This window comes from Hemitrygon akajei, chromosome 24 (genome assembly GCF_048418815.1).
Source record: "Hemitrygon akajei chromosome 24, sHemAka1.3, whole genome shotgun sequence".
Taxonomy (NCBI): domain Eukaryota; kingdom Metazoa; phylum Chordata; class Chondrichthyes; order Myliobatiformes; family Dasyatidae; genus Hemitrygon; species Hemitrygon akajei.
The window spans coordinates 35,910,072-36,031,967 of NC_133147.1; the positions used below are offsets into that span (position 1 = coordinate 35,910,072).

At 50.9% G+C, this 121,896-nt stretch overlaps 1 protein-coding gene across 1 annotated transcript; it reads left to right on the forward strand.

Moving 5' to 3' along the window:
• Nucleotides 1–77,444: 77,444 nt before the first annotated feature.
• LOC140715605 (voltage-dependent calcium channel gamma-6 subunit-like) lies at nt 77,445–108,397 on the forward strand. Its single transcript, XM_073027975.1, has 4 exons — nt 77,445–78,382; nt 104,199–104,273; nt 105,436–105,573; nt 106,269–108,397. The coding sequence occupies exons 1-4, from the start codon at nt 78,061–78,063 to the stop codon at nt 106,481–106,483; spliced, it is 750 nt and encodes a 249-aa protein (XP_072884076.1). The 5' UTR covers nt 77,445–78,060; the 3' UTR covers nt 106,484–108,397.
• The last annotated feature ends 13,499 nt before the right edge of the window (nt 108,398–121,896 follow it).

Sequence of the window (121,896 nt, forward strand, 5' to 3'; positions counted from 1 at the left end):
TCTGAAACACACATACGATGAATGACGGACTGGCTCAGCCACGACTATAACATCTGAACCCCATTGACGGTGAATGTCCGGCTGGCTCAGCAACGACTATAACATCTGAAACACACAGATGGTGAATGTCCGGCTGGCTCAGCAACGACTATAACATCTGAAAGAAACAGACGGTGAATGTCCGGCTGGCTCTGCCACGATTATAATATCTGAAACCCACAGACGGTGAATGTCCCGCTGGCTCAGCCACGACTATAACATCTGCAACCCACATACGGTGAATGTCCGGCTGGCTCTGCCACGATTATAATATCTGAAACCCACAGACGGTGAATGTCCGGCTGGCTCAGCAACGACTATAACATCTGAAACCCACAGACGGTGAATGTCCGGCTGGCTCAGCAACAACTATAACATCTGAAACCCACAGACGGTGAATGTCCGGCTGGCTCAGCCACGAGTATAACATCTGAAACCCACAGACGGTGAATGTCCGGCTGGTTCAGCAACGAATATTACATCTGAAACCCACAGACAGTGAATGTCCGGCTCGCTCAGCCACGACTATAACATCTGAAACCCACAGACGGTGAATGTCCGGCTGGCTCAGCTACGACTATAACATCTGAAACACACATACGATGAATGACGGACTGGCTCAGCCACGACTATAACATCTGAACCCCATTGACGGTGAATGTCCGGCTGGCTCAGCAACGACTATAACATCTGAAACACACATACGATGAATGACGGACTGGCTCAGCCACGACTATAACATCTGAAACCCACAGACGGTGAATGTCCCGCTGGCTCAGCAACGACTATAACATCTGAAACCCACAGATGGTGAATGTCCGGCTGGCTCAGCAACGACTATAACATCTGAAACCCACAGTCGGTGAATTACCGACTGGCTCCGCAACGACTATAACATCTGAAACCCACAGACGGTGAATGTCCCGCTGGCTCAGCCATGACTATAACATCTGAAACCCACAGACGGTGAATTTCCCGCTGGCTCAGTAGAGACCATAACATCTGAAGAAGTAGGGACTGCTGGAGCTTTTGGAAAGCATCAAGTTGGATATGTATCTGGGACCAGACGAGATGTACCCCTGGCTACTGTGCGAGGCAAGTGTGGAGATTGCTGAGCCTCTGGCATTGATCTTTGCATCATCATTGGGGATGCGGGAGGTTCCGGTTGATTGGAGGGTTGCGGATGTTGTTCCATTATCCAAAAAAAGTAGAGATAGTCCAGAAATTATAGAGCAGTGAGTCTTACTTCAGTGGTTGGTAAGTTGATGGGAAAGATCCTGAGGGGCAGGATTTATGAACATTTGGAGAGGCATAATATGATTGGGAGTAGTCAGCATGACTTTGTCAAAGGCAGGTCATGCCTTTGGAGCCTGACTGAATTTGATAAGGTACCCCATGCAAGGCTTATTGAGAAAGTAAGGAGGCATGGGATCCAAGGGGACATTGCTGCATGTATCCAGAATTGGTTTGCACACAGAAGGCAAAGAGTGCTGGTAAACGGGTCATCTGCATGGAGGTTGGTGACCAGTGGTGTGTCTTAAGGGTCTGTTCTGGGAGCCCTGCTCTTCGTGATTTTTATAAATGACCTGGATGAGGAAGTGGAGGGATGGGTTAGTACATTTGCTGATGACACAAAGTTTGGAGGTGTTGTGGATAGTGTGGAGGGCTGTCAGATGTTACAACGGGACATTGATAGGATGCAAAACTAGGCTTAGAAGTGGCAGATGGAGTTCAAACCAGATAAATGTGAGGTGGTTCATTTTTGTAGGTCAAATATGATGTTAGAATATAGTATTAACAGTAAGACACTTGGTAGTGTGGAGGATCAGAGGGATCTTGGGGTCCGAGTCCGTAGGACACTTAAATCTGCTGCACACATTGACTCTGTGGTTAAGAAGGTATACAGTGCATTGGCCTTCATCAATTGTGGAATTGAATTTAGGAGCCAAGAGGTAATGTTGCAGCTATATAGGACCATGGTCAGACCCCACTTGGAGTTCTGTGCTCAGTTCTGGTCGCCTCACTACAGGAAGGATGTGGAAACCATAGAAGGGGTGCAGAGGAGATTTACAAGGATGTTGCCTGGATTGGGAACATACCTTATGAGAATAAGTTGAGTGAACTCAGCCTTTTCTCCTTGGAGCGATGGAGGATGAGAGGCATTGATTGTGTGGATGTGTTTGGAAGTAGATACAGAGGAGATGTCAGGGGTAAGGTTTTTTTACACAGAAAGTGGTGAGTGCGTGGAATCGGCTGCTGGCAACGGTGGTGGAGGTGGATACGATAGGGTCTTTTAAGAGACTCCTGGATAGGTACATGGAGCTTAGAAAAATAGAGGGCTATGGGTAACCCCAGGTAATTTCTAAAGTAAGTACATGTTTGGCACAGCATTGTGGGCCGAAGTATTGTGCACAGTTTTGGTCACCTGCCTACAAGAATGATGTAAATAAGGTTGACAAGGTACAGACAAAATTTGCAAGGAAGTCAGCGGGTCTGGTGGACCTGAGTTATAAGGAAAGATTGAATAGGTTCGGACTGTAGAAGACTGAGAGGGGATTTGACGGAGCTATTCACTACACCCCCAATCTTCGTGTCATCCGCAAAATTGCTGATCCAATGAACCACATTATCATCCAGATGACAAACAACAAAGTGCTCAGCACTGATGCCTCTGCAGCACTCCACCAGTCACAGGGCTCCAGTCAGAGAGGTAACCATCTGTGAGCCTAATCCAATTGACAACTCATCTTGAATACCAAGTGACTGAACCGTCTTGACCAGGTCGATGGGAGCAAGCAGTTTAATTGGCTCAGCACAAACGAGGTGGCTGAAGGACCTGTTTCTATGGTGAACTTTTCTATGACTATTAGATTGGAGAGGTCAAATTATGAACACGTTAGGCAGGAAATGAGCAGAATAAATGCAAACAGGTGATTTTGGTCATCCACATCCAACAATCGAGGGTGTTTATGGACCAATTGCACAGAGCATAGGACACGTAAGAAGCAACAACAAGGATGGGAAGGTGAGAGAACAGTAAGGGATGGGAAGGCAGGATCTGTGGTAAAGGATGGAAAGGGGAGACAACTCTATAAGGCACTTGTGAGACCACACTTGGAGTATTGTGTGCAGTTTTGGGCTCCTTATTTTTGAAAGGATACATTGACATTGGAGAGGGTTCAGAGAAGGCTCACGAGAATGATTCCAGGAATGAAAGGGTTACCACATGAGGAACATCTGGCAGCTCTTGGACTGTATTCCCTGGAGCTCAGGAGAATGAGGAGGATCTCATAGAAACATTCCGAATGTTAAAAGGCCTTAACAGATTAGATATGGCAAAGTTATTTTCCTTGGTAGGGGATTCTAGGGCAAGAGGGCACGACTTCAGGTTTGAAGGATGACCTTTTAGAACTGGGATGCGGAGAAATTACTTTGGTCAGAGGGTGGTAAATCTGTGGCATTTGTTGCCACGGGTGGCTGTGGAGGCCAAGTCATTGGGTGTCTTTTGAGGAAAAGATAGATAAGTTCTTGATTAGCCAGGGCATCAAAAGGTATGGGGTGAAGGCAGGGGAGTGGGAATGAATAGAAGAATTGTATCAGCCCATGACTGAATGGTGGAGCAAACTTGACGGGCCGAACCGCCCAATTCTACTCCTATATCTTATGGTCTCATGATTTAAAACAATGGGAAAGGATGGGAAGGTGAGAGAACCGTGGTAAGGGATGGGAAGGTGAGAGAAACGTGGGAAGGGATGAGAAGGTGAGAGAAATCTGGGAAGGGATGGGAAGGTGTGAGAAACGAGGGAAGGGATGACAAGGTGAGAGAAACGTGGGAAGGGATGGGAAGGTGAGAGAAATGTGGGAAGGGATGGGAAGGTGAGAGAAACGTGGGAAGGGATGAGAAGGTGAGAGAATTCTGGAAAGGTGAGAGAAGCGTGGGAAGGTGAGACAAACGTGGGAAGGGATGGGAAGGTGAGAGAAGCGTGGGAAGGTGAGAGAAACGTGGGAAGGGATGGGAAGGTGAGAGAAACGTGGGAAGGCGAGAGAAACGTGTGAAGGGATGGGAAGGTGAGAGAAACGTGGGAAGGGATGGGAAGGTGAGAGAAACGTGGGAAGGGATGGGAAGGTGAGAGAAACGTGGGAAGGTATGGGAAGGTGAGAGAAACGTGGGAAGGGATGAGAAGGTGTGAGAAACGTGGGAAGGGATGAGAAGGAGAGAGAAACGTGGGAAGGGATGAGAAGGAGAGAGAAACGTCGGAAGGTATGGGAAGGTGAGAGAAACGTGGGAAGGGATGAGAAGGTGTGAGAAACGTGGGAAGGTATGGGAAGGTGAGAGAAACGTGGGAAGGGATGAGAAGGTGAGAGAAACGTGGGAAGGGATGGGAAGGTGAGAGAAACGTGGGAAGGGATGGGAAGGTGAGAGAAACGTGGGAAGGGATGGGAAGGTGAGAGAAATGTGGGAAGGTGAGAGAAACGTGGGAAGGGATGCGAAGGTGAGAGAAACGTGGGAAGGAATGGGAAGGTGAGAGAACCGTGGGAAGGGATGGGAAAGTGAGAGAAACGTGGGAAGGGATGGGAAGGTGAGAGAAACGTGGGAAGGGATGAGAAGGTGAGAGAAACGTGGGAAGGGATGGGAAGGTGAGAGAAACGTGGGAGGGGAGGGGAAGGTGAGAGAAACGTGGGAAGGTGAGAGAAACGTGGGAAGGGATGAGAAGGTGAGAGAATTCTGGAAAGGGATGGGAAGGTGAGAGAAGCGTGGGAAGGTGAGACAAACGTGGGAAGGGATGGGAAGGTGAGAGAAGCGTGGGAAGGTGAGAGAAACGTGGGAAGGGATGGGAAGGTGAGAGAAACGTGGGAAGGTGAGAGAAACGTGTGAAGGGATGGGAAGATGAGAGAAACGTGGGAAGGGATGGGAAGGTGAGAGAAACGTGGGAAGGGATGGGAAGGTGAGAGAAACGTGGGAAGGTATGGGAAGGTGAGAGAAACGTGGGAAGGGATGGGAAGGTGAGAGAAACGTGGGAAGGGATGAGAAGGTGGGAGAAACGTGGGAAGGGATGAGAAGGAGAGAGAAACGTGGGAAGGGATGAGAAGGAGAGAGAAACGTGGGAAGGTATGGGAAGGTGAGAGAAACGTGGGAAGGGATGAGAAGGTGTGAGAAACGTGGGAAGGTATGGGAAGGTGAGAGAAACGTGGGAAGGGATGAGAAGGTGAGAGAAACGTGGGAAGGGATGGGAAGGTGAGAGAAACGTGGGAAGGGATGGGAAGGTGCGAGAAACGTGGGAAGGGATGGGAAGGTGAGAGAAACGTGGGAAGGTGAGAGAAACGTGGGAAGGGATGCGAAGGTGAGAGAAACGTGGGAAGCGATGAGAAGATGAGAGAAACGTGGGAAGGAATGGCAAGCTGAGAGAAACGTGGGAAGGGATGGAAAGGTGAGAGAAACGTGGGAAGGGATGAGAAGGTGAGAGAAACGTGGGAAGGGATGGGAAGGTGAGAGAACCGTGGGAAGGGATGGGAAAGTGAGAGAAACGTGGGAAGGGATGGGAAGGTGAGAGAAACGTGGGAAGGGATGGGAAGATGAGAGAAACGTGGGAAGGGATGAGAAGGTGAGAGAAACGTGGGAAGGGATGGGAAGGTGAGAGAAACGTGGGAGGGGATGGGAAGGTGAGAGAAATGTGGGAAGGTGAGAGAAACGTGGGAAGGGATGGGAAGGTGAGAGAAACGTGGGAAGGGATGGGAAGGTGAGAGAAATGTGGGAAGGGATGAGAAGGTGAGAGAAACGTGGGAAGGGATGGGAAGGTGAGAGAAACGTGGGAAGGGATGGGAAGGAGAGAGAAACGTGGGAAGGGATGGGAAGGTGAGAGAAACGTGGGAAGGGATGAGAAGGTGAGAGAAACGTGGGAAGGGATGGGAAGGTGAGAGAACCGTGGGAAGGGATGGGAAGGTGAGAGAAACGTGGGAAGGGATGGGAAGGTGAGAGAAATGTGGGAAGGGATGAGAAGGTTAGAGAAACGTGGGAAGGGATGGGAAGGTGAGAGAAACGTGGGAAGGGAAGGGAAGGTGAGAGAAATGTGGGAAGGTGAGAGAAACGTGGGAAGGGATGGGAAGGTGAGAGAAACGTGGGAAGGGATGGGAAGGTGAGAGAAACGTGGGAAGGGATGGGAAGGTGAGAGAAACGTGGTGAGGGATGAGAAGGTGAGAGAAACGTGGTGAGGGATGAGAAGGTGAGAGAAATGTGGGAAGGGATGGGAAGGTGAGAGAAACGTGGGAAGGGATGGGAAGGTGAGAGAAACGAGGGAAGGGATGAGAAGGTGAGAGAAACGTGGGAAGGGATGGGAAGGTGAGAGAAACGTGGGAAGGGATGAGAAGGTGAGAGAAACGTGGGAAGGGATGGGAAGGTGAGAGAAACGTGGTGAGGGATGAGAAGGTGAGAGAAACGTGGGAAGGGATGGGAAGGTGAGAGAAACGTGGGAAGGGATGGGAAGGTGAGAGAAAGGAGGGAAGGGATGAGAAGGTAAGAGAAACGTGGGAAGGTATGGGAAGGTGAGAGAAACGTGGTGAGAGATGAGAAGGTGAGAGAAACGTGGGAAGGGATGGGAAGGTGAGAGAAACGTGGGAAGGGATGAGAAGGTGAGAGAAACGTGGGAAGGGATGAGAAGGTGAGAGAAACGTGGTGAGGGATGAGAAGGTGAGAGGAACGTGGGAAGGGATGAGAAGGTGAGAGAAACGTGGGAAGGGATGAGAAGGTGAGAGAAACGTGGTGAGGGATGAGAAGGTGAGAGAAACGGGAAGGGATGAGAAGGTGAGAGAAACGTGGTGAGGGATGAGAAGGTGAGAGAAACGTGGGAAGGGATGGGAAGGTGAGAGAAATGTGGGAAGGTGAGAGAAACGTGGGAAGGGATGAGAAGGTGAGAGAAACGTGGGAAGGGATGGGAAGGTGAGAGAAACGTGGGAAGGGATGGGAAGGTGAGAGAAATGTGGGAAGGTGAGAGAAACGTGGGAAGGGATGGGAAGGTGAGAGAAACGTGGGAAGGGATGGGAAGGTGAGAGAAACGTGGGATGGGATGGGAAGGTGAGAGAAATGTGGGAAGGTGAGAGAAACGTGGGAAGGGATGGGAAGGTGAGAGAAACGTGGGAAGTTGAGAGAAACGTGGGAAGGGATGGGAAGGTGAGAGAAACGTGGGAAGGGATGGGAAGATGAGAGAAACGTGGGAAGGGATTGGAAGGTGAGAGAAAAGTGGGAAGGGATGGGAAGGTGAGAGAAACGTGGGAAGGGATGGGAAGGTGAGAGAAACGTGGGAAGGGATGGGAAGGTGAGAGAAACGTGGGAAGGGATGAGAAGGTGTGAGAAACGTGGGAAGGGATGGGAATGTGAGAGAAACGTGGGAAGGGATGGGAAGGTGAGAGAAACGTGGGAAGGGATGGGAATGTGAGAGAAACGTGGGAAGGGATGGGAAGCTGAGAGAAACGTGGGAAGGTGAGAGAAACGTGGGAAGGGATGAGAAGGTGAGAGAAACGTGGGAAGGGTAGGGAAGGTGAGAGAAACGTGGGAAGGGATGGGAAGGTGAGAGAAATGTGGGAAGGGATGGGAAGGTGAGAGAAACGTGGGAAGGGATGGGAAGGTGAGAGATATGTGGGAAGGGATGAGAAGGTGAGAGAAACGTGGGAAGGGATGGGAAGGTGAGAGAAACGTGGGAAGGGATTTGAAGGTGAGAGAAACGTGGGAAGGGATGGGAAGGAGAGAGAAACGTGGGAAGGGATGGGGAGGTGAGAGAAACGTGGGAAGGGATGAGAAGGTGAGAGAAACGTGGGAAGGGATGGGAAGGTGAGAGAAACGTGGGAAGGGATGAGAAGGTGAGAGAAACGTGGGAAGGGATGGGAAGGTGAGAGAAACGTGGGAGGGGATGGGAAGGTGAGAGAAACGTGGGAAGGTGAGAGAAACGTGGGAAGGGATGGGAAGGTGAGAGAAACGTGGGAAGGGATGGGAAGGTGAGAGAAATGTGGGAAGGGATGAGAAGGTGAGAGAAACGTGGGAAGGGATGGGAAGGTGAGAGAAACGTGGGAAGGGATGGGAAGGAGAGAGAAACGTGGGAAGGGATGGGGAGGTGAGAGAAACGTGGGAAGGGATGAGAAGGTGAGAGAAACGTGGGAAGGGATGGGAAGGTGAGAGAAATGTGGGAAGGGATGAGAAGGTGAGAGAAACGTGGGAAGGGATGGGAAGGTGAGAGAAACGTGGGAAGGGATGGGAAGGTGAGAGAAACGTGGGAAGGGAAGGGAAGGTGAGAGAAATGTGGGAAGGTGAGAGAAACGTGGGAAGGGATGGGAAGGTGAGAGAAACGTAGGAAGGGATGGGAAAGTGAGAGAAACGTGGGAAGGGATGAGAAGGTGAGAGAAACGTGGGAAGGGATGGGAAGGTGAGAGAAACGTGGGAAGGGATGGGAAGGTGAGAGAAACGTGGTGAGGGATGAGAAGGTGAGAGAAACGTGGTGAGGGATGAGAAGGTGAGAGAAATGTGGGAAGGGATGGGAAGGTGAGAGAAACGTGGGAAGGGATGGGAAGGTGAGAGAAACGTGGGAAGGGATGAGATGGTGAGAGAAACGTGGGAAGGGATGGGAAGGTGAGAGAAACGTGGGAAGGGATGAGAAGGTGAGAGAAACGTGGGCAGGGATGGGAAGGTGAGAGAAACGTGGTGAGGGATGAGAAGGTGAGAGAAACGTGGGAAGGGATGGGAAGGTGAGAGAAATGTGGGAAGGGATGGGAAGGTGAGAGAAACGTGGGAAGGGATGGGAAGGTGAGAGAACCGTGGGAAGGGATGAGATGGTGAGAGAAACGTGGGAAGGGATGGGAAGGTGAGAGAAACGTGGGAAGGGATGAGAAGGTGAGAGAAACGTGGGCAGGGATGGGAAGGTGAGAGAAACGTGGTGAGGGATGAGAAGGTGAGAGAAACGTGGGAAGGGATGGGAAGGTGAGAGAAATGTGGGAAGGGATGGGAAGGTGAGAGAAATGTGGGAAGGGATGGGAAGGTGAGAGAAACGTGGGAAGGGATGGGAAGGTGAGAGAAACGTGGTGAGGGATGAGAAGGTGAGAGAAACGTGGTGAGGGATGAGAAGGTGAGAGAAATGTGGGAAGGGATGGGAAGGTGAGAGAAACGTGGGAAGGGATGGGAAGGTGAGAGAAACGTGGGAAGGGATGAGATGGTGAGAGAAACGTGGGAAGGGATGGGAAGGTGAGAGAAACGTGGGAAGGGATGAGAAGGTGAGAGAAACGTGGGCAGGGATGGGAAGGTGAGAGAAACGTGGTGAGGGATGAGAAGGTGAGAGAAACGTGGGAAGGGATGGGAAGGTGAGAGAAATGTGGGAAGGGATGGGAAGGTGAGAGAAACGTGGGAAGGGATGGGAAGGTGAGAGAAACGTGGGAAGGGATGAGATGGTGAGAGAAACGTGGGAAGGGATGGGAAGGTGAGAGAAACGTGGGAAGGGATGAGATGGTGAGAGAAACGTGGGAAGGGATGGGAAGGTGAGAGAAACGTGGGAAGGGATGAGAAGGTGAGAGAAACGTGGGCAGGGATGGGAAGGTGAGAGAAACGTGGTGAGGGATGAGAAGGTGAGAGAAACGTGGGAAGGGATGGGAAGGTGAGAGAAATGTGGGAAGGGATGGGAAGGTGAGAGAAACGTGGGAAGGGATGGGAAGGTGAGAGAACCGTGGTAAGGGATGGGAAGGTGTGAGAAACGAGGGAAGGGATGAGAAGGTGAGAGAAACGTGGGAAGGGATGGGAAGGTGAGAGAAATGTGGGAAGGGATGGGAAGGTGAGAGAAACGTGGGAAGGGATGAGAAGGTGAGAGAATTCTGGAAAGGGATGGGAAGGAGAGAGAAGCGTGGGAAGGTGAGACAAACGTGGGAAGGGATGGGAAGGTGAGAGAAGCGTGGGATGGTGAGAGAAACGTGGGAAGGGATGGGAAGGTGAGAGAAACGTGGGAAGGTGAGAGAAACGTGTGAAGGGATGGGAAGGTGAGAGAAACGTGGGAAGGGATGGGAAGGTGACAGAAACGTGGGAAGGTATGGGAAGGTGAGAGAAACGTGGGAAGGGATGGGAAGATGAGAGAAACGTGGGAAGCGATGGGAAGGTGAGAGAAACGTGGGAAGGGATGAGAAGGTGTGAGAAACGTGGGAAGGGATGAGAAGGAGAGAGAAACGTGGGAAGGGATGAGAAGGAGAGAGAAACGTGGGAAGGTATGGGAAGGTGAGAGAAACGTGGGAACGGATGAGAAGGTCTGAGAAACGTGGGAAGGTATGGGAAGGTGAGAGAAACGTGGGAAGGGATGAGAAGGTGAGAGAAACGTGGGAAGGGATGGGAAGGTGAGAGAAACGTGGGAAGGGATGGGAAGGTGACAGAAACGTGGGAAGGGATGGGAAGGTGACAGAAACGTGGGAAGGTGAGAGAAACGTGGGAAGCGATGAGAAGGTGAGAGAAACGTGGGAAGGGATGGGAAGCTGAGAGAAACGTGGGAAGGGATGCAAAGGTGAGAGAAACGTGGGAAGGGATGAGAAGGTGAGAGAAACGTGGGAAGGGATGGGAAGGTGAGAGAACCGTGGGAAGGGATGGGAAAGTGAGAGAAACGTGGGAAGAGATGGGAATGTGAGAGAAACGTGGGAAGGGATGAGAAGGTGAGAGAAACGTGGGAAGGGATGGGAAGGTGAGAGAAACGTGGGAGGGGATGGGAAGGTGAGAGAAACGTGGGAAGGGATGGGAAGGTGAGAGAAACGTGGGAAGGGATGGGAAGGTGAGAGAAACGTGGGAAGGGATGGGAATGTGAGAGAAACGTGGGAAGGGATGAGAAGGTGAGAGAAACGTGGGAAGGGATAGGAAGGTGAGAGAAACGTGGGAGGGGATGGGAAGGTGAGAGAAACGTGGGAAGGTGAGAGAAACGTGGGAAGGGATGGGAAGGTGAGAGAAACGTGGGAAGGGATGGGAAGGTGACAGAAACGTGGGAAGGGATGGGAAGGTGACAGAAACGTGGGAAGGTGAGAGAAACGTGGGAAGGGATGCGAAGGTGAGAGAAACGTGGGAAGCGATGAGAAGGTGAGAGAAACTTGGGAAGGGATGGGAAGCTGAGAGAAACGTGGGAAGGGATGCAAAGGTGAGAGAAACGTGGGAAGGGATGAGAAGGTGAGAGAAACGTGGGAAGGGATGGGAAGGTGAGAGAACCGTGGGAAGGGATGGGAAAGTGAGAGAAACGTGGGAAGAGATGGGAATGTGAGAGAAACGTGGGAAGGGATGAGAAGGTGAGAGAAACGTGGGAAGGGATGGGAAGGTGAGAGAAACGTGGGAGGGAATGGGAAGGTGAGAGAAACGTGGGAAGGTGAGAGAAACGTGGGAAGGGATGGGAAGGTGAGAGAAACGTGGGAAGGGATGGGAAGGTGAGAGAAATGTGGGAAGGGATGATAAGGTGAGAGAAACGTGGGAAGGGATGGGAAGGTGAGAGAAACGTGGGAAGGGATGGGAAGGAGAGAGAAACGTGGGAAGGGATGGGGAGGTGAGAGAAACGTGGGAAGGGATGAGAAGGTGAGAGAAACGTGGGAAGGGATGGGAAGGTGAGAGAACCGTGGGAAGGGATGGGAAGGTGAGAGAAATGTGGGAAGGGATGAGAAGGTGAGAGAAACGTGGGAAGGGATGGGAATGTGAGAGAAACGTGGGAAGGGATGAGAAGGTGAGAGAAACGTGGGAAGGGATGGGAAGGTGAGAGAAACGTGGGAGGGGATGGGAAGGTGAGAGAAACGTGGGAAGGGATGGGAAGGTGAGAGAAACGTGGGAAGGGATGGGAAGGTGAGAGAAATGTGGGAGGGGTTGGAAAGGAGAGAGAAACGTGGGAAGGGATGGGGAGGTGAGAGAAACGTGGGAAGGGATGAGAAGGTGAGAGAAACGTGGGAAGGGATGGGAAGGTGAGAGAACCGTGGGAAGGGATGGGAAGGTGAGAGAAATGTGGGAAGGGATGAGAAGGTGAGAGAAACGTGGGAAGGGATGGGAAGGTGCGAGAAACGTGGGAAGGGATGGGAAGGTGAGAGAAACGTGGGAAGGGAAGGGAAGGTGAGAGAAATGTGGGAAGGTGAGAGAAACGTGGGAAGGGATGGGAAGGTGAGAGAAACGTGGGAAGCGATGGGAAAGTGAGAGAAACGTGGGAAGGGATGAGAAGGTGAGAGAAACGTGGGAAGGGATGGGAAGGTGAGAGAAACGTGGGAAGGGATGGGAAGGTGAGAGAAACGTGGTGAGGGATGAGAAGGTGAGAGCAACGTGGTGAGGGATGAGAAGGTGAGAGAAATGTGGGAAGGGATGGGAAGGTGAGAGAAACGTGGGAAGGGATGGAAAGGTGAGAGAAACGTGGGAAGGGATGAGATGGTGAGAGAAACGTGGGAAGGGATGGGAAGGTGAGAGAAACGTGGGAAGGGATGAGAAGGTGAGAGAAACGTGGGCAGGGATGGGAAGGTGAGAGAAACGTGGTGAGGGATGAGAAGGTGAGAGAAACGTGGGAAGGGATGGGAAGGTGAGAGAAATGTGGGAAGGGATGGGAAGGTGAGAGAAACGTGCGAAGGGATGAGAAGGTGAGAGAATTCTGGAAAGGGATGGGAAGGTGAGAGAAGCGTGGGGAGGTGAGACAAACGTGGGAAGGGATGGGAAGGTGAGAGAAGCGTGGGAAGGTGAGAGAAACGTGGGAAGGGATGGGAAGGTGAGAGAAACGTGGGAAGGGATGAGAAGGTGTGAGAAACGTGGAAAGGGATGAGAAGGAGAGAGAAACGTGGGAAGGGATGAGAAGGAGAGAGAAACGTGGGAAGGTATGGGAAGGTGAGAGAAACGTGGGAACGGATGAGAAGGTGTGAGAAACGTGGGAAGGTATGGGAAGGTGAGAGAAACGTGGGAAGGGATGAGAAGGTGAGAGAAACGTGGGAAGGGATGGGAAGGTGAGAGAAACGTGGGAAGGGATGGGAAGGTGACAGAAACGTGGGAAGGGATGGGAAGGTGACAGAAACGTGGGAAGGTGAGAGAAACGTGGGAAGGGATGCGAAGGTGAGAGAAACGTGGGAAGCGATGAGAAGGTGAGAGAAACGTGGGAAGGGATGGGAAGCTGAGAGAAACGTGGGAACGGATGCAAATGTGAGAGAAACGTGGGAAGGGATGAGAAGGTGAGAGAAACGTGGGAAGGGATGGGAAGGTGAGAGAACCGTAGGAAGGGATGGGAAAGTGAGAGAAACGTGGGAAGGGATGGGAAGGTGAGAGAAACGTGGGAAGGGATGAGAAGGTGAGAGAAACGTGGGAAGAGATGGGAAGGTGAGAGAAACGTGGGAGGGGATGGGAAGGTGAGAGAAACGTGGGAAGGTGAGAGAAACGTGGGAAGGGATGGGAAGGTGAGAGAAACGTGGGAAGGGATGGGAAGGTGAGAGAAATGTGGGAAGGGATGAGAAGGTGAGAGAAACGTGGGAAGGGATGGGAAGGAGAGAGAAACGTGGGAAGGGATGGGAAGGTGAGAGAAACGTGGGAAGGGATGAGAAGGTGAGAGAAACGTGGGAAGGGATGGGAAGGTGAGAGAACGGTGGGAAGGGATGGGAAGGTGAGAGAAACGTGGGAAGGGATGGGAAGGTGAGAGAAATGTGGGAAGGGATGAGAAGGTGAGAGAAACGTGGGAAGGGATGGGAAGGTGAGAGAAACGTGGGAAGGGATGGGAAGGTGAGAGAAATGTGGGAAGGTGAGAGAAACGTGGGAAGGGATGGGAAGGTGAGAGAAACGTGGGAAGGGATGGGAAGGTGAGAGAAACATGGGAAGGGATGAGAAGGTGAGAGAAACGTGGTGAGGGATGAGAAGGTGAGAGAAATGTGGGAAGGGATGGGAAGGTGAGAGAAATGTGGGAAGGTGAGAGAAACGTGGGAAGGGATGGGAAGGTGAGAGAAACGTGGGAAGGGATGGGAAGGTGAGAGAAACGTGGTGAGGGATGAGAAGGTGAGAGAAACGTGGGAAGGGATGGGAAGGTGAGAGAAACGTGGGAAGGGATGGGAAGGAGAGAGAAACGTGGGAAGGGATGGGGAGGTGAGAGAAACGTGGGAAGGGATGAGAAGGTGAGAGAAACGTGGGAAGGGATGGGAAGGTGAGAGAACCGTGGGAAGGGATGGGAAGGTGAGAGAAATGTGGGAAGGGATGAGAAGGTGAGAGAAACGTGGGAAGGGATGGGAATGTGAGAGAAACGTGGGAAGGGATGAGAAGGTGAGAGAAACGTGGGAAGGGATGGGAAGGTGAGAGAAACGTGGGAGGGGATGGGAAGGTGAGAGAAACGTGGGAAGGGATGGGAAGGTGAGAGAAACGTGGGAAGGGATGGGAAGGTGAGAGAAATGTGGGAAGGGATGAGAAGGTGAGAGAAACGTGGGAAGGGATGGGAAGGTGAGAGAAACGTGGGAGGGGTTGGAAAGGAGAGAGAAACGTGGGAAGGGATGGGGAGGTGAGAGAAACGTGGGAAGGGATGAGAAGGTGAGAGAAACGTGGGAAGGGATGGGAAGGTGAGAGAACCGTGGGAAGGGATGGGAAGGTGAGAGAAATGTGGGAAGGGATGAGAAGGTGAGAGAAACGTGGGAAGGGATGGGAAGGTGAGAGAAACGTGGGAAGGGATGGGAAGGTGAGAGAAACGTGGGAAGGGAAGGGAAGGTGAGAGAAATGTGGGAAGGTGAGAGAAACGTGGGAAGGGATGGGAAGGTGAGAGAAACGTGGGAAGCGATGGGAAAGTGAGAGAAACGTGGGAAGGGATGAGAAGGTGAGAGAAACGTGGGAAGGGATGGGAAGGTGAGAGAAACGTGGGAAGGGATGGGAAGGTGAGAGAAACGTGGTGAGGGATGAGAAGGTGAGAGCAACGTGGTGAGGGATGAGAAGGTGAGAGAAATGTGGGAAGGGATGGGAAGGTGAGAGAAACGTGGGAAGGGATGGAAAGGTGAGAGAAACGTGGGAAGGGATGAGATGGTGAGAGAAACGTGGGAAGGGATGAGATGGTGAGAGAAACGTGGGAAGGGATGGGAAGGTGAGAGAAACGTGGGAAGGGATGAGAAGGTGAGAGAAACGTGGGCAGGGATGGGAAGGAGAGAGAAACGTGGTGAGGGATGAGAAGGTGAGAGAAACGTGGGAAGGGATGGGAAGGTGAGAGAAATGTGGGAAGGGATGGGAAGGTGAGAGAAACGTGCGAAGGGATGAGAAGGTGAGAGAATTCTGGAAAGGGATGGGAAGGTGAGAGAAGCGTGGGAAGGTGAGACAAACGTGGGAAGGGATGGGAAGGTGAGAGAAGCGTGGGAAGGTGAGAGAAACGTGGGAAGGGATGGGAAGGTGAGAGAAACGTGGGAAGGTGAGAGAAACGTGTGAAGGGATGGGAAGGTGAGAGAAACGTGGGAAGGGATGGGAAGGTGAGAGAAACGTGGGAAGGTATGGGAAGGGTAGAGGAACGTGGGAAGGGAAGGGAAGATGAGAGAAACGTGGGAAGGGATGGGAAGGTGAGAGAAACGTGGGAAGGGATGAGAAGGTGTGAGAAACGTGGGAAGGGATGGGAAGGTGAGAGAAACGTGGGAAGGGATGAGAAGGTGTGAGAAACGTGGAAAGGGATGAGAAGGAGAGAGAAACGTGGGAAGGGATGAGAAGGAGAGAGAAACGTGGGAAGGTATGGGAAGGTGAGAGAAACGTGGGAACGGATGAGAAGGTGTGAGAAACGTGGGAAGGTATGGGAAGGTGAGAGAAACGTGGGAAGGGATGAGAAGGTGAGAGAAACGTGGGAAGGGATGGGAAGGTGAGAGAAACGTGGGAAGGGATGGGAAGGTGACAGAAACGTGCGAAGGGATGGGAAGGTGACAGAAACGTGGGAAGGTGAGAGAAACGTGGGAAGGGATGCGAAGGTGAGAGAAACGTGGGAAGCGATGAGAAGGTGAGAGAAACGTGGGAAGGGATGGGAAGCTGAGAGAAACGTGGGAACGGATGCAAATGTGAGAGAAACGTGGGAAGGGATGAGAAGGTGAGAGAAACGTGGGAAGGGATGGGAAGGTGAGAGAACCGTGGGAAGGGATGGGAAAGTGAGAGAAACGTGGGAAGGGATGGGAAGGTGAGAGAAACGTGGGAAGGGATGAGAAGGTGAGAGAAACGTGGGAAGAGATGGGAAGGTGAGAGAAACGTGGGAGGGGATGGGAAGGTGAGAGAAACGTGGGAAGGTGAGAGAAACGTGGGAAGGGATGGGAAGGTGAGAGAAACGTGGGAAGGGATGGGAAGGTGAGAGAAATGTGGGAAGGGATGAGAAGGTGAGAGAAACGTGGGAAGGGATGGGAAGGAGAGAGAAACGTGGGAAGGGATGGGAAGGTGAGAGAAACGTGGGAAGGGATGAGAAGGTGAGAGAAACGTGGGAAGGTATGGGAAGGTGAGAGAAACGTGGGAAGGGATGAGAAGGTGAGAGAAACTTGGGAAGGGATGGGAAGCTGAGAGAAACGTGGGAAGGGATGCAAAGGTGAGAGAAACGTGGGAAGGGATGAGAAGGTGAGAGAAACGTGGGAAGGGATGGGAAGGTGAGAGAACCGTGGGAAGGGATGGGAAAGTGAGAGAAACGTGGGAAGAGATGGGAATGTGAGAGAAACGTGGGAAGGGATGAGAAGGTGAGAGAAACGTGGGAAGGGATGGGAAGGTGAGAGAAACGTGGGAGGGAATGGGAAGGTGAGAGAAACGTGGGAAGGTGAGAGAAACGTGGGAAGGGATGGGAAGGTGAGAGAAACGTGGGAAGGGATGGGAAGGTGAGAGAAATGTGGGAAGGGATGATAAGGTGAGAGAAACGTGGGAAGGGATGGGAAGGTGAGAGAAACGTGGGAAGGGATGGGAAGGAGAGAGAAACGTGGGAAGGGATGGGGAGGTGAGAGAAACGTGGGAAGGGATGAGAAGGTGAGAGAAACGTGGGAAGGGATGGGAAGGTGAGAGAACCGTGGGAAGGGATGGGAAGGTGAGAGAAATGTGGGAAGGGATGAGAAGGTGAGAGAAACGTGGGAAGGGATGGGAATGTGAGAGAAACGTGGGAAGGGATGAGAAGGTGAGAGAAACGTGGGAAGGGATGGGAAGGTGAGAGAAACGTGGGAGGGGATGGGAAGGTGAGAGAAACGTGGGAAGGGATGGGAAGGTGAGAGAAACGTGGGAAGGGATGGGAAGGTGAGAGAAATGTGGGAGGGGTTGGAAAGGAGAGAGAAACGTGGGAAGGGATGGGGAGGTGAGAGAAACGTGGGAAGGGATGAGAAGGTGAGAGAAACGTGGGAAGGGATGGGAAGGTGAGAGAACCGTGGGAAGGGATGGGAAGGTGAGAGAAATGTGGGAAGGGATGAGAAGGTGAGAGAAACGTGGGAAGGGATGGGAAGGTGCGAGAAACGTGGGAAGGGATGGGAAGGTGAGAGAAACGTGGGAAGGGAAGGGAAGGTGAGAGAAATGTGGGAAGGTGAGAGAAACGTGGGAAGGGATGGGAAGGTGAGAGAAACGTGGGAAGCGATGGGAAAGTGAGAGAAACGTGGGAAGGGATGAGAAGGTGAGAGAAACGTGGGAAGGGATGGGAAGGTGAGAGAAACGTGGGAAGGGATGGGAAGGTGAGAGAAACGTGGTGAGGGATGAGAAGGTGAGAGCAACGTGGTGAGGGATGAGAAGGTGAGAGAAATGTGGGAAGGGATGGGAAGGTGAGAGAAACGTGGGAAGGGATGGAAAGGTGAGAGAAACGTGGGAAGGGATGAGATGGTGAGAGAAACGTGGGAAGGGATGGGAAGGTGAGAGAAACGTGGGAAGGGATGAGAAGGTGAGAGAAACGTGGGCAGGGATGGGAAGGTGAGAGAAACGTGGTGAGGGATGAGAAGGTGAGAGAAACGTGGGAAGGGATGGGAAGGTGAGAGAAATGTGGGAAGGGATGGGAAGGTGAGAGAAACGTGCGAAGGGATGAGAAGGTGAGAGAATTCTGGAAAGGGATGGGAAGGTGAGAGAAGCGTGGGAAGGTGAGACAAACGTGGGAAGGGATGGGAAGGTGAGAGAAGCGTGGGAAGGTGAGAGAAACGTGGGAAGGGATGGGAAGGTGAGAGAAACGTGGGAAGGTGAGAGAAACGTGTGAAGGGATGGGAAGGTGAGAGAAACGTGGGAAGGGATGGGAAGGTGAGAGAAACGTGGGAAGGTATGGGAAGGGTAGAGGAACGTGGGAAGGGATGGGAAGATGAGAGAAACGTGGGAAGGGATGGGAAGGTGAGAGAAACGTGGGAAGGGATGAGAAGGTGTGAGAAACGTGGAAAGGGATGAGAAGGAGAGAGAAACGTGGGAAGGGATGAGAAGGAGAGAGAAACGTGGGAAGGTATGGGAAGGTGAGAGAAACGTGGGAACGGATGAGAAGGTGTGAGAAACGTGGGAAGGTATGGGAAGGTGAGAGAAACGTGGGAAGGGATGAGAAGGTGAGAGAAACGTGGGAAGGGATGGGAAGGTGAGAGAAACGTGGGAAGGGATGGGAAGGTGACAGAAACGTGGGAAGGGATGGGAAGGTGACAGAAACGTGGGAAGGTGAGAGAAACGTGGGAAGGGATGCGAAGGTGAGAGAAACGTGGGAAGCGATGAGAAGGTGAGAGAAACGTGGGAAGGGATGGGAAGCTGAGAGAAACGTGGGAACGGATGCAAATGTGAGAGAAACGTGGGAAGGGATGAGAAGGTGAGAGAAACGTGGGAAGGGATGGGAAGGTGAGAGAACCGTAGGAAGGGATGGGAAAGTGAGAGAAACGTGGGAAGGGATGGGAAGGTGAGAGAAACGTGGGAAGGGATGAGAAGGTGAGAGAAACGTGGGAAGAGATGGGAAGGTGAGAGAAACGTGGGAGGGGATGGGAAGGTGAGAGAAACGTGGGAAGGTGAGAGAAACGTGGGAAGGGATGGGAAGGTGAGAGAAACGTGGGAAGGGATGGGAAGGTGAGAGAAATGTGGGAAGGGATGAGAAGGTGAGAGAAACGTGGGAAGGGATGGGAAGGAGAGAGAAACGTGGGAAGGGATGGGAAGGTGAGAGAAACGTGGGAAGGGATGAGAAGGTGAGAGAAACGTGGGAAGGGATGGGATGGTGAGAGAACGGTGGGAAGGGATGGGAAGGTGAGAGAAACGTGGGAAGGGATGGGAAGGTGAGAGAAATGTGGGAAGGGATGAGAAGGTGAGAGAAACGTGGGAAGGGATGGGAAGGTGAGAGAAACGTGGGAAGGGATGGGAAGGTGAGAGAAATGTGGGAAGGTGAGAGAAACGTGGGAAGGGATGGGAAGGTGAGAGAAACGTGGGAAGGGATGGGAAGGTGAGAGAAACATGGGAAGGGATGAGAAGGTGAGAGAAACGTGGTGAGGGATGAGAAGGTGAGAGAAATGTGGGAAGGGATGGGAAGGTGAGAGAAATGTGGGAAGGTGAGAGAAACGTGGGAAGGGATGGGAAGGTGAGAGAAACGTGGGAAGGGATGGGAAGGTGAGAGAAACGTGGTGAGGGATGAGAAGGTGAGAGAAACGTGGGAAGGGATGGGAAGGTGAGAGAAACGTGGGAAGGGATGGGAAGGAGAGAGAAACGTGGGAAGGGATGGGGAGGTGAGAGAAACGTGGGAAGGGATGAGAAGGTGAGAGAAACGTGGGAAGGGATGGGAAGGTGAGAGAACCGTGGGAAGGGATGGGAAGGTGAGAGAAATGTGGGAAGGGATGAGAAGGTGAGAGAAACGTGGGAAGGGATGGGAATGTGAGAGAAACGTGGGAAGGGATGAGAAGGTGAGAGAAACGTGGGAAGGGATGGGAAGGTGAGAGAAACGTGGGAGGGGATGGGAAGGTGAGAGAAACGTGGGAAGGGATGGGAAGGTGAGAGAAACGTGGGAAGGGATGGGAAGGTGAGAGAAATGTGGGAAGGGATGAGAAGGTGAGAGAAACGTGGGAAGGGATGGGAAGGTGAGAGAAACGTGGGAGGGGTTGGAAAGGAGAGAGAAACGTGGGAAGGGATGGGGAGGTGAGAGAAACGTGGGAAGGGATGAGAAGGTGAGAGAAACGTGGGAAGGGATGGGAAGGTGAGAGAACCGTGGGAAGGGATGGGAAGGTGAGAGAAATGTGGGAAGGGATGAGAAGGTGAGAGAAACGTGGGAAGGGATGGGAAGGTGAGAGAAACGTGGGAAGGGATGGGAAGGTGAGAGAAACGTGGGAAGGGAAGGGAAGGTGAGAGAAATGTGGGAAGGTGAGAGAAACGTGGGAAGGGATGGGAAGGTGAGAGAAACGTGGGAAGCGATGGGAAAGTGAGAGAAACGTGGGAAGGGATGAGAAGGTGAGAGAAACGTGGGAAGGGATGGGAAGGTGAGAGAAACGTGGGAAGGGATGGGAAGGTGAGAGAAACGTGGTGAGGGATGAGAAGGTGAGAGCAACGTGGTGAGGGATGAGAAGGTGAGAGAAATGTGGGAAGGGATGGGAAGGTGAGAGAAACGTGGGAAGGGATGGAAAGGTGAGAGAAACGTGGGAAGGGATGAGATGGTGAGAGAAACGTGGGAAGGGATGAGATGGTGAGAGAAACGTGGGAAGGGATGGGAAGGTGAGAGAAACGTGGGAAGGGATGAGAAGGTGAGAGAAACGTGGGCAGGGATGGGAAGGAGAGAGAAACGTGGTGAGGGATGAGAAGGTGAGAGAAACGTGGGAAGGGATGGGAAGGTGAGAGAAATGTGGGAAGGGATGGGAAGGTGAGAGAAACGTGCGAAGGGATGAGAAGGTGAGAGAATTCTGGAAAGGGATGGGAAGGTGAGAGAAGCGTGGGAAGGTGAGACAAACGTGGGAAGGGATGGGAAGGTGAGAGAAGCGTGGGAAGGTGAGAGAAACGTGGGAAGGGATGGGAAGGTGAGAGAAACGTGGGAAGGTGAGAGAAACGTGTGAAGGGATGGGAAGGTGAGAGAAACGTGGGAAGGGATGGGAAGGTGAGAGAAACGTGGGAAGGTATGGGAAGGGTAGAGGAACGTGGGAAGGGAAGGGAAGATGAGAGAAACGTGGGAAGGGATGGGAAGGTGAGAGAAACGTGGGAAGGGATGAGAAGGTGTGAGAAACGTGGGAAGGGATGGGAAGGTGAGAGAAACGTGGGAAGGGATGAGAAGGTGTGAGAAACGTGGAAAGGGATGAGAAGGAGAGAGAAACGTGGGAAGGGATGAGAAGGAGAGAGAAACGTGGGAAGGTATGGGAAGGTGAGAGAAACGTGGGAACGGATGAGAAGGTGTGAGAAACGTGGGAAGGTATGGGAAGGTGAGAGAAACGTGGGAAGGGATGAGAAGGTGAGAGAAACGTGGGAAGGGATGGGAAGGTGAGAGAAACGTGGGAAGGGATGGGAAGGTGACAGAAACGTGCGAAGGGATGGGAAGGTGACAGAAACGTGGGAAGGTGAGAGAAACGTGGGAAGGGATGCGAAGGTGAGAGAAACGTGGGAAGCGATGAGAAGGTGAGAGAAACGTGGGAAGGGATGGGAAGCTGAGAGAAACGTGGGAACGGATGCAAATGTGAGAGAAACGTGGGAAGGGATGAGAAGGTGAGAGAAACGTGGGAAGGGATGGGAAGGTGAGAGAACCGTGGGAAGGGATGGGAAAGTGAGAGAAACGTGGGAAGGGATGGGAAGGTGAGAGAAACGTGGGAAGGGATGAGAAGGTGAGAGAAACGTGGGAAGAGATGGGAAGGTGAGAGAAACGTGGGAGGGGATGGGAAGGTGAGAGAAACGTGGGAAGGTGAGAGAAACGTGGGAAGGGATGGGAAGGTGAGAGAAACGTGGGAAGGGATGGGAAGGTGAGAGAAATGTGGGAAGGGATGAGAAGGTGAGAGAAACGTGGGAAGGGATGGGAAGGAGAGAGAAACGTGGGAAGGGATGGGAAGGTGAGAGAAACGTGGGAAGGGATGAGAAGGTGAGAGAAACGTGGGAAGGGATGGGAAGGTGAGAGAACGGTGGGAAGGGATGGGAAGGTGAGAGAAACGTGGGAAGGGATGGGAAGGTGAGAGAAATGTGGGAAGGGATGAGAAGGTGAGAGAAACGTGGGAAGGGATGGGAAGGTGAGAGAAACGTGGGAAGGGATGGGAAGGTGAGAGAAATGTGGGAAGGTGAGAGAAACGTGGGAAGGGATGGGAAGGTGAGAGAAACGTGGGAAGGGATGGGAAGGTGAGAGAAACATGGGAAGGGATGAGAAGGTGAGAGAAACGTGGTGAGGGATGAGAAGGTGAGAGAAATGTGGGAAGGGATGGGAAGGTGAGAGAAATGTGGGAAGGTGAGAGAAACGTGGGAAGGGATGGGAAGGTGAGAGAAACGTGGGAAGGGATGGGAAGGTGAGAGAAACGTGGTGAGGGATGAGAAGGTGAGAGAAACGTGGTGAGGGATGAGAAGGTGAGAGAAATGTGGGAAGGGATGGGAAGGTGAGAGAAAAGTGGGAAGGGATGGGAAGGTGAGAGAATCGTGGGAAGGGATGAGAAGGTGAGAGAAACGTGGGAAGGGATGGGAAGGTGAGTGAAACGTGGGAAGGGATGAGAAGGTGAGAGAAACGTGGGAAGGGATGGGAAGGTGAGAGAAACGTGGTGAGGGATGAGAAGGTGAGAGAAACGTGGGAAGGGATGGGAAGGTGAGAGAAACGTGGGAAGGGATGGGAAGGTGAGAGAAACGAGGGAAGGGATGAGAAGGTAAGAGAAACGTGGGAAGGTATGGGAAGGTGAGAGAAACGTGGTGAGAGATGAGAAGGTGAGAGCAACGTGGGAAGGGATGGGAAGGTGAGAGAAACGTGGGAAGGGATGGGAAGGTGAGAGAAACGTGGGAAGGGATGAGAAGGTGAGAGAAACGTGGGAAGGGATGGGAAGGTGAGAGAAACGTGGGAGGGGATGGGAAGGTGAGAGAAACGTGGGAAGGTGAGAGAAACGTGGGAAGGGATGGGAAGGTGAGAGAAACGTGGGAAGGGATGGGAAGGTGAGAGAAATGTGGGAAGGGATGAGAAGGTGAGAGAAACGTGGGAAGGGATGGGAAGGTGAGAGAAACGTGGGAAGGGATGGGAAGGAGAGAGAAACGTGGGAAGGGATGGGGAGGTGAGAGAAACGTGGGAAGGGATGAGAAGGTGAGAGAAACGTGGGAAGGGATGGGAAGGTGAGAGAACCGTGGGAAGGGATGGGAAGGTGAGAGAAATGTGGGAAGGGATGAGAAGGTGAGAGAAACGTGGGAAGGGATGGGAAGGTGAGAGAAACGTGGGAAGGGATGGGAAGGTGAGAGAAACGTGGGAACGGACGGGAAGGTGAGAGAAATGTGGGAAGGTGAGAGAAACGTGGGAAGGGATGGGAAGGTGAGAGAAACGTGGGAAGGGATGGGAAAGTGAGAGAAACGTGGGAAGGGATGAGAAGGTGAGAGAAACGTGGGAAGGGATGGGAAGGTGAGAGAAACGTGGGAAGGGATGGGAAGGTGAGAGAAACGTGGTGAGGGATGAGAAGGTGAGAGAAACGTGGTGAGGGATGAGAAGGTGAGAGAAATGTGGGAAGGGATGGGAAGGTGAGAGAAACGTGGGAAGGGATGGGAAGGTGAGAGAAACGTGGGAAGGGATGAGATGGTGAGAGAAACGTGGGAAGGGATGGGAAGGTGAGAGAAACGTGGGAAGGGATGAGAAGGTGAGAGAAACGTGGGCAGGGATGGGAAGGTGAGAGAAACGTGGTGAGGGATGAGAAGGTGAGAGAAACGTGGGAAGGGATGGGAAGGTGAGAGAAATGTGGGAAGGGATGGGAAGGTGAGAGAAACGTGGGAAGGGATGGGAAGATGAGAGAACCGTGGTAAGGGATGGGAAGGTGTGAGAAACGAGGGAAGGGATGAGAAGGTGAGAGAAACGTGGGAAGGGATGGGAAGGTGAGAGAAATGTGGGAAGGGATGGGAAGGTGAGAGAAACGTGGGAAGGGATGAGAAGGTGAGAGAATTCTGGAAAGGGATGGGAAGGTGAGAGAAGCGTGGGAAGGTGAGACAAACGTGGGAAGGGATGGGAAGGTGAGAGAAGCGTGGGATGGTGAGAGAAACGTGGGAAGGGATGGGAAGGTGAGAGAAACGTGGGAAGGTGAGAGAAACGTGTGAAGGGATGGGAAGGTGAGAGAAACGTGGGAAGGGATGGGAAGGTGAGAGAAACGTGGGAAGGTATGGGAAGGTGAGAGAAACGTGGGAAGGGATGGGAAGATGAGAGCAACGTGGGAAGGGATGGGAAGGTGAGAGAAACGTGGGAAGGGATGAGAAGGTGTGAGAAACGTGGGAAGGGATGAGAAGGAGAGAGAAACGTGGGAAGGGATGAGAAGGAGAGAGAAACGTGGGAAGGTATGGGAAGGTGAGAGAAACGTGGGAACGGATGAGAAGGTGTGAGAAACGTGGGAAGGTATGGGAAGGTGAGAGAAACGTGGGAAGGGATGAGAAGGTGAGAGAAACGTGGGAAGGGATGGGAAGCAGAGAGAAACGTGGGAAGGGATGGGAAGGTGACAGAAACGTGGGAAGGGATGGGAAGGTGACAGAAACGTGGGAAGGTGAGAGAAACGTGGGAAGGGATGCGAAGGTGAGAGAAACGTGGGAAGCGATGAGAAGGTGAGAGAAACGTGGGAAGGGATGGGAAGCTGAGAGAAACGTGGGAAGGGATGGGAAAGTGAGAGAAACGTGGGAAGAGATGGGAATGTGAGAGAAACGTGGGAAGGGATGAGAAGGTGAGAGAAACGTGGGAAGGGATGGGAAAGTGAGAGAAACGTGGGAGGGGATGGGAAGGTGAGAGAAACGTGGGAAGGTGAGAGAAACGTGGGAAGGGATGGGAAGGTGAGAGAAACGTGGGAAGGGATGGGAAGGTCAGAGAAACGTGGGAAGGGATGGGAATGTGAGAGAAACGTGGGAAGGGATGAGAAGGTGAGAGAAACGTGGGAAGGGATGGGAAGGTGAGAGAAACGTGGGAGGGGATGGGAAGGTGAGAGAAACGTGGGAAGGTGAGAGAAACGTGGGAAGGGATGGGAAGGTGAGAGAAACGTGGGAAGGGATGGGAAGGTGACAGAAACGTGGGAAGGTGAGAGAAACGTGGGAAGGGATGCGAAGGTGAGAGAAACGTGGGAAGCGATGAGAAGGTGAGAGAAACGTGGGAAGGGATGGGAAGCTGAGAGAAACGTGGGAAGTGATGCAAAGGTGAGAGAAACGTGGGAAGGGATGAGAAGGTGAGAGAAACGTGGGAAGGGATGGGAAGGTGAGAGAACCGTGGGAAGGGATGGGAAAGTGAGAGAAACGTGGGAAGAGATGGGAATGTGAGAGAAACGTGGGAAGGGATGAGAAGGTGAGAGAAACGTGGGAAGGGATGGGAAGGTGAGAGAAACGTGGGAGGGGATGGGAAGGTGAGAGAAACGTGGGAAGGTGAGAGAAACGTGGGAAGGGATGGGAAGGTGAGAGAAACGTGGGAAGGGATGGGAAGGTGAGAGAAATGTGGGAAGGGATGAGAAGGTGAGAGAAACGTGGGAAGGGATGGGAAGTTGAGAGAAACGTGGGAAGGGATGGGAAGGAGAGAGAAACGTGGGAAGGGATGGGGAGGTGAGAGAAACGTGGGAAGGGATGAGAAGGTGAGAGAAACGTGGGAAGGGATGGGAAGGTGAGAGAACCGTGGGAAGGGATGGGAAGGTGAGAGAAATGTGGGAAGGGATGAGAAGGTGAGAGAAACGTGGGAAGGGATGGGAATGTGAGAGAAACGTGGGAAGGGATGAGAAGGTGAGAGAAACGTGGGAAGGGATGGGAAGGTGAGAGAAACGTGGGAGGGGATGGGAAGGTGAGAGAAACGTGGGAAGGGATGGGAAGGTGAGAGAAACGTGGGAAGGGATGGGAAGGTGAGAGAAATGTGGGAAGGGATGAGAAGGTGAGAGAAACGTGGGAAGGGATGGGAAGGTGAGAGAAACGTGGGAACGGATGGGAAGGAGAGAGAAACGTGGGAAGGGATGGGGAGGTGAGAGAAACGTGGGAAGGGATGAGAAGGTGAGAGAAACGTGGGAAGGGATGGGAAGGTGAGAGAACCGTGGGAAGGGATGGGAAGGTGAGAGAAATGTGGGAAGGGATGAGAAGGTGAGAGAAACGTGGGAAGGGATGGGAAGGTGAGAGAAACGTGGGAAGGGATGGGAAGGTGAGAGAAACGTGGGAGGGGATGGGAAGGTGAGAGAAACGTGGGAAGGTGAGAGAAACGTGGGAAGGGATGGGAAGGTGAGTGAAACGTGGGAAGGGATGGGAAGGTGAGAGAAATGTGGGAAGGGATGAGAAGGTGAGAGAAACGTGGGAAGGGATGGGAAGGAGAGAGAAACGTGGGAAGGGATGGGAAGGTGAGAGAAACGTGGGAAGGGATGAGAAGGTGTGAGAAACGTGGGAAGGGATGGGAAGGTGAGAGAACGGTGGGAAGGGATGGGAAGGTGAGAGAAACGTGGGAAGGGATGGGAAGGTGAGAGAAATGTGGGAAGGGATGAGAAGGTGAGAGAAACGTGGGAAGGGATGGGAAGGTGAGAGAAACGTGGGAAGTGATGGGAAGGTGAGAGAAATGTGGGAAGGTGAGAGAAACGTGGGAAGGGATGGGAAGGTGAGAGAAACGTGGGAAGGGATGGGAATGTGAGAGAAACATGGGAAGGGATGAGAAGGTGAGAGAAACGTGGGAAGGGATGGGAAGGTGAGAGAAACGTGGGAAGGGATGGGAAGGTGAGAGAAACGTGGTGAGGGATGAGAAGGTGAGAGAAACGTGGTGAGGGATGAGAAGGTGAGAGAAATGTGGGAAGGGATGGGAAGGTGAGAGAAACGTGGGAAGGGATGGGAAGGTGAGAGAAACGTGGGAAGGGATGAGAAGGTGAGAGAAACGTGGGAAGGGATGGGAAGGTGAGTGAAACGTGGGAAGGGATGAGAAGGTGAGAGAAACGTGGGAAGGGATGGGAAGGTGAGAGAAACGTGGTGAGGGATGAGAAGGTGAGAGAAACGTGGGAAGGGATGGGAAGGTGAGAGAAACGTGGGAAGGGATGGGAAGTTGAGAGAAACGAGGGAAGGGATGAGAAGGTAAGAGAAACGTGGGAAGGTATGGGAAGGTGAGAGAAACGTGGTGAGAGATGAGAAGGTGAGAGCAACGTGGGAAGGGATTGGAAGGTGAGAGAAACGTGGGAAGGGATGAGAAGGTGAGAGAAACGTGGGAAGGGATGAGAATGTGAGAGAAACGTGGGAAGGGATGAGAAGGTGAGAGAAACGTGGTGAGGGATGAGAAGGTGAGAGAAACGGGAAGGGATGAGAAGGTGAGAGAAACGTGGTGAGGGATGAGAAGGTGAGAGAAACGTGGGAAGGGATGGGAAGGTGAGAGAAATGTGGGAAGGTGAGAGAAACGTGGGAAGGGATGAGAATGTGAGAGAAAGGTGGGAAGGGATGGGAAGGTGAGAGAAACGTGGGAAGGGATGGGAAGGTGAGAGAAATGTGGGAAGGTGAGAGAAACGTGGGAAGGGATGGGAAGGAGAGAGAAACGTGGGAAGGGATGGGAAGGTGAGAGAAACGTGGGAAGGGATGGGAAGGTGAGAGAAACGTGGGAAGGTATGGGAAAATGAGAGAAACGTGGGAAGGGATGGGAAGGTGAGAGAAACGTGGGAGGGATGAGAAGGTGTGAGAAACGTGGGAAGGGATGAGAAGGAGAGAGAAACGTGGGAAGGGATGAGAAGGAGAGAGAAACGTGGGAAGGTATGGGAAGGTGAGAGAAACGTGGGAAGGGATGAGAAGGTGTGAGAAACGTGGGAAGGTATGGGAAGGTGAGAGAAACGTGGGAAGGGATGAGAAGGTGAGAGAAACGTGGGAAGGGATGGGAAGGTGAGAGAAACGTGGGAAGGGATGGGAAGGTGCGAGAAACGTGGGAAGGGATGGGAAGGTGAGAGAAACGTGGGAAGGTGAGAGAAACGTGGGAAGGGATGCGAAGGTGAGAGAAACGTGGGAAGCGATGAGAAGATGAGAGAAACGTGGGAAGGAATGGCAAGCTGAGAGAAACGTGGGAAGGGATGGAAAGGTGAGAGAAACGTGGGAAGGGATGAGAAGGTGAGAGAAACGTGGGAAGGGATGGGAAGGTGAGAGAACCGTGGGAAGGGATGGGAAAGTGAGAGAAACGTGGGAAGGGATGGGAAGGTGAGAGAAACGTGGGAAGGGATGGGAAGGTGAGAGAAACGTGGGAAGGGATGAGAAGGTGAGAGAAACGTGGGAAGGGATGGGAAGGTGAGAGAAACGTGGGAGGGGATGGGAAGGTGAGAGAAATGTGGGAAGGTGAGAGAAACGTGGGAAGGGATGGGAACGTGAGAGAAACGTGGGAAGGGATGGGAAGGTGAGAGAAATGTGGGAAGGGATGAGAAGGTGAGAGAAACGTGGGAAGGGATGGTAAGGTGAGAGAAACGTGGGAAGGGATGGGAAGGAGAGAGAAACGTGGGAAGGGATGGGAAGGTGAGAGAAACGTGGGAAGGGATGAGAAGGTGAGAGAAACGTGGGAAGGGATGGGAAGGTGAGAGAACCGTGGGAAGGGATGGGAAGGTGAGAGAAACGTGGGAAGGGATGGGAAGGTGAGAGAAATGTGGGAAGGGATGAGAAGGTTAGAGAAACGTGGGAAGGGATGGGAAGGTGAGAGAAACGTGGGAAGGGAAGGGAAGGTGAGAGAAATGTGGGAAGGTGAGAGAAACGTGGGAAGGGATGGGAAGGTGAGAGAAACGTGGGAAGGGATGGGAAGGTGAGAGAAACGTGGGAAGGGATGGGAAGGTGAGAGAAACGTGTTGAGGGATGAGAAGGTGAGAGAAACGTGGTGAGGGATGAGAAGGTGAGAGAAATGTGGGAAGGGATGGGAAGGTGAGAGAAACGTGGGAAGGGATGGGAAGGTGAGAGAAACGTGGGAAGGGATGAGAAGGTGAGAGAAACGTGGGAAGGGATGGGAAGGTGAGAGAAACGTGGGAAGGGATGAGAAGGTGAGAGAAACGTGGGAAGGGATGGGAAGGTGAGAGAAACGTGGTGAGGGATGAGAAGGTGAGAGAAACGTGGGAAGGGATGGGAAGGTGAGAGAAACGTGGGAAGGGATGGGAAGGTGAGAGAAAGGAGGGAAGGGATGAGAAGGTAAGAGAAACGTGGGAAGGTATGGGAAGGTGAGAGAAACGTGGTGAGAGATGAGAAGGTGAGAGAAACGTGGGAAGGGATGGGAAGGTGAGAGAAACGTGGGAAGGGATGAGAAGGTGAGAGAAACGTGGGAAGGGATGAGAAGGTGAGAGAAACGTGGTGAGGGATGAGAAGGTGAGAGGAACGTGGGAAGGGATGAGAAGGTGAGAGAAACGTGGGAAGGGATGAGAAGGTGAGAGAAACGTGGTGAGGGATGAGAAGGTGAGAGAAACGGGAAGGGATGAGAAGGTGAGAGAAACGTGGTGAGGGATGAGAAGGTGAGAGAAACGTGGGAAGGGATGGGAAGGTGAGAGAAATGTGGGAAGGTGAGAGAAACGTGGGAAGGGATGAGAAGGTGAGAGAAACGTGGGAAGGGATGGGAAGGTGAGAGAAACGTGGGAAGGGATGGGAAGGTGAGAGAAATGTGGGAAGGTGAGAGAAACGTGGGAAGGGATGGGAAGGTGAGAGAAACGTGGGAAGGGATGGGAAGGTGAGAGAAACGTGGGAAGGGATGGGAAGGTGAGAGAAATGTGGGAAGGTGAGAGAAACGTGGGAAGGGATGGGAAGGTGAGAGAAACGTGGGAAGTTGAGAGAAACGTGGGAAGGGATGGGAAGGTGAGAGAAACGTGGGAAGGGATGGGAAGATGAGAGAAACGTGGGAAGGGATTGGAAGGTGAGAGAAAAGTGGGAAGGGATGGGAAGGTGAGAGAAACGTGGGAAGGGATGGGAAGGTGAGAGAAACGTGGGAAGGGATGGGAAGGTGAGAGAAACGTGGGAAGGGATGAGAAGGTGTGAGAAACGTGGGAAGGGATGGGAATGTGAGAGAAACGTGGGAAGGGATGGGAAGGTGAGAGAAACGTGGGAAGGGATGGGAATGTGAGAGAAACGTGGGAAGGGATGGGAAGCTGAGAGAAACGTGGGAAGGTGAGAGAAACGTGGGAAGGGATGAGAAGGTGAGAGAAACGTGGGAAGGGTAGTGAAGGTGAGAGAAACGTGGGAAGGGATGGGAAGGTGAGAGAAATGTGGGAAGGGATGGGAAGGTGAGAGAAACGTGGGAAGGGATGGGAAGGTGAGAGATATGTGGGAAGGGATGAGAAGGTGAGAGAAACGTGGGAAGGGATGGGAAGGTGAGAGAAACGTGGGAAGGGATTTGAAGGTGAGAGAAACGTGGGAAGGGATGGGAAGGAGAGAGAAACGTGGGAAGGGATGGGGAGGTGAGAGAAACGTGGGAACGGATGAGAAGGTGAGAGAAACGTGGGAAGGGATGGGAAGGGGAGAGAAACGTGGGAAGGGATGAGAAGGTGAGAGAAACGTGGGAAGGGATGGGAAGGTGAGAGAAACGTGGGAGGGGATGGGAAGGTGAGAGAAACGTGGGAAGGTGAGAGAAACGTGGGAAGGGATGGGAAGGTGAGAGAAACGTGGGAAGGGATGGGAAGGTGAGAGAAATGTGGGAAGGGATGAGAAGGTGAGAGAAACGTGGGAAGGGATGGGAAGGTGAGAGAAACGTGGGAAGGGATGGGAAGGAGAGAGAAACGTGGGAAGGGATGGGGAGGTGAGAGAAACGTGGGAAGGGATGAGAAGGTGAGAGAAACGTGGGAAGGGATGGGAAGGTGAGAGAAATGTGGGAAGGGATGAGAAGGTGAGAGAAACGTGGGAAGGGATGGGAAGGTGAGAGAAACGTGGGAAGGGATGGGAAGGTGAGAGAAACGTGGGAAGGGAAGGGAAGGTGAGAGAAATGTGGGAAGGTGAGAGAAACGTGGGAAGGGATGGGAAGATGAGAGAAACGTAGGAAGGGATGGGAAAGTGAGAGAAACGTGGGAAGGGATGAGAAGGTGAGAGAAACGTGGGAAGGGATGGGAAGGTGAGAGAAACGTGGGAAGGGATGGGAAGGTGAGAGAACCGTGGTGAGGGATGAGAAGGTGAGAGAAACGTGGTGAGGGATCAGAAGGTGAGAGAAATGTGGGAAGGGATGGGAAGGTGAGAGAAACGTGGGAAGGGATGGGAAGGTGAGTGAAACGTGGGAAGGGATGAGATGGTGAGAGAAACGTGGGAAGGGATGGGAAGGTGAGAGAAACGTGGGAAGGGATGAGAAGGTGAGAGAAACGTGGGCAGGGATGGGAAGGTGAGAGAAACGTGGTGAGGGATGAGAAGGTGAGAGAAACGTGGGAAGGGATGGGAAGGTGAGAGAAATGTGGGAAGGGATGGGAAGGTGAGAGAAACGTGGGAAGGGATGGGAAGGTGAGAGAACCGTGGTAAGGGATGGGAAGGTGTGAGAAACGAGGGAAGGGATGAGAAGGTGAGAGAAACGTGGGAAGGTGAGAGAAACGTGTGAAGGGATGGGAAGGTGAGAGAAACGTGGGAAGGGATGGGAAGGTGAGAGAAACGTGGGAAGGTATGGGAAGGTGAGAGAAACGTGGGAAGGGATGGGAAGATGAGAGAAACGTGGGAAGGGATGGGAAGGTGAGAGAAACGTGGGAAGGGATGAGAAGGTGTGAGAAACGTGGGAAGGGATGAGAAGGAGAGAGAAACGTGGGAAGGGATGAGAAGGAGAGAGAAACGTGGGAAGGTATGGGAAGGTGAGAGAAACGTGGGAACGGATGAGAAGGTGTGAGAAACGTGGGAAGGTATGGGTAGGTGAGAGAAACGTGGGAAGGGATGAGAAGGTGAGAGAAACGTGGGAAGGGATGGGAAGGTGAGAGAAACGTGGGAAGGGATGGGAAGGTGACAGAAACGTGGGAAGGGATGGGAAGGTGACAGAAACGTGGGAAGGTGAGAGAAACGTGGGAAGGGATGCGAAGGTGAGAGAAACGTGGAAAGCGATGAGAAGGTGAGAGAAACGTGGGAAGGGATGGGAAGCTGAGAGAAACGTGGGAAGGGATGCAAAGGTGAGAGAAACGTGGGAAGGGATGAGAAGGTGAGAGAAACGTGGGAAGGGATGGGAAGGTGAGAGAACCGTGGGAAGGGATGGGAAAGTGAGAGAAACGTGGGAAGAGATGGGAATGTGAGAGAAACGTGGGAAGGGATGAGAAGGTGAGAGAAACGTGGGAAGGGATGGGAAGGTGAGAGAAACGTGGGAGGGGATGGGAAGGTGAGAGAAACGTGGGAAGGTGAGAGAAACGTGGGAAGGGATGGGAAGGTGAGAGAAACGTGGGAAGGGATGGGAAGGTGAGAGAAACGTGGGAAGGGATGGGAATGTGAGAGAAACGTGGGAAGGGATGAGAAGCTGAGAGAAACGTGGGAAGGGATAGGAAGGTGAGAGAAACGTGGGAGGGGATGGGAAGGTGAGAGAAACGTGGGAAGGTGAGAGAAACGTGGGAAGGGATGGGAAGGTGAGAGAAACGTGGGAAGGGATGGGAAGGTGACAGAAACGTGGGAAGGGATGGGAAGGTGACAGAAACGTGGGAAGGTGAGAGAAACGTGGGAAGGGATGCGAAGGTGAGAGAAACGTGGGAAGCGATGAGAAGGTGAGAGAAACTTGGGAAGGGATGGGAAGCTGAGAGAAACGTGGGAAGGGATGCAAAGGTGAGAGAAACGTGGGAAGGGATGAGAAGGTGAGAGAAACGTGGGAAGGGATGGGAAGGTGAGAGAACCGTGGGAAGGGATGGGAAAGTGAGAGAAACGTGGGAAGAGATGGGAATGTGAGAGAAACGTGGGAAGGGATGAGAAGGTGAGAGAAACGTGGGAAGGGATGGGAAGGTGAGAGAAACGTGGGAGGGGATGGGAAGGTGAGAGAAACGTGGGAAGGTGAGAGAAACGTGGGAAGGGATGGGAAGGTGAGAGAAACGTGGGAAGGGATGGGAAGGTGAGAGAAATGTGGGAAGGGATGATAAGGTGAGAGAAACGTGGGAAGGGATGGGAAGGTGAGAGAAACGTGGGAAGGGATGGGAAGGAGAGAGAAACGTGGGAAGGGATGGGGAGGTGAGAGAAACGTGGGAAGGGATGAGAAGGAGAGAGAAACGTGGGAAGGGATGGGAAGGTGAGAGAACCGTGGGAAGGGATGGGAAGGTGAGAGAAACGTGGGAAGGGATGGGAATGTGAGAGAAACGTGGGAAGGGATGAGAAGGTGAGAGAAACGTGGGAAGGGATGGGAAGGTGAGAGAAACGTGGGAGGGGATGGGAAGGTGAGAGAAACGTGGGAAGGGATGGGAAGGTGAGAGAAACGTGGGAAGGGATGGGAAGGTGAGAGAAATGTGGGAAGGGATGAGAAGGTGAGAGAAACGTGGGAAGGGACGGGAAGGTGAGAGAAACGTGGGAGGGGTTGGAAAGGAGAGAGAAACGTGGGAAGGGATGGGGAGGTGAGAGAAACGTGGGAAGGGATGAGAAGGTGAGAGAAACGTGGGAAGGGATGGGAAGGTGAGAGAACCGTGGGAAGGGATGGGAAGGTGAGAGAAATGTGGGAAGGGATGAGAAGGTGAGAGAAACGTGGGAAGGGATGGGAAGGTGAGAGAAACGTGGGAAGGGATGGGAAGGTGAGAGAAACGTGGGAAGGGAAGGGAAGGTGAGAGAAATGTGGGAAGGTGAGAGAAACGTGGGAAGGGATGGGAAGGTGAGAGAAACGTGGGAAGCGATGGGAAAGTGAGAGAAACGTGGGAAGGGATGAGAAGGTGAGAGAAACGTGGGAAGGGATGGGAAGGTGAGAGAAACGTGGGAAGGGATGGGAATGTGAGAGAAACGTGGTGAGGGATGAGAAGGTGAGAGCAACGTGGTGAGGGATGAGAAGGTGAGAGAAATGTGGGAAGGGATGGGAAGGTGAGAGAAACGTGGGAAGGGATGGAAAGGTGAGTGAAACGTGGGAAGGGATGAGATGGTGAGAGAAACGTGGGAAGGGATGGGAAGGTGAGAGAAACGTGGGAAGGGATGAGAAGGTGAGAGAAACGTGGGCAGGGATGGGAAGGTGAGAGAAACGTGGTGAGGGATGAGAAGGTGAGAGAAACGTGGGAAGGGATGGGAAGGTGAGAGAAATGTGGGAAGGGATGGGAAGGTGAGAGAAACGTGGGAAGGGATGGGAAGGTGAGAGAACCGTGGTAAGGGATGGGAAGGTGTGAGAAACGAGGGAAGGGATGAGAAGGTGAGAGAAACGTGGGAAGGTGAGAGAAACGTGTGAAGGGATGGGAAGGTGAGAGAATCGTGGGAAGGGATGGGAAGGTGAGAGAAACGTGGGAAGGTATGGGAAGGTGAGAGAAACGTGGGAAGGGATGGGAAGATGAGAGAAACGTGGGAAGGGATGGGAAGGTGAGAGAAACGTGGGAAGGGATGAGAAGGTGTGAGAAACGTGGGAAGGGATGAGAAGGAGAGAGAAACGTGGGAAGGGATGAGAAGGAGAGAGAAACGTGGGAAGGTATGGGAAGGTGAGAGAAACGTGGGAACGGATGAGAAGGTGTGAGAAACGTGGGAAGGTATGGGTAGGTGAGAGAAACGTGGGAAGGGATGAGAAGGTGAGAGAAACGTGGGAAGGGATGGGAAGGTGAGAGAAACGTGGGAAGGGATGGGAAGGTGACAGAAACGTGGGAAGGGATGGGAAGGTGACAGAAACGTGGGAAGGTGAGAGAAACGTGGGAAGGGATGCGAAGGTGAGAGAAACGTGGAAAGCGATGACAAGGTGAGAGAAACGTGGGAAGGGATGGGAAGCTGAGAGAAACGTGGGAAGGGATGCAAAGGTGAGAGAAACGTGGGAAGGGATGAGAAGGTGAGAGAAACGTGGGAAGGGATGGGAAGGTGAGAGAACCGTGGGAAGGGATGGGAAAGTGAGAGAAACGTGGGAAGAGATGGGAATGTGAGAGAAACGTGGGAAGGGATGAGAAGGTGAGAGAAACGTGGGAAGGGATGGGAAGGTGAGAGAAACGTGGGAGGGGATGGGAAGGTGAGAGAAACGTGGGAAGGGATGGGAAGGTGAGAGAAACGTGGGAAGGGATGGGAAGGTGAGAGAAACGTGGGAAGGGATGGGAATGTGAGAGAAACGTGGGAAGGGATGAGAAGGTGAGAGAAACGTGGGAAGGGATAGGAAGGTGAGAGAAACGTGGGAGGGGATGGGAAGGTGAGAGAAACGTGGGAAGGTGAGAGAAACGTGGGAAGGGATGGGAAGGTGAGAGAAACGTGGGAAGGGATGGGAAGGTGACAGAAACGTGGGAAGGGATGGGAAGGTGACAGAAACGTGGGAAGGTGAGAGAAACGTGGGAAGGGATGCGAAGGTGAGAGAAACGTGGGAAGCGATGAGAAGGTGAGAGAAACTTGGGAAGGGATGGGAAGCTGAGAGAAACGTGGGAAGGGATGCAAAGGTGAGAGAAACGTGGGAAGGGATGAGAAGGTGAGAGAAACGTGGGAAGGGATGGGAAGGTGAGAGAACCGTGGGAAGGGATGGGAAAGTGAGAGAAACGTGGGAAGAGATGGGAATGTGAGAGAAACGTGGGAAGGGATGAGAAGGTGAGAGAAACGTGGGAAGGGATGGGAAGGTGAGAGAAACGTGGGAGGGGATGGGAAGGTGAGAGAAACGTGGGAAGGTGAGAGAAACGTGGGAAGGGATGGGAAGGTGAGAGAAACGTGGGAAGGGATGGGAAGGTGAGAGAAATGTGGGAAGGGATGATAAGGTGAGAGAAACGTGGGAAGGGATGGGAAGGTGAGAGAAACGTGGGAAGGGATGGGAAGGAGAGAGAAACGTGGGAAGGGATGGGGAGGTGAGAGAAACGTGGGAAGGGATGAGAAGGAGAGAGAAACGTGGGAAGGGATGGGAAGGTGAGAGAACCGTGGGAAGGGATGGGAAGGTGAGAGAAACGTGGGAAGGGATGGGAATGTGAGAGAAACGTGGGAAGGGATGAGAAGGTGAGAGAAACGTGGGAAGGGATGGGAAGGTGAGAGAAACGTGGGAGGGGATGGGAAGGTGAGAGAAACGTGGGAAGGGATGGGAAGGTGAGAGAAACGTGGGAAGGGATGGGAAGGTGAGAGAAATGTGGGAAGGGATGAGAAGGTGAGAGAAACGTGGGAAGGGATGGGAAGGTGAGAGAAACGTGGGAGGGGTTGGAAAGGAGAGAGAAACGTGGGAAGGGATGGGGAGGTGAGAGAAACGTGGGAAGGGATGAGAAGGTGAGAGAAACGTGGGAAGGGATGGGAAGGTGAGAGAACCGTGGGAAGGGATGGGAAGGTGAGAGAAATGTGGGAAGGGATGAGAAGGTGAGAGAAACGTGGGAAGGGATGGGAAGGTGAGAGAAACGTGGGAAGGGATGGGAAGGTGAGAGAAACGTGGGAAGGGAAGGGAAGGTGAGAGAAATGTGGGAAGGTGAGAGAAACGTGGGAAGGGATGGGAAGGTGAGAGAAACGTGGGAAGCGATGGGAAAGTGAGAGAAACGTGGGAAGGGATGAGAAGGTGAGAGAAACGTGGGAAGGGATGGGAAGGTGAGAGAAACGTGGGAAGGGATGGGAAGGTGAGAGAAACGTGGTGAGGGATGAGAAGGTGAGAGCAACGTGGTGAGGGTTGAGAAGGTGAGAGAAATGTGGGAAGGGATGGGAAGGTGAGAGAAACGTGGGAAGGGATGGAAAGGTGAGAGAAACGTGGGAAGGGATGAGATGGTGAGAGAAACGTGGGAAGGGATGGGAAGGTGAGAGAAACGTGGGAAGGGATGAGAAGGTGAGAGAAACGTGGGCAGGGATGGGAAGGTGAGAGAAACGTGGTGAGGGATGAGAAGGTGAGAGAAACGTGGGAAGGGATGGGAAGGTGAGAGAAATGTGGGAAGGGATGGGAAGGTGAGAGAAACGTGCGAAGGGATGAGAAGGTGAGAGAATTCTGGAAAGGGATGGGAAGGTGAGAGAAGCGTGGGAAGGTGAGACAAACGTGGGAAGGGATGGGAAGGTGAGAGAAGCGTGGGAAGGTGAGAGAAACGTGGGAAGGGATGGGAAGGTGAGAGAAACGTGGGAAGGTGAGAGAAACGTGTGAAGGGATGGGAAGGTGAGAGAAACGTGGGAAGGGATGGGAAGGTGAGAGAAACGTGGGAAGGTATGGGAAGGGTAGAGAAACGTGGGAAGGGATGGGAAGATGAGAGAAACGTGGGAAGGGATGGGAAGGTGAGAGAAACGTGGGAAGGGATGAGAAGGTGTGAGAAACGTGGAAAGGGATGAGAAGGAGAGAGAAACGTGGGAAGGGATGAGAAGGAGAGAGAAACGTGGGAAGGTATGGGAAGGTGAGAGAAACGTGGGAACGGATGAGAAGGTGTGAGAAACGTGGGAAGGTATGGGAAGGTGAGAGAAACGTGGGAAGGGATGAGAAGGTGAGAGAAACGTGGGAAGGGATGGGAAGGTGAGAGAAACGTGGGAAGGGATGGGAAGGTGACAGAAACGTGGGAAGGGATGGGAAGGTGACAGAAACGTGGGAAGGTGAGAGAAACGTGGGAAGGGATGCGAAGGTGAGAGAAACGTGGGAAGCGATGAGAAGGTGAGAGAAACGTGGGAAGGGATGGGAAGCTGAGAGAAACGTGGGAACGGATGCAAAGGTGAGAGAAACGTGGGAAGGGATGAGAAGGTGAGAGAAACGTGGGAAGGGATGGGAAGGTGAGAGAACCGTGGGAAGGGATGGGAAAGTGAGAGAAACGTGGGAAGGGATGGGAAGGTGAGAGAAACGTGGGAAGGGATGAGAAGGTGAGAGAAACGTGGGAAGAGATGGGAAGGTGAGAGAAACGTGGGAGGGGATGGGAAGGTGAGAGAAACGTGGGAAGGTGAGAGAAACGTGGGAAGGGATGGGAAGGTGAGAGAAACGTGGGAAGGGATGGGAAGGTGAGAGAAATGTGGGAAGGGATGAGAAGGTGAGAGAAACGTGGGAAGGGATGGGAAGGAGAGAGAAACGTGGGAAGGGATGGGAAGGTGAGAGAAACGTGGGAAGGGATGAGAAGGTGAGAGAAACGTGGGAAGGGATGGGAAGGTGAGAGAACGGTGGGAAGGGATGGGAAGGTGAGAGAAACGTGGGAAGGGATGGGAAGGTGAGAGAAATGTGGGAAGGGATGAGAAGGTGAGAGAAACGTGGGAAGGGATGGGAAGGTGAGAGAAACGTGGGAAGGGATGGGAAGGTGAGAGAAATGTGGGAAGGTGAGAGAAACGTGGGAAGGGATGGGAAGGTGAGAGAAACGTGGGAAGGGATGGGAAGGCGAGAGAAACATGGGAAGGGATGAGAAGGTGAGAGAAACGTGGTGAGGGATGAGAAGGTGAGAGAAATGTGGGAAGGGATGGGAAGGTGAGAGAAATGTGGGAAGGTGAGAGAAACGTGGGAAGGGATGGGAAGGTGAGAGAAACGTGGGAAGGGATGGGAAGGTGAGAGAAACGTGGTGAGGGATGAGAAGGTGAGAGAAACGTGGTGAGGGATGAGAAGGTGAGAGAAATGTGGGAAGGGATGGGAAGGTGAGAGAAACGTGGGAAGGGATGGGAAGGTGAGAGAAACGTGGGAAGGGATGAGAAGGTGAGAGAAACGAGGGAAGGGATGAGAAGGTAAGAGAAACGTGGGAAGGTATGGGAAGGTGAGAGAAACGTGGTGAGAGATGAGAAGGTGAGAGCAACGTGGGAAGGGATGGGAAGGTGAGAGAAACGTGGGAAGGGATGGGAAGGTGAGAGAAACGTGGGAAGGGATGAGAAGGTGAGAGAAACGTGGGAAGGGATGGGAAGGTGAGAGAAACGTGGGAAGGGATGAGATGGTGAGAGAAACGTGGTGAGGGATGAGAAGGTGAGAGAAACGTGGGAAGGGATGGGAAGGTGAGAGAAATGTGGGAAGGGATGGGAAGGTGAGAGAAACGTGGGAAGGGATGGGAAGGTGAGAGAACCGTGGTGAGAGATGAGAAGGTGAGAGCAACGTGGGAAGGGATGGGAAGGTGAGAGAAACGTGGGAAGGGATGGGAAGGTGAGAGAAACGTGGGAAGGGATGAGAAGGTGAGAGAAACGTGGGAAGGAATGGGAAGGTGAGAGAAACGTGGGAGGGGATGGGAAGGTGAGAGAAACGTGGGAAGGTGAGAGAAACGTGGGAAGGGATGGGAAGGTGAGAGAAACGTGGGAAGGGATGGGAAGGTGAGAGAAATGTGGGAAGGGATGAGAAGGTGAGAGAATCGTGGGAAGGGATGAGAAGGTGAGAGAATACTGGAAAGGGATGGGAAGGTGAGAGAAGCGTGGGAAGGTGAGACAAACGTGGGAAGGGATGGGAAGGTGAGAGAAGCGTGGGATGGTGAGAGAAACGTGGGAAGGGATGGGAAGGTGAGAGAAACGTGGGAAGGTGAGAGAAACGTGTGAAGGGATGGGAAGGTGAGAGAAACGTGGGAAGGGATGGGAAGGTGAGAGAAACGTGGGAAGGTATGGGAAGGTGAGAGAAACGTGGGAAGGGATGGGAAGATGAGAGAAACGTGGGAAGGGATGGGAAGGTGAGAGAAACGTGGGAAGGGATGAGAAGGTGTGAGAAACGTGGGAAGGGATGAGAAGGAGAGAGAAACGTGGGAAGGGATGAGAAGGAGAGAGAAACGTGGGAAGGTATGGGAAGGTGAGAGAAACGTGGGAACGGATGAGAAGGTGTGAGAAACGTGGGAAGGTATGGGAAGGGTAGAGAAACGTGGGAAGGGATGGGAAGATGAGAGAAACGTGGGAAGGGATGGGAAGGTGAGAGAAACGTGGGAAGGGATGAGAAGGTGTGAGAAACGTGGAAAGGGATGAGAAGGAGAGAGAAACGTGGGAAGGGATGAGAAGGAGAGAGAAACGTGGGAAGGTATGGGAAGGTGAGAGAAACGTGGGAACGGATGAGAAGGTGTGAGAAACGTGGGAAGGTATGGGAAGGTGAGAGAAACGTGGGAAGGGATGAGAAGGTGAGAGAAACGTGGGAAGGGATGGGAAGGTGAGAGAAACGTGGGAAGGGATGGGAAGGTGACAGAAACGTGGGAAGGGATGGGAAGGTGACAGAAACGTGGGAAGGTGAGAGAAACGTGGGAAGGGATGCGAAGGTGAGAGAAACGTGGGAAGCGATGAGAAGGTGAGAGAAACGTGGGAAGGGATGGGAAGCTGAGAGAAACGTGGGAACGGATGCAAAGGTGAGAGAAACGTGGGAAGGGATGAGAAGGTGAGAGAAACGTGGGAAGGGATGGGAAGGTGAGAGAACCGTGGGAAGGGATGGGAAAGTGAGAGAAACGTGGGAAGGGATGGGAAGGTGAGAGAAACGTGGGAAGGGATGAGAAGGTGAGAGAAACGTGGGAAGAGATGGGAAGGTGAGAGAAACGTGGGAGGGGATGGGAAGGTGAGAGAAACGTGGGAAGGTGAGAGAAACGTGGGAAGGGATGGGAAGGTGAGAGAAACGTGGGAAGGGATGGGAAGGTGAGAGAAACGTGGGAAGGGATGAGAAGGTGAGAGAAACGTGGGAAGGGATGGGAAGGTGAGAGAACGGTGGGAAGGGATGGGAAGGTGAGAGAAACGTGGGAAGGGATGGGAAGGTGAGTGAAATGTGGGAAGGGATGAGAAGGTGAGAGAAACGTGGGAAGGGATGGGAAGGTGAGAGAAACGTGGGAAGGGATGGGAAGGTGAGAGAAATGTGGGAAGGTGAGAGAAACGTGGGAAGGGATGGGAAGGTGAGAGAAATGTGGGAAGGGATGAGAAGGTGAGAGAAACGTGGGAAGGGATGGGAAGGAGAGAGAAACGTGGGAAGGGATGGGAAGGTGAGAGAAACGTGGGAAGGGATGAGAAGGTGAGAGAAACGTGGGAAGGGATGGGAAGGTGAGAGAACGGTGGGAAGGGATGGGAAGGTGAGAGAAACGTGGGAAGGGATGGGAAGGTGAGTGAAATGTGGGAAGGGATGAGAAGGTGAGAGAAACGTGGGAAGGGATGGGAAGGTGAGAGAAACGTGGGAAGGGATGGGAAGGTGAGAGAAATGTGGGAAGGTGAGAGAAACGTGGGAAGGGATGGGAAGGTGAGAGAAACGTGGGAAGGGATGGGAAGGTGAGAGAAACATGGGAAGGGATGAGAAGGTGAGAGAAACGTGGTGAGGGATGAGAAGGTGAGAGAAATGTGGGAAGGGATGGGAAGGTGAGAGAAATGTGGGAAGGTGAGAGAAACGTGGGAAGGGATGGGAAGGTGAGAGAAACGTGGGAAGGGATGGGAAGGTGAGAGAAACGTGGTGAGGGATGAGAAGGTGAGAGAAACGTGGTGAGGGATGAGAAGGTGAGAGAAATGTGGGAAGGGATGGGAAGGTGAGAGAAACGTGGGAAGGGATGGGAAGGTGAGAGAAACGTGGGAAGGGATGCGAAGGTGAGAGAAACGTGGGAAGGGATGGGAAGCTGAGTGAAACGTTGGAAGGGATGAGAAGGTGAGAGAAACGTGGGAAGGGATGGGAAGGTGAGAGAAACGTGGTGAGGGATGAGAAGGTGAGAGAAACATGGGAAGGGATGGGAAGGTGAGAGAAACGTGGGAAGGGATGGGAAGGTGAGAGAAACGAGGGAAGGGATGAGAAGGTAAGAGAAACGTGGGAAGGTATGGGAAGGTGAGAGAAACGTGGTGAGAGATGAGAAGGTGAGAGCAACGTGGGAAGGGATGGGAAGGTGAGAGAAACGTGGGAAGGGATGGGAAGGTGAGAGAAACGTGGGAAGGGATGAGAAGGTGAGAGAAACGTGGGAAGGGATGGGAAGGTGAGAGAAACGTGGGAGGGGATGGGAAGGTGAGAGAAACGTGGGAAGGTGAGAGAAACGTGGGAAGGGATGGGAAGGTGAGAGAAACGTGGGAAGGGATGGGAAGGTGAGAGAAATGTGGGAAGGGATGAGAAGGTGAGAGAAACGTGGGAAGGGATGGGAAGGTGAGAGAAACGTGGGAAGGGATGGGAAGGAGAGAGAAACGTGGGAAGGGATGGGGAGGTGAGAGAAACGTGGGAAGGGATGAGAAGGTGAGAGAAACGTGGGAAGGGATGGGAAGGTGAGAGAACCGTGGGAAGGGATGGGAAGGTGAGAGAAATGTGGGAAGGGATGAGAAGGTGAGAGAAACGTGGGAAGGGATGGGAAGGTGAGAGAAACGTGGGAAGGGATGGGAAGGTGAGAGAAACGTGGGAAGGGAAGGGAAGGTGAGAGAAATGTGGGAAGGTGAGAGAAACGTGGGAAGGGATGGGAAGGTGAGAGAAACGTGGGAAGGGATGGGAAAGTGAGAGAAACGTGGGAAGGGATGAGAAGGTGAGAGAAACGTGGGAAGGGATGGGAAGGTGAGAGAAACGTGGGAAGGGATGGGAAGGTGAGAGAAACGTGGTGAGGGATGAGAAGGTGAGAGAAACGTGGTGAGGGATGAGAAGGTGAGAGAAATGTGGGAAGGGATGGGAAGGTGAGAGAAACGTGGGAAGGGATGGGAAGGTGAGAGAAACGTGGGAAGGGATGAGATGGTGAGAGAAACGTGGGAAGGGATGGGAAGGTGAGAGAAACGTGGGAAGGGATGAGAAGGTGAGAGAAACGTGGGCAGGGATGGGAAGGTGAGAGAAACGTGGTGAGGGATGAGAAGGTGAGAGAAACGTGGGAAGGGATGGGAAGGTGAGAGAAATGTGGGAAGGGATGGGAAGGTGAGAGAAACGTGGGAAGGGATGGGAAGGTGAGAGAACCGTGGTAAGGGATGGGAAGGTGTGAGAAACGAGGGAAGGGATGAGAAGGTGAGAGAAACGTGGGAAGGGATGGGAAGGTGAGAGAAATGTGGGAAGGGATGGGAAGGTGAGAGAAACGTGGGAAGGGATGAGAAGGTGAGAGAATTCTGGAAAGGGATGGGAAGGTGAGAGAAGCGTGGGAAGGTGAGACAAACGTGGGAAGGGATGGGAAGGTGAGAGAAGCGTGGGATGGTGAGAGAAACGTGGGAAGGGATGGGAAGGTGAGAGAAACGTGGGAAGGTGAGAGAAACGTGTGAAGGGATGGGAAGGTGAGAGAAACGTGGGAAGGGATGGGAAGGTGAGAGAAACGTGGGAAGGTATGGGAAGGTGAGAGAAACGTGGGAAGGGATGGGAAGATGAGAGAAACGTGGGAAGGGATGGGAAGGTGAGAGAAACGTGGGAAGGGATGAGAAGGTGTGAGAAACGTGGGAAGGGATGAGAAGGAGAGAGAAACGTGGGAAGGGATGAGAAGGAGAGAGAAACGTGGGAAGGTATGGGAAGGTGAGAGAAACGTGGGAACGGATGAGAAGGTGTGAGAAACGTGGGAAGGTATGGGAAGGTGAGAGAAACGTGGGAAGGGATGAGAAGGTGAGAGAAACGTGGGAAGGGATGGGAAGCAGAGAGAAACGTGGGAAGGGATGGGAAGGTGACAGAAACGTGGGAAGGGATGGGAAGGTGACAGAAACGTGGGAAGGTGAGAGAAACGTGGGAAGGGATGCGAAGGTGAGAGAAACGTGGGAAGCGATGAGAAGGTGAGAGAAACGTGGGAAGGGATGGGAAGCTGAGAGAAACGTGGGAAGGGATGCAAAGGTGAGAGAAACGTGGGAAGGGATGGGAAGGTGAGAGAAACGTGGGAGGGGATGGGAAGGTGAGAGAAACGTGGGAAGGTGAGAGAAACGTGGGAAGGGATGGGAAGGTGAGAGAAACGTGGGAAGGGATGGGAAGGTGAGAGAAATGTGGGAAGGGATGAGAAGGTGAGAGAAACGTGGGAAGGGATGGGAAGGTGAGAGAAACGTGGGAAGGGATGGGAAGGAGAGAGAAACGTGGGAAGGGATGGGGAGGTGAGAGAAACGTGGGAAGGGATGAGAAGGTGAGAGAAACGTGGGAAGGGATGGGAAGGTGAGAGAACCGTGGGAAGGGATGGGAAGGTGAGAGAAATGTGGGAAGGGATGAGAAGGTGAGAGAAACGTGGGAAGGGATGGGAAGGTGAGAGAAACGTGGGAAGGGATGGGAAGGTGAGAGAAACGTGGGAAGGGAAGGGAAGGTGAGAGAAATGTGGGAAGGTGAGAGAAACGTGGGAAGGGATGGGAAGGTGAGAGAAACGTGGGAAGGGATGGGAAAGTGAGAGAAACGTGGGAAGGGATGAGAAGGTGAGAGAAACGTGGGAAGGGATGGGAAGGTGAGAGAAACGTGGGAAGGGATGGGAAGGTGAGAGAAACGTGGTGAGGGATGAGAAGGTGAGAGAAACGTGGTGAGGGATGAGAAGGTGAGAGAAATGTGGGAAGGGATGGGAAGGTGAGAGAAACGTGGGAAGGGATGGGAAGGTGAGAGAAACGTGGGAAGGGATGAGATGGTGAGAGAAACGTGGGAAGGGATGGGAAGGTGAGAGAAACGTGGGAAGGGATGAGAAGGTGAGAGAAACGTGGGCAGGGATGGGAAGGTGAGAGAAACGTGGTGAGGGATGAGAAGGTGAGAGAAACGTGGGAAGGGATGGGAAGGTGAGAGAAATGTGGGAAGGGATGGGAAGGTGAGAGAAACGTGGGAAGGGATGGGAAGGTGAGAGAACCGTGGTAAGGGATGGGAAGGTGTGAGAAACGAGGGAAGGGATGAGAAGGTGAGAGAAACGTGGGAAGGGATGGGAAGGTGAGAGAAATGTGGGAAGGGATGGGAAGGTGAGAGAAACGTGGGAAGGGATGAGAAGGTGAGAGAATTCTGGAAAGGGATGGGAAGGTGAGAGAAGCGTGGGAAAGTGAGACAAACGTGGGAAGGGATGGGAAGGTGAGAGAAGCGTGGGATGGTGAGAGAAACGTGGGAAGGGATGGGAAGGTGAGAGAAACGTGGGAAGGTGAGAGAAACGTGTGAAGGGATGGGAAGGTGAGAGAAACGTGGGAAGGGATGGGAAGGTGAGAGAAACGTGGGAAGGTATGGGAAGGTGAGAGAAACGTGGGAAGGGATGGGAAGATGAGAGAAACGTGGGAAGGGATGGGAAGGTGAGAGAAACGTGGGAAGGGATGAGAAGGTGTGAGAAACGTGGGAAGGGATGAGAAGGAGAGAGAAACGTGGGAAGGGATGAGAAGGAGAGAGAAACGTGGGAAGGTATGGGAAGGTGAGAGAAACGTGGGAACGGATGAGAAGGTGTGAGAAACGTGGGAAGGTATGGGAAGGTGAGAGAAACGTGGGAAGGGATGAGAAGGTGAGAGAAACGTGGGAAGGGATGGGAAGCAGAGAGAAACGTGGGAAGGGATGGGAAGGTGACAGAAACGTGGGAAGGGATGGGAAGGTGACAGAAACGTGGGAAGGTGAGAGAAACGTGGGAAGGGATGCGAAGGTGAGAGAAACGTGGGAAGCGATGAGAAGGTGAGAGAAACGTGGGATGGGATGGGAAGCTGAGAGAAACGTGGGAAGGGATGCAAAGGTGAGAGAAACGTGGGAAGGGATGAGAAGGTGAGAGAAACGTGGGAAGGGATGGGAAGGTGAGAGAACCGTGGGAAGGGATGGGAAAGTGAGAGAAACGTGGGAAGAGATGGGAATGTGAGAGAAACGTGGGAAGGGATGAGAAGGTGAGAGAAACGTGGGAAGGGATGGGAAAGTGAGAGAAACGTGGGAGGGGATGGGAAGGTGAGAGAAACGTGGGAAGGTGAGAGAAACGTGGGAAGGGATGGGAAGGTGAGAGAAACCTGGGAAGGGATGGGAATGTGAGAGAAACGTGGGAAGGGATGAGAAGGTGAGAGAAACGTGGGAAGGGATGGGAAGGTGAGAGAAACGTGGGAGGGGATGGGAAGGTGAGAGAAACGTGGGAAGGTGAGAGAAACGTGGGAAGGGATGGGAAGGTGAGAGAAACGTGGGAAGGGATGGGAAGGTGACAGAAACGTGGGAAGGGATGGGAAGGTGACAGAAACGTGGGAAGGTGAGAGAAACGTGGGAAGGGATGCGAAGGTGAGAGAAACGTGGGAAGCGATGAGAAGGTGAGAGAAACGTGGGAAGGGATGGGAAGCTGAGAGAAACGTGGGAAGGGATGCAAAGGTGAGAGAAACGTGGGAAGGGATGAGAAGGTGAGAGAAACGTGGGAAGGGATGGGAAGGTGAGAGAACCGTGGGAAGGGATGGGAAAGTGAGAGAAACGTGGGAAGAGATGGGAATGTGAGAGAAACGTGGGAAGGGATGAGAAGGTGAGAGAAACGTGGGAAGGGATGGGAAGGTGAGAGAAACGTGGGAGGGGATGGGAAGGTGAGAGAAACGTGGGAAGGTGAGAGAAACGTGGGAAGGGATGGGAAGGTGAGAGAAACGTGGGAAGGGATGGGAAGGTGAGAGAAATGTGGGAACGGATGAGAAGGTGAGAGAAACGTGGGAAGGGATGGGAAGGTGAGAGAAACGTGGGAAGGGATGGGAAGGAGAGAGAAACGTGGGAAGGGATGGGGAGGTGAGAGAAACGTGGGAAGGGATGAGAAGGTGAGAGAAACGTGGGAAGGGATGGGAAGGTGAGAGAAACGTGGGAAGGGATGGGAAGGTGAGAGAAATGTGGGAAGGGATGAGAAGGTGAGAGAAACGTGGGAAGGGATGGGAATGTGAGAGAAACGTGGGAAGGGATGAGAAGGTGAGAGAAACGTGGGAAGGGATGGGAAGGTGAGAGAAACGTGGGAGGGGATGGGAAGGTGAGAGAAACGTGGGAAGGGATGGGAAGGTGAGAGAAACGTGGGAAGGGATGGGAAGGTGAGAGAAATGTGGGAAGGGATGAGAAGGTGAGAGAAACGTGGGAAGGGATGGGAAGGTGAGAGAAACGTGGGAAGGGATGGGAAGGAGAGAGAAACGTGGGAAGGGATGGGGAGGTGAGAGAAACGTGGGAAGGGATGAGAAGGTGAGAGAAACGTGGGAAGGGATGGGAAGGTGAGAGAACCGTGGGAAGGGATGGGAAGGTGAGAGAAATGTGGGAAGGGATGAGAAGGTGAGAGAAACGTGGGAAAGGATGGGAAGGTGAGAGAAACGTGGGAAGGGATGGGAAGGTGAGAGAAACGTGGGAGGGGATGGGAAGGTGAGAGAAACGTGGGAAGGTGAGAGAAACGTGGGAAGGGATGGGAAGGTGAGTGAAACGTGGGAAGGGATGGGAAGGTGAGAGAAATGTGGGAAGGGATGAGAAGGTGAGAGAAACGTGGGAAGGGATGGGAAGGAGAGAGAAACGTGGGAAGGGATGGGAAGGTGAGCGAAACGTGGGAAGGGATGAGAAGGTGAGAGAAACGTGGGAAGGGATGGGAAGGTGAGAGAACGGTGGGAAGGGATGGGAAGGTGAGAGAAACGTGGGAAGGGATGGGAAGGTGAGAGAAATGTGGGAAGGGATGAGAAGGTGAGAGAAACGTGGGAAGGGATGGGAAGGTGAGAGAAACGTGGGAAGGGATGGGAAGGTGAGAGAAATGTGGGAAGGTGAGAGAAACGTGGGAAGGGATGGGAAGGTGAGAGAAACGTGGGAAGGGATGGGAAGGTGAGAGAAACATGGGAAGGGATGAGAAGGTGAGAGAAACGTGGGAAGGGATGGGAAGGTGAGAGAAACGTGGGAAGGGATGGGAAGGTGAGAGAAACGTGGTGAGGGATGAGAAGGTGAGAGAAACGTGGTGAGGGATGAGAAGGTGAGAAAAATGTGGGAAGGGATGGGAAGGTGAGAGAAACGTGGGAAGGGATGGGAAGGTGAGAGAAACGTGGGAAGGGATGAGAAGGTGAGAGAAACGTGGGAAGGGATGGGAAGGTGAGTGAAACGTGGGAAGGGATGAGAAGGTGAGAGAAACGTGGGAAGGGATGGGAAGGTGAGAGAAACGTGGTGAGGGATGAGAAGGTGAGAGAAACGTGGGAAGGGATGGGTAGGTGAGAGAAACGAGGGAAGGGATGAGAAGGTAAGAGAAACGTGGGAAGGTATGGGAAGGTGAGAGAAACGTGGGAGGGGATGGGAAGGTGAGAGAAACGTGGGAAGGTGAGAGAAACGTGGGAAGGGATGGGAAGGTGAGAGAAACGTGGGAAGGGATGGGAAGGTGAGAGAAATGTGGGAACGGATGAGAAGGTGAGAGAAACGTGGGAAGGGATGGGAAGGTGAGAGAAACGTGGGAAGGGATGGGAAGGAGAGAGAAACGTGGGAAGGGATGGGGAGGTGAGAGAAACGTGGGAAGGGATGAGAAGGTGAGAGAAACGTGGGAAGGGATGGGAAGGTGAGAGAAACGTGGGAAGGGATGGGAATGTGAGAGAAACGTGGGAAGGGATGAGAAGGTGAGAGAAACGTGGGAAGGGATGGGAAGGTGAGAGAAACGTGGGAGGGGATGGGAAGGTGAGAGAAACGTGGGAAGGGATGGGAAGGTGAGAGAAACGTGGGAAGGGATGGGAAGGTGAGAGAAATGTGGGAAGGGATGAGAAGGTGAGAGAAACGTGGGAAGGGATGGGAAGGTGAGAGAAACGTGGGAAGGGATGGGAAGGAGAGAGAAACGTGGGAAGGGATGGGGAGGTGAGAGAAACGTGGGAAGGGATGAGAAGGTGAGAGAAACGTGGGAAGGGATGGGAAGGTGAGAGAACCGTGGGAAGGGATGGGAAGGTGAGAGAAATGTGGGAAGGGATGAGAAGGTGAGAGAAACGTGGGAAAGGATGGGAAGGTGAGAGAAACGTGGGAAGGGATGGGAAGGTGAGAGAAACGTGGGAGGGGATGGGAAGGTGAGAGAAACGTGGGAAGGTGAGAGAAACGTGGGAAGGGATGGGAAGGTGAGTGAAACGTGGGAAGGGATGGGAAGGTGAGAGAAATGTGGGAAGGGATGAGAAGGTGAGAGAAACGTGGGAAGGGATGGGAAGGAGAGAGAAACGTGGGAAGGGATGGGAAGGTGAGCGAAACGTGGGAAGGGATGAGAAGGTGAGAGAAACGTGGGAAGGGATGGGAAGGTGAGAGAACGGTGGGAAGGGATGGGAAGGTGAGAGAAACGTGGGAAGGGATGGGAAGGTGAGAGAAATGTGGGAAGGGATGAGAAGGTGAGAGAAACGTGGGAAGGGATGGGAAGGTGAGAGAAACGTGGGAAGGGATGGGAAGGTGAGAGAAATGTGGGAAGGTGAGAGAAACGTGGGAAGGGATGGGAAGGTGAGAGAAACGTGGGAAGGGATGGGAAGGTGAGAGAAACATGGGAAGGGATGAGAAGGTGAGAGAAACGTGGGAAGGGATGGGAAGGTGAGAGAAACGTGGGAAGGGATGGGAAGGTGAGAGAAACGTGGTGAGGGATGAGAAGGTGAGAGAAACGTGGTGAGGGATGAGAAGGTGAGAAAAATGTGGGAAGGGATGGGAAGGTGAGAGAAACGTGGGAAGGGATGGGAAGGTGAGAGAAACGTGGGAAGGGATGAGAAGGTGAGAGAAACGTGGGAAGGGATTGGAAGGTGAGTGAAACGTGGGAAGGGATGAGAAGGTGAGAGAAACGTGGGAAGGGATGGGAAGGTGAGAGAAACGTGGTGAGGGATGAGAAGGTGAGAGAAACGTGGGAAGGGATGGGTAGGTGAGAGAAACGAGGGAAGGGATGAGAAGGTAAGAGAAACGTGGGAAGGTATGGGAAGGTGAGAGAAACGTGGTGAGAGATGAGAAGGTGAGAGCAACGTGGGAAGGGATGGGAAGGTGAGAGAAACGTGGGAAGGGATGGGAAGGTGAGAGAAACGTGGTGAGGGATGAGAAGGTGAGAGAAACGTGGGAAGGGATGGGTAGGTGAGAGAAACGAGGGAAGGGATGAGAAGGTAAGAGAAACGTGGGAAGGTATGGGAAGGTGAGAGAAACGTGGTGAGAGATGAGAAGGTGAGAGCAACGTGGGAAGGGATGGGAAGGTGAGAGAAACGTGGGAAGGGATGAGAAGGTGAGAGAAACGTGGGAAGGGATGAGAAGGTGAGAGAAACGTGGTGAGGGATGAGAAGGTGAGAGAAACGGGAAGGGATGAGAAGGTGAGAGAAACGTGGTGAGGGATGAGAAGGTGAGAGAAACGTGGGAAGGGATGGGAAGGTGAGAGAAATGTGGGAAGGTGAGAGAAACGTGGGAAGGGATGAGAAGCTGAGAGAAAGGTGGGAAGGGATGGGAAGGTGAGAGAAACGTGGGAAGGGATGGGAAGGTGAGAGAAATGTGGGAAGGTGAGAGAAACGTGGGAAGGGATGGGAAGGTGTGAGAAACGTGGGAAGGGATGGGAAGGTGAGAGAAATGTGGGAAGGTGAGAGAAACGTGGGAAGGGATGGGAAGGTGAGAGAAACGTGGGAAGTTGAGAGAAACGTGGGAAGGGATGGGAAGGTGAGAGAAACGTGGGAAGGGATGGGAAGATGAGAGAAACGTGGGAAGGGATTGGAAGGTGAGAGAAAAGTGGGAAGGGATGGGAAGGTGAGAGAAACGTGGGAAGGGATGGGAAGGTGAGAGAAACGTGGGAAGGGATGGGAAGGTGAGAGAAACGTGGGAAGGGATGAGAAGGTGTGAGAAACGTGGGAAGGGATGGGAATGTGAGAGAAACGTGGGAAGGGATGGGAAGGTGAGAGAAACGTGGGAAGGGATGGGAAAGTGAGAGAAACGTGGGAAGGGATGGGAAGCTGAGAGAAACGTGGGAAGATGAGAGAAACGTGGGAAGGGATGAGAAGGTGAGAGAAAAGTGGGAAGGGTAGGGAAGGTGAGAGAAACGTGGGAAGGGATGGGAAGGTGAGAGAAATGTGGGAAGGGATGGGAAGGTGAGAGAAACGTGGGAAGGGATGGGAAGGAGAGAGAAACGTGGGAAGGGATGGGAAGGTGAGAGAAACGTGGGAAGGGATGAGAAGGTGAGAGAAACGTGGGAAGGGATGGGAAGGTGAGAGAACGGTGGGAAGGGATGGGAAGGTGAGAGAAACGTGGGAAGGGATGGGAAGGTGATAGAAATGTGGGAAGGGATGAGAAGGTGAGAGAAACGTGGGAAGGGATGGGAAGGTGAGAGAAACGTGGGAAGGGATGGGAAGGTGAGAGAAATGTGGGAAGGTGAGAGAAACGTGGGAAGGGATGGGAAGGTGAGAGAAACGTGGGAATGGATGGGAAGGTGAGAGAAACATGGGAAGGGATGATAAGGTGAGAGAAACGTGGGAAGGGATGGGAAGGTGAGAGAACGGTGGGAAGGGATGGGAAGGTGAGAGAAACGTGGGAAGGGATGGGAAGGTGATAGAAATGTGGGAAGGGATGAGAAGGTGAGAGAAACGTGGGAAGGGATGGGAAGGTGAGAGAAACGTGGGAAGGGATGGGAAGGTGAGAGAAATGTGGGAAGGTGAGAGAAACGTGGGAAGGGATGGGAAGGTGAGAGAAACGTGGGAATGGATGGGAAGGTGAGTGAAACGTGGGAAGGGATGAGAAGGTGAGAGAAACGTGGGAAGGGATGGGAAGGTGAGAGAAACGTGGTGAGGGATGAGAATGTGAGAGAAACGTGGGAAGGGATGGGAAGGTGAGAGAAACGTGGGAAGGGATGGGAAGGTGAGAGAAACGAGGGAAGGGATGAGAAGGTAAGAGAAACGTGGGAAGGTATGGGAAGGTGAGAGAAACGTGGTGAGAGATGAGAAGGTGAGAGCAACGTGGGAAGGGATGGGAAGGTGAGAGAAACGTGGGAAAGGATGGGAAGGTGAGAGAAACGTGGGAAGGGATGAGAAGGTGAGAGAAACGTGGGAAGGGTTGGGAAGGTGAGAGAAACGTGGGAGGGGATGGGAAGGTGAGAGAAACGTGGGAAGGTGAGAGAAACGTGGGAAGGGATGGGAAGTTGAGAGAAACGTGGGAAGGGATGGGAAGGTGAGAGAAATGTGGGAAGGGATGAGAAGGTGAGAGAAACGTGGGAAGGGATGGGAAGGTGAGAGAAACGTGGGAAGGGATGGGAAGGAGAGAGAAACGTGGGAAGGGATGGGGAGGTGAGAGAAACGTGGGAAGGGATGAGAAGGTGAGAGAAACGTGGGAAGGGATGGGAAGGTGAGAGAACCGTGGGAAGGGATGGGAAGGTGAGAGAAATGTGGGAAGGGATGAGCAGGTGAGAGAAACGTGGGAAGGGATGGGAAGGTGAGAGAAACGTGGGAAGGGATGGGAAGGTGAGAGAAACGTGGGAAGGGAAGGGAAGGTGAGAGAAATGTGGGAAGGTGAGAGAAACGTGGGAAGGGATGGGAAGGTGAGAGAAACGTGGGAAGGGATGGGAAAGTGAGAGAAACGTGGGAAGGGATGAGAAGGTGAGAGAAACGTGGGAAGGGATGGGAAGGTGAGAGAAACGTGGGAAGGGATGGGAAGGTGAGAGAAACGTGGTGAGGGATGAGAAGGTGAGAGAAACGTGGTGAGGGATGAGAAGGTGAGAGAAATGTGGGAAGGGATGGGAAGGTGAGAGAAACGTGGGAAGGGATGGGAAGGTGAGAGAAACGTGGGAAGGGATGAGATGGTGAGAGAAACGTGGGAAGGGATGGGAAGGTGAGAGAAACGTGGGAAGGGATGAGAAGGTGAGAGAAACGTGGGCAGGGATGGGAAGGTGAGAGAAACGTGGTGAGGGATGAGAAGGTGAGAGAAACGTGGGAAGGGATGGGAAGGTGAGAGAAATGTGGGAAGGGATGGGAAGGTGAGAGAAACGTGGGAAGGGATGGGAAGGTGAGAGAACCGTGGTAAGGGATGGGAAGGTGTGAGAAACGAGGGAAGGGATGAGAAGGTGAGAGAAACGTGGGAAGGGATGGGAAGGTGAGAGAAATGTGGGAAGGGATGGGAAGGTGAGAGAAACGTGGGAAGGGATGAGAAGGTGAGAGAATTCTGGAAAGGGATGGGAATGTGAGAGAAGCGTGGGAAGGTGAGACAAACGTGGGAAGGGATGGGAAGGTGAGAGAAGCGTGGGATGGTGAGAGAAACGTGGGAAGGGATGGGAAGGTGAGAGAAACGTGGGAAGGTGAGAGAAACGTGTGAAGGGATGGGAAGGTGAGAGAAACGTGGGAAGGGATGGGAAGGTGAGAGAAACGTGGGAAGGTATGGGAAGGTGAGAGAAACGTGGGAAGGGATGGGAAGATGAGAGAAACGTGGGAAGGGATGGGAAGGTGAGAGAAACGTGGGAAGGGATGAGAAGGTGTAAGAAACGTGGGAAGGGATGAGAAGGAGAGAGAAACGTGGGAAGGGATGAGAAGGAGAGAGAAACGTGGGAAGGTATGGGAAGGTGAGAGAAACGTGGGAACGGATGAGAAGGTGTGAGAAACGTGGGAAGGTATGGGAAGGTGAGAGAAACGTGGGAATGGATGAGAAGGTGAGAGAAACGTGGGAAGGGATGGGAAGGTGAGAGAAACGTGGGAAGGGATGGGAAGGTGACAGAAACGTGGGAAGGGATGGGAAGGTGACAGAAACGTGGGAAGGTGAGAGAAACGTGGGAAGGGATGCGAAGGTGAGAGAAACGTGGGAAGCGATGAGAAGGTGAGAGAAACGTGGGAAGGGATGAGAAGGTGAGAGAAACGTGGGAAGGGATGGGAAGGTGAGAGAACCGTGGGAAGGGATGGGAAAGTGAGAGAAACGTGGGAAGAGATGGGAATGTGAGAGAAACGTGGGAAGGGATGAGAAGGTGAGAGAAACGTGGGAAGGGATGGGAAGGTGAGAGAAACGTGGGAGGGGATGGGAAGGTGAGAGAAACGTGGGAAGGTGAGAGAAACGTGGGAAGGGATGGGAAGGTGAGAGAAACGTGGGAAGGGATGGGAAGGTGAGAGAAACGTGGGAAGGGATGGGAATGTGAGAGAAACGTGGGAAGGGATGAGAAGGTGAGAGAAACGTGGGAAGGGATGGGAAGGTGAGAGAAACGTGGGAGGGGATGGGAAGGTGAGAGAAACGTGGGAAGGTGAGAGAAACGTGGGAAGGGATGGGAAGGTGAGAGAAACGTGGGAAGGGATGGGAAGTTGACAGAAACGTGGGAAGGGATGGGAAGGTGACAGAAACGTGGGAAGGTGAGAGAAACGTGGGAAGGGATGCGAAGGTGAGAGAAACGTGGGAAGCGATGAGAAGGTGAGAGAAACGTGGGAAGGGATGGGAAGCTGAGAGAAACGTGGGAAGGGATGCAAAGGTGAGAGAAACGTGGGAAGGGATGAGAAGGTGAGAGAAACGTGGGAAGGGATGGGAAGGTGAGAGAAACGTGGGAAGGGATGGGAAGGTGAGAGAAACGTGGGAAGGTGAGAGAAACGTGGGAAGGGATGGGAAGGTGAGTGAAACGTGGGAAGGGATGGGAAGGTGAGAGAAATGTGGGAAGGGATGAGAAGGTGAGAGAAACGTGGGAAGGGATGGGAAGGAGAGAGAAACGTGGGAAGGGATGGGAAGGTGAGCGAAACGTGGGAAGGGATGAGAAGGTGAGAGAAACGTGGGAAGGGATGGGAAGGTGAGAGAACGGTGGGAAGGGATGGGAAGGTGAGAGAAACGTGGGAAGGGATGGGAAGGTGAGAGAAATGTGGGAAGGGATGAGAAGGTGAGAGAAACGTGGGAAGGGATGGGAAGGTGAGAGAAACGTGGGAAGGGATGGGAAGGTGAGAGAAATGTGGGAAGGTGAGAGAAACGTGGGAAGGGATGGGAAGGTGAGAGAAACGTGGGAAGGGATGGGAAGGTGAGAGAAACATGGGAAGGGATGAGAAGGTGAGAGAAACGTGGGAAGGGATGGGAAGGTGAGAGAAACGTGGGAAGGGATGGGAAGGTGAGAGAAACGTGGTGAGGGATGAGAAGGTGAGAGAAACGTGGTGAGGGATGAGAAGGTGAGAGAAATGTGGGAAGGGATGGGAAGGTGAGAGAAACGTGGGAAGGGATGGGAAGGTGAGAGAAACGTGGGAAGGGATGAGAAGGTGAGAGAAACGTGGGAAGGGATGGGAAGGTGAGTGAAACGTGGGAAGGGATGAGAAGGTGAGAGAAACGTGGGAAGGGATGGGAAGGTGAGAGAAACGTGGTGAGGGATGAGAAGGTGAGAGAAACGTGGGAAGGGATGGGAAGGTGAGAGAAACGTGGGAAGGGATGGGTAGGTGAGAGAAACGAGGGAAGGGATGAGAAGGTAAGAGAAACGTGGGAAGGTATGGGAAGGTGAGAGAAACGTGGTGAGAGATGAGAAGGTGAGAGCAACGTGGGAAGGGATGGGAAGGTGAGAGAAACGTGGGAAGGGATGAGAAGGTGAGAGAAACGTGGGAAGGGATGAGAAGGTGAGAGAAACGTGGTGAGGGATGAGAAGGTGAGAGAAACGGGAAGGGATGAGAAGGTGAGAGAAACGTGGTGAGGGATGAGAAGGTGAGAGAAACGTGGGAAGGGATGGGAAGGTGAGAGAAATGTGGGAAGGTGAGAGAAACGTGGGAAGGGATGAGAAGCTGAGAGAAAGGTGGGAAGGGATGGGAAGGTGAGAGAAACGTGGGAAGGGATGGGAAGGTGAGAGAAATGTGGGAAGGTGAGAGAAACGTGGGAAGGGATGGGAAGGTGTGAGAAACGTGGGAAGGGATGGGAAGGTGAGAGAAATGTGGGAAGGTGAGAGAAACGTGGGAAGGGATGGGAAGGTGAGAGAAACGTGGGAAGTTGAGAGAAACGTGGGAAGGGATGGGAAGGTGAGAGAAACGTGGGAAGGGATGGGAAGATGAGAGAAACGTGGGAAGGGATTGGAAGGTGAGAGAAAAGTGGGAAGGGATGGGAAGGTGAGAGAAACGTGGGAAGGGATGGGAAGGTGAGAGAAACGTGGGAAGGGATGGGAAGGTGAGAGAAACGTGGGAAGGGATGAGAAGGTGTGAGAAACGTGGGAAGGGATGGGAATGTGAGAGAAACGTGGGAAGGGATGGGAAGGTGAGAGAAACGTGGGAAGGGATGGGAAAGTGAGAGAAACGTGGGAAGGGATGGGAAGCTGAGAGAAACGTGGGAAGGTGAGAGAAACGTGGGAAGGGATGAGAAGGTGAGAGAAAAGTGGGAAGGGTAGGGAAGGTGAGAGAAACGTGGGAAGGGATGGGAAGGTGAGAGAAATGTGGGAAGGGATGGGAAGGTGAGAGAAACGTGGGAAGGGATGGGAAGGAGAGAGAAACGTGGGAAGGGATGGGAAGGTGAGAGAAACGTGGGAAGGGATGAGAAGGTGAGAGAAACGTGGGAAGGGATGGGAAGGTGAGAGAACGGTGGGAAGGGATGGGAAGGTGAGAGAAACGTGGGAAGGGATGGGAAGGTGATAGAAATGTGGGAAGGGATGAGAAGGTGAGAGAAACGTGGGAAGGGATGGGAAGGTGAGAGAAACGTGGGAAGGGATGGGAAGGTGAGAGAAATGTGGGAAGGTGAGAGAAACGTGGGAAGGGATGGGAAGGTGAGAGAAACGTGGGAATGGATGGGAAGGTGAGAGAAACATGGGAAGGGATGAGAAGGTGAGAGAAACGTGGGAAGGGATGGGAAGGTGAGAGAACGGTGGGAAGGGATGGGAAGGTGAGAGAAACGTGGGAAGGGATGGGAAGGTGATAGAAATGTGGGAAGGGATGAGAAGGTGAGAGAAACGTGGGAAGGGATGGGAAGGTGAGAGAAACGTGGGAAGGGATGGGAAGGTGAGAGAAATGTGGGAAGGTGAGAGAAACGTGGGAAGGGATGGGAAGGTGAGAGAAACGTGGGAATGGATGGGAAGGTGAGTGAAACGTGGGAAGGGATGAGAAGGTGAGAGAAACGTGGGAAGGGATGGGAAGGTGAGAGAAACGTGGTGAGGGATGAGAATGTGAGAGAAACGTGGGAAGGGATGGGAAGGTGAGAGAAACGTGGGAAGGGATGGGAAGGTGAGAGAAACGAGGGAAGGGATGAGAAGGTAAGAGAAACGTGGGAAGGTATGGGAAGGTGAGAGAAACGTGGTGAGAGATGAGAAGGTGAGAGCAACGTGGGAAGGGATGGGAAGGTGAGAGAAACGTGGGAAAGGATGGGAAGGTGAGAGAAACGTGGGAAGGGATGAGAAGGTGAGAGAAACGTGGGAAGGGATGGGAAGGTGAGAGAAACGTGGGAGGGGATGGGAAGGTGAGAGAAACGTGGGAAGGTGAGAGAAACGTGGGAAGGGATGGGAAGTTGAGAGAAACGTGGGAAGGGATGGGAAGGTGAGAGAAATGTGGGAAGGGATGAGAAGGTGAGAGAAACGTGGGAAGGGATGGGAAGGTGAGAGAAACGTGGGAAGGGATGGGAAGGAGAGAGAAACGTGGGAAGGGATGGGGAGGTGAGAGAAACGTGGGAAGGGATGAGAAGGTGAGAGAAACGTGGGAAGGGATGGGAAGGTGAGAGAACCGTGGGAAGGGATGGGAAGGTGAGAGAAATGTGGGAAGGGATGAGTAGGTGAGAGAAACGTGGGAAGGGATGGGAAGGTGAGAGAAACGTGGGAAGGGATGGGAAGGTGAGAGAAACGTGGGAAGGGAAGGGAAGGTGAGAGAAATGTGGGAAGGTGAGAGAAACGTGGGAAGGGATGGGAAGGTGAGAGAAACGTGGGAAGGGATGGGAAAGTGAGAGAAACGTGGGAAGGGATGAGAAGGTGAGAGAAACGTGGGAAGGGATGGGAAGGTGAGAGAAACGTGGGAAGGGATGGGAAGGTGAGAGAAACGTGGTGAGGGATGAGAAGGTGAGAGAAACGTGGTGAGGGATGAGAAGGTGAGAGAAATGTGGGAAGGGATGGGAAGGTGAGAGAAACGTGGGAAGGGATGGGAAGGTGAGAGAAACGTGGGAAGGGATGAGATGGTGAGAGAAACGTGGGAAGGGATGGGAAGGTGAGAGAAACGTGGGAAGGGATGAGAAGGTGAGAGAAACGTGGGCAGGGATGGGAAGGTGAGAGAAACGTGGTGAGGGATGAGAAGGTGAGAGAAACGTGGGAAGGGATGGGAAGGTGAGAGAAATGTGGGAAGGGATGGGAAGGTGAGAGAAACGTGGGAAGGGATGGGAAGGTGAGAGAACCGTGGTAAGGGATGGGAAGGTGTGAGAAACGAGGGAAGGGATGAGAAGGTGAGAGAAACGTGGGAAGGGATGGGAAGGTGAGAGAAATGTGGGAAGGGATGGGAAGGTGAGAGAAACGTGGGAAGGGATGAGAAGGTGAGAGAATTCTGGAAAGGGATGGGAAGGTGAGAGAAGCGTGGGAAGGTGAGACAAACGTGGGAAGGGATGGGAAGGTGAGAGAAGCGTGGGATGGTGAGAGAAACGTGGGAAGGGATGGGAAGGTGAGAGAAACGTGGGAAGGTGAGAGAAACGTGTGAAGGGATGGGAAGGTGAGAGAAACGTGGGAAGGGATGGGAAGGTGAGAGAAACGTGGGAAGGTATGGGAAGGTGAGAGAAACGTGGGAAGGGATGGGAAGATGAGAGAAACGTGGGAAGGGATGGGAAGGTGAGAGAAACGTGGGAAGGGATGAGAAGGTGTGAGAAACGTGGGAAGGGATGAGAAGGAGAGAGAAACGTGGGAAGGGATGAGAAGGAGAGAGAAACGTGGGAAGGTATGGGAAGGTGAGAGAAACGTGGGAACGGATGAGAAGGTGTGAGAAACGTGGGAAGGTATGGGAAGGTGAGAGAAACGTGGGAATGGATGAGAAGGTGAGAGAAACGTGGGAAGGGATGGGAAGGTGAGAGAAACGTGGGAAGGGATGGGAAGGTGACAGAAACGTGGGAAGGGATGGGAAGGTGACAGAAACGTGGGAAGGTGAGAGAAACGTGGGAAGGGATGCGAAGGTGAGAGAAACGTGGGAAGCGATGAGAAGGTGAGAGAAACGTGGGAAGGGATGAGAAGGTGAGAGAAACGTGGGAAGGGATGGGAAGGTGAGAGAACCGTGGGAAGGGATGGGAAAGTGAGAGAAACGTGGGAAGAGATGGGAATGTGAGAGAAACGTGGGAAGGGATGAGAAGGTGAGAGAAACGTGGGAAGGGATGGGAAGGTGAGAGAAACGTGGGAGGGGATGGGAAGGTGAGAGAAACGTGGGAAGGTGAGAGAAACGTGGGAAGGGATGGGAAGGTGAGAGAAACGTGGGAGGGATGGGAAGGTGAGAGAAACGTGGGAAGGGATGGGAATGTGAGAGAAACGTGGGAAGGGATGAGAAGGTGAGAGAAACGTGGGAAGGGATGGGAAGGTGAGAGAAACGTGGGAGGGGATGGGAAGGTGAGAGAAACGTGGGAAGGTGAGAGAAACGTGGGAAGGGATGGGAAGGTGAGAGAAACGTGGGAAGGGATGGGAAGTTGACAGAAACGTGGGAAGGGATGGGAAGGTGACAGAAACGTGGGAAGGTGAGAGAAACGTGGGAAGGGATGCGAAGGTGAGAGAAACGTGGGAAGCGATGAGAAGGTGAGAGAAACGTGGGAAGGGATGGGAAGCTGAGAGAAACGTGGGAAGGGATGCAAAGGTGAGAGAAACGTGGGAAGGGATGAGAAGGTGAGAGAAACGTGGGAAGGGATGGGAAGGTGAGAGAAACGTGGGAAGGGATGGGAAGGTGAGAGAAACGTGGGAAGGTATGAGAAGGTGAGAGAAACGTGGGAAGGGATGGGAAGGTGAGAGAAACGTGGTGAGGGATGAGAATGTGAGAGAAACGTGGGAAGGGATGGGAAGGTGAGAGAAACGTGGGAAGGGATGGGAAGGTGAGAGAAACGAGGGAAGGGATGAGAAGGTAAGAGAAACGTGGGAAGGTATGGGAAGGTGAGAGAAACGTGGTGAGAGATGAGAAGGTGAGAGCAACGTGGGAAGGGATGGGAAGGTGAGAGAAACGTGGGAAAGGATGGGAAGGTGAGAGAAACGTGGGAAGGGATGAGAAGGTGAGAGAAACGTGGGAAGGGATGGGAAGGTGAGAGAAACGTGGGAGGGGATGGGAAGGTGAGAGAAACGTGGGAAGGTGAGAGAAACGTGGGAAGGGATGGGAAGTTGAGAGAAACGTGGGAAGGGATGGGAAGGTGAGAGAAATGTGGGAAGGGATGAGAAGGTGAGAGAAACGTGGGAAGGGATGGGAAGGTGAGAGAAACGTGGGAAGGGATGGGAAGGAGAGAGAAACGTGGGAAGGGATGGGGAGGTGAGAGAAACGTGGGAAGGGATGAGAAGGTGAGAGAAACGTGGGAAGGGATGGGAAGGTGAGAGAACCGTGGGAAGGGATGGGAAGGTGAGAGAAATGTGGGAAGGGATGAGAAGGTGAGAGAAACGTGGGAAGGGATGGGAAGGTGAGAGAAACGTGGGAAGGGATGGGAAGGTGAGAGAAACGTGGGAAGGGAAGGGAAGGTGAGAGAAATGTGGGAAGGTGAGAGAAACGTGGGAAGGGATGGGAAGGTGAGAGAAACGTGGGAAGGGATGGGAAAGTGAGAGAAACGTGGGAAGGGATGAGAAGGTGAGAGAAACGTGGGAAGGGATGGGAAGGTGAGAGAAACGTGGGAAGGGATGGGAAGGTGAGAGAAAGGTGGTGAGGGATGAGAAGGTGAGAGAAACGTGGTGAGGGATGAGAAGGTGAGAGAAATGTGGGAAGGGATGGGAAGGTGAGAGAAACGTGGGAAGGGATGGGAAGGTGAGAGAAACGTGGGAAGGGATGAGATGGTGAGAGAAACGTGGGAAGGGATGGGAAGGTGAGAGAAACGTGGGAAGGGATGAGAAGGTGAGAGAAACGTGGGCAGGGATGGGAAGGTGAGAGAAACGTGGTGAGGGATGAGAAGGTGAGAGAAACGTGGGAAGGGATGGGAAGGTGAGAGAAATGTGGGAAGGGATGGGAAGGTGAGAGAAACGTGGGAAGGGATGGGAAGGTGAGAGAACCGTGGTAAGGGATGGGAAGGTGTGAGAAACGAGGGAAGGGATGAGAAGGTGAGAGAAACGTGGGAAGGGATGGGAAGGTGAGAGAAATGTGGGAAGGGATGGGAAGGTGAGAGAAACGTGGGAAGGGATGAGAAGGTGAGAGAATTCTGGAAAGGGATGGGAAGGTGAGAGAAGCGTGGGAAGGTGAGACAAACGTGGGAAGGGATGGGAAGGTGAGAGAAGCGTGGGATGGTGAGAGAAACGTGGGAAGGGATGGGAAGGTGAGAGAAACGTGGGAAGGTGAGAGAAACGTGTGAAGGGATGGGAAGGTGAGAGAAACGTGGGAAGGGATGGGAAGGTGAGAGAAACGTGGGAAGGTATGGGAAGGTGAGAGAAACGTGGGAAGGGATGGGAAGATGAGAGAAACGTGGGAAGGGATGGGAAGGTGAGAGAAACGTGGGAAGGGATGAGAAGGTGTGAGAAACGTGGGAAGGGATGAGAAGGAGAGAGAAACGTGGGAAGGGATGAGAAGGAGAGAGAAACGTGGGAAGGTATGGGAAGGTGAGAGAAACGTGGGAACGGATGAGAAGGTGTGAGAAACGTGGGAAGGTATGGGAAGGTGAGAGAAACGTGGGAATGGATGAGAAGGTGAGAGAAACGTGGGAAGGGATGGGAAGGTGAGAGAAACGTGGGAAGGGATGGGAAGGTGACAGAAACGTGGGAAGGGATGGGAAGGTGACAGAAACGTGGGAAGGTGAGAGAAACGTGGGAAGGGATGCGAAGGTGAGAGAAACGTGGGAAGCGATGAGAAGGTGAGAGAAACGTGGGAAGGGATGAGAAGGTGAGAGAAACGTGGGAAGGGATGAGAAGGTGAGAGAACCGTGGGAAGGGATGGGAAAGTGAGAGAAACGTGGGAAGAGATGGGAATGTGAGAGAAACGTGGGAAGGGATGAGAAGGTGAGAGAAACGTGGGAAGGGATGGGAAGGTGAGAGAAACGTGGGAGGGGATGGGAAGGTGAGAGAAACGTGGGAAGGTGAGAGAAACGTGGGAAGGGATGGGAAGGTGAGAGAAACGTGGGAAGGGATGGGAAGGTGAGAGAAACGTGGGAAGGGATGGGAATGTGAGAGAAACGTGGGAAGGGATGAGAAGGTGAGAGAAACGTGGGAAGGGATGGGAAGGTGAGAGAAACGTGGGAGGGGATGGGAAGGTGAGAGAAACGTGGGAAGGTGAGAGAAACGTGGGAAGGGATGGGAAGGTGAGAGAAACGTGGGAAGGGATGGGAAGGTGACAGAAACGTGGGAAGGGATGGGAAGGTGACAGAAACGTGGGAAGGTGAGAGAAACGTGGGAAGGGATGCGAAGGTGAGAGAAACGTGGGAAGCGATGAGAAGGTGAGAGAAACGTGGGAAGGGATGGGAAGCTGAGAGAAACGTGGGAAGGGATGCAAATGTGAGAGAAACGTGGGAAGGGATGAGAAGGTGAGAGAAACGTGGGAAGGGATGGGAAGGTGAGAGAACCGTGGGAAGGGATGGGAAAGTGAGAGAAACGTGGGAAGAGATGGGAATGTGAGAGAAACGTGGGAAGGGATGAGAAGGTGAGAGAAACGTGGGAAGGGATGGGAAGGTGAGAGAAACGTGGGAGGGGATGGGAATGTGAGAGAAACGTGGGAAGGTGAGAGAAACGTGGGAAGGGATGGGAAGGTGAGAGAAACGTGGGAAGGGATGGGAAGGTGAGAGAAATGTGGGAAGGGATGAGAAGGTGAGAGAAACGTGGGAAGGGATGGGAAGGTGAGAGAAACGTGGGAAGGGATGGGAAGGAGAGAGAAACGTGGGAAGGGATGGGAAGGTGAGAGAACCGTGGGAAGGGATGGGAAGGTGAGAGAAATGTGGGAAGGGATGAGAAGGTGAGAGAAACGTGGGAAGGGATGGGAATGTGAGAGAAACGTGGGAAGGGATGAGAAGGTGAGAGAAACGTGGGAAGGGATGGGAAGGTGAGAGAAACGTGGGAGGGGATGGGAAGGTGAGAGAACCGTGGGAAGGGATGGGAAGGTGAGAGAAACGTGGGAAGGGATGGGAAGGTGAGAGAAATGTGGGAAGGTATGAGAAGGTGAGAGAAACGTGGGAAGGGATGGGAAGGTGAGAGAAACGTGGGAAGGGATGGGAAGGAGAGAGAAACGTGGGAAGGGATGGGGAGGTGAGAGAAACGTGGGAAGGGATGAGAAGGTGAGAGAAACGTGGGAAGGGATGGGAAGGTGAGAGAACCGTGGGAAGGGATGGGAAGGTGAGAGAAATGTGGGAAGGGATGAGAAGGTGAGAGAAACGTGGGAAGGGATGGGAAGGTGAGAGAAACGTGGGAAGGGATGGGAAGGTGAGAGAAACGTGGGAAGGGAAGGGAAGGTGAGAGAAATGTGGGAAGGTGAGAGAAACGTGGGAAGGGATGGGAAGGTGAGAGAAACGTGGGAAGGGATGGGAAAGTGAGAGAAACGTGGGAAGGGATGAGAAGGTGAGAGAAACGTGGGAAGGGATGGGAAGGTGAGAGAAACGTGGGAAGGGATGGGAAGGTCAGAGAAACGTGGTGAGGGATGAGAAGGTGAGAGAAACGTGGTGAGGGATGAGAAGGTGAGAGAAATGTGGGAAGGGATGGGAAGGTGAGAGAAACGTGGGAAGGGATGGGAAGGTGAGAGAAACGTGGGAAGGGATGAGATGGTGAGAGAAACGTGGGAAGGGATGGGAAGGTGAGAGAAACGTGGGAAGGGATGAGAAGGTGAGAGAAACGTGGGCAGGGATGGGAAGGTGAGAGAAACGTGGTGAGGGATGAGAAGGTGAGAGAAACGTGGGAAGGGATGGGAAGGTGAGAGAAATGTGGGAAGGGATGGGAAGGTGAGAGAAACGTGGGAAGGGATGAGAAGGTGAGAGAATTCTGGAAAGGGATGGGAAGGTGAGAGAAGCGTGGGAAGGTGAGACAAACGTGGGAAGGGATGGGAAGGTGAGAGAAGCGTGGGAAGGTGAGAGAAACGTGGGAAGGGATGGGAAGGTGAGAGAAACGTGGGAAGGTGAGAGAAACGTGTGAAGGGATGGGAAGGTGAGAGAAACGTGGGAAGGGATGGGAAGGTGAGAGAAACGTGGGAAGGTATGGGAAGGGTAGAGAAACGTGGGAAGGGATGGGAAGATGAGAGAAACGTGGGAAGGGATGGGAAGGTGAGAGAAACGTGGGAAGGGATGAGAAGGTGTGAGAAACGTGGGAAGGGATGAGAAGGAGAGAGAAACGTGGGAAGGGATGAGAAGGAGAGAGAAACGTGGGAAGGGATGGGAAGGTGAGAGAAACGTGGGAACGGATGAGAAGGTGTGAGAAACGTGGGAAGGTATGGGAAGGTGAGAGAAACGTGGGAAGGGATGAGAAGGTGAGAGAAACGTGGGAAGGGATGGGAAGGTGAGAGAAACGTGGGAAGGGATGGGAAGGTGACAGAAACGTGGGAAGGGATGGGAAGGTGACAGAAACGTGGGAAGGTGAGAGAAACGTGGGAAGGGATGCGAAGGTGAGAGAAACGTGGGAAGCGATGAGAAGGTGAGAGAAACGTGGGAAGGGATGGGAAGCTGAGAGAAACGTGGGAATGGATGCAAAGGTGAGAGAAACGTGGGAAGGGATGAGAAGGTGAGAGAAACGTGGGAAGGGATGGGAAGGTGAGAGAACCGTGGGAAGGGATGGGAAAGTGAGAGAAACGTGGGAAGGGATGGGAAGGTGAGAGAAACGTGGGAAGGGATGAGAAGGTGAGAGAAACGTGGGAAGAGATGGGAAGTTGAGAGAAACGTGGGAGGGGATGGGAAGGTGAGAGAAACGTGGGAAGGTGAGAGAAACGTGGGAGGGGATGGGAAGATGAGAGAAACGTGGGAAGGTGAGAGAAACGTGGGAAGGGATGGGAAGGTGAGGGAAACGTGGGAAGGGATGGGAAGGTGAGAGAAATGTGGGAAGGGATGAGAAGGTGAGAGAAACGTGGGAAGGGATGGGAAGGAGAGAGAAACGTGGGAAGGGATGGGAAGGTGAGAGAAACGTGGGAAGGGATGAGAAGGTGAGAGTAACGTGGGAAGGGATGGGAAGGTGAGAGAACGGTGGGAAGGGATGGGAAGGTGAGAGAAACGTGGGAAGGGATGGGAAGGTGAGAGAAATGTGGGAAGGGATGAGAAGGTGAGAGAAACGTGGGAAGGGATGGGAAGGTGAGAGAAACGTGGGAAGGGATGGGAAGGTGAGAGAAACGTGGGAAGGGATGGGAAGGTGAGAGAAATGTGGGAAGGTGAGAGAAACGTGGGAAGGGATGGGAAGGTGAGAGAAACGTGGGAAGGGATGGGAAGGTGAGAGAAACATGGGAAGGGATGAGAAGGTGAGAGAAACGTGGGAAGGGATGGGAAGGTGAGAGAAACGTGGGAAGGGATGGGAAGGTGAGAGAAACGTGGTGAGGGATGAGAAGGTGAGAGAAACGTGGTGAGGGATGAGAAGGTGAGAGAAATGTGGGAAGGGATGGGAAGGTGAGAGAAACGTGGGAAGGGATGGGAAGGTGAGAGAAACGTGGGAAGGGATGAGAAGGTGAGAGAAACGTGGGCAGGGATGGGAAGGTGAGAGAAACGTGGGAAGGGATGGGAAGGTGAGAGAAACGTGGGAAGGGATGAGAAGGTGAGAGAAACGTGGGCAGGGATGGGAAGGTGAGAGAAACGTGGTGAGGGATGAGAAGGTGAGAGAAACGTGGGAAGGGATGCGAAGGTGAGAGAAACGTGGGAAGGGATGGGAAGGTGAGAGAAACGTGGGAAGGGATGAGAAGGTGAGAGAAACGTGGGCAGGGATGGGAAGGTGAGAGAAACGTGGTGAGGGATGAGAAGGTGAGAGAAACGTGGGAAGGGATGGGAAGGTGAGAGAAATGTGGGAAGGGATGGGAAGGTGAGAGAAACGTGGGAAGGGATGAGAAGGTGAGAGAATTCTGGAAAGGGATGGGAAGGTGAGAGAAGCGTGGGAAGGTGAGACAAACGTGGGAAGGGATGGGAAGGTGAGAGAAGCGTGGGAAGGTGAGAGAAACGTGGGAAGGGATGGGAAGGTGAGAGAAACGTGGGAAGGTGAGAGAAACGTGTGAAGGGATGGGAAGGTGAGAGAAACGTGGGAAGGGATGGGAAGGTGAGAGAAACGTGGGAAGGTATGGGAAGGGTAGAGAAACGTGGGAAGGGATGGGAAGATGAGAGAAACGTGGGAAGGGATGGGAAGGTGAGAGAAACGTGGGAAGGGATGAGAAGGTGTGAGAAACGTGGGAAGGGATGAGAAGGAGAGAGAAACGTGGGAAGGGATGAGAAGGAGAGAGAAACGTGGGAAGGTATGGGAAGGTGAGAGAAACGTGGGAACGGATGAGAAGGTGTGAGAAACGTGGGAAGGTATGGGAAGGTGAGAGAAACGTGGGAAGGGATGAGAAGGTGAGAGAAACGTGGGAAGGGATGGGAAGGTGAGAGAAACGTGGGAAGGGATGGGAAGGTGACAGAAACGTGGGAAGGGATGGGAAGGTGACAGAAACGTGGGAAGGTGAGAGAAACGTGGGAAGGGATGCGAAGGTGAGAGAAACGTGGGAAGCGATGAGAAGGTGAGAGAAACGTGGGAAGGGATGGGAAGCTGAGAGAAACGTGGGAATGGATGCAAAGGTGAGAGAAACGTGGGAAGGGATGAGAAGGTGAGAGAAACGTGGGAAGGGATGGGAAGGTGAGAGAACCGTGGGAAGGGATGGGAAAGTGAGAGAAACGTGGGAAGGGATGGGAAGGTGAGAGAAACGTGGGAAGGGATGAGAAGGTGAGAGAAACGTGGGAAGAGATGGGAAGTTGAGAGAAACGTGGGAGGGGATGGGAAGGTGAGAGAAACGTGGGAAGGTGAGAGAAACGTGGGAGGGGATGGGAAGATGAGAGAAACGTGGGAAGGTGAGAGAAACGTGGGAAGGGATGGGAAGGTGAGGGAAACGTGGGAAGGGATGGGAAGGTGAGAGAAATGTGGGAAGGGATGAGAAGGTGAGAGAAACGTGGGAAGGGATGGGAAGGAGAGAGAAACGTGGGAAGGGATGGGAAGGTGAGAGAAACGTGGGAAGGGATGAGAAGGTGAGAGTAACGTGGGAAGGGATGGGAAGGTGAGAGAACGGTGGGAAGGGATGGGAAGGTGAGAGAAACGTGGGAAGGGATGGGAAGGTGAGAGAAATGTGGGAAGGGATGAGAAGGTGAGAGAAACGTGGGAAGGGATGGGAAGGTGAGAGAAACGTGGGAAGGGATGGGAAGGTGAGAGAAACGTGGGAAGGGATGGGAAGGTGAGAGAAATGTGGGAAGGTGAGAGAAACGTGGGAAGGGATGGGAAGGTGAGAGAAACGTGGGAAGGGATGGGAAGGTGAGAGAAACATGGGAAGGGATGAGAAGGTGAGAGAAACGTGGGAAGGGATGGGAAGGTGAGAGAAACGTGGGAAGGGATGGGAAGGTGAGAGAAACGTGGTGAGGGATGAGAAGGTGAGAGAAACGTGGTGAGGGATGAGAAGGTGAGAGAAATGTGGGAAGGGATGGGAAGGTGAGAGAAACTTGGGAAGGGATGGGAAGGTGAGAGAAACGTGGGAAGGGATGAGAAGGTGAGAGAAACGTGGGAAGGGATGGGAAGGTGAGAGAAACGTGGTGAGGGATGAGAAGGTGAGAGAAACGTGGGAAGGGATGGGAAGGTGAGAGAAACGTGGGAAGGGATGGGAAGGTGAGAGAAACGAGGGAAGGGATGAGAAGGTAAGAGAAACGTGGGAAGGTATGGGAAGGTGAGAGAAACGTGGTGAGAGATGAGAAGGTGAGAGCAACGTGGGAAGGGATGGGAAGGTGAGAGAAACGTGGGAAGGGATGAGAAGGTGAGAGAAACGTGGGAAGGGATGAGAATGTGAGAGAAACGTGGGAAGGGATGAGAAGGTGAGAGAAACGTGGTGAGGGATGAGAAGGTGAAAGAAACGGGAAGGGATGAGAAGGTGAGAGAAACGTGGTGATGGATGAGAAGGTGAGAGAAACGTGGGAAGGGATGGGAAGGTGAGAGAAATGTGGGAAGGTGAGAGAAACGTGGGAAGGGATGAGAAGGTGAGAGAAAGGTGGGAAGGGATGGGAAGGTGAGAGAAACGTGGGAAGGGATGGGAAGGTGAGAGGATTGTGGGAAGGTGAGAGAAACGTGGGAAGGGATGGGAAGGTGAGAGTAACGTGGGAAGGGATGGGAAGGTGAGAGAAATGTGGGAAGGTGAGAGAAACGTGGGAAGGGATGGGAAGGTGAGAGAAACGTGGGAAGTTGAGAGAAACGTGTGAAGGGATGGGAAGGTGAGAGAAACGTGGGAAGGGATGGGAAGATGAGAGAAACGTGGGAAGGGATGAGAAGGTGAGAGAAACGTGGGAAGGGATGGGAAGGTGAGAGAAACGTGGTGAGGGATGAGAAGGTGAGAGAAACGTGGGAAGGGATGAGAAGGTGAGAGAAACGTGGGAAGGGATGAGAAGGTGATAGAAACGTGGTGAGGTATGAGAAGGTGAGAGAAACGTGGGAAGGGATGAGAAGGTGAGAGAAACGTGGTGAGGGATGAGAAGGTGAGAGAAACGTGGGAAGTGATGAGAAGGTGAGAGAAACATGGTGAGGGATGAGAAGGTGAGAGAAACGTGGGAAGGGATGAGAAGCTGAGGGAAACGTGGGAAGGTGAGAGAAACGTGGGAAGGGATGGGAAGGTGAGAGAAACGTGGGAATGGATGGGAAGGTGAGAGAAACGTGGATAGTGATGGGAAGGTGAGAGAAACGTGGGAAGGGATGGGAAGGTGAGAGAAACGTCGGAAGGGATGAGAAGGTGTGAGAAACGTGGGAAGGGATGTGAAGGTGAGAGAAACGTGGTGAGGGATGGGAAGGTGAGAGAAACGTGGAAAGGGATGGGAAGGTGAGAGAAACGTGGGAAGGGATGGGAAGTTGAAAAAAACGTGGGAAGGTGAGAGAAACGTGGGAAGGGATGTGAAGGTGAGAGAAACGTGGGAAGGGATGGGAAGGTGAGAGAAACGTGGGAAGGGATGGGAAGGTGAGAGAAATGTGGGAAGGTGAGAGAAACGTGGGAAGGGATGGGAAGGTGAGAGAAACGTGGGAAGGGATGGGAAGGTGAGAGAAACGTGGGAAGGGATGGGAAGGTGAGAGAAATGTGGGAAGGTGAGAGAAACGTGGGAAGGGATGAGAAGGTGAGAGAAACGTGGGAAGGGATGGGAAGGTGAGAGAAACGTGGGAAGGGATGGGAAGGTGAGAGAAACGTGGGAAGGGATGGGAAGGTGAGAGAAACGTGGGAAGGGATGGGAAGGTGAGAGAAACGTGGGAAGGGATGGGAAGGTGAGAGAAACGTGGGAAGCGATGGGAAGGTGAGAGAAACGTGGGAAGGGATGAGAAGGTGAGAGAAACGTGGGAAGGGATGGGAAGGTGAGAGAAACGTGGGAAGGGATGGGAAGGTGAGAGAAACGTGGGAAGGCATGGGAAGGTGAGAGAAATGTGGGAAGGTGAGAGAAACGTGGGAAGGGATGAGATGGTGAGAGAAACGTGGGACGGGATGGGAAGGTGAGAGAAATGTGGGAAGGGATGGGAAGGTGAGAGAAATGTGGGAAGGTGAGAGAAACGTGGGAAGGGATGGGAAGGTGAGAGAAACGTGGGAAGGTGAGAGAAACGTGGGAAGGGATGGGAAGTTGAGAGAAACGGGGGAAGGGATGGGAAGATGAGAGAAACGTGGGAAGGGATGGGAAGGTGAGAGAAACGTGGGAAGGGATGGGAAGGTGAGAGAAACATGGGAAGGTATGGGAAGGTGAGAGAAACGTGGGAAGGGATGGGAAGGTGAGAGAAACGTGGTAAGGGATGAGAAGGTGTGAGAAACGTGGGAAGGGATGAGAATGAGAGAGAAACGTGGGAAGGTATGGGAAGGTGAGAGAAACGTGGGAAGGGATGAGAAGGTGTGAGAAACGTGGGAAGGTATGGGAAGGTGAGAGAAACGTGGGAAGGGATGAAAAGGTGAGAGAAACGTGGGAAGGGATGGGAAGGTGAGAGAAACGTGGGAAGGGATGGGAAGGTGAGAGAAACGTGGGAAGGGATGAGAAGGTGAGAGAAACGTGGGAAGGGATGAGAATGTGAGAGAAACGTGGGAAGGGATGAGAAGGTGAGAGAAACGTGGGAAGGGATGGGAAGGTGAGAGAAATGTGGGATGGGATGGGAAGGTGAGAGAATCGTGGGAAGGGATAAGAAGGTGAGAGAAACGTGGGAAGGAATGGGAAGGTGAGAGAAACGTGGGAAGGGATGGGAAGGTGAGAGAAACGTGCGAAGTGATGAGAAAGTGAGAGTAACGTGGGAATGGATGGGAAGGTGAGAGAAATGTGGGAAGGGATGAGAAGGTGAGAGAAATGTGGGAAGGGATGGGAAGGTGAGAGAAACGTGGGAAGGGATGAGAAGGAGAGAGTAACGTGGGAAGGGATGAGAAGGAGAGAGAAACGTGGTGAGGGATGGGAAGGTGAGAGAAACGTGGGAAGGGATGGGAAGTTGAGAGAAACGTGGGAAGGGATGAGAAGGAGAGAGAAACGTGGGAAGGGATGGGAAGGTGAGAGAAACGTGGTGAGGGATGAGAAGGTGAGAGAAACGTGGGAAGGGATGGGAAGGTGAGAGAAACGTGGGAAGGGATGGGAAGGTGAGAGAAACGTGGTGAGGGATGAGAAGGTGAGAGAAACGTGGTGAGGGATGAGAAGGTGAGAGAAACGTGGTGAGGGATGAGAAGGTGAGAGAAACGTGGGAAGGGATGGGAAGGTGAGAGAAACGTGGTTAGGGATGGGAAGGTGAGAGAAACGAGGGAAGGGATGAGAAGGTGAGAGAAACGTGGGAAGGTATGGGAAGGTGAGAGAAACGTGGTGAGAGATGAGAAGGTGAGAGAAACGTGGGAAGGGATGAGAAGGTGAGAGAAACTTGCGAAGGGATGAGAAGGTGAGAGAAACGTGGTGAGGGATGAGAAGGTGAGAGAAACGTGGTGAGGGATGAGAAGGTGAGAGAAACGTGGGAAGGGATGAGAAGGTGAGAGAAACGTGGGAAGGGATGAGAAGGTGAGAGAAACGTGGGAAGGGATGAGAAGGTGATAGAAACGTGGTGAGGGATGAGAAGGTGAGAGAAACGTGGGAAGGGATGAGAAGGTGAGAGAAACGTGGTGAGGGATGAGAAGGTGAGAGAAACGTGGGAAGTGATGAGAAGGTGAGAGAAACGTGGTGAGGGATGAGAAGGTGAGAGAAACGTGGGAAGGGATGAGAAGTTGAGAGAAACGTGGTGAGGGATGAGAAGGTGAGAGAAACGTGGGAAGGGATGAGAAGGTGAGAGAAACGTGGGAAGGGATGACAAGGTGAGAGAAACGTGGTGAGGGATGAGAAGGTGAGAGAAACGTGGGAATGTGAGAAAAACGTGGTGGGATGTGAAGGTGAGAGAAACGTGGGAAGGGATGAGAAGGTGAGAGAAACGTGGTGAGGGATGAGAAGGTGAGAGAAACGTGGGAAGGGATGAGAAGTTGAGAGAAACGTGGTGAGGGATGAGAAGGTGAGAGAAACGTGGGAAGGGATGAGAAGGTGAGAGAAACGTGGGAAGGTTTGAGAAGGTGAGAGAAACGTGGTGAGGGATGAGAAGGTGAGAGAAACGTGGGAATGTGAGAGAAACGTGGTGGGATGAGAAGGTGAGAGAAACGTGGGAAGGGATGAGAAGGTGAGAGAAACGTGGTGAGGGATGAGATGGTGAGAGAAACGTGGGAAGGGATGAGAAGGTGAGAGATACGTTGGAAGGGATGAGAAGGTGAGAGAAACGTGGTGAGGGATGAGAAGGTGAGAGAAATGTGGGAATGTGAGAGAAACGTGGTGGGATGAGAAGGTGAGAGAAACGTGGGAAAGGATGAGAAGGTGAGAGAAACGTGGTGAGGGATGAGAAGGTGAGAGAAACGTGGGAAGGGATGAGAAGGTGAGAGAAACGTGGTGAGGGATGAGAAGGTGAGAGAAACGTGGGAAGGGATGAGAAGGTGAGAGAATCGTGGGAAGGGATGAGAAGGTGAGAGAAACGTGGTGAGGGATGAGAAGGTGAGAGAAACGTGGGAAGGGATGAGAAGGTGAGAGAAACGTGGGAAGGGATGAGAAGGTGAGAGAAACGTGGTGAGGGATGAGAAGGTGAGAGAAACGTGGGAAGGGATGGGAAGGTGAGAGAAATGTGGGAAGTGATCGGAAGGTGAGCGAAATGTGGGAAGGGATGAGAAGGTGAGAGAAACGTGGGAAGGGATGGGAAGGTGAGAGAAACGTGGGAAGGGATGAGAAGGAGAGAGAAACGTGGGAATGGATGAGAAGGAGAGAGAAACATGGTGAGGGATGGGAAGGTGAGAGAAACGTGGGAAGGGATGAGACGGAGAGAGAAACGTGGTGAGGGATGGGAAGGTGAGAGAAACGTGGGAAGGGATGGGAAGGTGAGAGAAACGTGGGTAGGGATGAGAAGGAGAGAGAAACGTGGGAAGCTATGGGAAAGTGAGAGAAACGTGGGAAGGGATGGGAAGGTGAGAGAAACGTGGGAAGGGATGGGAAGGTGAGAGAAACGTGGGAAGGGATGGGAAGGTGAGAGAAACGTGGGAAGGGATGGGAAGGTGAGAGAAACATGGGAAGTGATGGAAGGAGAGAGAAACGTGGTGAGGGATGGGAACATAAGAGAACTGTAAGAAAGTAAGAGAAGGTGATGAAGTTAGCCAAGAAATAAGGGAAGAGTGCATAAAGCTTGGGAGAACATAATGCAGCCAGGAAATAACTCAGGAAAGCCAGGAGGAATATGAAATGTCATTCATAAGTTGGATCAAAGGCTCGACCTAAGAGATTCTGTTCCTATCATCATGAGGATAACTAGAGAGAGGGTCCAAAATTCAGGAAGGTATAGTACTATGCACAGTCTCCATAAAATGTACTCCCCCACCCACCAGATATTTTCATATTTTATTGTTTGACAACATTGAATCAGTGGATTTAATTTGACTTTTTTGACTCTGATCAGCAGAAACAGGTTCATGTCACAATAAAAACAAATCTCTACAAAGTGTTCTAAATTAATTACAAATATAAAATACAAAATAAGTGATCGCATATGTATATACATATTCACCCACCCTTTAATCATCACTGGTGCAGACAATTGGTTTTAGCAGTCACATAATTAGTTAAATGGAGATCTATTTTTGGAAACCTGTGTGCAGTCAAGGTGTTTCAATTGAATGTAGTCATACACATCTATCTGGAAGGTCCAACTGCTGGTGAGCCAGTGAGGAAAATGGAAGGATATGGACATTGCGTAGGCAGAAGGATTAGTTTGGTTGGCCACTTGGTTACTAATTTAATTGGTCCAACACAATGTTGTGGGCTGAAGGGATTGTTCCTATACTCTACTAGTCTATGACCTATGAAAGCAAGGATGTAATGCTATGGCTTTAGAAGGCATTGGTCCGCCTGTAGTTGGAGAATTGTGAGCACCTTATATCAGGAAGGATGTACTGGCACTGAAGAGGAGGTCCACGAGAATGATCCCAGGAATGAAAAGGTTAGCCATAAGCCAAGAAAATATAGGAGCCGAATTAGGCTATTTCACCCATCGAGTCTGCTCTGTCAGTTCATCATGGCTGATTCAATTTTCCTCGCAGCCCCTTCTCCCCATATCCCTTCATGCCCCGACCAGTCAAGGGGCCTTTGATAGCTCTGGGCCTTTACTCGCTGGAGTTTAGAAAAAAAGAGGTGGGATGTTATCGAAATCTGTCAAATTGAAAGGCCTAGATAGGGTGGGCATGGAGAGTCTGTTTCCTATAATGGGGAAGTCTCGAACCAGAGGGCACAGCCTCAGAATAGAGAGGCGTACATTTAGAATGGAGATGAGGAGGGATTTATTAAGCCAGAGGGCGGTGAATCTGTGGAATTCATTGCCACAGGTGGCTGTGAAGACCAAGTTATTGAGTATATTTAAAGCAGAGTTTGATGGGACCTTAATTAGTCAGGGTGTCAATGGTTAGAGGGAGAAGGTAGGAGGGATAATAAATGGGATAGCAGAGCAAACTGCATGGGTCAAATGGCTTAATTCTGCTCCATGTTCTATGGTTCCAATGTTACCAACTATTCACGGTGTGCATCCCGAAGGGGTCCCAGTGTCTGACCCACTGCAGTTTGGACAGAAGTAGGTGGTCTTTCTGATTAGTCTCCGAGTCCCTACTTTCACAGCTGCTGCTTGGTCCCTGCAGCTCAGTGGGAGTCATTCTCACGTCAGCAGATTTCCTCCAGTGTAATCCCTTCCCACTTTTTAGATGTAGTGCTTGATTTCTTCAGGCTGAACTTCATGTTCAAGCCAATTCCTGGCCCACCAGGAGTTGCTGATATTCCTTCAACAGGGAAAAACGTGTTTGGAGAATCGTGAGAGGCATTCTGGAGTCCTACCCTCATACACCAAGGTCTCTCGGTCCCTCAACACTCCCCACCATTCACAGTGTGTCTCCAGCCCTCGTATGCCAAGGTCCCTCAATCCCTCAACACTCTAAATCATTCACAGTGTGTGTCCTACCCTTGTACACCAATGTCCCTCGGTCCCTCAATACACCCCACCATTCACAGTGTGTCTCCAGCCCTCGTATGCCAAGGTCCCTCAATCCCTCAACACTCTAAATCATTCACAGTGTGTGTCCTACCCTTGTACACCAATGTCCCTCGATACACCCCACCATTCACAGTGCGTGTCCTACCCTTATACACTGATGTCCCTCGGTCCCTCAACACTCACCATCATGGGTGTATCATATCCTCTTGCACCGAGGTCCCTCGATCCTTCAACACTACACATCATTCACAGTGTGTCCTACCTTTATACACCGAGATCCATCAGTTCCTCGACACTCCCCACCATTCGCAGTGTGTGTTCTACCCTCATACACCGAGGTCCCTCGACACTCCCCATCGTGGGTGTATCATACCCTCGTACACCGAGTGCTCTCTGTCCCTCGACACTCACCATCATTCAAGGTGTATTATACCCTTGTTAACCGTTGTCCCTCGATCCCTCAGCACTTCACAGCATTCATAGTGTGTGTCCCACCCTTATACACCAAGGTCCCTCAGGCCCTCGACAATCCCCATCATACACATTGTGTGTCCTACCCTCGTACATCAAGGCCTCTCAGTCCATAGACACACACCATCATTCATAGTGTAATCTACCTTCGTACACCAAGGTCTCTCAGTCCCTCGACACTCCCTACCATTCACGGTGTGTGTCCTCCCCTCATACATCACAGTCCTTCAGCCCTCGGCATTCCCCATCACCTACCTTTGTACACTGAGGTCTCTCAGTCCCTCGACACTCCCTACCATTCACGGTGTGTCTCCGACCCTTGTACACCAAGGTCCTTCAATCCCTCAACACTCCCTATCATTCACAGTGTGTGTCCTACCCTTGTACACCGTTTTCCCTCAGTCCCTCAACACTCCCTATCATTCACAGTATGTGTTCTACCCTTGTACACCGTTTTCCCTCAGTCCCTCAACACTCCCTATCATTCACAGTATGTGTCCTACCCTTGTACACCATTTTCCCTCAGTCCCTCAACACTCCCTATCATTCACAGTATGTGTTCTACCCTTGAACACCGAGGTCCCTCAGCCTCTCAACACTCCCCACCGTTCACAGAGTGTTCTACTGAGGTCCCTCTGTCTCTCACCACTCCTCACCATTTAGTCTGTATCCTACGCTTGTACACCTCGGTCCCTCTGACCCTCGACACTCCCCACGTTCATGACGTTTGTCCTACGCTTGTACACCTCGGTCCCTCTGTCCCTCGACACTCCCCACGTTCATGACGTTTGTCCTACGCTTGTACACCTCGGTCCCTCTGTCCCTCGACACTCCCCACGTTCATGACGTTTGTCCTACGCTTGTACACCTCGGTCCCTCTGTCCCTCGACACACCCCACGTTCATGACGTTTGTCCTACGCTTGTACACCTCGGTCCCTCTGTCCCTCGACACTCCCCACGTTCATGACGTTTGTCCTACGCTTGTACACCTCGGTCCCTCTGTCCCTCGACACTCCCCACGTTCATGACGTTTGTCCTACGCTTGTACACCTCGGTCCCTCTGTCCCTCGACACACCCCACGTTCATGACGTTTGTCCTACGCTTGTACACCTCGGTCCCTCTGTCCCTCGACACTCCCCACGTTCATGACGTTTGTCCTACGCTTGTACACCTCGGTCCCTCTGTCCCTCGACACACCCCACGTTCATGACGTTTGTCCTACGCTTGTACACCTCGGTCCCTCTGTCCCTCGACACTCCCCACGTTCATGACGTTTGTCCTACGCTTGTACACCTCGGTCCCTCTGTCCCTCGACACTCCCCACGTTCATGACGTTTGTCCTACGCTTGTACACCTCGGTCCCTCTGTCCCTCGACACTCCCCACGTTCATGACGTTTGTCCTACGCTTGTACACCTCGGTCCCTCTGTCCCTCGACACTCCCCACGTTCATGACGTTTGTCCTACGCTTGTACACCTCGGTCCCTCTGTCCCTCGACACTCCCCACGTTCATGACGTTTGTCCTACGCTTGTACACCTCGGTCCCTCTGTCCCTCGACACTCCCCACGTTCATGACGTTTGTCCTACGCTTGTACACCTCGGTCCCTCTGTCCCTCGACACTCCCCACGTTCATGACGTTTGTCCTACGCTTGTACACCTCGGTCCCTCTGTCCCTCGACACTCCCCACGTTCATGACGTTTGTCCTACGCTTGTACACCTCGGTCCCTCTGTCCCTCGACACTCCCCACGTTCATGACGTTTGTCCTACGCTTGTACACCTCGGTCCCTCTGTCCCTCGACACTCCCCACGTTCATGACGTTTGTCCTACGCTTGTACACCTCGGTCCCTCTGTCCCTCGACACTCCCCACGTTCATGACGTTTGTCCTACGCTTGTACACCTCGGTCCCTCTGTCCCTCGACACTCCCCACGTTCATGACGTTTGTCCTACGCTTGTACACCTCGGTCCCTCTGTCCCTCGACACTCCCCACGTTCATGACGTTTGTCCTACGCTTGTACACCTCGGTCCCTCTGTCCCTCGACACTCCCCACGTTCATGACGTTTGTCCTACGCTTGTACACCTCGGTCCCTCTGTCCCTCGACACTCCCCACGTTCATGACGTTTGTCCTACGCTTGTACACCTCGGTCCCTCTGTCCCTCGACACTCCCCACGTTCATGACGTTTGTCCTACGCTTGTACACCTCGGTCCCTCTGTCCCTCGACACTCCCCACGTTCATGACGTTTGTCCTACGCTTGTACACCTCGGTCCCTCTGTCCCTCGACACTCCCCACGTTCATGACGTTTGTCCTACGCTTGTACACCTCGGTCCCTCTGTCCCTCGACACTCCCCACGTTCATGACGTTTGTCCTACGCTTGTACACCTCGGTCCCTCTGTCCCTCGACACTCCCCACGTTCATGACGTTTGTCCTACGCTTGTACATCACGGTCTCTCTGTTCTGCACTGCTGTTCTCCTCCTAGGGTCCTTGTTTCCCTGACACCCCTCCGCTCACTGGAGGTTGCCGAAGGGACGGACGACAGGCTGTGTGGTGGCCTGTTCCTTTAAGGAGACCTTTAAATAGGACCAGGCCGACTCTGTGTGGGAGCAACAGGTGCGGGAGATCCAGTCTTGGAATCGCATGTCCCGGGAGGGTCTCAAGCTGCCAAAAACAGAGCGAGGAGCCTTCAAACAGCCGTGCAGACAGACCAGTGGGCCGAAGAGCAAGAGAGACAGAGAGTGCTATAGGAGGGTTCAGTGTCTTTGGAACGAGGGGTTGAGTGTGGGGGAGAGAGAGAGAAAGAGTGAGTGTGGGAGAAAGTAGGGGCAGAGGGAGAGAGGGGAGAGAGAGAGGGGGGGAGAGAGAGAGGGGGGAGAGAGAGAGAGAGAAAGGGGCCTGACAAAATTTCAGTGATCAGAGAAAGAAGCAGGGGATTTAGTTGCCAGAGAAAGCAGAGAAAGGTTTTTGTCAGAACAGAAATAAATATAGAGAGATATACATACATAGAGTGAGAGAGGGAGAGGTGACGACAGGGAGGGAGAGTGAGAGAGGCCTAGGTAGGCTTCAGAGAGAGAGAGAGAGAGAGAGAGAGAGAGAGAGAGAGAGAGAGAGAGAGAGAGTGTGAGGCAGAGAGGGTAACAGTGAGACCAAACGAGAGACAGATAGCAAAGGAGTGAGAAGGAAATTCTTGGTGCTCTGTGCTCAGACTCTCTGAGATATCCGCAGATACCTCCAGGGCCATGTGGTCGAACTTCCTGGCGGGAACGGAGGATGCAGAGAGCCGAGGCTTGCCTCGGCGGAGGAGGGGTGGGAAGTCTTTGGGGAACCGTGGGCGGGAGAGCGCCCTGCGTCTGAGTCTGGCGATGGGTCTGGTGGCCTTGCTGCTGATGGCCACGGCTGCAGGGACAGATCACTGGGCTGAACTGAGGTACTCTGCCCCAGACAGCAACCAGACCTGCAGTACTGTCCGGCTGGGGCTATGGAGGCAGTGTCAGACAGAAACCAGCATCTCGCAGGCTGCAACGGCAGACAGACAGTGCCCGGAGACGGAGACACCGGCGGGTGAGTCTCATCACTGGGCACATCTTCACCATGTCCGTTGAGTGAATTTGTACTTCTCTGAAACGGGGTAATGGGCGAGAGAGTCCATCTGAAACGGGGTAATGGGTGTGAGAGTCCATCCGTAATGGGGTAATGGGTGAGAGAATCCCTCTGTAATGGGGTAATGGGCGAGAGTCCCTCTGTAATGGGGTAATGGGTGTGAGAGTCCATCCGTAATGGGGTAATGTGCGAGAGAGTCCCTCTGTAATGGGGTAATGGGTGAGAGAGCCCCTCGGTAATGGGGTAATGGGTGAGAGAATCCCTCTGTAATGGGGTAATGGGCGAGAGAGTCCCTCTGTAATGGGGTAATGGGTGTGAGAGTCCATCCGTAATGGGGTAATGGGTGAGAGAGTCCCTCTGTAATGGGGTAATGGGCGAGAGAGTCCCTCTGTAATGGGGTAATGGGTGTGAGAGTCCATCCGTAATGGGGTAATGGGTGAGAGAGTCCCTCTGTAACGGGGGTAATGGGCGAGAGAGTCCCTCTGTAATGGGGTAATGGGTGAGAGAGTCCCTCTGTAATGGGGTAATGGCTGAGAGAGTCCCTCTGTAATGGGGTAATGGGCGAGAGAGTCCCTCTGTAATGGGGTAACGGCCGAGAGAGTCCCTCTGTAACAGGGTAATGGCTAAGAGAGTCCCTCTGTAATGCGGTAATGGGCGAGAGAGTCCCTCTGTAATGGGGTAATGTGTGAGAGAGTCTCTCTGTAATGGGGTAATGGGCGAGAGAGTCCCTCTGTAATGGGGTAATGTGTGAGAGAGTCTCTCTGTAATGGGGTAATGTGTGAGAGAGTCCCTCTGTAATGGGGTAATGGGTGAGAGAGTCCCTCTGTAATGGGGTAATATGTGAGAGAGTCCCTCTGTAATGGGGTAATGGGTGAGAGAGTCCCTCTGTAATGGGGTAATGGGCGAGAGAGTCCCTCTGTAATGGGGTAATGGCTGAGAGAGTCCCTCTGTAATGGGGTAATGGGTGAGAGAGTCTCTCTGTAATGGGGTAATGTGTGAGAGAGTCTCTGTAATGGGGTAATGTGTGAGAGAGTCCCTCTGTAATGGGGTAATGGGTGAGAGTCCCTCTGTAATGGGGTAATATGTGAGAGAGTCCCTCTGTAATGGGGTAATGGGTGAGAGAGTCCCTCTGTAATGGGGTAATGGGCGAGAGAGTCCCTCTGTAATGGGGTAATGGGCGAGAGAGTCCCGCTGTAATGGGGTAATGGGTGAGAGAGTCCCTCTGTAATGGGGTAATGGCTGAGAGAGTCCCTCTGTAATGGGGTAATGGGTGAGAGAGTCCCTCTGTAATGGGGTAACGGCCGAGAGAGTCCCTCTGTAACAGGGTAATGGCTGAGAGAGTCCCTCTGTAATGCGGTAATGGGCGAGAGAGTCCCTCTGTAACGGGGTAATGGGTGAGAGAGTCCATCTGTAATGGAGTAATGGGTGAGAGAATTCCTCTGTAACGGGTAATGGGCGAGAGAATCCCTCTGTAATGGGGTAATGGGTAGAGACCTCTCTCTGTAACAGGGGTAATGTGGGAGTCTCTATCAGCAATGGTGTAATAGGGTAGAAATCCCTCCATAACAAGTGTAATGGGGTAGAGACACCCACAAAAACAGGGGTGAAGCAGAAGAGACCCCTCTGTAAAGGGGGAGAGACTCACTGCCACAGGGGTAATGGGGGAGAGAGTCCCTTAGTAAGGAGGTAAATGGGTAGAGTCAACTCTGTAACTAGATAACAATAATAATAATAATAATTATTATTATTATTATTATTATTATTATTATTATCTAATAATTATGGAGAAGGATAGGACTGGACCAAGGGTTGAGATTTTTGATTGGAGAAAGGCTAACTTTGAGGAGATGCGAAGGGACTTAGAAGGAGTGGATTGGGACAATTTGTTTTATGGGAAAGATGTAATAGAGAAATGGAGGTCATTTGAAGGTGAAATTTTGAGGGTACAGAATCTTTCTGTTCCTATTAGGTTGAAAGGAAAGGTTAAAAGTTTGAGAGAGCCGTGGTTTTCAAGGGATATTGGAAAGTTGGTTAGTAAAAAGAGAGATATCTACAATAAATATAGGCAGCATGGAGTAAATGAGGTGCTCGAGGAATGTAAAGAATGTAAGAAGAATCTGAAGAAAGAAATTAGAAAAGCTAAAAGAAGATACGAGGTTGCTTTGGCAAGTAAGGTGAAAATAAATAATTCCTGCAGTTATATTAATAGCAAAAGGATAGTGAGGGATAAAATTGGTCCCTTAGAGAATCAGAGTGGACAGCTATATGTGGAGCCCAAAGAGATGGGGGAGATTTTGAACAATTTATTTTCTTCGGTATTCACTAAGGAGAAGGATATTGAATTGTGTAAGGTAAGGGAAACAAGTAGGGAAGTTATGGAAACTATGAAGATCAAAGAGGAAGAAGTACTGGCACTTTTAAGGAATATATAAGTGGATAAATCTCCAGATCCTGACAGGATATTCCCTAGGACCTTGAGGGAAGTTAGTGTAGAAATAGCAGGGGCTCTGACAGAAATATTTCAAATGTCATTAGAAACGGGGATGGTGCCAGAGGATTGGCATATTGTTCATGTTATTCCATTGTTTAAAAAGGGTTCTAAGAGTAAACCTAGCAATTATAGCCTGTAAGTTTGATGACAGTGCTGGGTAAGTTAATGGAAAGTATTCTTAGAGATGGTATATATAATTATCTGGATAGGCGGGGTCTGATTAGGAACAGTCAAACTGGATTTGTGTGTGGAAGGTCATGTTTGACAAATCTTATTGAATTTTTTGAAGAGGTTACGAGGAAAGTTGATGAGGGTAAAGCAGTGGATGTTGTCTATATGGACTTCAGTAAGGCCTTTGACAAGGTTCCACACGGAAGGTTAGTTAGGAAGGTTCAATCGTTAGGTATTAATATTGAAGCAGTAAAATGGATTCAACAGTGGCTGGATGGGAGATGCCAGAGAATAGTGGTGGATAACTGTTTGTCAGGTTGGAGGCCGATGACTAGTGGTGTGCCTCAGGGATCTGTACTGGGTCCAATGTTGTTTGTCATATACATTAATGATCTGGATGATGGGGTGGTAAATTGGATTAGTAAGTATGCAGATGATACTAAGATAGGTGGCGTTGTGGATAATGAAGTAGGTTTTCAAAGTTTGCAGAGAGATTTAGGCCAGTTAGAAGAGTGGGCTGTACGATGGCAGATGGAGTTTAATGCTGATAAGTGTGAGGTGCTGCATTTTGGTAGGAATAATCCAAATAGGACATACATGGTAAATGGTAGGGCATTGAATAATGCAGTGGAACAGAGTGATTTAGGAATAATGGTGCATAGTTCCCTGAAGGTGGAATCTCATGTGGATAGGGTGGTGAAGAAAGCTTTTGGTATGTTGGCCTTTATAAATCAGAGCATTGAGTATAGGAGTTGGGATGTAATGTTAAAATTGTACAAGGCATTGGTAAGGCCGAATTTGGAGTATTATGTACAGTTCTGGTCACCGAATTATAGGAAAGATATCAACAAAATAGAGAGAGTACAGAGAAGATTTACTAGAATGTTACCTGGGTTTCAGCACCTAAGTTACAGGGAAAGATTGAGCAAGTTAGGTCTTTATTCTTTGGAGAGTAGAGGGTTGAGGGGGGACTTGATAGAGGTTTTTAAAATTATGATGGGGATAGATGGAGTTGACGTGGGTAGGCTTTTTTCATTGAGAGTAGGGGAGATTCAAACAAGAGGACATGAGTTGATACTTAGGGGGCAAAAGTTTAAGGGTAATACGAAGGGGAATTTCTTTACTCAGAGAGTGGTAGCTGTGTGGAACGAGCTTCCTGTAGAAGTGGTAGAGGCAGGTTCGGTATTGTCATTTAAAATAAAATTGGATAGGTATATGGACAGGAAAGGAATGGAGGGTTATGGGCTGAGTGCGGGTCGGTGGGATTAGGTGAGAGTAAGCGTTTGGCATGGACTAGAAGGGCCGAGATGGCCTGTTTCCATGCTGTAATTGTTATATAGTAACAGGGTTAATGCAGAGATAAGCTCTCTGTAACAGAAATAATGGGGGAGAGACTCTCTATAACAGGGGTAATAGGGAGATAATCCCTCTGTAACAGGGGTAATGGGGCTAGCCTCCCTTTGTAACAGGGGTAATGGGGGTAGCCTCCCTTTGTAACAGAGGTAATAGGGAGATAATCCCTCTGTAACAGGGGTAATGGGGCTAGCCTCCCTTTGTAACAGGGGTAATGGGGGTAGCCTCCCTCTGTAACAGGGCTACATGGGTAGGGACCATGCGGTAACAGGAGAAATGAGAGAGAGACTACGTCTGTAATGCGGTAATGGGGTAGAGACTATCTATGACAGGGATAATGGGGGAGAGACTTCCTCTGTAACAGGTTAATGGAGGAGAGAGCTTCTGTAACCAAGGGAATGGGAGGGAGACCCTCTGTATCAGGGTTAACGGGTTAGAGACACTCTGTAATGGCGTAGAGAATCCCTCTATAACAGGGATATTGGGGAAGAGGCTCCCTCTTTAACGGGGATACTAGGGGAGAGATTTCTCTGTAACAGGGATAATGGGGAAGAGACTCCCTCAATAATAGGATATGGATTAGGCCCCTCTGTAATAAGAGCAATGGAAGAAGAGCCCTTCTGTAACAGGGGAAATGGGGGAGAGTGTAATGGGGTAATGGGGTAGAGATCCCTCTAGCAAGTGTAATGGGGTAGAGATTCCCTCTGTAACAGGTGTAATGGGGAGAGTCCCGATGTAACAGGGGCATTGGGGGAGAGTGCCCCTCTGTAACAGGGATACTGGGGGGAGAGACCTTCTGTAACAGGGGAAATTGGAGAGGGACTACATCTGTAATGGTGTAAACACGAGGAAATCTGCAGATGCTGGAAATTCAAACACACACAAAATGCTGGTGGAACACAGCAGGCCAGGCAGCATCTATAAGGAGAAGCACTGTCGATGTTTCGGGCCAAGACCCTTCGTCAGGACTAACTGAAAGGAAAGATAGTAAGAGATTTGAAAGTAGTGGGGGTCACCCTGTCTCTTGCAAAAATACTATCCCCTTCTCACAATTCCTCAGTCTCCACCGCATCTGCTCTCAGGATGAGGCTTTTCATTCCCGGACGAAGGAGATATCTTCTTTTTTTAAACAAAGGGGCTTCCCTTCTTCCACCATCAATTCTGTTCTCAAACGCATCTCTCCCATTTCCCACACATCTGCCCTCACTCCATCCGTCCGCCACCCCACTCGGGATAGGGATCCCCTTGTCCTTACCTACCACCCCACCAGCCTCTGGGTCCAACATATAATTCTCTGTAACTTCCGCCACCTCCAACGGGATCCCACTACCAAGCACATCTTTCCCTCCCCCCCTCTTTCTGCTTTCCGCAGGGATCGCTCCCTACACGACTCCCTTGTCTGCTCATTCCCCCCCCCCCCATCCCTTCCCACCGATCTCCCTCCTGGCATTTATCCTCGTAAGCAGTACAAGTGCTACACCTGCCCTTACACTTCCTCCCTCACCACCATTCAGGGCCCCAGACAGTCCTTCCAGGTGAGGCAACACTTCACCTGTGAGTCGGCTGGTGTGATATACTGCGTCCGGTGCTCCCGGTGTGGCCTTTTATATATTGGTGAGACCCGACGCAGACTGGGAGACCGTTTCGCTGAACACCTACGCTCGGTCTGCCAGAGAAAGCAGGATCTCCCAGTGGCCACACATTTTAATTCCACATCCCATTCCCATTCTGATATGTCTATCCATGGCCTCCTCTACTGTCAAAATGAATCCAAACTCAGGTTGGAGGAACAACACCTTATATACCGGCTGGGTAGCCTCCAACCTGATGGCATGAACATTGACTTCTCTAACTTCCGTTAATGCCTCTCCTCCCCTTCTTACCCCATCCCTGACATATTTAGTTGTTTGCCTGTTCTCCATCTCCCTCTGATGCTTCCCCCCCTCCCCCTTTCTTTCTCCCTAGGCCTCCCGTCCCATGATCCTTTCCCTTCTCCAGCTCTGTATCACTTTCGCCAATCACCTTTCCAGCTCTTAGCTTCATCCCACCCCCTCCGGTCTTCTCCTCTCGTTTCGCATTTCCCCCTCCCCCCACTACTTTCAAATCTCTTACTATCTTTCCTTTCAGTTAGTCCTGACGAAGGGTCTCAGCCCGAAACATTGACTGTGCTTCTTCCTATAGATGCTGCCTGGCCTGCTGTGTTCCACCAGCATTTTGTGTGTGTTATCTGTAATGGTGTAATGGGGTAGAAATTGCTCCATCACAAGTGTAATGTAGTAGAGACACCCACTGTAACAGGGGTATCTCTGTAAAGGGATAATGGGGAATTTGTAACAGGGGAATAACAACATAGAAAACCTACAGCACAATACAGGCCCTTCGGCCTACAAAGCTGTGCCGAACATGTCCTTACCTTAGAACTATCTAGGCTTACCCATAGCCCTCTATTTTTCTAAGCTACATGTACCTGCCCAGGACTCTCTTAAAAGACCATATTGTTTCCACCTCCACCACTGCCGCTGGCAGCCCATTCCACACACTCACCACTCTCTGCGTAAAAAACTTACCCCTGACATCTCCTCTGTACCTTCTTCCAAGCACCTTAAACCTGTGCCCTCTAGCGCTAGTTATTTCAGCCCTAGGAAAAAGCCTCTGGCTATCCACACGATCAGTGTCTCTCATCATCTTGTACACCTCCATCAGGTCACCACTCATCCTCCATCACTCCAAGTTCACTTAACCTATTCTCATAAGGCATGCTCCCCAATCCAGGCAACATCCTTGTAAATCTCCTCTGCACTCTTTCTATGGTTTCCACGTCCTTCCAGTAGTGAGGCAACCAGAATTGAGCACAGTATTCCAAGTCTGACCAGGATCCTATATAGCTGCAACATTACCTCTCGGCTCTTAAACTCAGTCCCATGGTTGATGAAGGCCAATGCACCATTTGCATTCTTAACCACAGAGTCAACCTGCATAGCCGCTTTGAGTGTCCTATAGACTCGGACCCCAAGATCCCTCTGATTCTCTACACTGCCAAGAGTCTTACCATTAATACTATATTCTGCCATCATATTTGACCTACCAAAATGAACCACCTCACACTTAACTGGGTTGAACTCCATCCGCCACTTCTCAGCCCAGTTTTCCATCCTATCAATGTCCCGCTGTAACCTCTGACAGCCGTCCACACTATCCACAACACCTCCAACCTTTGTGTCAGCAGCAAATTTACTAACCCAACACTCTACTTCCTCATCCAGGTCATTTATAAAAATCATGAGAGTAGGGGTCCCAGAACAGATCCCTGAGCCACTCCACTGGTCACTGACCTCCATGCAGAATATGACCCATCTTCAACCACTCATTGCCTTCTGTGGGCAAGCCAATTCTGGATCCACAAAGCAATGTCCCCTTGGATCCCATGCCTCCTTACTTTCTCAATAAGCCTTGCATGGGGTACCTTATCAAATGCCTTGCTGAAATCCATATATACTACATCTACTGCTCTACCTTCATCAACGTGTTTAGTCACATCCTCAAAAAATTCAGTCAGGCTTGTAAGGCACAACCTGCCTTTGACAAAGCCCTGCTGACTATTCCTAATCATATTATGCCTCTCCAAATGTTCATACCTTCTCCATCAACTTACCAACCATTGAAGTAAGACTCATTGGTCTATAATTTCCTGGGCTATCTCAAATTCCTTTCTTGAATAAGGGAACAACATCCGCAACCCTCCAATGCACCGGAACCTCTCCCATCCTCATTGATGATGCAAAGATCATCGCCAGAGGCTCAGCAATCTCCTCCCTCGCTTCCCCCAGAAGCCTGGGGTACACCCAGTCCAGACCTGGTGACTTATCCAACATGATGCTTTTGAAAAGCATCTTCTTCCTGTCAGTATCTCCAGTTGAACTTTTTGTGTGTTTCTCCCTGGCTGTCAGTCTGTGTTTGTATTGCCATGTGCTCCTGCTCTGCTCCGGCCCCTGTATCACCGAGTACTCCGTCTCTCACCTGTTTCTCATTATTACCTGTATTGCTGCCACTTGTGACTCATTGTGCTCCACCTATCATCTGCCTCTCTGTTTACTGCTCGGTGTTTTCACCTGTTTGTTGCCAGATTGTGCCGGTGAGTCTTTTCAGCATTTGTATCTGTACTTTGTCCGTCTGAATATCGACTCTGCCTATTTTCCGATTCTGGTTTTTGGATTTCTCTGCCTGAACTTTGATGCTGACTTTGTTTGCACCTGGGGATTTGTTACTCAATTAATACCACTGTGTGCACAGTACTGGGTCTGTGATTGGATCCCTGCTCCAGTGACCTGACACTTCCTTAATATCTACATGCTCAAGCTTTTCAGTCTGCCGCAAGTCATCCCTACAATTGCCAAGATTCTTTTCCATAGTGAATACTGAAGCAAAGTATTCATTAAGTACCTCTGCTATCTCCTTTGTTGTATACACACTTTTCCACTGTCACACTTGAGTGGTCCTATTCTCTTACATCTTATCCTCTTTCTCTTCACATACTTGTAGAATGCCTTGGGGTTTTCCATAATCTTGCTCACCAAGGCCTTCTCATGGCCCCTTCTGGCTCTCTTAATTTCATTCTTAAGCTCCTTCCTGCTAGCCTTATAATTTTCTAGATCTTTATCATTGCCTAGTTTTTTGAACCTTTTGTAAGCTCTTCTAATGAAAGGGGGGGAGACACCTTATGTAACAGGTAATGGATTAGAGACCCCTTTGTCATAGGGGTAATGTGGGAGAGACCCATCTGTAATGGGGTAATGGATTAGAGACCCCTCTGTGATAGGGGTAATGTAGGAGAGACCCATCTGTAACAGGGGTAATGGGAGAGAGACTCCCCCTGTAACAGGGAAAATGGGGGGGAGACTCCCCCTGTAACAGGGAAAATGGGGGAGAGACTCCCCCTGTAACAGGGATAATGGGAGAGAGACTCCCTCTGTAACAGGGATAATGGGGGAGAGACCTCCTGCAACAGGGGGAATGGGAGAGAGGCTTCCTCTGAAACACGCATAATGGGTTAGAGACTCCCCTGTAATGGGGTATTGGGTTAGAGACCCCTCTGAAACAAGTGTAATAGTAATGGTGGAGAGACTTCGTATGTAATAGGGGTAATGTGAAGATACTCCTTTGTAACAAGGGGAATGGGGTAGACTCCATCTGTAATGGGATAATGGAGTAGAGACCCCTTTGTAACAGAGTTAATAGAGGAGAGACTGCAACAGGGGTAATGGAGAAAGAGAGACTCTGTAACAGGGCTTAAGGGGGAGACTCCCTCTGTAACAGGGGTAGTGGGGGAGAGACTCTGTAACAGGGATAGTGGGGGAGAGACTCCCTCTGTAACAGGGATAGTGGGGGAGAGACTCCCAATGTAACGGGGGAATTGAACCGAGTTGAATTGACTTTGTGTCTTACATCCTTTACATACATGAGGAGTAAAAATCTTTACATTATGTCTCCATCTGAATGTGCAATCATAGTCATTTATAATAATTTATAATAAATAGTACAGTCAATGTAATATAGAGTCCACTCAAGTCAGTGTCAGTTCATCAGTCCGACGGCCTGGTGGAAGAAGCTGTCCCAGAGCCTGTTGGTCCTGGCTTTTATGCTGCAGTACCAGTTCCCGGATGGTAACAGCTAGAATAGTTTGAGGTTGGGATGGCTCGGGTCCACAATGATCCCACTGGCCCTTTTTGCACACTTGTCCTTGTAAATGTCCTGAATTGTGGGAAGTTCACAACTACAAATGCGCTGGGCTGTCCGCACCACTCTCTGCAGAGTATTGCGATTAAGGGAGGTACAGTTCCCATACCAGGCAGGAATCAGGTTTATTATCACCAGCATGTGATGTGAAATTTGTTAACTTAGCAGCAGCAGTTCAATGCAATACATAATGTGCAAAAACAGAAATATTGTACATTTTAAAAAAGGAATCAGATGGCAGCAAGGAAGAAGCTGTTCCTGAATCGCTGAGTGTGTGCCTTCAGGCTTCTGTATCTCCTACCTGATGGTAACAGTGATGAAAGGGCCTGCCCTGGGTGCTGGAGGTCCTTAATAATGGACGCTGTCTTTCTGAGACACCGCTCCTTGAAGATGTCCTGGGCACTTTGTAGGCTAGTACCCAAGATGCAGCTGACTAAATTTACAACCCTCTGCAGTTTCTTTCGGTCCTGTGCAGTAGCCCCTCCATACCAGACAGTGATGCAGTCTGTCAGAATGCTCTCCACGGTACAAATATAGATGTTTTTGAGTGTAATTGCTGACATGCCAAATCTCTTCAAACTCCTAATAAAGTATAGCTGCTGTCTTGCCTTCTTTATAATTACATCAATATGTTGGGACCAGGTTAGATCCTCAGAGATCTTGACACCCAGGAACTTGAAGCTGCTCACTCTCTCCACTTCTGATCCGTCTATGAGGATTGGTATGTGTTCCTTCGTCTTACCCTTCCTGAAGTCCACAATCAGCTCTTTTGTCTTACTGACGTTGAGTGCCAGGTTGTTGCTGCAGCACCATTCTACTAGTTGGCATATCTCACTCCTGTACACCCCCTCATCACCACCTCAGATTCTACCAACAGTGGTTGTATTGTCAGAAAATTTATATATGGTGTTTGAGCTATGCCTAGCCACACAGTCATGTGAATATATATAGAGTAGAGTGGTGGGCTAAGCACACACCTCTGAGGTGCGCCAGTGTTGATCGTCAGCAAGGAGGATATGGTATCACCAATCCGCACAGACTGTGGTCTTCCGGTTAGGAAGTCGAGGATCCAATTGCAGAAGGAGGTACAGAGGCCCAGGTTCTGCAACTTCCCAATTCGGATTGTGGGAATGATGGTATTAAATGCTGAGCTATAGTCGATGAACAGCATCAGGCTTACATAGGTGCTTCTGTTGCCTAGGTGATCTAAAGCCGTGTGGAGAGCCACTGAGATTGCGTCTGCCGTTGACCTATTGTGGCGACAGGCAAATTGCAGTGGGTCCAGGTCCTTGCTGAGGCAGGAGTTCAGTCTAGTTATGACCAACCTCTCAAAGCATTTCATCACTGTAGACGTGAGTGCTACCGGGCGATAGTCATTAAGGCAGATCACATTATTCTTCTTAGGCACTGGTATAATTGTTGCCTTTTTGAAGCAAGTGGGAACCTGCCTCAGTGAGAAGTTGAAAATGTCCTTGAATACTCCCGCTAGTTGGTTGGCACAGGTTTTCAGAGCCTTACCAGGTACTTTATCGGGATCTTCTGCCTTGTGAGGGTTCACTCTCTTTAAAGACAGCCTAACATCAGCTTCTGAGACAGAGATCACAGAGTCACCAGGTGCAGCAGGGATCTTCACAGCTGTAGATGTATTCTCCCTTTCAAAGCGTGCATGGAAGGTGTTGAGTTCATCTGGTAGTGAAGCATCACTGCCATTCATGCTATTGGGTTTCGCTTTGTAGGAAGTAATGTATTGCAGACCCTGCCAGAGTTGTCGTGCATCTGATGTCGCCCCCAACCTCATTCAACATTGTCTCTTTCCCCTTGAAATAGCCCTCTGCAAATCATACCTGGTTTTCTGGTACAGACCTGGGTTGCCGGACTTAAATGCCACAGATCTAGCCTTCAGCAGACAACGTACCTCCTGGTTCATCCACGGCTTTTGGTTTGTGAATGTACAGTAAGTCTTTGTAGGCACACACTCATCCACACGGGTTTTAATGAAGTCGGTAACAACTGCAGCATACTCATCCAGGTTCGAAGATGAATCCCTGAATACAGTCCAGTCCACCGATTCAAAGCAGTCCTGTAGGTGTTCCTGTGCTTCCCTTGTCCAAACCTTCTTGGTCCTCACTGCTGGTGCTGCAGTCTTCAGTCTCTGCCTGTACTCCGGGAGTAGAAGTACAGCCAGGTGATCAGACTTCCTGAAGTGAGGGTGAGGAATAGCACGGTAGGCACTTTTAATGGTGGTGTAGCAATGGTCCAGTGTGTTGTTTCCTCTGGTGATCTGTGGCAAGTGATCTGTTGATGGTAATTAGTGATATTTTCAGACTGGCCTGGTTAAAATCTCCCAAAACGATGGTGAAGGCTTCAGGGTGCACTGTTTCGTGCATGTTTGTCTCATTGCTCAGATCATCTAAAGCCTGATTGAGGTGGAATGTAAACTGCTATCAGAATGATCCCAGAGAACTCCCATAGTAGGTAAAAAGGTCGGCACTTTACTGCTACATATTCCAGGTCTGGTAAGCAGAATTGGGACAGGACTGATATATTTGTGCACCAAGAAGAGTTGATCATCAGGCATACTCTGCTTTTGAGAGAGACTATGGATCAATCCTGACGGTGTATAGTAAAATCGTCACGCTGCATCCGATACGGAAGGGGTTAACCAGGATTCGGTGAAATAAAGGACACACGCGGTCCTAATATCCCTCTGATTTCAGCATCCTAGCTCTGAGATCAGCGATTTTATTCACCAGCAAAATAGTCGGTATAGGGAGTTTAAAATCCCATTTCCTTAAACGCACTTGTAACACAAATCTACACCCGCGCTTCCCTGGAGGTGTCCTCCGTGAGCACTTCCGACCACAATCGGTGTCGTTTCTATCGGTTTTAAGCATTCGTTTAAACGCATTGAGACCTCTTTATTGATGCTGCCAGTCAGGATGCTCTCAATTGTGCCCCTGCAGAAGGTTCTTAGGATTTGGGGGGCCATACCAAACTTCCTCAACCGTCTGAGGTGAAAGAGGCGCTGTTGTGCCTTTTTCGTCACACAGCTGGTGTGTACGGACCACATGAGGCCCTCGGTGATGTTTATGCTGAGGAATTTAAAGCTGTTTACCCTCTCAACCCCAGTTCCATTGATGTCAATAGGGGTTAGCCCGTCTCCATTAATGTAATCCACAACCAGCCACTTTGTTTTTGCGACATTGAGGGAGAGGTTGTTTGCTTGACACCACTGTGTCAGAGAGATGACGTCTTCCCTGTGGGTCACCTCGTTATTGTTTGAGATAAGGCCAATCAATGTAGTGTCGTCGGCAAATTTAATTAGTAGATTGGAGCTGCGGGTGGTGATACAGTAATGGGTATACAGGGAGTAAAGGAGGGGACTCAGTACACAGCCCTGAGGGGCTCCTGTATTGAGAGTCAGAGGGTTTAAGGTCAGTGAGCCCACTTTTGCAACCTGCTGGTGATCTGACAAGTAATGGGGTAGAGACCACATGGTAACAGGAGAAAGGGGAGAGAGACTATCTTTGTAATGGGGTAATGGGGGAGAGACTCCCTCTGTAACAGGGGTAATGGGGAGAGAGACTCCCTCTGTAACAGGGATAATGGGTGAGAGGGTCCCTCTGTAACAGGGGTAATGGGGGAGAGACTCCCTCTGTAACAGGGGTAATGGGGAGAGAGACTCCCTCTGTAACAGCTGTAATGGTGGAGAGAATCACTGTAACAGTTGTAATGGTGGAGAGAATCACTCTGTAACAGGGATAATGGGGGAGAGACTCCCTCTGTAACAGCTGTAATGATGGAGAGACTCCCTCTGTAACAGCTGTAATGGTGGAGAGAATCACTCTGTAACAGCTGTAATGGTGGAGAGACTCCTCTGTAAAAGGGGTAATGGGGAGAGAGACTCCCTCTGTAACAGCTGTAATGGTGGAGAGACTCACTCTGTAACAGCTGTAATGGTGGAGAGACTCCCTCTGTAAAAGGGGTAATGGGGAGAGAGACTCCCTCTGTAACAGCTGTAATGGTGGAGAGAATCACTCTGTAAAAGGGGTAATGGGGAGAGAGACTCCCTCTGTAACAGCTGTAATGGTGGAGAGAGACTCCCTCTGTAACAGCTGTAATGGTGGAGAGAGACTCCCTCTGTAACAGCTGTAATGGTGGAGAGAATCACTCTGTAACAGGGATACCGGGGAGAGAGACTCCCTCTGTAACAGGGGTAATGGGGAAAGAGACTCCCTCTGTAACAGCTGTAATGGTGGAGAGAATCACTCTGTAACAGGGGTAATGGGGAGAGGGACTCCCTCTGTAACAGCTGTAATGGTGGAGAGAATCACTCTGTAACAGGGGTAATGGGGAGAGGAACTCCCTCTGTAACAGCTGTAATGGGGAGAGAATCACTCTGTAACAGGGGTAATGGGGAGAGAGACTCCCTCTGTAACAGCTGTAATGGTGGAGAGAATCACTCTGTAACAGCTGTAATGGTGGAGAGAATCACTGTAACAGGGGTAATGGGGAGAGAGACCCTCTGTAACAGCTGTAATGGTGGAGAGAATCACTCTGTAACAGGGGTAATGGGGAGAGAGACTCCCTCTGTAACAGCTGTAATGGGGAGAGAATCACTCTGTAACAGGGATACTGGGGTAGACACCACGTGGTAACAGGAGAAATGAGAGAGACTATCTAACAGGTGTAATGGGTTAGAGACTCTCTCTGTAATAGGGTAGAGAATCACTCTGTAACAGGGGTAATAGGGGTAGACTCCTCCTGTAACTCGGATCAAGTTCTCAGTATTCTGAAGAGGGAGGGTGAGCAGCCGGATGTCGTGGACCATTGACGTGGGTAGGAAGAGTGAGGAGGTTCTGAAAGGTGAGTTTAAGGAGTTAGGCACCAAGTTAAAGGACAGGTCCTCCAGGGTAGCAATCTCAGGATTGCTACCAGTGCCACATGCAGGTGGGTTTAGAAACAGTAAGATAGTGCAGATCAATACGTGGCTGAAGACATGGTGCAGGAGGGAGGGCTTCAGATTTATAGATCATGGGGCAGTTTTCCAGGGAAGGCGGGATGGTTTACATCTAAACTGGAGGCAGACAAATATTCTTGCAGGTAGGTTTGCTAGAGAGACTCCAGTGGATTTAAACTAGATACAAGGGGGGAGGGGAACCAGAGTGTAGGAACAGATGTATGGGAGAAGGAAAAAAAAGAAGATAGTAAAGTTGTTAGTGATAAACAGAGAGTAAGAAGTGGACAATTTCTTAAATGCATTTATTTTAATGCTAGAAGCATTGTAAGAAAGGTGGATGAGCTAAGAGCATGGATTGATACCTGGAAATATGATGTTGGAACTATTACTGAAACATGGTTGCAGGAAGGGTGTGATTGGCAACTAAATATTCTCGGATTTCGTTGCTTCAGGTGTGATAGAATCGGAGGGACAAGAGGGGAAGGTGTTGCGTTGCTTGTCAGAGAAAATGTTACAGCGGTGCTCTGGCAGGATAGATTAGAGAGCTCGTCTAGGGAGACTATTTGGGTGGAATTGAGGAATGGGAAAGGTGTAGTAACAGTTATAGGGGCATATTATAGACCACCTAATGGGGAGTGAGAATTGGAGGAGCAAACTTGTAAGGAGATAGCAGATATTTGTAGTAAGCACAGGGTTGTGATTGTGGGAGATTTCAATTTTCCACACAAAGACTGGGAAGCCCATTCTGTAAAAGGGCTGGATGGTTTGGAGTTTGTAAAATGTGTGCAAGATAGTTTTTGCAGCAATACATAGAGGTACCAACTCGAGAAGGGGCAGTATTGGATCTCCAGTTAGGGAATGAGATAGGTCAGGTGACGGAGGTATGTGTTGGGGAGCACTTCGGGTCCAGTGATCACAATACCATTAGTTTCAATATAATTATGGAGAAGGATAGGACTGGACCCAGGATTGAGATTTTTGATTGGAGAAAGGCTAACTTTGAGGAGATGCGAAAGGATTTAGAAGGAGTGGATTGGGACAATTTGTTTTCTGGGAAGGATGCAATAGAGAAATGGAGGTCATTTAAAGGTGAAATTTTGAGGGTACAGAATCTTTATGTTCCTGTTAGGTTGAAAGGAAAGGTTAAAAGTTTGAGAGAGCCGTGGTTTTCAAGGGATATTGGAAAGTTGGTTAGGCAAAAGAGAGATATCTACAATAAATATAGGCAGCATGGAGTAAATGAGGTGCTCGAGGAATATAAAGAATGTAACAAGAATCTTAAGAAAGAAATTAGAAAAGCTAAAAGAAGATACGAGGTTGCTTTGGCAAGTAAAGTGAAAATAAATCCAAAGGGTTTCTACAGTTATATTAATAGCAAAAGGATAGTGAGGGATAAAATTGGTCCCTTAGAGAATCAGAGTGGATAGCTATGTGTGGGGCCAAAAGAGATGGGGGAGATTTTGAACAATTTCTTTTCTTTGGTATTCACTAAGGTGAAGGATATTGAATTGTGTAAGGTAAGGGAAACAAGTAGGGAAGTTATGGAAACTATGATTAAAAAGGAAGAAGTACTGGCGCTTTTAAGGAATATATAAGTAGATAAATCTCTGGATCCTGACAGGATATTCCCTAGGACCTTGAGGGAAGTTAGTGTAGAAATAGCAGGGGCTCTGACAGAAATATTTCAAATGTCATTAGAAACGGGGATGGTGCCAGAGGATTGGCATATTGTTCATGTTATTCCATTGTTTAAAAAGGGTTCTAAGAGTAAACCTAGCAATTATAGCCTGTAAGTTTGATGACAGTGCTGGGTAAGTTAATGGAAAGTATTCTTAGAGATGGTATATATAATTATCTGGATAGACGGGGTCTGATTAGGAACAGTCAACATGGATTTGTGCGTGCAAGGTCATGTTTGGCAAATCTTATTGAATTTTTTGAAGAGGTTACTAGGAAAGTTGACAAGGGTAAAGCAGTGGATGTTGTCTATATGGACTTCAGTAAGGCCTTTGACAAAGTTCCACACAGAAGGCTAGTTAGGAAGGTTCAATCATTAGGTTAATATTGAAGTAGTAAAATGGATTCAACAGTGGCTGGATGGGAGATGCCAGAGAGTAGTGGTGGATAACTGTTTGTCAGGTTGGAGGCCGGTGACTAGTGGTGTGCCTCAGGGATCTGTACTGGGTCCAATGTTGTTTGTCATCTGCATTAATGATCTGGATGATGGGGTGGTAAATTGGATTAGTAAGTATGCAGATGATACTAAGATAGGTGGCATTGTGGATAATGAAGTAGGTTTTCAAAGCTTGCAGAGAGATTTAGGCCAGTTAGAAGAGTGGGCTGTACGATGGCAGATGGAGTTTAATGCTGATAAGTGTGAGGTGCTACATTTTGGTAGAAATAATCCAAATAGGACATACATGGTAAATGGTAGGGCATTGAAGAATGCAGTAGAACAGAGTGATCTAGGAATAATGGTGCATAGTTCCCTGAAGGTGGAATCTCATGTGGATAGGGTGGTGAAGAAAGCTTTTGGTATGTTGGCCTTTATAAATCAGAGCATTGAGTATAGGAGTTGGGATGTAATGTTAAAATTGTACAAGGCATTGGTAAGGCCGAATTTGGAGTATTATGTACAGTTCTGGTCACCGAATTATAGGAAAGATATCAACAAAATAGAGAGAGTACAGAAAAGATTTATTAGAATGTTACCTGGGTTTCAGCACCTAAGTTACAGAGAAAGGTTGAACAATAAACATAAAGTACACTGCAGATGCTGTGGTCAAATCAACACATTACAAACAAGCTGGATGAACTCAGCAGGTCGGGCAGCATCCGTTGAAAAGAGCAGTCAAAGTTTCGGGCCTGTTCCCCCTCCCCCCACCTTCCTTATAGGGCCCCTGCCCCCTCCAGACCTGACGAAGGGTCTCGGCCCGAGACGTTTCAACAGATGCTGCCCGACCTGCTGAGTTCATCCAGCTTGTTTGTAAGGTTGAACAAGTTAGGTCTTTATTCTTTGGAGCATAGAAGGTTGAGGGGGGACTTGATAGAGGTATTTAAAATTATGAGGGGGATAGATAGAGTTGACTTTGATAGGCTTTTTCCATTGAGAGTAGGGGAGATTCAAACAAGAGGACATGAGTTGATACTTAGGGGGCAAAAGTTTAAGGGTAACACAAAGGGGAACTTCTTTACTCAGAGAGTGGTAGCTGTGTGGAATGAGCTTCCAGTAGAAGTGGGGGAGGCAGATTCAGTATTGTCATTTAAAGTAAAATTAGATAGGTATATGGACAGGAAAGCAATGGAGAGTTATGGACTGAGTGCAGGTCGGTGAGAGTAAGCGTTCGACACGGACTAGAAGGGTCGAGATGGCCTGTTTCCGTGCTGTAATTGTTATATGGTTATATGTAACAGAGGTAATGGGGTAGACACCACGTGGTAACAGGAGAAATGAGAGAGAGACTACCTCTGTAATGGGATAATGGGGTAGAGACTCCCTGTATAACAGGGATAATGGGGTAGGTACACCCTCTGTAACAGAGATCCTGGGGGAGAGATCATCTGTAACAAGGAGAATGGGAGAGAGGCTCCTTCTGTAATAGGTGTGATGGGTTGGAGACTCTCTAATGGAGTAATGGGGTAGAGAATCCCCTATAACAGGGGTAATGGTGGAGAGAATCACTCTGTAACAGGGGTAATGGTGGAGAGAATCACTCTCTAACGGGGTAATGGTGGAGAGAATTACTCTGTAACAGGGATACTGGGGTAGACACCACGTGGTAACAGGAGAAATGAGAGAGAGACTAACTCTGTAATAGGTGTAATGGGTTAGAGACTCTCTGTGTAATGGGGTAGAGAATCGAGGGTACTAGGGAAGAGAATCACTCTGTAACAGGGATAGTGGGTGATATCCCCTCAGTAATGGGAGGCAATAGAGGCTCCCTCTAACAGGAGTGAAGGGGAGAGACCCCCTCTGTAACAGGGGTAATGGGGAGAGAGACCCCCTCTGTAACAGGGATAATGGGAGAGAGACTCCCTCTGTAACAGAGATAATGGGGGAGAGAGACTCCCTCTGTAACAGGGATAATGGGAGAGAGACTCCCTCTGTAACAAAGATAATGGGGGAGAGAGACTCCCTCTGTAACAGGGATAATGGGGAGAGAGACCCTCTGTAGCAGGGATAATGGGGGAGAGAGACTCCCTCTGTAACAGAGATAATGGGGGAGAGAGACTCCCTCTGTAACAGGGATAATGGGAGAGAGACTCCCTCTGTAACAGGATTAATGGGGAGAGAGACTCCCTCTGTAACAGGGATAATGGGGGGGGGGGAGAGACTCTCTGTAACAGGAGAAATGGGGGACACCCACTGTAACATGGGTAATGGGGAGAGACCCCTCCATAACAGGGGTAGATGGAAATATAAACTCAGTAACAGGGATAATGGGAGTGAGATTCCCTCTGTAACAGAGGTAAAGGAGTAGAGATCCCCCTCTGTAATAGTGAAATAGGGTAGAGACTCCACTGAAACAAGGGTAATGGGGTTAGACTCCCTCTGTAACAGGGGTAATGGGGGAGACGCTCCCTCAGTAACAGCAGTAATGGGGAGAGAGTCCCACTGTAACAAGGTAAAGGGTCGGGACCTCCTCTGTAACAGGGGTAATGGGGGAGACGCTCCCTCAGTAACAGCAGTAATGGGGAGAGAGTCCCACTGTAACAAGGTAAAGGGTCAGGACCTCCTCTGTAACAGGGGTGAAGGGAAAGACTCACTCTCTAACATGGGTACTGGGGAGAGACCCTTTGTAACCGAAAGAAGGCGAGAGACTCCCACTGACAGAAGTGAGAGGGAGAGAACCCCTCTGTAACACGGGTAAAGGGAAAGACAAACTCAGTAACAGGGGTAATAGGGTTGATAGAGAGACTCCCTCTGTGATAGGGGTGATGGGGAGAGAAACCCTCTATAACAGATGTAATAGTGTAGAGACACCCTGTGTAACATGGATAATGGAGAAGAAAGATTCCCCTTGTAACAGGAGTAATGGGGGAGAGACTCCCTCTATAACGGGAGTAATGGGAAATATAAACTCAGTAACAGGAAGAATGGGGGTGAGATTCTCTCTGTAACAGGGGTAATGGGAGAGACTGTGATAGGGGTGATGGGGAAAGACTTTCTGAATCAGGGGCAATGGGGTGAGAGACTCCCTCTGTAACAGGGGTAATGGGGGAGAGACTTTCTGTAACATGAGTAATGGGGTAGAGATCCCCACTGTAACGGGGTAATAGGGAGAGAATAAATCTCTATATATCCATGTACACTCTATTTGAGTCTCTCTCTGTCCTGGGATGTCTGATTACAGTCTGTATGCGTCCATGTGCTCTCCATTCGTGTCTCTCTGTAGCCAGGGGAGTCTGATTACAGTCTGTATATTGTTTTGTGCACTCCATTTGTGTCTGTCTGTGCCTAGCTGTGTCTATTACAGTCTGTAAATGTCCACAGGTATGCCATTCGTGTCTGTCTGTGTCCAGGGGTGTCTCATTACAGTTGGATATGACCACGTCCACGCCATTCGTGTCTGCCCGTGCCCAGCGGTGTCTATTACAATCTGTAAATGACCACGGGTATGCCATTCGTGTCTCTCTGTGTCCAGAGTTGACTGATTACAGTCTGTATCTGTCCACGTGCACTCCATTCGTGTGTGTCTATGTCCAGGGTGTCTGATCACCGTCTATATGTCACGTGCTTTCCATTCCTCTCTGTCTGTCTCCAGGGGTGTCTGATTACTGTCCATATGTGTCCACATGCACTCCATTCCTGTCTCTCTGTGTCCTGGGGTGTCTGATTACTGTCCATATGTGACCACATGCACTCCATTCCTGTCTGGCTGTGTCCTGGGGTGTCTGATTACTGTCCATATGTGTACACATGCACTCCATTCCTGTCTCACTGTGTCCTGGGGTGTCTGATTACTGTCCATATGTGTACACCTGCACTCCATTCCTGTCTCACTGTGTCCTGGGGTGTCTGATTACTGTCCATATGTGTCCACGTGCACTCCATTCCTGTCTCACTGTGTCCTGGGGTGTCTGATTACTGTCCATATGTGTCCACATGCACTCCATTCCTGTCTGGCTGTGTCCTGGGGTGTCTGATTACTGTCCATATGTGTACACCTGCACTCCATTCCTGTCTGGCTGTGTCCTGGGGTGTCTGATTACTGTCCATATGTGTCCACATGCACTCCATTCCTGTCTGGCTGTGTCCTGGGGTGTCTGATTACTGTCCATATGTGTCCACATGCACACCATTCCTGTCTCACTGTGTCCTGGGGTGTCTGATTACTGTCCATATGTGTCCACATGCACTCCATTCCTGTCTCACTGTGTCCTGGGGTGTCTGATTACTGTCCATATGTGTACACATGCACTCCATTCCTGTCTCACTGTGTCCTGGGGTGTCTGATTACTGTCCATATGTGTCCACATGCACTCCATTCCTGTCTCACTGTGTCCTGGGGTGTCTGATTACTGTCCATATGTGTACACATGCACTCCATTCCTGTCTCACTGTGTCCTGGGGTGTCTGATTACTGTCCATATGTGTCCACATGCACTCCATTCCTGTCTCTCTGTGTCCTGGGGTGTCTGATTACTGTCCATATGTGACCACATGCACTCCATTCCTGTCTGGCTGTGTCCTGGGGTGTCTGAATACTGTCCATATGTGTCCACATGCACTCCATTCCTGTCTCACTGTGTCCTGGGGTGTCTGAATACTGTCCATATGTGTCCACATGCACTCCATTCCTGTCTGGCTGTGTCCTGGGGAGCCTGATTACTGTCCATATGTGTCCACATGCACTCCATTCCTGTCTCACTGTGTCCTGGGGTGTCTGATTACTGTCCATATGTGTCCACATGCACTCCATTCCTGTCTGGCTGTGTCCTGGGGTGTCTGATTACTGTCCATATGTGTCCACGTGCACTCCATTCCTGTCTCACTGTGTCCTGGGGTGTCTGATTACTGTCCATATGTGTCCACATGCACTCCATTCCTGTCTCACTGTGTCCTGGGGTGTCTGATTACTGTCCATATGTGTCCACATGCACTCCATTCCTGTCTGGCTGTGTCCTGGCGTGTCTGATTACTGTCCATATGTGTCCACGTGCACTCCATTCCTGTCTCACTGTGTCCTGGGGTGTCTGATTACTGTCCATATGTGTCCACATGCACTCCATTCCTGTCTCACTGTGTCCTGGGGTGTCTGATTACTGTCCATATGTGTCCACATGCACTCCATTCCTGTCTCACTGTGTCCTGGCGTGTCTGATTACTGTCCATATGTGTCCACGTGCACTCCATTCCTGTCTCACTGTGTCCTGGGGTGTCTGATTACTGTCCATATGTGTCCACATGCACTCCATTCCTGTCTCACTGTGTCCTGGCGTGTCTGATTACTGTCCATATGTGTCCACGTGCACTCCATTCCTGTCTCACTGTGTCCTGGGGTGTCTGATTACTGTCCATATGTGTCCACATGCACTCCATTCCTGTCTCACTGTGTCCTGGGGTGTCTGATTACTGTCCATATGTGTCCACATGCACTCCATTCCTGTCTCACTGTGTCCTGGCGTGTCTGATTACTGTCCATATGTGTCCACATGCACTCCATTCCTGTCTCACTGTGTCCTGGGGTGTCTGATTACTGTCCATATGTGTCCACATGCACTCCATTCCTGTCTCACTGTGTCCTGGGGTGTCTGATTACTGTCCATATGTGTCCACATGCACTCCATTCCTGTCTGGCTGTGTCCTGGGGAGCCTGATTACTGTACATATGTGTCCACATGCACTCCATTCCTGTCTCACTGTGTCCTGGGGTGTCTGATTACTGTCCATATGTGTCCACATGCACTCCATTCCTGTCTGGCTGTGTCCTGGCGTGTCTGATTACTGTCCATATGTGTCCACATGCACTCCCTTCCTATCTGGCTGTGTCCTGGGGTGTCTGATTACTGTCCATATGTGTCCACATGCACTCCATTCCTGTCTGGCTGTGTCCTGGGGTGTCTGATTACTGTCCATATGTGTACACCTGCACTCCATTCCTGTCTGACTGTGTCTTGGGGTGTCTGATTACTGTCCATATGTGTCCACATGCGCTCCATTCCTGTCTCTCTGTGTCCTGGGGTGTCTGATTACTGTCCATATGTGTCCACATGCACACCATTCCTGTCTCACTGTGTCCTGGGGTGTCTGATTACTGTCCATATGTGTCCACATGCACTCCATTCCTGTCTCACTGTGTCCTGGGGTGTCTGATTACTGTCCATATGTGTACACATGCACTCCATTCCTGTCTCACTGTGTCCTGGGGTGTCTGATTACTGTCCATATGTGTCCACATGCACTCCATTCCTGTCTGGCTGTGTCCTGGGGTGTCTGATTACTGTCCATATGTGTCCACATGCACTCCATTCCTGTCTCACTGTGTCCTGGGGTGTCTGATTACTGTCCATATGTGTCCACATGCACTCCATTCCTGTCTGGCTGTGTCCTGGCGTGTCTGATTACTGTCCATATGTGTCCACATGCACTCCATTCCTGTCTGGCTGTGTCCTGGGGTGTCTGATTACTGTCCATATGTGTCCACATGCACTCCATTCCTGTCTGGCTGTGTCCTGGGGTGTCTGATTACTGTCCATATGTGTCCACATACACTCCATTCCTGTCTGGCTGTGTCCTGGGGTGTCTGATTACTGTCCATATGTGTCCACATGCGCTCCATTCCTGTCTCACTGTGTCCTGGGGTGTCTGATTACTGTCCATATGTGTCCACATGCACACCATTCCTGTCTCACTGTGTCCTGGGGTGTCTGATTACTGTCCATATGTGTCCACATGCACTCCATTCCTGTCTCACTGTGTCCTGGGGTGTCTGATTACTGTCCATATGTGTACACATGCACTCCATTCCTGTCTGGCTGTGTCCTGGGGTGTCTGATTACTGTCCATATGTGTACACCTGCACTCCATTCCTGTCTCACTGTGTCCTGGGGTGTCTGATTACTGTCCATATGTGTCCACGTGCACTCCATTCCTGTCTCACTGTGTCCTGGGGTGTCTGAATACTGTCCATATGTGTCCACATGCACTCCATTCCTGTCACGCTGTGTCCTGGGGAGCCTGATTACTGTCCATATGTGTCCACATGCACTCCATTCCTGTCTGGCTGTGTCCTGGGGTGTCTGATTACTGTCCATATGTGTCCACATGCACTCCATTCCTGTCTCTCTGTGTCCTGGCGTGTCTGATTACTGTCCATATGTGTCCACATGCACTCCATTACTGTCTGGCTGTGTCCTGGGGTGTCTGATTACTGTCCATATGTGTACACCTGCACTCCATTCCTGTCTCACTGTGTCCTGGGGTGTCTGATTACTGTCCATATGTGTCCACGTGCACTCCATTCCTGTCTCACTGTGTCCTGGGGTGTCTGATTACTGTCCATATGTGTCCACGTGCACTCCATTCCTGTCTCACTGTGTCCTGGGGTGTCTGATTACTGTCCATATGTGTCCACGTGCACTCCATTCCTGTCTCTCTGTGTCCTGGGGAGCCTGATTACTGTCCATATGTGTCCACATGCACTCCATTCCTGTCACGCTGTGTCATGGGGAGCCTGATTACTGTCCATATGTGTCCACATACACTCCATTCCTGTCTCGCTGTGTCCTGGGGTGTCTGATTACTGTCCATATGTGTTCACATGCACTCCATTCCTGTCTGGCTGTGTCCTGGGGAGCCTGATTACTGTCCATATGTGTCCACATGCACTCCATTCCTGTCTCTCTGTGTCCTGGGGTGTCTGATTACTGTCCATATGTGTCCACATGCACTCCATTACTGTCTGGCTGTGTGCTGGGGTGTCTGATTACTGTCCATATGTGTACACCTGCACTCCATTCCTGTCTCACTGTGTCGTGGGGTGTCTGATTACTGTCCATATGTGTCCACATGCACTCCATTCCTGTTTCTCTGTGTCCTGGGGTGTCTGATTACTGTCCATATGTGTCCACATGCACTCCATTCCTGTCTCACTGTGTCCTGGGGTGTCTGATTACTGTCCATATGTGTCCACATGCACTCCATTCCTGTCACACTGTGTCCTGGGGAGCCTGATTACTGTCCATATGTGTCCACATGCGCTCCATTCCTGTCTCTCTGTGTCCTGGGGTGTCTGATTACTGTCCATATGTGTCCACATGCACTCCATTCCTGTTTCTCTGTGTCCTGGGGTGTCTGATTACTGTCCATATGTGTCCACATGCACTCCATTCCTGTCTCGCTTTGTCCTGGGTTGTCTGATTACTGTCCATATGTGTACACATGCACTCCATTCCTGTTTCACTGTGTCCTGGGGTGTCTGATTACTGTCCATATGTGTCCACATGCACTCCATTCGTGTCTCTTTGTGTCCTGGGATGTCTGATTACTGTCCATATGTGTCCACATGCACTCAATTGATGTCTCGCTGTGTCCTGGGGTGTCTGATTACTGTCCATATGTGACCACATGCACTCAATTCGTGTCTCTCTGTGTCTAGAGTTGCCTGATTACAGTCTATCTGTCCACGTGCACTCCAATCGTGTCTCTCTGTTTCTAGAGTTGTCTGATTACAGTCTGTATCTGTCCACGTGCACTCCAATCGTGTCTCTGTGCTCCATTCTGCTCCATCTTTAATTTGGCATCTTGCTGGGTCTCTGGCAGCATGTGGGTGAATGGCAACGCCCGTGTGGGTAGCCACCAGGTTGTCCGTTCTCAACATTTCCTGCCTGTGTCATTCGGTGGCTGTGCAGATCCATTTGTAGGATGTTTCAGAGCAGTTGAACGTGTGCCCTGTCTGCAGACAGGTACCAGAACATGGAGGTTGGAGCAGTCAGGTGTGAGACTTCGGGTTTTGTGCTGATTCTGGGCGTATCCTGGGTCTGGCTGAGGGGAGCGGGGGTTGGGTGTGATTTGCACAGGAGAATGGTGCCTCTGTTGTAACTTCACTGTCTCATTACCCTTTTAGGCTCCAACTGCAGTTATTTTCGATTTTTTACCACTGGAGAAAATACAAAAATAATGGGTCGAGAAGCAAATAAAGGTGAGGACATCATTGTTTGATCGTGGAGGCACTCATAAAGATCTTTCAAAAATCGCTCGATTCTGGAATGGCTCCAGAGGACTGAACAATTGCAGATGTCACTCCAAGCTTGAAAAGAGGGAGGCAAAAGACAGGAAATTATAGGCCAGCTGGCCTGACTTTGTTTGTCGGGAAGATGTTGGAATCTATTATTAAAGATGAGATTTCAGGATACCTGGAACGACATGATAAAATTGGTCAAAGTCAGCACGGTATCCTCAAGGGGAAACCTTGTCTGACAAACCCAGTGGAATTCTTTGAGGAAATAACAGGCAGGAGAGACAAAGGAGAATCAGTGGCTTGGATTTTCAGAAGGCCTTTGACAAGGTGCTGCACATGAGGCTGCTTAACAAAATGAGAGCCCATGTTTTTACAGGAAAGATACTAGCAAGGATAGAGCATTGTCTGATTGGCGGGAGGCAAAGTGGGAATAAAGGGGAATACTGTAAAATAGACAATGTGCTGGAGGAATTTAGCTGGTCAGGCAGCATCAGTGGGCAGGAACAAACAGTCGACGCTTCCGGCCGAAACCCTTCATCATGTCATGTTTTCTATGGTGGGAGAGTCAAGGACCGTAGAACCGTGCACCGTAGAACAGAGGGCCATTCTTTTAGAACGGAGATGAGGAGGAATTTATTTAGCCAGAGTGGTGAATCTGTGGAATTTGTTGCCACAGGCGACTGTAGAGACCAAGTCATTGAGTGTATTTATAAAACATAGAAACACAGAAAACCTACAGCACAATACAGGCCCTTCGGCCCACAAAGCTGTGCCAAACATGTCCTTACCTTAGAAATTACCTAGGGTTACCCATAGCCCTCTATTTTTCTGAGCTCCATGTACACCATATTTAAGACAGAGGTTCTTGGTTAGTCAGGGTGTCAAAGGTTACTGGGAGAAGAAAGGACAGTGGGGTTGAGAGGGATAGTAAATCAGCCATGATGGAAGGATAGAATTGACTTGATGGGTTGAATGGCCTAACTCTGCTCTTATATCATAGTCTACAATTGACTATCCCTTTCTAATGGAAAGATCTCCCATCTCTCTCTTCCCCCCTCTCCATTTCTCTCTCTCTGTCTCTCTCTCCCCCCCCCCCCCTTCCCCGGTGTTATTTTGTCCTCAGCTCTGTTTATTGTGGTGGCGGTGCTGGCCGTCCTGTGCCTCTGCCTCATGGTACTCGGCTCCCTCTCCATCAGTATGTCATTGAGGCACAACCCGGACTTCCTCATCAAACTCTCTGCTTCCTTCTTCATCTCCGCTGGTGAGTGGCAGAATTCCCTCTGACCCTCCATCCCTCCGTTGACCCTCCCTATCTCTGTAACTCTGACACTCCCCGTCCTCCTGTTCAAACCCCTCCCTATCTCTGTAACCCCTACACTCCCCGTCCTCCTGTTCAAACCCCTCCCTATCTCTGTAACCCCTACACTCCCCGTCCTCCTGTTCAAACCGCTCCCTATCTCTGTAACCCCTACACTCTCCATCCTCCTGTTCAAACCCCTCCCTATCTCTGTCACACCTACACTCCCCGTCCTCCTGTTCAAACCACTCCCTATCTCTGTCACACCTACACTCCCCGTCCTCCTGTTCAAACCCCTCCCTATCTCTGTAACCCCTACACTCTCCATCCTCCTGTTCAAACCCCTCCCTATCTCCATAACCTCTACACTCCCCGTCCTCCTGTTCAAACCCCTCCCTATCTCTGTAACCCCTACACTCCCCGTCCTCCTGTTCAAACCCCACCCTATCTCTGTAACCCCTGCACTCCCTGTCCTCCTGGTCAAACCCCTCCCTCAACCCCTCCATTTCCCCTCTCCCCCTCCTTGTGAGGTAGCAATTGGTTGGCTATCTAGGGAGGGGTCCTTGGAGGGTTTCCCTCCCCACGTCATTTTCGAAGAGCTGGACCTCTCCCTCCATCATCGCCCATTTACTCATCTTCCTCTCACCCTCTTCTTGCAGGTCTGGCTGCTGTGGCAACGCTGCTGGCCTTCGACCAGGCTGTGCTTGGTCTTCAGCGGACCGGCCTCGAGCTGAGCTACCTCTGGTCTTTTGGCTGTACCCTCGCTGCCTCCATCCTGTCCTCACTGGCTGGCACCTCGTTCCTCATCATTGCCCTTCCGGGGCCTGCCCTCGGCCTCTGCAACAGGGGCAAGGCCTCCAAGCCAGAGGCCTAGTTGTTGGAGGGAGGGGGAAAGAAAAGAGGGAGGGAGGAGAGTTAGAGAGTGGAGAAAGTGGGGAGGAGGGAGAGAACAGGATTTATCAAATACACTGCCAGCACTTGGGGCCTAGTTTCAGGTGTGGCACCAGGGAGTATGGGAGGGAGGGAGGTAGGAGAGAGAGGGACTGTCTAGGACATGACAGCCTGAGGCCTAGTGGCGGTGGGGCCGCTATGGAGGGAGGGTTTGGTGAAGGAGAGAAAGAGAGTTGTTCTGAGCCCATCCCCTCCATGTACCCATCCAAGTACCAAACTGCCTCAACCATTTCCTCTGGCAGCTTGTAAGCACCAACTCTGGTTGAAAAAGCTGCGCCTCATGTCACTTTTACACTGACCCTCTCCCTCAGGCGGAGATCTGTACACCGAATGGAGTCTTTCTGACCCTCTCCCTCAGGGGCAGGTCCGTACACTGACCGCTGTCTCTTAGTCCCTCTCTCTCGGGGAGATCTGTACACTGACCGCTGTCTCTCAGTCCCTCTCTCTCGGGGAGATCTGTACACTGACCGCTTCTCTCAGTCCCTCTCTCTCGGGGAGATCTGTACACTGACCGCTGTCTCTCAGGGGGAGATCTGTACACTGACCGCTGTCTCTCAGTCCCTCTCTCTCGGGGAGATCTGTACACTGACCGCTGTCTCTCAGTCCCTCTCTCTCGGGGAGATCTGTACACTGACCGGTGTCTCTCAGTCCCTCTCTCTCAGGGGCAGATCTGTACACTGACCGGTGTCTCCCAGTCCCTCTCTCTCAGGCGGAGATCTGTACACTGACTGGTGTCTCTCAGTCCCCCTCTCTCTGAGGGAGATCTGTACACTGACCGGTGTCTCCCAGTCCCTCTCTCTCAGGCGGAGATCTGTACACCGAATGGAGTCTTTCTGACCCTCTCCCTCAGGGGCAGGTCCGTACACTGACCGCTGTCTCTCAGTCCCTCTCTCTCGGGGAGATCTGTACACTGACCGCTGTCTCTCAGTCCCTCTCTCTCGGGGAGATCTGTACACTGATCGGTGTCTCTCAGTCCCTCTCTCTCAGGGGGAGATCTGTACACTGACCGGTGTCTCTCAGTCCCTCTCTCTCAGGGGGAGATCTGTACACCGAATGGAGTCTTTCTGACCCTCTCCCTCAGGGGCAGGTCCGTACACTGACCGCTGTCTCTCAGTCTCTCTCTCTCGGGGAGATCTGTACACTGATCGGTGTCTCTCAGTCCCTCTCTCTCAGGGGGAGATCTGTACACTGACCAGTGTCTCCCAGTCCCTCTCTCAGGAGGAGATCTGTACACTGGTCAGTGTCTCTCAGTCCCTCTCTCTCGGGGAGATCTGTACACTGACCGATGTCCCTCAGTCCCTCTCTCTCGGGGAGATCTGTACACTGACCAGTGTCTCCCAGTCCCTCTCTCTCAGGAGGAGATCTGTACACTGACCAGTGTCTCTCTGTCCCTCTCTCTCAGGGGGAGATCTGTACACTGATCAGTGTCTCTCAGTCCCTCTCTCTCGGGGAGATCTGTACACTGACCGATGTCCCTCAGTCCCTCTCTCTCAGGTGGAGATCTGTACACTGACTGATGTCCGTCAGTCCCTCTCTCTCAGGAGGAGATCTGTACACTGACTGATATCCCTCAGTCCCTCTCTCTCAGGAGGAGATCTGTACACTGACCGATGTCCCTCAGTCCCTCTCTCTCAGGAGGAGATCTGTACACTGACCGATGTCCCTCAGCCCCTCTCTCTCAGGGTAAAAGCTAAATTTAATTTTATTGCAAAAGTCTTTCAATATTTTTACTGGAAGTCTTATCTTGTGTTCTGTTGTGTAAACCATATGTTCATTATTTAATTTACAAAATCTCTTTTCTTGGGATGAACTTCAGTAAATAATCGAACAATTGGAACTGTTTGGAGGTGTTTTTTGTGTATTTTAACCAGGTCAAGAAACCTGTCACCCCATTAACTGGTGACACAGAGGGTACCTCTTGACAAGATTTTCCTTTCACTTTCCTATTCTCAGTACCTTTCACAGCCTGCATCTAACTCCCCCTCCCCCTCTCCCCTTCTTCCCCTTTCCCCTCTCTCTCCTACTCTCTCCCCTTCTCCCTCCTCTCTCTCCCTGCTCTCTCCATTCCCTCTCCCCTCTCCCCCTCTCCATTCCCCCTTCCTCCTCCTCTCTCCACCAGCCTCCACCCATCTCACTGCACCTCTCCCTCTCTCTCCCCCTTCTTTCTCCCCCTCTCTCTCCACCTCCCTCACCCTCTCTCCCATCCTTCAATCCATCTCCATCTCCCTCTCCCCCGCCCACTACTCCCGTTGGGTTATTTTTAACCATCCAGTCTCGACCAGACTAAATTTAGACATGGTTGAACAATGGGAGGAGGGAAATGATGTCAGTAGGTCAGAGAACCAGCCTTGGGTCAGAGGAGTGTGTGTGTGTGTGTGTGTGTGTGTGTGTGTGTGTGTGTGTGTGTGTGTGTGTGTGTGTGTGTGTGTGTGTGTGTGTGTGTGTGTGTGTGTGTGTGTGTGTGTGTGTGTGTGTGTGTGTGTGTGTGTGTGTGTGTGTGTGCAGGACAAGAGAGAGAGGTTTGTATGTGCATGTTGTCTAAGATCCTCTGGATCATATCTGCCTCCACCACCACCCCAGGCAGCACATTCCCGACACCCACCCTCTCTGTGTAAAAAAAAACGTGCCCCTCACAGCTCCTTGGAACTTGCCCCTCTCACAGTGGATATTTCATCCAGGGGAAACAGAAACTGTCTGTCTCCTCTTCCTGCATCTCTCGTGATCTTAAAAACCTCTATCAGATCTTCCCTCAGCCTCTTGGTGAACCCTTTCTGCACCCTCTCCAAATCCCTCCAGGTCAGACTGTACTGGGAGCTATCGAGGACGAGTAGGTACACCGATACAGGTGGGCATGCTACGTTGGTGCAGGAAGCCTGGCTGGGCTTGTCAGCTGCCCACTCACAACATCATTTCACTGAATGATTCGATGTACGTGGGAAGGGTGTCGCAAATCCTTAAACAGGTAGAAAGCACAGAAACATGTTTGGACATTTCATAGCTGCTAACCTGATACGGTCAACAGGGTGCCAACGTATTTAACTGGGCCATGGGAGGGACTTCATCTTGTCGGAAACCACTTTCAGGAAGGCTTGGGAAAAGAGAGAGGAGGACAATGAGAATGAGAGACAGAGAGAACAAGGGGAGGTGAGAAGACGAGAGAGAGGGACAGAAAGAGGAAATGACGGGGAGAGAAAGGAAGACAAAGAGGGGGAGAGAGAGAAAGGGGGAGGGCTTCAGGAAGAAAAGCAGCCACGATGTTACTGAAGGAGAACAGGAGAGGCATGCCTCTCACCGTGGAAGGGTTAAGCGTCTCATGGATGGTGCTTGGGTGTTGGAGGAGTTTAGGTTGGGAGACAGAAAGAGAGAGAGGGAAAGGGAAAGAGAGAGGGAGAAGGAGACAGGGAGAGTGAGGAAGGGTAAGTAGGCTTATCCCATTAACCATTATTGTACTGCACTGTGGGGAGTGGTGGTGAGGAAGCTGAGGGATCTCCATGCTTTGACAGTGTCAGTGAGGGATCTCCACACTGTGGGAGGGTCACTGAGGAATCTCCGTGCTTTGACAGTGTCAGTGAGGGATCTCCACACTGGGAGGGTCACTGAGGAATCTCCGTGCTTTGACAGTGTCAGTGAGGGATCGCCACACTGGGAGGGTCACCAAGGAATCTCCGTGCTTTGACAGTGTCAGTGAGGGATCGCCACACTGGGAGGGTCACTGAGGAATCTCCGTGCTTTGACAGTGTCAGTGAGGGATCGCCACACTGGGAGGGTCACCAAGGAATCTCCGTGCTTTGACAGTGTCAGTGAGGGATCTCCACACTGTGGGAGGGTCACCGAGGGATCTCCGTGCTTTGACAGTGTCAGTGAGGGATCTCCACACTGTGGGAGGGTCACTGAGGAATCTCCGTGCTTTGACAGTGTCAGTGAGGGATCGCCACACTGGGAGGGTCACCAAGGAATCTCCGTGCTTTGACAGTGTCAGTGAGGGATCTCCACACTGTGGGAGGGTCACCAAGGAATCTCCGTGCTTTGACAGTGTCAGTGAGGGATCGCCACACTGGGAGGGTCACCGAGGGATCTCCGTGCTTTGACAGTGTCAGTGAGGGATCTCCACACTGTGGGAGGGTCACCGAGGGATCTCCGTGCTTTGACAGTGTCAGTGAGGGATCTCCACACTGTGGGAGGGTCACCGAGGGATCTCCGTGCTTTGACAGTGTCAGTGAGGGATCTCCACACTGTGGGAGGGTCACCGAGGGATCTCCGTGCTTTGACAGTGTCAGTGAGGGATCTCCACACTGTGGGAGGGTCACCAAGGAATCTCCGTGCTTTGACAGTGTCAGTGAGGGATCTCCACACTGTGGGAGGGTCACCGAGGGATCTCCGTGCTTTGACAGTGTCAGTGAGGGATCTCCACACTGTGGGAGGGTCACTGAGGAATCTCCGTGCTTTGACAGTGTCAGTGAGGGATCGCCACACTGGGAGGGTCACCGAGGGATCTCCGTGCTTTGACAGTGTCAGTGAGGGATCTCCACACTGTGGGAGGGTCACCGAGGGATCTCCGTGCTTTGACAGTGTCAGTGAGGGATCTCCACACTGTGGGAGGGTCACCGAGGAATCTCCGTGCTTTGACAGTGTCAGTGAGGGATCTCCACACTGTGGGAGGGTCACCGAGGGATCTCCGTGCTTTGACAGTGTCAGTGAGGGATCTCCACACTGTGGGAGGGTCACCAAGGAATCTCCGTGCTTTGACAGTGTCAGTGAGGGATCTCCACACTGTGGGAGGGTCACCAAGGAATCTCCGTGCTTTGACAGTGTCAGTGAGGGATCTCCACACTGTGGGAGGGTCACCGAGGGATCTCCGTGCTTTGACAGTGTCAGTGAGGGATCTCCACACTGTGGGAGGGTCACCAAGGAATCTCCGTGCTTTGACAGTGTCAGTGAGGGATCTCCACACTGTGGGAGGGTCACCAAGGAATCTCCGTGCTTTGACAGTGTCAGTGAGGGATCTCCACACTGTGGGAGGGTCACCAAGGAATCTCCGTGCTTTGACAGTGTCAGTGAGGGATCTCCACACTGTGGGAGGTTCACCGAGGGATCTCCGTGCTTTGACAGTGTCAGTGAGGGATCTCCACACTGTGGGAGGGTCACCGAGGGATCTCCATGCTTTGACAGTGTCAGTGAGGGATCTCCACACTCTGTGGGGGGTTAATGAAGGGACGGGACTGTGGGTAATCGAGCAGGTGGGTGGAAGGGACAGTGTTGATCACAGGCCAGGGTGTGGTGTCACTCTGAGGAGGAGAGTTCACTGACACGACTGGAGACGGGACTGTTGGCCCTGGATCAGCAGAATGCAGTAAAATTATCATAGGTGGTAAAAATAGAAGCTGGTTAGTGAAGGAACCAAACAGACAGGCCTGGATTCCGCTAACAGGAAACGCCTTAGTCTCGACACACAACTCACGAAAAGTACTGGAAATATCACCACTCTCCCTGGAGAACCACTGTAAATATTAACGTGCTCTCCGAAGCACCCCATAAATATTAACAATCTCCCCGGGGACCCCATGTATATATTAACACCCACCCTGGGGATACCCAGTAAATGCTAACACACACTTCCTGGGGAATCCCTGGAAATATTTATACTCTCCCCGGGGACCCCTGGTAAATATTAACACATTACCCAGGGACATCCTGTAATATTGACACAAGGATCCCCTGTAAATATTAACATACTCGCCGGGGACCTCCTGTAAATATTAGGACCCTCTCCCTGGGGACGCCCTGTAAAGATTAACACTCTCCCTAGGGATCCTCTTTAAATACTAATACTCTCTCTCCAGGGATCTCCTGTATATATTAAAACATTCTCCTGGGATCCCCCGTCAATATTAACACACTCTCCCTGAGGACCCCCTGTATATATTAACACTCCACCGGGGAGCCCCTGTATTTATTAACATTCTCCCCGGGGACCCTGTGTAAATATTAACACACTCTCCCCAGGGACCCTGTGTAAATATTAACACACTCTCCCAAATAACTTTTGTAAATATTAACACACTCCCCGGGGACTTTGGCTTGCCTGCAGAAAGCAGAGGGTCATGGTGGAGGGAGTACATTCCGATTGGAGGGTTGTGATGAGTGGTGTCCCACGAGGATCAGTTCTGGGGCCTCTACTTTTCATGATTTTTATTAACGACCTGGATGTGGGGTGTATAAGGGTGGGTTGGCAAGTTTGCAGACGACACAAAGGTTGGTGGTGTTGTGGATAGAGTAGAGGATTGTCGAAGATTGCAGAGAGACATTGATAGGATGCAGAAGTGGGCTGAGAAGTGGCAGATGGAGTTCAACCTGGAGAAGTGTGAGGTGGTACACTTTGGAAGGACAAACTCTAAGGCAGAGTACAAAGTTTGTACTCTGGTTAGGCCACACTTGGAGAACTGTGTCCAGTTCTGGTCGCCTCACTATAGGAAGGATGTGGAAGCATTGGAAAGGGTACAGAGGAGATTTACCAGGATGCTGCCTGGTTTAGAGAGTATGGATTATGATCAGAGATTAAGGGAGCTAGGGCTTTACTCTTTGGAGAGAAGGAGGATAAGAGGAGACATGATAGAGGTATACAAGATATTAAGAAGAATAGACAGAGTGGACACCCAGCCTCTTCCCCAGGGCACCACTGCTCAGTACTTTAAGGTAAGGGGTGGGAAGTTCAAGGGGGATATTAGAGGAAGGTTTTTTTACTCAGAGAGTGGTTGGTGCGTGGAATGCACTGCCTGAGTCAGTGGTGGAGGCAAATACACTAGTGAAGTTTAAGAGACTACTAGACTCTTAACCTCACCTTAAATGGAGGAATTTAAGGTGGAGGGTTATATGGGGGGCAGCACAACATTGTGGGCTGAATGGCCTGTACTGTGCTGTATTGTTCTTTGTTCTTTGAACCCCTGTAAACACTCTCCCCTGGGGACCCCCTGTAAATATTAACATACTCTTTCTGAGGAACCTCTGTAAATATTAACACACACTCACCAGGGCCCCGTGTAAATATTAACACCCTCCCCAGGTCCCTCCTAAAATTATTAACATTCTCCCCAGGCTCAGCAGTAAATATTTCATACTCTCTTTGGGGATACCAGTAAATATTAACACTCTCCCCTGAGGCAGAAATAGACAGGAGTTTCAGGGAGATAGTCACCCCTAAAAGTCAGGAAGCAGGTACTTGGCTGACTGTCAGGATAGGGAAGGGGAATAGACAGGAAGATCAGAGCATCCCTGTGGCTGCTCCCATCAATAATAAGCATACCGTTTTGGATACTGTTGGTGGGGACGACCTACCAGGGATAAGTTGCAGTGGTCACGTCTCTGGCACCGAGACTGGACCCTCAGCTCAGAAAGGAAGAAGGGAAAAGAGGAGAGCAGTAGTGATAGGGGATTCGATAGTTGGGACAGATAAGAGGTTCTGTGGGAGAGATAGAGAATCCCGGGTGGTCTGTTCCCTCCCTGGTGCCAGGGTCCATGATATCTCGGATCAAGTTCTCAGTATTCTCAAGAGGGAGGGTGAGCAGCCAAATGTCGGGGTCCATGTAGGGACCAGTGACGTGGATAGGAAGAAGGAGGAGTTCCTGCAAAGAGAGTTTAGGGAGTGAGGTGCAAAGACAGGACCTCCAGGGTTGCACTCTCAGGATTGCTACCAGTGCCCCGTGCTAGTGAGGCTAGAAATAGGAAGATAATGCAGCTAAATACGTGGCTTAGGAGTTGGGGCAGGAGGAAGGGCCTCATGTTTCTGGACAATTGGGCTTTGTTCCAGGGAAGGTGGGACCTGTTCCGACAGGACAGTTTGCACCTGAAATGGAGGGGGACTAACATCCTTGCGGGAAGGTTTGCTAGTGCTGCTCCGAGGGGTTTAAACTGGATTTGCAGGGGGAGGGGAACCAGAGTGTTAGAGCAGGTGGTGAGGTGGAGGAGGATAAGGGTCATGTGAGGACTGCTTGTGTGGACAGAAATCAAAGGTTTGTGCGTGATAGAAATGTTCTCAGGTGTCAAACTGAAGAGACTGGGGATGAGCCGGTTGGCTCTCAAATAGAGAAAGATAGGAGACAGTGTGTGAGGGAGGATAGGCAGGTGATAGAGAAGGGACGTGCTCAGATCAAAGGTTTGAGGTGTGTCTATTTTAACGCAAGGAGTATTATGAACAAAGCAGATGAGCTTAGAGTGTGGATCAGTAGAACTATAGAACCATAGAACATTACAGCACAGAAACAGGCCTTTTGGCCCTTCTTGGCTGTGCCGAACCATTTTTCTGCCTAGTCCCACTGATCTGCACCTGGGCCATATCCCTCCAAACCCCTCTCATCCATGTACCTGTCCAAGTTTTTCTTAAATGTTAAAAGTGAGCCCGCATTCACCACTTCATCTGGCAGCTCATTCCACACTCTGTGTGAAGAAGCCCCACCAATGTTCCCTTTAAACTTTTCCCCCTTCACCCTTAACCCATGACCTCTGGTTTTTTTCTCCCCTAGCCTCAGTGGAAAAAGCCTGCTTGCATTCACTCTATCTGTACCCATCATAATTTTATACACCTCTATCAAATCACCCCTCTTTCTCCTACACTCCAGGGAATAAAGTCCTAACCTATTCAACCTTTCTCTGCAACTCAGTTTCTCAAGTCCCGGCAACATCCTTGTAAACCTTCTCTTCACTCTTTCAACCTTATTAATATCCTTCCTGTAATTAGGAGACCAAAACTGCTCACAATACTCCAAATTCGGTCTCACCAATGCCATATACAACCTCACCATTACATTCCAAGTCTTATACTCAGTACTTTGATTTATAAAGGCCAATGTACTAAAAGCTCTCTTTACAACCCTATCTACTTGTGACGCCACTTTTAGGGAATTATGTATCTGTACTCCCTGATCCCTCTGCTCTACTGCACTCCTCAGTGTCCTACCATTTACCTTGTATGTTTTACCTTGGTTTGAAGTGCTATACCTCACACTTGTCTGCATTAAACTCCATCTGCCATTTTTCTGCCCATTCCTCCAACTGGTCCAAATCCCTGTGCAAGCTTTGAAAACCTTCTTCACTGTCCAATATACCTCCAATCTTTGTATCATCCAATTTGCCAAATTAACATCCAGATCATTGATATAGATGACAAATAACAATGGACCCAGTACTGATCCCTGTGGCACACCACTAGTCATAGGCCTCCACTCAGAGAAGCAATCCTCCACTACCACTCTCTGCCTTCTCCCATTGAGCCAATGTCTAATGCAATTTACTACCTCTCCATGTATACCTAATGACTGAATCTTCCTAACTAACCTCCCATGCGGGACCTTGTCAAAGGCCTTACTGAAGTCCATGTATACAACATCCACTGCCTTCCCTTCATCCACTTTCCTGGTAACTTCCTCGAAAAACTCTAATAGATTGGTTAAACATGACCTACCACGCACAAAACCATGCTGTTTCTAATAAGTCCGTGTCTATCCAAATACTTGTAGATCCTATCTCTTAGTATTCCTTCCAATAATTTACCTACTACCGATGTCAAACTTACCGGCCTAAGTACTAAGTACTTGGAGATATGATGTGGTGGCCATTACAGAGACTTGGATGGCTCAGGGACAGGATTGTTTACTTCAGGTACTGGGTTTTAGATGTTTCAGGAAGGACAGGGAGGGAGGCAAAAGAGGTGGGGGGGCGTGGCACTGTTGATCAGAGATAGTGTCATGGCTGCAGAACAGGTGGGCATCATGGAGGCACCTGTGGGTGGAGATTAGGAACAGGAAGGGGTCAATAACTTTACTGGGTGTTTTTGATAGGCCTCCCAATAGTAACAGGGATATCGAGGAGCAGATAGAGAAACAGATCCTGGAAAGGTGTAATAATAACAGGGTTGTCATGATGGGAGTTTTTAATTTCCCAAATATCAATTGGAATCTCCCTACAGCAAGAGGTTTAGATGGGATGGAGTTTTGTTAGGTGAGTTCAGGAAGGTTTCCTGACACAATATGTAGATAAACCTACAAAAGGAGAGGCTGTACTTGATTTGGTATTGGGAAATGAACCTGACCAGGTGACAGATCTCTCAATGGGAGAGCATTTTGGAGATAGTGATCATAATTCTCTCTTCTTTACCATAGCATTGGAGAGAGATAGGAACAGACAAGTTAGAAAAGCGTTTAATTGGAGTAAGGGGAATTATGAGGCTATCAGGCAAGAAATCGGAAGCTTAAATTGGAAACAGATGTTCTCAGGGAAAAGTACAGAAGAAATGTGGTAAATGTTCAGGGGATATTTGTGTGAAATTCTGCATAGGTACATTCCAATGAGACAGGGAAGTTATGGTAGGGTGCAGGAACCGTGGTGTACAAAGGCTGTAATAAATCTGGTTAAGAAGAAAAGAAACGCTTACAAAAGGTTCAGAGAACTAGGTAATGTTAGAGATCTAGAAGATTTTATGGCTAACAGGAAGGAGCTTAAGAAGGAAATTAGGAGAGCAAGAAGGGGCCATGAGAAGGCCTTGGCGAGCAGGATTAAGGAAAACCCCAAGGCATTCTACAAGTATGTGAAGAACAGGAGGATAAGATGTGAAAGAATAGGACCTATCATATGTGACAGTGGGAAGGTGTGTATGGAACCGGAGGAAATAGCAGAGGTACTTAATGAATACTTTACTTCAGTATTCACTATGGAAAAGGATCTTGGTGATTGTAGTGATGACTTGCAGCAGACTGAAAAGCTTGAGCATGTAGATATTAAGAAAGAGGATGTGCTGGAGCTTTTGGAAAGCATCAAGTTGGATAAGTCGCTGGGACTGGATGAGATGTACCCCAGGCTACTATGGGAGGTGAGGGAGGAGATTGCTGAGCCTCTGGCAATGATCTTTGCATCATCAATGGGGACGGGAGAGGTTCTGGAGGTCAGGTGGGTTGTGAATGTTGTTCCTTTATTCAAGAAAGGGAGTAGAGAGAGCCCGGGAAATTATAGACCAGTGACTCTTACCTCAGTGGTTGGTAAGTTGACGGAGAAGATCCCGAGAGGCAGGATTTACGAACATTTGGAGAGGTATAATATGATTAAGAATAGTCAGCATTACTTTGTCGAGGGCAGGTTGTGCCTTACGAGCCTGTTTGAAATTTTTGAGGATGTGACTAAACATATTGATGAAGGAAGAGCAGTAGATGTAGTGTATATGGATTTGCTTTTGATAAGGTACCCCATGCAAGGCTTACTGAGAAAGTAAGGAGGCATGGGATCCAAGGGGACATTGCTTTGTGGATCCAGAACTGGACACAGGTTTAAGGTACTGGGGAGTAGGGGCGTTGGAGATGTCAGGGGTAAGTTTTTTACTCAGAGAGTGGTGAGTGCGTGTAATGGGCTGCCAGTGACAGTGGTGGAAGCGGATACGATAGGATCTTTTAAGAGACTTTTGGATAGGTACATGCAGCTTAGAAAAATAGAGCGCTATAGGTAAGCCAGTAATTTCTAGGGTAGGGACATATTCGGCACAGCCTTGTGGGCCGAAGGACCTGTGTTGTGCTGTAGGTTCTCTATGTTTCTATGTCTTCCTGTAAATATTAACACACTCCCCAGGGACCCCTGTAAATATTAACTCTCTCACCAGGGACCCACTGTAAATATTTACACACTCCCTGAGGATCCGCTGTAAATATTAACACTCTCTCTGGGGATCCCCTGTAAATGTTAACACTCCCCAGGGACGCTCTGTAAATATTAACACTCTCTCTCTGGGGATCCCCTGTAAATGTTAACACACCCTCCCCGAGGACCCCCTGTAAATATTAACACTCCCCAGGGACGCTCTGTAAATATTAACACTCTCTCTCTGGGGATCCCCTGTAAATGTTAACACACCCTCCCCGAGGACCCCCTGTATATATTAACACTTTCCCCAGGGACCTCCTGTAAGTAATAATATTATCCCTGGGGACCAACAGTAAATATTATCACACTCTGCCTGGGGATCCCCTGTAAATATTAACACTCTACCTGGGATACCCCTTTAAATATGAACACACTCTTCCTGGGAATTCCCTGTAAATGTTAATACACTCTGCCCAGGGATCCCCTGTAAACATTAACACACTTGCTGTTGTGGTATTGAGCATTACACCACAGGAAGAGTACCTTAGCCCGACTGAATTGTCCTACACCAAACATCTGCCCCTTCCCATTGATCTGCTCCTGAACCAACGGCCTACGTTCCTCTCCCATCCTTGTGCTTATTCACATTTCTCTTGGATGTTGAATTCAAATGCACCTCTACCACTTACACTGACAGTTCCACACTCTGAGTGGAGAAGTTCCCTTCATGTATCCATCTTTTCAAACTTAATCCTTGACCCCTTTCATGGCTCACACAACCTCAGTGGAAAAATTTACCCTCTCTATACCCCTCATAAGTTTGTAATCCTCTATCAAATCTCACCTCGATCTCCTTCACTCCTGTAATTGTCCTATTCAACTGCACCAGTATTACAGTGGAGAGAGAGAAGCTGACCAAAGATGATTGGAAGGGAACACTAGCATGGATGATAGCTGGAGTTTCTGGAAGCAATTTGGAAGGCGCATGATATATATGTTCTAAAGAGGAAGAAATATTCTAAACAGCACACACAAAATGCTGGAGGAACTCAGCAGTGCAGACAGTATCTATGGAAAAAAGTACAGTTGACATTTTGGGCCGAGACCCTTTGGCAGGACTGGAAAAGAGAAACAATTTGAAAGATCTCTGTTCGAAACATCAACTGTACACTTTTTCCAGTGATGCTGACTGGCCTGCTGAGTTCCTCCAGCATTTTGTGTTTGTTGCTTTGATTTCCAACATCGATTAGGTGTTGCATTTTGGAAAGACAAACCCAGGTAGGTCATACACAGTAAAAGGTAGGGCACTGAGGACTGCGGAGGAACAAAGGGATCTGGGAGTTCAGATACATAATTCCCTGAAAGAGGTGTCACAGGTAGACAGGGTTGTAAAGAAGGCTTTTGGCATCCAGGCATTTATAAATCAAAGTACTGAGTATAGGAGTTGGGATGTTATGCTGACGCTGTATAAGACATTGCTGAGGCCAAATTTGGAGTATTGTGTGCATTTCTGGTCACCTAACTATAGAAAGGATATCAGTAAGATTGAAAGAGTGCAGAAAAGATTTACTAGGATGTTGCTGGGTCTTCAGGAGTTGTTACAGGGAAAGATTGAACAGGATTCCTTGGAGTGTAGAAGAATGAGGGGGGATTTGATAGAGGTTTACAACATTATGAGGGGTATAGACAGAGTAAATGCGAGTAGGTTCTTTCCACTTATATTAGGAGAGATAAGTACGAGAGGACATGGCTTTAGGGTGAAAGTGGAAAGGTTTAAGGGGAACTTCTTCACTCACAGAGTGGAGGGAGTTTGGAACGAGTTGCCATCTGACGTGGTAAATGCTGGCTCACCTTGAAGTTTTAAGAATAAATTGGATAGATACATGGATGGCAGAGGTCTGGAGGGTTATGGACTGGGTGCAGGTCAATGGGACTAGCGGAATGAAGTTTCGGCACAGACTAGAAGGGCCAAATGGCCTGTTTTCTGTTCTGTAGTGTTCTATGGTTCTATCTGCAGATTTTCTCTTGCTTCTGACAAGTATCCTAAAGGCAGGATGACACAAGAGAAGCAGAGGCAGAGAGGGCAAGAATTAGTGGGGTTAGCAGATTGGGAAGCTTTTGAAAAGCAATATGGAGAGAAAAGATAAACTATATAGGTAAGCTAGCCAAAACTATCAAATATATTACCTGAAGTTTCTTTAGATAGATATTTAAAGAGTAAAGGAGAGGTGAGAGTAGATTGGATCGCTGGGAAATGAGGCTGGAGAGGCAGTAAAGGGAGGCAATGAAATTACAGAGGAACTGAATAAATACTTTGCATAATGTGGAAGACATTAGTGAAATGTTGGAATTTCAGGAGTGTTGAGGGCATTCTAGGGAGAAGCTGCTTGGGATACTGAAAAGGCTGAACGTAGCCAGCTAGTCTGACTTCAGTGGTTGGAAAGATGTTGGACTCTTATTATTCAGGATGAGGTTTTGGGGGTCTTGGAGGCACACTACGAAATAGATGCAGTCAGTGTGACAAATCTTGCCTGACAAATTAGTTGGAATTCCTTGAGGAAATAACAGGTAGGATAGACAAAGGAGAATCAGTGGCTATTGTTGACTTGGATCTTCAGAAGGCCTTTGACAAGGTGTCACACATGAGGCTGCTTAACAAGAAAAGAACCCATGGTATTACAGGAAACCTAACTGCTGCTTCTAAGATAACAAATTTCACGTCACATGCTGGTGATGATAAACCTGATTCTGATTCTGAAGATACTAACATGGCTGACTGACAGGAGGCAAAAAGTGAGGGCTTTTACTGGTTGGCTGCCAGGAACAAATGGTGATCTGCAATAGTCAGTATTGGGACCATTTCTTTTCATGGTATATGTTAATGAGTTGGATGATGGAATTATGACCAAGCTTGCGGATAGGTGGAGGGACAGGTAGTGCTGAGGAAGCAGGCAGTCTGCACAAGGACTTGGACGGGTTTGGAGAATGGGCAAAGAAGTGGTAGTTGGAATACATTGTCAGGAAGGGTATGGCCATGCACTTTGGTAGAAGGAATAAAGGTGTGGGCTATTTCCTAAGCAGGGAGGATTTCCGAAAGGTTAACTTGTAGCTCGAGTTGGTGGTGAGGAAGGCAAATGGCACTTTGGCATTCATTTCAAGAGGACTAGAATATAAGAGCAAGGATGTAATGCTGAGGCTTTATAAGACATTGGTCAGACCACACTTGGAGTATTGTGAGCAGTTTTGGGCCCCTTATCTAAGAAGAGATGTGCTGGAATTGGAGAGGGTCCAGAGGAGGCCCGGGAAAATGAAACGGTAAGCCTATGAGGAGCACTTCATGGCTTTGTACTCACTGGAATTTAGACAAATGAGGGGGTGATCTCATTGAAACCTGTTGAAAGAGCTTGATAGAATGGATGTGGAAAGGAGATTTCCTCTTGTAAGGGGTCTTGGACCAGAGGACACACCCTCAGAATAGAGGGACGTCCATTTTTAACAGAGATGAAGATGAATTTCGTTAGCCAGAGGGCGGTGAATCTGTGGAATTCATTGCCATAGATGGCTGTGGAGGCAAAGCCACTGGGGATATTTAAGACGTAGGTTGATAGGTTCTTGGGGGGTTCAAAGGTTACAGGGAGAAGGCAGAAGAATGGGTTTGAGAGGGATAATAAATCAGCCATGATGGAATGGCAGAGAAGACTTGATGGGCCAAATGGCCTA

Bases quoted from the DNA above. Each gene is read 5' to 3' on its own strand.
- LOC140715605 (XM_073027975.1), top strand. From the start codon at position 78,061: ATGTGGTCGAACTTCCTGGCGGGAACGGAGGATGCAGAGAGCCGAGGC. The intron at 78,383-104,198 runs GTGAGTCTCATC...TTACCCTTTTAG, and splicing joins GGAGACGGAGACACCGGCGG to GCTCCAACTGCAGTTATTTT. The intron at 105,574-106,268 runs GTGAGTGGCAGA...CTCTTCTTGCAG, and splicing joins TTCCTTCTTCATCTCCGCTG to GTCTGGCTGCTGTGGCAACG.